General features: G+C 39.2%; 4 protein-coding genes across 10 annotated transcripts in view; all 4 read left to right on the forward strand.

Annotated features, from left to right (window-relative positions):
* The first annotated feature begins 4,685 nt into the window (after positions 1 to 4,685).
* elna (elastin a) lies at positions 4,686 to 58,898 on the forward strand. Of its 5 annotated transcripts, none has more exons than XM_081615105.1 (32): positions 4,686 to 5,006; positions 19,209 to 19,277; positions 19,509 to 19,556; positions 21,944 to 22,045; positions 22,210 to 22,236; positions 40,949 to 40,975; positions 41,131 to 41,199; positions 45,223 to 45,282; positions 45,596 to 45,670; positions 47,372 to 47,419; positions 47,512 to 47,574; positions 47,753 to 47,782; positions 47,872 to 47,946; positions 48,136 to 48,177; positions 48,283 to 48,369; positions 48,456 to 48,506; positions 48,599 to 48,766; positions 49,666 to 49,698; positions 50,482 to 50,628; positions 52,104 to 52,211; positions 52,289 to 52,354; positions 52,473 to 52,505; positions 52,603 to 52,677; positions 52,769 to 52,807; positions 53,111 to 53,236; positions 53,366 to 53,467; positions 53,767 to 53,880; positions 54,921 to 55,076; positions 55,225 to 55,371; positions 56,218 to 56,292; positions 56,381 to 56,416; positions 56,673 to 58,898. In XM_081615105.1, exons 1-32 carry the CDS (start codon positions 4,931 to 4,933, stop codon positions 56,744 to 56,746), a joined length of 2,448 nt encoding a protein of 815 aa, XP_081471231.1. In that variant the 5' UTR covers positions 4,686 to 4,930; the 3' UTR covers positions 56,747 to 58,898. The 5 variants fall into 5 exon arrangements, with proteins under 5 accessions (XP_081471231.1, XP_081471232.1, XP_081471233.1 ...); XM_081615106.1 differs by having other exon boundaries at positions 50,494 to 50,628; XM_081615107.1 differs by having other exon boundaries at positions 50,506 to 50,628.
* Positions 58,033 to 69,006, forward strand: LOC145554625 (uncharacterized). Its single transcript, XM_081614802.1, has 14 exons — positions 58,033 to 58,036; positions 59,297 to 59,326; positions 59,404 to 59,439; positions 61,513 to 61,548; positions 61,631 to 61,702; positions 61,858 to 61,905; positions 63,152 to 63,196; positions 63,649 to 63,687; positions 63,802 to 63,891; positions 64,074 to 64,112; positions 65,361 to 65,408; positions 66,729 to 66,764; positions 67,084 to 67,161; positions 67,695 to 69,006. The coding sequence occupies exons 1-14, from the start codon at positions 58,033 to 58,035 to the stop codon at positions 67,739 to 67,741; spliced, it is 648 nt and encodes a 215-aa protein (XP_081470928.1). The 3' UTR covers positions 67,742 to 69,006.
* Positions 69,007 to 70,172: 1,166 nt separating this feature from the next.
* Positions 70,173 to 120,495, forward strand: limk1a (LIM domain kinase 1a). Of its 3 annotated transcripts, XM_008425620.3 has the most exons (16): positions 70,173 to 70,667; positions 74,003 to 74,102; positions 94,887 to 95,025; positions 109,684 to 109,793; positions 110,581 to 110,796; positions 111,419 to 111,524; positions 111,662 to 111,867; positions 111,960 to 112,146; positions 112,370 to 112,456; positions 113,690 to 113,821; positions 113,934 to 113,993; positions 114,285 to 114,350; positions 114,638 to 114,806; positions 114,923 to 114,978; positions 116,075 to 116,232; positions 116,975 to 120,495. In XM_008425620.3, the coding sequence occupies exons 1-16, from the start codon at positions 70,610 to 70,612 to the stop codon at positions 117,141 to 117,143; spliced, it is 2,019 nt and encodes a 672-aa protein (XP_008423842.1). In that variant the 5' UTR covers positions 70,173 to 70,609; the 3' UTR covers positions 117,144 to 120,495. The 3 variants fall into 3 exon arrangements, with proteins under 3 accessions (XP_008423842.1, XP_081471234.1, XP_008423843.1); XM_081615108.1 differs by lacking the exons at positions 70,173 to 70,667; positions 74,003 to 74,102 and adding an exon at positions 82,507 to 82,642; XM_008425621.3 differs by lacking the exons at positions 70,173 to 70,667; positions 74,003 to 74,102; positions 94,887 to 95,025 and adding an exon at positions 102,300 to 104,323.
* A 1,695-nt stretch (positions 120,496 to 122,190) lies between these two features.
* septin4b (septin 4b) overlaps positions 122,191 to 144,179 on the forward strand; it is a 42,550-nt gene continuing 20,561 nt past the window's right edge. The window contains exons 1-2 of the mRNA XM_081615110.1: positions 122,191 to 122,558; positions 127,511 to 127,518. Coding sequence (XP_081471236.1) covers positions 122,504 to 122,558; positions 127,511 to 127,518 — 63 coding nt within the window. The 5' untranslated portion in view covers positions 122,191 to 122,503. The remainder of the gene's footprint in view (positions 122,559 to 127,510; positions 127,519 to 144,179) is intronic.

A 144,179-nucleotide genomic window follows, 5' to 3' on the forward strand; every position in this document is an offset into this window, starting at 1 on the left:
CGTGTTTTGGTTCCAGTTGCTACCAGTGTCTGAGCTCCTTGTGTTTTTGCTCACCTATGCTGCCTGGATTTCTGTTCACCTTTGAGCTTCTTCATTGAGCCATGATTTTTGACAATAAGTCTCTCAGAAGCCTGAAAAAGGAGTTTTAGAGCAGTGGTAGAATCTATTTCTACTAACATGATGTAGCTCTTAGATTACGCAGTCTATTTCTGGTTGGTGCTTCATTGTGTCTTCACCCCCTGCAGGTTTCCAGGTTTCTCTCCTTACATTTTGTATATGTGCTCAGAGCTATTAGTAACCCATTTCTGTGACCAAATCAAAGAGGGTAAGCTCCTGATATTAAAAAACCTATGCCTAAACAGACCATCACTGCCTACCAGAGGTTGACTGACCATTGACCTAAAGAATCCCTGTTGCAGCACAACCAACTATCGCTCAAGCAGGAACCCAATTTCAGGACCCGTTTTGTCCAGAACCTTGTTTTCACTTTTCCATATGGTTTAATGTCCCCAGACTTGTAATTTCAGGCTACAACCAAACAAAATCTTGCGACCAGGAGGGGTTTTTACAGCTTCACCTCCCGCTGTTTGATATCTTTCATAATATAAAGTCTGTTGCTGGAGCAAATATTATGTAAACATAACTCTGCAGCTGAATTGTCCTCATGATTTCAGTTGAACTGGGGAAACTTGGCACAAAGTTTTATGGTAAAGATGCTCATAAATCAGTGGTTCGGTGGTGTCCAAACATTTCAGCTTCTGATCCACAAAAGACGGCTAATAAGCCAATTAAACGAGGATTTAAATGCGCCATAAATCCCGATTTTTAAGATCTGCGGAACGTCCTTTTTCTCCTGCAGCCGTCAAGTTGAAATTCTGCTGAGCAATTAATTAAACATTTATTTGGCATCCAGAAGATCCCCCATTTGATGTTTCTTGACCCAAAGTGGTGTCCTGACCTCTAACTGGGAAACCACTGCTGTAACTACTGTTACCACTGGAATTTATTGAACTCCAATGGGATGAATTCAAATGTGAAAAGAAAATCTGTTTGCTCCTGGAGAATAAAGCTGTCTCATCTTCTCCAAAAACTAAAATCCAAAGTAATTATTTTGTAAATCAGTCATCTTTACAAGTTTATTTACAATACTTCATATGTGACCTTTTAGTGACCTTTCACCGATGACAGAAATCCAACTCGACGTCAATCAGCTGCTATTATCCAATAAAGTATGTTGAATTTGGAGTAAAAAAACATTAAAAACAGAAAAATGATACTGACAATAAGTCAAGAAATTCAATACCTAAAACATTGCATTGTTCACATTCGGGTTTAAAAATAAAATGCTGGGTACAGTCACAGTTAAAAGAAATTCTTACAGTTTCATCACATAAATTATCTTTAAATGGGCTTTTGTCAGATGTTAAAATGATCCTTAATGGTGCACAGAACCCCAGATTCACAATCTCCACAGTTAATGCAGCTTCTCCTTCAAAACCTGCTTCCTTTAATTTTGCTTTTATCTACTGTTAGGTTTTGTTCCTTTTTATTTAAATAGAAAATAAGAACTGTGAATTCATATTCTTTTTTTTCTCTCCAAGTCTGTCACACAAAGGAAGAGCATAGGTGAGGTATAATAAGTGACAAGTACTACACATGTTACTGATAAGTACTGATCCGTAACAATGTTCTATAAATTAGCATATGAGCCCACATATTTCAGGAACCTTATTTGAAGCACATTATTAAACACAGATGAGTGTTTGAAAGCCTTTAGTTCTGTTAGTTATGATTATTTCCCATATTGGAAACGTGATGTTTAAAATTAGAATATTATCAGATCAATAAAACAACTATTTCTAAAATCAGAAATGTGGGCTTCTGGAAACGTTTGAAAACTGCTCAAATGTTATTTTCAAAAGGTATTTTCAATCTGATAAACAAACCTCTGAATGGATATTCGGATTTATTCAACATGACAGTGTCGTTTTCTTGCTGACGGCATGTTGTAGCTGTCTGTTTAATTCAAGAAGCACAATGAAGAACGGGAACAAGCTAATTAAAATTTGTTCTATTTTTTTTTTTTAAACATTAATGCTGTAACGGAATTGCATGAATATGAACCCTAAATGTTATACGGAGCAAGCAATTATTTGTTTTATTAATTACAGTTTGTTCTATGCGACCTCTCTCTGAGCCTTCCCCAAAGTCCATGTTCTTTGCTTTCTTGGCAAAAACACCATGTAGCTCAGCCCAGAGGATAAAACCCAGACATTAGCTAAAATAGACATTATGGCTTGCAAATAGATTGAGGAAAACACTGCTCCCATCCAGAATACACTTCTGCTTCCCAAGCAGACCGGTCAGCTGGGGCTTTTGGTCCTAAATCAAATATGGAAAGACTAGTACCATGCATAATACAGTATTAGGTCAATCTCCTCCTGGTGTTTGGATTGTAATTAATGATTTACTTTAATCATAGAGTTGAGAGGCTTTCAAATATTTACACGGTATTTGCTTTTGTTTAAAATTTTTGAGTTTTTCTCCTTATATTGTGTTTTTTTCCCCTCCCTTTCTCTCCATGTAATGGAAGACTTTAGAGCAGAAAACAGATGATTTCACTTGTTTGAATCGGCATCCCAGGGTGCAGGATCTCTGCAGCTTATTAGCAATTAAAACTTCTGGTCCGAGTTTGATGAAGTTTGAGGAAATGCATGCGCAATGAGGTCTTGCTTGGTGTCAGGTTTTTTTTGCTTTTCTTTACATCATCAAAATGATTTGGTTTTCAGGCGTACGATTTTTCAAGGTGCACCGATAGAGATAAAGTGTAGCTCAAATTCATTCTGCAACAGAGGCTGAAAAAAAACAGAACGAATTTCTGAAAAAATTGGCCTATGCACAGCTTCATCTTTCACGTGAAAACACACTCTGCATTTATTCCAAACAAACCTTTAACAGCTGACGTTGTCAACATGCCTGAGCTAACTTCAATGAAACAAACATGAGGTAATGCGGACATTAATGCGGCGAATGTCACCGGTATGAAGGATGCTGTGTGTCTTGGAAAGCAGAACCCATTAGGCCGCATGCAACAGTCTGGTCCGTCAGGTCTGTGTCTGAGAGAGTAATGACTTTGGCTGCGGCTCTCGCCAATAAAAAGGACCTCTCTTCAACCTTCTCTGAGTTGAAATCCTAAATATGTGCCTCCAGGGAGAGCGGCCCGATGGACACTGACAGGTCTGTCAGCGGCGACGTGTCAACGAAGGTCTTCACCATGCAAGTCATTGGTGCCTTTCACAGACGCTCACGTTCATACTGTATTTGGTCAACTTGGGACTCACATTTTTACACTCCAGTCTAATAGGTTGAGATAATACGGTTATTTTCCCTTTGCCAATTCAAACCACAAGACAGAACGAGGTGCGTGTGATGTCTTTGTAGAGTTTCTTTATGTGTCTTTGTGATCCCAAAGTAAATCACTTAACTGTGGACATCACAAATCATCCTCAGTGTTTCCTCGTTTACTCAAAGCAGGTGTTCTTGTTGGTTTTCATCTTCATCTTGGGATCTGGGTTACAGTCTGTGCTCTTTGGTTAGTGAGTGGACTGCAGCTGGAATAAAATGATCCACCTTAATCCAAGTAAGCTATTGGCAAAGGAATTTTAAGAATTGATTCTGTGATTGTTGTCAAAGCGGTGTGAGGTTCTATGTCGCACGGTTTACTGGAAGGGCACTGAAATATGTTACGACCAAAATTATCAACAAGTCTTATCAAAACAGAGTCAAATAGCTAGCGTTTGCTTAGCATCTCACTAAACCCCGCCACAAGTGTGTGTTTACATGGCTGGTATATATACACATGCTGCAGATGTTTGCATTTCAGCCACTCAAAAATGAGCATTGATTATCCACTAAAATGTGAGTTTTAAATGGAATCTGCGTGGTTTAATCGTTCAATGCCAAGGAAAGCGGTTAAGCTGCAGAATAAAGGTATCACAAATTACAGGTTTTCCTTTAAAGAACCCAGGATAATCTAGTCTAATATTGGAGATTTAAATGTTTCACTTTTGGAAGTGAAACTGATTTTAGTCCAGATGGCATAAAAACTGTGAAATGAATCAGAAGCCGTCTCTGCATCATATTATTTAATGGTTTGGAGAATATAAAGACTGTTAAACCTAATTAGGTACATGTTTTGTCATCAAATGTTCTGCTGGAAAAACTGCCTTAATCACTTGCTGTTATAAGATTTCCAATGCATTTTTTTGTTGTTTTTTTTGTTTTGCTTTGTGGCAACTGTTGCCAAATGTGTTCATTTTGGGGATTTTTAAAAGAACTCAGCTATTTATGGAGTTGCTCACACTGCAATGCCTCGTTCTCAGTGTTTTTTATTTTTATTTTATTTTTCTTCACTTGCAGTAAAAAAAAAAAAAGTAAGAAAAAGTTTTGTTACTGCCTGTCAGGAGACGGTAATGAGAACCATAACAGACGAATGTTATTCTGGTATGCAGTTTGCTCTTCTTTTATATTCAATCTGACTCGTACAGATATTTCTGTGTATCCATGCAAATGTTTGGCTGACAGTTCAATTTATTGTGGATTGGGAGCACAGCGGTTGGGGTGCGTGTGTGTGTGCATGAGAGAGAGAGAGTTTGTGTGTGTGTGTCTTTTCCCCTCTTTTTCTTTCCTCGCTGGCAGCCGCGTCTCAGCAGTTGGCAGCAGTGACCAGAATAAAAACAGCAACACCAGACTCAAAGTAGGGGGGGGGAACAGAGTCGTCTCCCCTCTTGTAATGACACAGCGTCTCCCCCGTATCTTTTTACCTTTTTCACTCTACTTGTCCGCTCTTTGAGACCTCGGGGAAGAGGTAATTAGCTGGGAGAGAATAAAACCAGCTGATCGGGAGAGGGGTGGTGCATTCTGGAGAGAGATGGCTAACAGAAACGCTCTCTTGCTCGTCTGTGGAGTCGTCCTCCTAGCGTTGATTCAGTCCTCTCTTCAAGGAGGTAAGTGTGCAACAGGTGAACTCTGCAGGAATTTGGGCTGCATCAGTCACAGACTTAGCACAGGCACACTTTATGGATTTTTTTTTTTTTAAACAAACATTTCAAGCTTAAAGTGATCAAATTAAAGCTTTTCATTTTAATCTCATTTATATTCATGTTTTTTTTTTTTTGTTAAAGTGCATTTTAATGTTTTCTCCTGTGAAATAAAAATTAAAGTTTAGTTTAATGGCGGTACTTTTTGAAATGCATTTTTCAAAGTGACAGATCAGCAGTAGCAAGGTGACAAAAGGCAGTGAGTGCAAGTGGTGTCATTATTTTCGCTTCATATTTGCATCAAATATCTGTTGCTGCAGTTTTAGGAAAAAAAAAAAAAAGTGAAGATCTCTGCTCTCCCACGGTCACGTGAATCCAACCAGACGTCTGTGTCCAAAGATTTTAACTTGTTATTGGATCTTAAGGTAACTCCTGCACCAGATAATAATCCTGGCCTCTTGTCATGTTGTGCAATCTGAAGCTGGATTTTACTGCGTTGGTTCGTTACTCGGGCTCGTTTCTCATGGGTCTGCGCATTTTATTGTATCTCCCATAGCCGAACTGGCTCCTGCTCCTGCACACACCTTTGCATGTGCATGTGTATGTTCACTTGGCCCCAGATCCCATCCTTAAAAAATGTCGGACCCAGAAGCTTCCAGCTGGCCTCTGTTTCTGTTCAGAGAAACCACACACAGATTGAATACACCCCCGGCGAGCCCCCTGGGTGGATCAGCTCGCTGCGAGGGTCGCAGAGAAAGCTTTGACTAGATAGTCTCTTGTTGGAGATATGAGAAAGTGGCTTCGAGTGCAGCTTGAAGTCACGCCTTATCTGTTTTAGACGGGAGAGGAAGAAGAGAGCGAGGCTGTGAGCATGCCTTTTCCTCCCACTATCATTCAGCTCTCAAGATTTGTTTTTCCTCCTCTGTTTTGCGTTGCTTTGATTGGTTCTCGGTCTGTGTTTTGGCCGAGAGTCTTGAAGTTATTCAACCTCCAAATGGAAAACATGTTAATCATCCGAGCTATAAATGCTGCCGTGAATCCCATCTTTCTTTCTTTTTTATTTATCAGCTTAAGAGTCACAGCTGTTTGTCCTCACTGTCCTCCAGTGTCCCAGCTGCTTTTTTCTGAAATGTAATTTTCCCAAAATAAATATTTAGTGAACCTACAGTAACGCTCTCCTCGTTCCAGTTGCCCCTTTTGATCAGCCCGTGTGGTGCATAATTTGCCGGCTGTCAGCTAGAAGATCGCGTCGTCTCTCTTTTATCTCGCCCTCTTGTACAACATTCATCTTTTGCATTCCATGTTTCAGCTGAAGTTTTGAGCTTCTGTCAGGTTAAATATGCGGCACGAAAACAGAAAAGAGCCAAAACATTTCAATACTGACTTTGGAGCACAACTTTGATCTCGAGCGAATATTGAATCCATATCTATCAAACATTTCTGCGAGGCTTAAAGTAGATCCATCTGTGCTTGCCCTTTAACCTGACAAAAATGCCTCTGTGCATGGTCCAAGGGTAAATTATCTGTGGGTAACATGAACCTCATTAACGCCCATTCAAAGCTCCTGGCCAGAAAACACCTCTTTATGTCTGAGAAATTCAGAATTGCGGTGTGAAGCCAGGACTGTCTGAAAGCTTTCCATCGACGAGAATAAATGAGTTATAGTCTTAGAGGAAACATCTGGCGTGTTTTTCGTTAATACATGTGCCCCCTCCCATGCTACTCGGTGTGTGTTTTGCTGGTTCCCTGAAACACTGCAGAATTTTAATTTGTTTTATTTTTGTCACACTGGAACAATGGAGTCTATGCAACTTTCAATACTGGACAAGGATAAACTGAGTAAAAATAAAATACAGTTTTCAAATTCAGATTTTATTTATGAAGAGGGAAAAAGTTATCCAAACCATCTTTACCCCGGTGTTAAATTAACCGATTAACCACATTTTCCTGCAACAATCATCTATCAGTAGGAAAAGGGTAATACTGATCTCACATGTAAATGATCCCAAATGCTTTTGAGAAAATATGCATGATGCTCTGGGCCTGTTTAACGTCTTCTGCTGCCATCCACAGATCTTTGTCTCAGCCGGGTTTTTGTTTTTGGACCATTTTAGACACAAAAGTTTGTTCTTTTGTGTCGAGATTCTTAGGGTCTCTTATAATTTATGCTTGTTGGCGTTGTTTTCGACCAGCGACGTCAAAGTCCGGTCCACATGAAAAAGTTGCGGGCCACCAGCTCTCGAGGACTGGAGTTTGACTCATGTGGTTTAGACTCTCTTTCAGGTTTTAGTTTAGTCAGGTTCTTGTGTTTCTTGCAGCATTTGTTGACTTCTCTCAGCACCTCCATTCATTTTGCATCACTGCTGGTGCTAGTGAAGCCCATTCACAGCTCCTAGCTCAACTGTTTGTATGAAACTAGGGAAACAGATTCTCCATTGAAGGAGAGCTTTTTTTAGTGCAGCTGGAAGCCAATTTGTCTCCTGTGGCTGTAGCCAGATCAGTTTATTATGTAAATCAATGAAATTCGCTTGGCATTTATTAAGCTTGTTGAAAATATCTCTTTAGACTGGTGGACAAGCCTGATCGGTCCAAAAACATGAAGTAATTGTAAATCTTTTGCACCTGAACGATAGCCTTGATGCTCCAGGACTTTTTGGTAGCATGTTGTGAGCTTCTCCTTGGCTCCGCTCTCCCTGTTCTGCCACGCTAACAGGCCAGCTAAATCATTGAATGTGGCATTTACTGTATGGGTCCCATCACTCAACAGGTCCGCTCTGCTTTTAAAGAAACAGACCAACTGAGCCCAAGTTCGGACAGAACCCAGACTGTTCTCTCACAGTGAGGGTTTAATTTTGCTTCTTTATTGCTTGATCCACTAAAGCAATTTAATGTGTTTATATTGAGTGGCTTTGTGTGATTTTGTAGCATGATGACTTCATTCTGAACACATTAGGGATGATTCTGTTTGCTTTCAAGCACTGATTGAACTCCACTTGTTATTGTGAAAGTACTTTTTGTAGGTTAAGCCCGGATTTTCATAAGTGAGGTTCTCATGTAAGGATTCGGTTGCTAATAGCTCACTTTCCATAATTGACTCAATTGACATCCTCACTTTTTTTATAAATCCAGACTGGTTTCTCCGGGACTAAACTGCTGAACTATAAGAGTGGAACTATATGGTCATTTCTCAGGAGTCAAAGCTTGTTACTCACCTCAAAATTGTTCAATTTGAGCATCATGCAAGAACAAAAAGAAACCAAAGCCAAATGCTAGATGCAACATGAGAATGAATTCGTCTTAGCTTTTAACATGGTAGAAATTTGGCAGGTTTTTAGCTTTAGTCACTCGTAATAAATCCGTTTTTATACAAAGTGAGAGCACAAAATAAAGCTTTTTGCTGCACGTAGTCAGCAAAGCCCAACTCTAACATGCAAACAGCTTAATTAACCGGTCAGAGAAGATGTCTTGGCAATAGAAATCCACTTACAACTTCATTCCCCTTGGACTAATAATCAACTTTAGGTTCTTGCAGAAACTAATCTGTGAATGCAGATGAGGATGATAAATAGAGATCTGTCGACTGCTCTAAAAATCTTTTGGCTCACTTCATAGCATCTGAGCTATCTGTTTAGGAGGGACATTTCCATCCACATTTATAGATTCACATCAAAATCTCAGCCAGAAGCGATTGCTAACATGTTGGCTAAAGGTTTCTCCTATCAAGTTTTTATTATAACTGCTGTGAAAGGTTTTGCAAGGATTACGCCACAGATTTATGAATGGATCGGTTGTTTTAATACGTGGTTCTTTTAATCCGGTCCAGTCCCTTCAAAAAATTAAATGGACAACTTTGTAACGTTTCAAATTCTCCCAGATTTCTCCTCCTGAAGCCATCGCTGTCACGACAATGTTTTGGCGAGGGGCGTTTCCATTGTTTTCCCTCATCATCGTCGGTGCTTCTAACACTTATCTGCGCAGCGTTTACTGTTTAGGCTTGGATAAAGTCAGTTTTAACGTCTCACAGTCATGTGTTTGGTCTGCAGTTAGTCTGTGCCAAATCCTCAAAGAAGAAGCACATTAACTCACCAAGCTGTGATCTATCAGAAGCAGACTCGCTGCAGTCTGGACTGGCTCCTGTCGGGAATGTTTTCATTCTCCTTCAGGCACTATTGATGTCCAAGATCTTTTAAATTTAGAGACAACATGAGAAGATGTGAACACTATCAAACTTTTTTGGTTGTTGTTTTTGTTTTTTTCTGGCTGAATAAATACCAGTAACTGAAACCGTCCTCAGGGCTATTGATGCCCTCTAATAAGTCTGTCAAATTAATCACTACACACTTGAACTGTTTGTTCCACCAGCTTGTAGCGATTTCTCATAGTGAATGGTTATCTTAGCGCGCGGCTTTAAACAATTCTGTTTGGGGTTTTTTGTTGTTGATTCAGAAGACATGACTTGCCTAATCTTGTAATGATTCCCTGTCAGATTCTAGAGGAACAGCTTCACTCAGTTCTTTGGAAGGCACAGAGTTACAGGATTTGTGTGTGTTTGACTCTTACTTCAGTGCTTTGGGGAAGCAGAGACAAGGTTGGACATGACCAAGAGAGAGATGGTGACGTAAGATAAAATTAATTTTGTGAGATGCATTTGACATGTTCTTGCTTCATCCTTGCTATACAAATAGTGTAAAGGTGACAGTAGGTCGGCTTTGCCGAGCCTGGTACTACGGTAGCATGGTTACCTAAATGCACTGTACCTCGGATCGGCTGCGCCTCACACTGCAGCCTGAAGTGACCCCGTTCCAAGCTTTTGACGTAATGTGAACTGTATGTGATCTTTTCATGACAGTCCGAACAGCACAGGTGAGATTCTTTTCGAATGCGACCCAGGCCACTTGCATATCCGATACGTATCCAATTCAAATGCGACCTAATGTCCAGGTCACATTTATCCGACCTGAACGTTAATTGATACTCGACAAATGTCACTATTCTGCGTCCTGATACGCGCAAGCGGGAGAAATTCAACTATGACGGACTATAATGAGTATAAAGTTGCTAATATGCTGCTCCGGTCTGACAACAACAACTTCAAATGTGTAAGCTAAGCTCCACCGTTAGCCTCCATGTTTACTTCTGCAAACACTGAGCACTTCTTCTTTTTGTGGCGGTCGGCAGAACGCTGACGCTATTGCGCCCTCTACTGTGCATGCAGGACACTTTCAGGTCGTTTGCCCATTCACACAGGAGAACACATACATGTCGCATATGTTTGGCAGTGTGAACGGTCACGACACACACACAAAAATTGATTTGACAAAAAATCGGAATTGGGTCATTTCAGGCTGCAATGTGAAGGCAGCCAAAGTAATTAATCCGTTAAGCAGGATTGCTACAACGTCCCCACCCACCCCCCACTCCCAAAAAACTCCCCAAAAACTCCCCAAAACAATCCGTTCCACAACCTTCGTCTCCTAGCAACGGCGGAGCGATACTGAACCCCTCCGCAACCACGTCAAACTGCGACACAACTAGTAAATAACACACACACACACACACACACACACACACACACACACACACACACACACACACACACACACACACACACACACACACACAAAAGCACAAAGCAGTATTAATTTACATCGGTTACTTCGTCAACATGGCCTATGTGCCACATATGCATTGCATGTCAGACACGGACAAAATTAGTAAACACAAAATGTAGATTTCAATAGCTTTGTTATTAAGGAACAAAGTTATCCAAACCAATCTTATAACTGATTGTGACACCGTTGGCAGAAAAAGCGACCATGAAGAGCTTAGGATAACTAGGAACAGTGGCGCAACTACACATTATTCAGGTGGGATGCGAAAACATAGGTCCCCCCCCCCCCAGGGAAGGAACGTCAGGGTGAAGGAGCGACGCTCACTCACTGCGCCCCTATGCGTTGCATACCCTGCATACCCACTTTTTGCGCCACTGACTGGGAATAAAGCTTTTACATCGCTTTGGAAGAATTTTAACCCACTATTTTTTTCCTTTTTTTTCATAACTGTTTTCATTCATTCGCGGTGTGGGGTATGGTGGCAGTTCACCATGAATTAATTTTTTATGTTCATATCAGCATTTCAACCACATTCAAATCCAGACACACTAAGCCACCACAAAAATTTCACTTCACTTCGCTTTCCTTTTATGTCATTCAAGGGTTGAGTTTCTGCTGTGCTTTGGACCTTTGTCCTGGTGAATAATCCAAGTGGTGCTTAAGCTTAAGGTCTCGAATGGTGATGTGGGACATTCTCCTTAAGAATAAGTTAGGTTTTGGCAGAGTTCATCATTTCAGATGCGTCTTCCAAGTCCTGAAGCAGCTGAGCTGCCCCAGACCTTCCCATGACCACGACCATGTTTGACTACTGGAATGATACTGATATTTCCTTTTTCTTTCTTCTTTTTTATACTTTATTCATAATTTCTCTGAATTAAACAGCCGAGGCAGACAAAAAACAATATAACATAAACAAATAAATGAATAAAAACAAGACCAAACTGTCAAAACAGTCTGTCAGCCTGCTGGCTTAGTGATGAAAGAGGATAAAAATCCAAACTTTTCTGTCCAGAGTGCTTAATCGAGCCCAAGAGAGAGTTGAAGGGGGCAACAGGCAGTGCAGAAAACAATGTGTTTCAAACAGTGCACCATAAAACAATGCAAGTAAAAAGAAATATGATAATGACAATAACAATAAAAACCAAATCCAAATGGTCAATCATTTTATCCCATTTCTTTCTTTATATCTATTGAAAGGACACCAAACATTAAGAAACTTGTCTGACAAAGAGTATTGAATCTCTTCAAGATAAATACAGGAAACCATGTCATTAAAACATTTTTTGAAGCAAGAACGGCTTAGAGGATTTAAATTCCCTCACGATAAACTACTTTGTTACATAAGAGCTTGCTGTACAGACATGGGAAGAGTAAGAGAAAGTTTAAAGCGACACAAAACTATCAAATCAGCAGTCAGATGTCTGCCATGGACATTTCTATAAAATCGAAATGTCTTGCACCAGAAGTCGATAAGTTTAGGGCAGGAGCAAAACAGATGGTCCAGAGTCCCATCATCTGATTTACATTTGCCACAAGTTGGTGAGACACAGAGAAATAGTTTAGATTTGGAAAAGTGCAGCCAATGGATAACTTTGAATTAAATAGGTTGAGGTCTAGAACTGATGGATCAGGTTTTAATTCTTGACAAACTCATCTGAAATCTCACTTATCGGAAGTCCAGGCCTCATATAATGTGTTTAGAATGTGGGGTTGAACTGAAACGATTAACAAAATGAGAAATTAGCTTTTTAGAGGTAGGGGGCTTTTTTTTTTACAAGCTCATAAAAGCTGTGCTGCTCAGGTTGGGTTTCAAAGTGAGGGAAGTGGTGCCTGACGGAATCACAAACCTGCAAGTATCTGAAAATGTGGCTCAAATGGAGACCAAATTTGGATTGCAGTTGCATGAAGTAGGGGAAGTGATTACTAATGTGCAGTTCCTTAATAACATCTATGCCATTATTTAACCAGTGCTTAAAGACTACATCCATTGTGCCAGGTTTAAATGCTATGCTCTGAAAAATGGGAGGATGGATGAAGAAATGAGGGAAACTAAGAACAATCCTTATCTGCTTCAGAATACTGAATGAATTTTTTTTTTAGCACAAAATCAGTTGGAAATGTAAAGAGAGATTGGAAAACAGTGCATCTGCTAGAGAGAAAGCAGTAAGGGCAAAGCAGGAAAGGTTTTCATTCAGCGGCCAATTGGGCGATAGTGAGACATGAGGAAATGCTCCCTCCTTCCCTGAAGAGTTCCCCGAACGCAAGGGGCAATCGCATCTAAATGACTTTTATAGAATCCTATTCTGAACCCGTCTGGAGGATGTTCTGTTTCTGAACCGCTGCGTTACTTTCATGCCAGAGGCAACAGGGAGCAGACCTCCCAAATAATTTTGGAGAGATTTTTACACCCACTCATGGGGAAGATTTATGACTGTTCCATGTTTTCTCACTTCCTCCAGAACGATAACTGTCAGTGACTTTGTTTTTTGTCTGTTCTTCAATTTCTGTAGATCAGTGCATGAAGGTGTTGGATTTTAAGATTTTCTTTAGATTACTTCGTGTTGTTGCGCTGCCTATTTTAGATTATTTGTGACTGAACAGGCCATGTAGTTTTGTAGTTTGGACATGGTGTGGCTAAAGGAACTGAACCCAAAAAATGTGAGTTCATAATATTACATAACATCATATTTTTATTTATTTTTATTTTATTTGTTTTTACTTAGGGCCAGATTGGTATGGGCATCTTTATTTCCCTTAACAGTATTTTGTATTTGATCAGGTTGCGTTGGGTTAAAATTAGTTTGATCCGAACCTTTTACAAATTAACAAAAACAAACAAACAAACAAACAAAAAAAAACTGAGGAGGGCAAAATATATTTTCCACATTTCTGTATACATGTGTCCCAACCCCACTAAGGGACAAGGGTGTAAAGAAAATGGATGGATGGATGGATGGATGGATGGATGGATGGATGGATGGATGGATGGATGGATGGATGGATGGATGGATGGATGGATGGATGGATGGATGGATGGATGGATGGATGGATGGATGGATGGATGGATGGATGGATGGATGGATGTGAACTCCAATGGGCTACGGGTTTGTGATTTCCTTGCACATGTATCCAATACAATGGTGTGAGAGGTTTTGTTGCCAAACCTGAAGAAGTGATAGAAACATTTCACAGCAATTTCCCTCAAAATTTACCAAATTGTCCGTTATGATCATGTTGTGTAAACTGTTTGTTCAAGCAGAGCACCACCATCTGTCTTCATTTCTCCATGTATATCTATCTTGCGCCCACTTTAATTTGTTTTGTCCCCTACAGGGAAGGTAATTGTCATCCCTAGCAGCCAGCCATTAAACAACCACAGCACAGGGATTGGGGAAATGTCAAATTACTCACCATGTTGTTGTAAATGAACTAAAACACACAAAGAAGGGTTGTAAATATCACTGTTAACATGGGAGGTGCTGTGGAAAAACACATCATTGGCTTTAGTTTGATCCGAAAACAAAACAAGTTCTGACTTAAAATTTCCAAACATTTTAATGTTCAGTCATTAGTTTTGGGTGCAGCAACCGCTATTATCCATAAAACAAAATCCACACAGAGTAAATGTTCCCGGTTAGATTTTGTAGTAAATCATCTGTTTTTTTATGCTAAATTATTTTGCCAGCTAAACAGATAATAAACACATCACCCCTCTGTTTTCCACTGTGACGTCTGAAACACGGCATTGATCAGGTTTAAACAGCTGGGCTGAATTAATTTTATTTTATGGTGAACTTCATCTCTATTTAGAAATGATCTAAATCAGCAGCTTTTCGATATCATTAGAGTCGAGAACACTTGTTCCTAAATTTGGTTTTACAACTAACTGAATGAAGTAACTTGGTTTAGACTTGTGTATTAGTTTAGATATGTGCAATTGCAATAATAAAAGTTAGAACATCAACCATCAGTGCTCATGTTTGTCCAAAATTAAGTCAGACTGTGAGGAAGCCTTTTACTTTCAGTTCAAAATGATCATTATGTGTGTAAAAGAGAAAAAAGGAGACTGTGACATCATGCAAACACCTATTAGACAGGGTTGTTAAATTTTTCACAACCCTCAGCACACATCAGCAATACACTCTCAACTCACTTTACCAACAAAAAAAGAGCATCATAGACGATGCACACAGTATATAGATGTGAAAGAAGGGAATATTTCTCAAAATTAGTTCAATTTCAGAACACACAGAGAAAACTGAAGCTGATTGTCTTTTTTCCTTGAAACACTATGACAGCTTTACTCTTGTAACTTCCTCAGTACTTCAGTATTAGATGAGGGGTGAAGCAAAGGAGAATTAGATGGAAAAGTTCTCTAGGTTTATTTTGAAGCACAGTAGCAGATCTGACCTGTTTCTCTTCCAGAGGCCATGGAAAACCTGTTACAGCGCAAAGTCTCGAGAAAAACCAGGACAGTAAAATAAAAATGAGGTGTCATCTGGAGATGTTGTGCAAAGAGAAAGTGTTAATTTTGACAGATGTTGCAGGGGAAGTTCTGTCCTAATGGTAAAAGGAGTCTTAGAAATATTAATTGCAAAGAGTGTCAATAAATTTGGATAATTTTGAGGGGGGGGAGCATTTACATGTGTATTAAACAAAGAGGATTTTTTAAATAGTTCAGAGTAGGACGGTGCCACTGCATAACAGATGAAACAATGTTTAACACTTTTAATTTGACTTTAAATGTTACTTTAACTTTAATCAAGAGTGCCTGACTCAAGTCATTTTGCTCTCTTATTTGCAGAGCTTTCTACTTGTCAAACTTAGCTACAACTCAAACAGTAAACTCTTGACCTGAGTTAACTCCTGCATAAATTCAGCCTCATCTGATCTCTTTTCCTGGATAATTTTACCCCCTGAAACACATTCCAGCTTATTCCCATGACCTGGTCGAGTTCTCCAGGAATGCAGGCGGTGGACGGTGACTTGAATTAAAATGATCAGGAGACAGTTTTTAAAAAATTCTTCTCCTGGCAAAAGTCAGCGTTTGCCATCTTTGTGAACTTCATGCACTCTGTAAGAATGTACCAGCAGCGAGATATGGTTTTTAAGCTAAAGGAAAAAGTGCTGCTCACAGACTCGAAATTTCCACTTTCCTGCCAAGACAGGAAATCCTTCTTTTGAATGTAAAACGAAGGAGCGAAAATGAGAACAATCACTCCACACCCGTCGTCAGTTAAGGACTATATATGATCTATTTGAAAGGACAAAATGTCAGATGCTCATAAACACAGATATTACATTTCTCACAGATGTTACATTTATTGTTTTAGTTTGAGTTTTTTAGTCTGCAGGATTTTCAGCTCTTTTTGGTCAATACTGCAAGGCCAAACCACGGGAAATTTGAGCAGCTCCACCATTGTTTAGCTCTCTGATCTTCTAAATTATTTGCTCATTCATGAAATCATGCACAGCTGTCACTGTAACTGTTGCCATTAACACGTCTGTTCGGAGAAGCCACATTCTCCCGGTTTCAACGTAATCAGGCTGACTGTAAGCCCTCTTTGGCTCCCCGCTGAAGAAAAGATTTTGTTCGTGATCACGAGCAGATGTCCTTCCGATTAGATTGTGACCACAGATTTGCTTTGTATAAAGGAATATTGTTGTTCTTTCAATTTACGAAAGATCGTTGGTGGATCAGCACATTTCAGTGGCATCCCAGCATGTTTTCTTGCTTATAGGGCATATTTCAGTTTTTCTGTATAATTTTGCGGCTTATAGCTCATTAAAGTTACATTAGCTCAATGACACAGATCAAGATTTTCTTTTAAAATAAACAAAGTGTAAAAAAAAGCTAAAAGGTGCCCAAGAGTAATGATGCTGTGCTTCCATTGCTTAACTCGGGGATCAACCCGTATCACAAAGTCCGCCCAAGACATAAGGAGTGATAGAAAAGCCTGCAGCTCAGATTTGAGAAAGCAATTTTCTCAAGTGGGAAGCAAGAAGTCAGAAGAAAATGTTCTCTGAGCACATTGTGGCGATCCCAGTGTGCCTGTAATTTATGACAATAGTGAACGACTGTGACAAAAACCGTTCAAAACACTAAAATTTTGGCAGTGGTCAGGTTAGATGTTGCAACATCGGCGTCAGTTCTGACCAGCGCTGTTACTCTATTGCCCATGGGGGGCAGCACTTCATCTATCTGTCACCAGAATACTTCGTATTAATGAGCCATGCAATGATTGTAAGTCTCACTTTTCTCTGCATATGTTCGATCCATATTTTACTTGTGACGGCAAAACTGCCCCACGGTAACATAGCTTTCTGCTAATGCTGCACCTGCGGTGGAGGGGAGAGTAGTTAAAATACTTGAATGGCATCTTCTAGCAAACGTTCGCTTCCTCATATGAATCATGAGGAAGAAGAAAAAATGAGTTGAGCCTACTGTGTGTTATTATTGAGGATAAACAGTAAATTAGTTTTAAGATACCAGATATTGATGTAACACAATATACATCGGCTGATACTTTGTACTGAGAAGTGCAAGATATTTTACATAGTACATTTTAAGACATTAACAGCTAGCCAAAGTGCTGCTCAGGGTATAAAGTCACCAGCACACATGGAGCAGGCCACCTGGGGGACATCAGGCTCCAATCCAGCAGGGTTCCCACTTCCTCCCTGCGTCCTCCGTTTCGCTCTTACAAAACGGTCACTGAGAGAGTGCCACACTTTTCCCCCAGGCGTGTTTTTTTTTTTTTCTTTTGACAGTCTTTGAAGTTATTTAGCGAAGTCTTGTAAAAACTTGACATAATAATCGTTCCTCAAAAAGTATTCACGCCCCCTGTGGATTCAAACACCAGACAGTGGAAGCAGACTGGTTAAACTGAGACATCAGCATTGCAATCTGAGCGCATTTCCACATAAATCATAGCAACAAACTTCTGACCAGTCACACAACTCTTTGCACAAAGATGTGCCTTGTAGTTCAACCCAGGCCCGGTGCGGACCTTGGCAGATGGATGCCTCTCTGTGAATAAAAATGATGCAATTTTCGTCACGCCGTCTGGATTAAGTCAACTGAGTCTCCTCCAATGAAGTATGTGGGAGCATTTGCTTTCATGGAGCTTCCCCATGCTTCGTGTTCATGCAGAAGCCCTCACATGTTCATTTTTCTACGGACTGACACATGACCACTCATCCTGTTAACATGTTTTATCAAGAAAATAATAATTTTTCTCTCTTCAGTCGTAGACAATGCTGTGACATTGTCACCGATATATGGAACTATCTTTCTGTCTTGCCGGTTATGAATCCAAAAGGCTTGTTTTCGTTTCAGAAAAAGGGTTTTAATTTTACGTGTTGGCTTTGTAAAATATTGAAAAGGCTGTCAGTGATTTATAGAGTTTCATCCTTTCTACATTTTTATTTATTCATTACAAAAACACGTGTTCACACACCATAGAAGATGGCTCATATGTTTTCATGTTGAATGTCTTCTCAATGGCACTTTCTTTTCATTTCCTGAGCCTTAGCTGTCCAATAAAGCAAAGTGGGATTTCATCATGGCACTAACCGAAGGTATATTACACTTCTCATTAGTGAAAGACTCATAGCCATCCTGGATTTAAATGTACTAAAGCAGGAATCCAGTTCATCAAACTGTAGATTTTACGTTTTCTTTTTTTTAGGTGTCATAAATATCCCTGCTGGTAGACCAGACAGTAATGCCTTGTAATGCTCTTCCCCTACCGGCCACAGCCAGTGTGAGTTCACACAGTCTTCTCTAATAAACACATGAACGCCTTTGACATGTGGTTTAAATTAATTGGTCTCCCAGCACATGTAGGAGCCATTAGGCATAATCACTGTGGTCCGACTGCCCCAGCTCTCTCATTTGCATTGTGTTTTTTGATACGAACCAGCTTTTTCAGAATATACTTTTGTAATTTAGGCATTAGCTCACCCATCCCATCGGATTTAGTTGTTATTTGTCCCAGAACAACCTGTAATTCTTTTTAATCTTCTTTGCAAAAAAAAAAACAACAAAAAAAACCCAAAGAGGTTCTTGTGCTCTTGGTGTTTGTTGCACACATGAGGCCATCACGTCTAGAGTCCAGAGCGACCATCTGAGCAGTTCCAGCCAGAGACAAAGCTGTGGGGGATGACGCAGGTGGGGGTTGACGGGGTGCTGCTGCAAATTCCTCGACCCAAAGCTGCGGTACCTCATCAGTATGAGAACAATTCAACAGGACTCTTCTGAAAATCCATGAAGTTCTGCTTTCGCTCTGACTCCAGCAGCTTTCACCTTTCGCCGTGCACTTCATCACAGCTGTGATGAGCCCCAGATGTGATCATCAAGGACATCAAGGTTCTGCTCGGTTTCCAGGCTGATGAATGTGTTTGAGAATGTTTGCCTAATAAATGGGATTCTTGTTTAGAAATAAAAACTATTAGAATGGAAAAGGGGAAAAAGAGAAATGGTGACTGCCTGATAAAGTTTCATTCTGACATACAGATGATTCAAAGTTTTTTTTGTTTACAATGTGTGTTGCAGGTGTGTATGTGCCACCTGGTACTGGATATAGACCAGGCGCTCCTTTGCCAGGGACTGGATATTTTCCAGGTAACAGAAAACAACTCCAGCAAGCTAATCTGTTTGTCTTTAGTGGGCAATTAAACCACTGTAGAGGAGAAAACATGAGCTACAACATGTTTGCAGCTAATTTAATTTTCTAAATCCCTGTTGAGTTGGATGATGTTAAAGATTTTGATGGTTGAAGATAGTAAACCCAAAATAAATGTCTGTATTTAGTTTTTATTCCAAATTTTAAATTTGAATCTGTGACTCTTACAGGGTCAGCTGGAGGTGGTCCTGCAGGCTATAAACCAGCAAAACCTGGAGGTAAGTGGAAGAGACTTTGGGTTCAGGATATTTACAATATCAAACCATTATTTTTAGTAATTTAGATTAGTTAAAATGTAAAGCTGCAGATTTTATGGAGGTGTTCTAAATATGCTTTTCTTTGTTCTCATTATTTTTGATGATGAAGTGGTCAATGCTGCCACCGGGCTTGTTGCAAAGCCGCACACATTCTGTCTGCTGCTTGTCACTTCACACATCTATCACTCACAAGTCTGCAGCATGGCTCAATTTAGCACCAGGTCGCACTCTGTATTCATAATGCTGGCCAGCCTTCAGCTCCCATTTGCTGAACAAGTTTGACCCTGTGCAGCTTTTTAAAGCCAAAAATATTAAAGCTACGGCTACAGGAAGACTGCTGTGACCTTTGAACATTTGACATCTTTATGTTTGTTGGAGCATTCAGCAGTTAAACAAACACAAGGTGGAACAGTTTGCTGCTGTGAAGAGAAGTGGTCCTGTTAGCAGTCAGTGGTTTGTTCAGATCACAGAGTACCTTAGATTTACTTCTTATATTGAGAATCTACAACTAATTTACTGCAGTGTTAGAGAGTAAATCAAGCTTCCACAGACAACTACTGTGCTAAAAGGATAGTTTACTTTTGTCAAGTTTTAAAGAGTTTTTTTTTTCAAGACATTGATTAATCTTAGCAATGGTAGATTACTTTCTCAACTCAAAATGATGCAAAGAAACATTAATTTTGCAATATGCTTACTTTAGAACATAATTAAGGACCAATGACAAGTCTGTCTTCACTATAAATGACTCAAGATGTAAATAACCACCAACTAGAAAGTGATGCAAGGTTTTAAAAGCAGCATTTTGGATGCCTGAGTAAACATCATTCTGTTTATGAAAAAACTTTCAGGTCCCCCTTCTCAACCCTTACTGTCCTAAATTTAAAATCTCCGCCTGGATATATTTGCTTATTTTAATTGTACGCAGTTCTTTAAATGTCCTGTGAGAAAATATATATTTGCCCATTTATCAATAACAACTGGAACTTTCAATATCTAGCGAGTTATTTTCGCTAGACATAACTCCGTCTATTAAAAGAGTGCCCCTCAGATTAATGTCACTCCCCGGGGGTGAATTTACCGTAATAACCAAATATTGTCTGGAAAGCGCAACGTCTCTCCTTTCAGAAACCATTGGAATTTTTCAGATAGCGCAAAGTGTGGCAGAATTACGGTACTGCAAATTTGACAGGACTAGTACGTGTTTAAAAATACAAGGTTCGTCACTCCGTCGGAGTTGACTTTTCCACTCGGAAGCTTTTTAATGACCTTGCAACCTGTCCAATGGCAAAATACTTGAGAGGTTTTCTACTGAGTGCTCACACTATGGTCCAGTTACCTGGGAAGCCTTTACTCAGAGTTGGGTTTGACGTCAGACCTAAGGTAACAGCCTTCTAATTAAGAAATCGAAATTTCAACATGGCGACGCCCAGAGACTACGCAATATCTCTTCTGAACATCATTGATTTGTTAAGCTTAGAGATGTAAGCGCTACATTAACATTAACAGTAGAGGCACTCTTACATGTGCGTCTTGTAAAATAAGCATGTTTCCACCACATCTTACTACTGTTGTTGCGAGGAGCGGCCATATTGAAACATTAAGTCGACCTTACAAGTCGTAACTGGGGGTAGTTGGAGTTGCGCCCAGTTTCCCAGTGGGAAATCCAACTTTGGAGGGCGTTCCAGTTTATTTTTCCTGCCTGGGAAGTCGTAATTTCCCACTTCCGAGTACAACTACAACTAAGTATCAAGTTCTGCCTCCTCTGAGAAGGATCTTATGACCAAATTGAGAAGATCCTAAAAGTGCTCCTTCCATTACCTAAGAATAATGCCTGTCAGCATCAACAGTTGCTGCCATAAACAATACTTACCCTTAGCTGGTCCCTGCTTTCCCTTTCTGAGTCGTTCAACAGTTTTCCCCAGAACTTACTTGAAGTCAACCAAAAGCCCTTCGCCATATGTTCTCCAGATTCCTCTTAAACCCAAATTTTTGCTTTTGGAGTCACAATAGCTGCACAATAGTCTTTTTTCCCACCTGGTGCCAGTCTGCTGTTTCAGGACTCCCAAAGAAAACCTAAATCCTGAAGGTTATTTTTCTTTAGTGGACGGCTTCCAATGCTACTGTCTACAAACACATTTTTCTGGGTGCTGCCAGGTCAGACATCCTGACCTACGGGTCATACTTCCTGAAAAACTGAATGAATAAAGAATACTGCATATCCTGTTAACATGCTCGGAGTAAGACGGTTGTTCTCTTCAGAATAGTTAAATCGGATAGAATTTTTCTCATTGTGATATGTAAAATTCAGCATACATATCAAACAAGCACATGTGTGATTCTGATTGCAGCACTAGGAGGTTATGGCGGTGGAGGCCGAGGTGCTGGGACCGGCGGTGTGGTACCAGGAGGAGTGGGAATGGGCGGCCTTAGCTATGGAGGGCTGCCAGCAGGTATGATGTTGGATTTATGGCCTGCAAACAGGCCATGCATTTTTATCAAAGTTGTGAACAAACTAAATCAACTTGTGAATTGTGTGCATTGGCAGAATAGAATAATTTTGTACCAAAGATTTTATGCAGTTCACAAAAACCATGCTTATGTTTTTCCCCAACAGGACAAGGAGGAAAGCCTCCAAAACCAGGTAAGCCTCAGACATTTATACAGCCATTTTCCTGTTTTATGAAACTTTTTTGTGTGTTTATTTGGATGCACATGTTACGGCCGTTAAAGATTATGAAGTTGGAAGATGTTGCCTTCTTACTCAGTTTCAACAACGCAGACTTGCAACACGAAAGGAAGGAAATCTGATGTATTGTTATTGAATTGATAAAGGAGCCTAATGTATAGACGCCAATCCCGTCAGGTTGCACAGGGGTTCACCGATGCGGGCGAACGGGTCTTTGGGGTTGTCACCAAGTTTTTCTTATCGCCCGGCATGAGTTTGTTTTTACTGGCCTCGCAGCTGTTCAGTGCATCCTGAGTGGGAGCACTGTGGGTGCCAGCGCTCCTTCACCTCTGCTGTAACGGGAGTATTAAGGAACTGATGGTTGTCAGAATGCAAACAGTCATCTGCAGCTGCCAAACAATGGTGCCAAAGCACTGATTAATGTTATTGTAATCATAGAGCTTTACAATTTATGGAAACCTTCTTGTTGAAACTGAGCATGGCCCTTTTCTTCGATACTTGTACTGTAAATATTTTCTCTTCTGTATTTTAGTATTCGCCCCTATTGGTGCTTTAGCGGTGTTTAGCTATTGGTTAATTTCCCCCAAGCGCTGCTGATACAATCTCAGCCCACCTCTGTGTGTTTAGAAAGATAAGGAACCGGGCAATAATCTTGTAGCCCTGATTACACACAGAGCGGGTTACAGAAGGACCCGCCACACCCCATCCTCCAACATGACTTTCCAGAGGGCCATTTGGTGAAAATGAGCTAATATCCAGAATGGAGCGGAAGTTGATTTTGGCTGGTTGCAGCACAGCATTCCTTGAGAAATATTTCTAACTTTCGAGCGACCCACCCCTCTCCTCGCAAGGTGCGCTTGGAAGATGTTGAATTTTGTGAGAAAATAGAAAACAAACTGTATTAAAAGCTTGTTTCCATTTTCTAATCAGTGCACTTTTGGATCTGTGCATTGCCATTCATCATCCATGCTAATCCCAACTATGACGAAATATCAGAGCGGTAATTAAGGCCTTACAGACTTTTGAATTCAAGGGAAAGGCTTAATGAAAGATTTTTTCTGCTCCAAAAAGCAGCACAGTAATCAAATGTTAGTGCTGGTTTTAATCAGCAGGACATTTAAATCCATCAGAAGGATTGTTCTTAAGATCATTACTTTACAGTGCCTTACAAAAGTTTTCAAACCTCTTGAACGTTTTCGTTTGCTTATCACTTTACAAACACAGCCTTCATTGTTTTGCTTTGTGGTTTTATGTGACAGGCCAACAACAAAAGCAGCACATAATTGACAAGTGGAAGGAAATATTTTTTTGATTTGTTTTGTTTTTACAGGCTTTACAAATAAAAATCTAAAAAGTGTGGCATGTACATGTTTTCATCTCCCCTTGGTCAAAACTTTGTTGAATGACTTTTTGCTGCAGTTCCTTTTTTTTTTTTTTTTTTTGGAGCCATTGTTTCTACCAGCTTTAGACACAAAAAGACAGTTTTGTTTTTGCCAAATTTTTCCATGCACAATGGTTCATGCTGAGTCCACTTGGATATGGAGCGTCACTAAACATCAACTTTTCTCTTAAACAGATCCTCAACTGCATTTAGGCTTTGACTAGGCCATTTTACAAAGGACAATGTTTGATCTAAAGGATTCCAGTGTTTGTTTATGTTTGCTGGAATTAATACTCCTCCCCAAACGCCAGTGTCTTGTGTTGTGCACCATCTCCCGGGTTTTCTATCAGTTACCCCTTCTTTATGTTTATTCTCCATCAAATCAGTTGTGACTAGCTCTCCTGACTTTGGCTGTTTCACTGATTGATGCACTTCTTTCCCAGTCAGTCAGTTTGCAGATGATTTCTGCTTCATCTGAAATCTATTTTCATCTGAAGGACTGAATGCTTTGAATATTGTTTTATAATCTAATCCTTTTTAAACATCATATCTTTCTCCCTCTTCTGTCTACAGTGTTCATTGGTCTTCACTGATATTCTCTGAAAATCCTCTGAGGCCTTTATAGAACAGCTGTTCTGAGACTAAATTGTTATTAATTTAGAGGGGTTTGGATTTGAAATACAAGTACAAACCCCAATTTTCAGATTTTTATCTATATAAACTTTCTAAACTCTTGTAACATTTCACAATTATGCATGAATAGATTTGCCTGGCTTTGAATCGGCTGCTGTGGATTTGCCTTCACCTGAAGGTTTTCTAGCTGTACAGACATGCAGATCACCTGTTGGCAAACCTCACTCAGACCCAATCAGATCCATCGGTGTTTGGATGGTGCTGTAGAAACAAGCCTGATAAAACAATTTGCTACCAGAAAACCCAAAACTGATTGACTGTTTAATCGGCGTTCAGAGTCCCATTGTTATGGATACCTGCATGCACATAAAGAGCTGCCAGTCATTTTAGGCATAATCCATGTAACAATTTTGCATTCCACTCATGCACCTTGCATGGCCTGTAGCAGAGAACAGCAGCTGGACGGGTGAGTAGCGTGACTGCAGTGATTTGCACCACAGCTCGTGCAGAACCTTGTAAATGTTACACTAATTGTGAAGCCTGTCAGCTCTGCGCTTCGACAGCGCACCGAAAGCTGCAGCCTTGTTCTTATAAACAGCTGTTAAACATTGCATCTTTTCCTGTGTTGCTGCGAGCATAGGTGGATCCAGCACTTATGGCATAATTACAAGAAGTTGGCTGTTGCAAGTACGCTTCTTGTCTCTTTCAGGCAACTTGAAGGTAGTTAAAATGAAACACGTAGTTTACTGTTGGTGGTTGCTTTATTGCACCAATACGGGACCTTGCTCTAAGATGAGAAAGAATGTGTCTGGAGAGGAGAGGGAAATACATAAGAGTCTGTGTTTCTGTTCAGCACGCCAGCCTGAAGTCCAGAGTGAAAATCATCTTTGTGTCTCTAATATTTTATCAATTTCTATTAATAATGGGATCCTCAAGTCCACGCATGAGATAAATCTTTCGTTTCTGTATTGGCCAATAGATGAATATGCAGTCAGCTTTTGATCAGAGTTTAAACTCTCAAACCCCGGAGCAGAAATTTCCCTGCTGCCTCCTTCAAAATACCAGCTGCTTGATCAATTCAGTTACATTTATTTCAGTTCAATGCACTTCAATTCACTGCAGCTCAGATTATTTTGTTTTTCCGCCACAAACTAACTACAAAAAGTTTGAATGCCTATTAGGTTGCAGAGACAGATGGGAGTTAATTAAAATCTATCTGTGTTTTATTTTTGCTAGATTTAATGACCTGCCTTTTAAAATGCACAAAGTACAATTTAGTATGACTTTTATATTTCAGCAGTTTCTGCAGATCAAAAATGCAGTTTGGCCTAAGAAGCTGGAGCTCCATTAAAACACTGTGGGTTATAATTACTTTGTCCCCTGTTGAATTTATAAGTTTACTCCCTTAAAAAAAAGGAACAGTCTCAAATATTTATGATACCTTCAATTTAATGTGCAGAGACAGCGCTTCAAACAAAAATCCAGAAAAACACATAGTCTCAAATATTTATTTATGATACCTTCAGTTTAATGTGCAGAGACAGAGCTTCAAACAAACATCCAGAAAAACACATTAAATAAAAGTTTATTATGTCTCTGCGTGTCTCTGAATAAAATGTTTGATCCTGAAGCAAAATATGACTTAGAAAATGGTGGAAAAATCTTTGTTGGCAAGGACATCATAAGACATTTATTGTAGGTTGTCACCAAGTGTAACAGCACATCTCTGGTGGTATTTTGGCTCAGTCCAATTCACAAGAACTATAAACTTCAGCTGCCTCCACCGATTTCTCATTGAATTGAGCTTGGGAGGGTGATGAGGCCACACCAGAACCTTGATCATTTGTTTCCTCAGCAGTCTGTGCCGAATCTTTGTCTTGCTGAGAAAACCGCCTTCAGTGATCAGGTTGAGGAACTAAAGTTCTCGTTCAGCATGTTATGGTCTCTCTTTTTGAACGCAGCATATTGAGTTGATGCTGAAAAGCTTGATTTTAATCCAAGCTAACAGCAGATCTTTTTCCCAAATCCTCTCTGAATCTTTTAAATATTCAAAATCCACATCTTCCATTTCAGGGGGCTGCAAAGTTGGTGAAAATGTTCACGTTTGAGTGACCATTTATAACCTTGACATTAAGCATTGGGGTGTTTCTAGGTGGAAGGTTTAAATATGTACCAATCAGAGATTTAAGGCTCAGTCTTCTTGATATTTGGGTTTCAAAAAAGATTTTCTCTTAAAGAAAACGAATTAAAAAGGCACTAGAAATAGTTTTTCTAGGCTTCTTGTTGTGATAAGTCATTAAATATGTATATCTGCAACAGAAGCAATGTCAAACAAAATGGGTATTGGATAAAGTGAATAAAGACAAAATGTTTACAAATATTGGAAGACGGATGGACGTATGTCTTCAGCATATTTTTTTTTTTTAGGAATTGGCATAAAGAGTAACTGATTCTTCCAGCTGTGTCTCCAGAGAACGAACAGTTCGACCCAAACTCTTCCACATCCCTGGCAGATTTTCATTTAAAGATGAGTTTTCATTTAAGCAACAAGTTTTCTGCTTAACATAAATCAGATGAGACTGTCAAAATGATTTCTATCATACATGTAAAACAATCCTTTTTTGTTTTACATGTGGGTAAAGCGATACAAAAGAGTCAGTTTTTACATTTCCTTTCACTTACACGATATTAGAAACTGTCATTTTCAAGCTAATTCACACACTTCTCAATACTCAGTGGAAAACATTTGTTGTTTTATAGTTGACGGATAGCTTGCCACATGTTTACACTGGTATTTTGATGATTTGTCTTTGGTGGTGAGCTTCAAGCCATTGAGCCAGGAAAGTCTCTTTGTCATAATCCTAATCTGTAGTTCCTTCCACAGATTATCAGAGTCAAATCTATTATCTGACCAGAGCGGTCCAAAACGTTAATGCTACCTCAAGTCAAAAGAAACATGTGGGCGAAATTAAAAGATTACTCTAAATCTGCCAGGGGTACGAATAATCTCCGGTTTAATTATAGACCATTATCTTAATTTTGAAGATTTCCAAAGAGTTGCAAAAGTCAACATGGTCCATGCCAGACAGCTCAGAAAAATAAAATGGAGCTACTCATCCAATCTGCCTTTCTGGTGCCTGCTGAAGTCGACTACGGATCAGCTCCGTCATTCTCCGATTCATAAACTTCAGGAACAAAGCAGGTATAAATTGACTTCCTCCAGCCAAGAGCTCGTTTCTGTTGCTGGGTGAAATTAGCGAAAGGGTTGAATTAAACCAGCACCGTCTGAAACCTTTCTCTTTTTTATAGCAGCCCGAATGAACGGCTGACATGGCTCAACAGAAAATAAAATTTCAACAACAACTTACTCATTGAGAAGGGTTGCAGTTAGCGTAGCTTTTCTGTGATCTGGTACGTTTTGTTTAATGATAAGAAAAAGATCAGAGGTCAAACTTTCAATTATGACCTCAAGTTGTTTCCTCAGTGCTCCTTGTTGGAAAAGGTTTTTCACCCGATTCGCTCATTTCCAATCTACAGATCTTAGTTCGAACATTAAGCTTTCACCTCTTGGTACTTCTTCAGATTCTGGTTCACATTATGGTCATTGTTTGAACTAGCACCAAGTGACCTCATGTTCTTCATGACAAAGAGAAAGGGAAAAGGTGGAAAGATACAAAGATATGATAGACATTATGAGGACACACAGGGGGAGACTGTGTAATGCACAAAGGACGGGAAGGCCAAATAATGCTTGTAATCAAGCCAAATGTCATATGCATATATCACTTCCTTTTCATCAAAACAGAATTATTTCCACATTCATTTGTGCAGCACACATACTTAGAGAGCCTGCTGAAAGAAAGAAGACGGATAGATTGAGGTGAGGACAAGAGAGTTTGGCCAAAAGAAGATGAGCTTGGAGGAGGTTTAGTGTCTGGAACGCACATGTTTTTCATTACTAATGCTCAGACCCGTCGTCTGAGCTGCCAGAGGCTCCAAGCATCTGTATATGAATGCGCATGATCGGAATTATGTTTCATGATCTTCGTATGTACGCAGTTACAACAGTGACCGAACGCTTTTGGACATACCAGTGTAAATAAGTAACATGGTGCTTCAGCCTGTCAGGGAGGCATGCTGCTTTCCTTTCAACACGATGGCAGCCGTACACAGGCATACTTGCTTATTCAAACAAACTGGAAAATTGCTGCATTCTCCCCTCATCTATCTTCTCACTTTGTGTCCCTAATCTGTCCAACATCAAATCTTTATCTGACGCTTTTTGTAATCTTGGAACCTGCACCGTCTACAAGGGAAACTCTGTTTCAGCCGAGCCGCAGCAACCCCACAGGACCTGGCCCACCCAGCACTCCGGCCCAAGCACAGCTTGTTTGTTCACTTTAGAAGGTCCTTTTTGTTTCTTAAACCATAGTTTCTGAATTATGTCACAGGTTTTTGTCGAAGACGTCTTCAAAAGTCTTAGCAAAGTAATCTGGAGAAAAATAAGCAAATAGGGGCTCTTAATCTTTTCGCCACAGAAAATGCAAAAAAAAAAAAACCTGAATCAAGTGGCTGAAATCCCCTATCAGTGTGTCATTCGGCTCTGCAGGGGCCTGATAACGAGCCATTCAATGATTTAGGTTGGAGTGTTGGAGAAGTGACACATCTAAAAGTTGTAAGACACATCTCTGGATCTACCGGTCGTTTTCTGTCGTAGTCCTCAGGATTTGCACACTGTACTTCACGTCCTGGTTGTTTCCACATACCTAATTCAATTAAACGGGTGATTAACCATCTTCTGAAGCCGTTTTTGTTGTGCTGAGGAGGTAAGGAAACTATTGGATTCAAGAATGCTGGAGCAGAGAAACATCTAACACGTGAAGGACAGTGTGTCCAGAGAACCACAGCTCCATATTTTATAGGGATCCACAGCTGTGGGTCTTTAAAAACGCTACACACTCTTACTATAAATAGCCATTTAGAGATTGTGTGTTTGGTGCTTTCTACTTAACTTTATTTATTTATCTTCATCAGCGGCATTGATAAATCTCTTGTCTTGCTCTTAAATCCTCTCCTCCAACAGGGCTGGAGCTTGGACAGCTATCGTTATCCATCTGGAAGCACTACTTAAGTGCCGTTTATGTGATGATGGGGAGAGTTTTTCTCTCTTATTTCCCTAAAAGCTTAAGAAAAACAGATCAGAAGCCAAAAAAGTGTGTTTTGCTTGTTTTTAAGAGTCCACTTCAGACTGTTAAATAGGAGGAATGTTTTGTAGATTTGTGGAAGCCATGTAAATTACAGAGCTGCTTGGGGTTTGAAGAGCTGGGAGGTCCGTAATATTTCACAAGCACGTTAGCTGAACAGTTGGAGTTTTTTTCTTCAACGATGATGATAAAGTCAATCTGATTATTGATTACTACACATTCATACACGGTTCTGGTACGTTTATTTATTTTTACTGATTTCCAAATGATTTGCTAGTGGAAGGCATTTTCTGTAAGTTTTGGTTGCTGTAAAAACTCAGATGACTTTTCTTTGTTCACTTTGTGCTCACGGTGATGTGAATCAGTGTAATCATCTCATCTCGGTGAAGGATTTCTGTTGGATATATCAGTATTTATCAGCTTCAGGGCTGGGCTAGATGACCTTAGAAATGAGCTATTTTTACATTACATCAGTCCTTGCCCTTCAGGCATCTGGCTTATCCTGTGTTGATTATCCATGTAGTAATATCTCCGCTTACATCAATGTGAAAAGCTTTTAGCCACCTTACAGATTTCTTCTCTTTCTAATAAAAAAAAATACAACTTGGTAAATTATTTTTACATTAAAGAGAAAATGCTAATAATATAATATGCTAAAGTAATTATCCTTCTTGTTAAGTTATGAATTAAGTGTGATTAACCAACTTTTTTGTTCAGCTTAAAAGGACACGCCCAAGTCTAATTTCTGCCAGATTGACAGAATCAGATAAATCTTTTAAGTAGAACCTATTAGACAACATGAAGTAGACTAAAAGATGTAAAAAATGCAACACATCATGGGCCGATATAAAAACATCCAAGAAGAGGACCGGATACAAAGTAAGGAAGTCAGTTTTGGGAAATTGTTGTAAAGACTCGAAGGTGGTTGTTGTTGCCACTAAAAGTGACCGAAGAATTTCGAAAATAGTTTTGACGTTGTTGACCTAACATCGGCTTTTTAATTGGTACATCTCGAGGGGGAGCTCGTCTTCCTTTTCAACTCGGACTTATCAGGAAAGCGTTCAGTGGATGCATGTGTGCACCATCTGTGCGATACAAAACAGGCACACTTGGCCAACATTGCATACCATGGCCACAGGCTGAGTTTGTTGACTGGTTTTCTCATCCTGTGTGTAATTTGCACAGTTGAACATCCCCGCAGATGGAGCGCCGTGAACAGAAATGATCGGTCTTTCGAACTGCTGTCCTCACATGTATCCAGTGTGCTGCTGCTGCGTACAAGCTGGAGCCAGATGGTATGAGCTCTGGATAAAGGAGTCAAGGCTCAGTGTTGGCAGAGGAACTGTGACATTCCTTTCCGAGGTGGATAAAATGTGAAGTAAGGCTCTCATCTCTTTGAGGAACAAAAAAGAGGGAGAAATGTTAGCATGACTTTAAAGTCTAGGCTCGATTGCGTTCTGCTCTGTCAGAGTTGCAGTGTAAACAATGACATCAGAGACGCTGCGGATCCGCGTGGTGCTCAAATGAACTCAGCACGGACTAAAAGCGAGGAATGGAGCTCTTTTCCGCTGATGCATTTCGAATGAAGTTTGTGGTGGTGAGAGACCACAGAGTCTGGCTGAGGTCACCCAGCAGCAGGCGTCAGCGGGCATGGCAGCCGGGTTTGGCAGCCCGGTGTTGGTGCTTGTAATCCCAGCATCATGCTGTGGTGACTTTAATGGTTGTGCTTAATTTGGAGCCCTTTCTAAGAATCACCCCAGTGCCTCAGAGTTGATATATATGTTTGATGCCCAATTTAGCTGGTGAGACTCCGGGTAAGATTGCCAAATTTCCTTCATCTGTGTTAGTTCCTGCTACGCAATGAAACAAAGTGCTTTTGCTTTATAGTGTGATGTAGAAGAGCTCTATAAAATTTTAAATTGCCACCCAGAGCAGCTGAGATGGCAGATTTATTGCGCATATTTTTACCTGGACACTTTCCTAACCAAAGGCGTTGAAGAAGGAGACGGCCCCGGTCTGTTGATGGGACCTCTGGCAGTTTTGCACTGGAGGGTCATCTGGCAGAGAGGGCGGTTCAGGCTTTGGGACCTCTCGTCGATCGTGTCAATGACTGCATGGAAAAGGAAACGAGAAAACAATAAAAGGCTTGCCGCCAAAGTCAGACTGGCTCACCCCAAGTGAGCGAGGAAAAGGGCTTCGGTGCGACTGTGTGAATGCATAATTAGTCCCGTATGTGTACGGTCCTGCTTTTTCCCAGCCCGATGCCCATGACTGACAGCACGCTGTGGTTTGAGGTGACAAGGAGTAGGGGAGGTCACCAGAGAGGAAGCAAGGGAGAACCTTGGTATGTCCACTTGTCTCACGCAATCTGGAATCACTGCGGCACCTCACATCATTCAGTCTTTGCGTCAACTTGCAAGAATGCAATCTATCCACCAACTTGGAAGGAAATAAGCGTGATAATTTGATACTGATAAAATATGTCATCGCAGTGACGGACATGATGAGGGGCTTAGTTTTTGAAGAGCAAATCTTCATTGGACTGTAGCCGAAGAAGAGTCTCACTACCTGTCAGTCACTGTGAACCGCTGATTCTCCCTTGACCTTCTGATTGCCTTTGAAGATTTGGTTCATCTACAAGAACATATTTGACTGCCTTACATGAAAACACAACATTACAGAGCCTTGTGAATGTGTTCCTGACCCTTCGACTCCCTCCCGTTTTGTCAAATTACAACCACAAATTTCAATGTGTTTATTGGGGTTTTATGTGATAGACCAACACAAAGTAGTGCTTAGTTGTAAAGTGGAAAGATAAAATGCATGGTTTATACTTAAAAATCTAAAAAAAAAAAATTTCTGTGTGCACGTGCTAGCTCCCTAAGTAAACACTGTAGAGCTCCTCTCTCTGTAATTGTAGTGGAAAGTCTGAAATGTTTTCCAATTCCTCTTTGCAAAACTCCTCAACTTTAAAAATTTGATGGAAAGTGACGGCTAACTTTAATTTTCACGTCTTGTCATGGATTCAGGATTGGATTTAGATCTGGACTTTGACTGGGCCATTCAATCAGCTGAATATGCTTTGGTTTAAATAATTCCACTGTAGCTCTTGTATTTTTAGGATTTTAATCCTTTTGAGCTCTTGTTGTATTTTTAGGATTTTCATCCTTTAGGAAAGTAAAAACCCTGCACCATTTTCATTTGCTTTCTGAAGAAAATCATCCACACAGCTGACATCAGTATGTGTCTAATGGGGATGTTGTATCCAGGACTACTGCTTTTTGGCCAAAATGATCCATTTTGTTCTCATCTAGCCATAGCTCCTGAAAACTGTGAATGGGACCTTTCATGGCTTTCCTCCATAAAGCCAGTTTTTATTGAACAAACAACTCATAGTTGTCATTTCAAGAAATTCTCCCTGTGAAGACACTACTGCAGTAATCAATGCGACCAAACATAAATGAGTTTCTCTATATGTTGCTACAACATTAGTTATTTAAGCCTGGAAATGTTCTTCCAGGTGACAGAAGGCCGACTTTGTAAGTGACTTTTTGTGACTCTGAATGTTTAGATCTGAGTCCATCACTCCACCTAGATTTCAGGCCTGACTGCTGGTTTCTAGCTGTAATAAGTGAAGATGTGTGATGATTCTTCTACATAATTTCTCTTTAGGTCCAAAGAAGTACACACCTACATTTCTCTAACTAAATAGGTCACTTCTAAAGACAGACTGGGTTTTATTTAAAGTAAAGGGGGAATAAGACAAAAGGCTTTTCTCATTTTTATGGAACATTTTCTTCAACCTTTAATAACTATCCTCTACTTTGCGTTGGTCTGTGTCACGAAATTCAAAACCACACTGAAATTTGAGGCTGCAACGTGACAATATATGAGAAGAGGTACGAATACTTTGGCAAAGTGTTGCATGTGCTGTCACATCACGCCTCTGTGCAGCTTTGAAGCCCCCTTATCTTTGCATGTTTGTGGTTTTCAGCTTAAACACAATGTTTAGGTTTACACAAGCAGGACAATTCATCATCCGTCTGTCACCCTCTTGTCACTTTGCACACCAGTGCTGCTTTCCAGCTGCGAAATACATGAGTCAAGCCCCTTTTCTGTAATATTTGACTAAACAAACAATTTGTTTCTATAAGCTCGCCTGATTGCAAAAGGGACTGAACAGAGAAAACCATGAGAAACAAGTCACGGATATTTCCTGGACAGAACTCCGGCTCCAGAATCCGCTCTCCTCGCGTCTGCTGTCAGTTAAAGTGGATCTCTGCCATGGAATTCTTTGCTCTCCTAAATTAAACCCTTCGCCAGAGCCAGCGGGTTCACAAAGCAGGGGAGAAGGGGGAGGAAAACAGGAGATGGAAAGGAGCGAGCTAATACTTCTCCTCACTTCTCACGTTTGGCTTCCCTCTGCTACCAACGCCTCTCGTCTGAGCGGCGTAACCCCCTCAGACATTGCTCTGGAGAGGAAAGAATCAGGATTCTGAAACAAGGGAAAGAAAGAACCCGAGATCGAGGACGCTGTTTTGATTAATGATACTTGTGCTCCTCTGGTTCTGAAACAGAATTACCTTACTTAACCCCAGTGGAGAATGAGCAAGACGTTTCAGTGCAGATTGAAACCAGATATTTCTGCTCACACTGGCTCACATCCATCACTTGTACTGGACCCCGGTTTGAGAACATGGCTAGTGACTGAAGGACTGAGACATGCAATGTCTGGGCTGTTTTGCCCCAGTATCTATCTTCACTTTGAGCAGTGATACGTTTGGTACAGCAGGGGGCATACTGTACGTACTCGAGGCCACATTTCCATGACTCCTTTTACAAGAAAGAAATACTTGTTCTTACTGAGGTCATTCCTAAACAAGCAACAACAAATGACTCACCACTGTTGGGCAATACTGAGCTGGAACCCGGTTTCTCCAAAAGTTGGGGTGCTGCGCACAATATAAATCAGAACAGCTTGGAGTCATTTGGTGGAGAAAAAAAAACCCTAGAAATATTCACTTGAAATCTGTACAAAGAGCAAATCTAATGTTTAAATTCATTCCAAAGACACATGTTGATCGCTGTGTTTCAATCTTTTTTTTTTTTTAAAGTAACAAACTTTGGGTTTTTCCACCATGACAGATTTGGCGCTGTGATCGGTCTTTAAGCAGTTCGTTTCCACAATCAGGGAGTCAGATCAGTCCCACATCATTACATCACATGAAACGTCCCGTCCCGTTAATGGTTGATCCTCCGTCTGTTTTTATACACATTTATGAACAGTCCAGTGAAACTGCTCAGCCGCACAAATCACATTATTTTCTCCTGTGTCCTAACAAACAGATGCCCTGATCTCACCAGCTGAATTTACTTAACGCTATTTTTTAAAAACAAGCCATGTTTGTGACTACTTAACAGCCCTAACCATCTGATCTCTGATCAGATTGCTACCAGCTGCAGGGAATAAAAAAGAACCATAAATGGGCTTTTCCACTAAATAGAGCAAATGATACGGCTACTTGATCATATATATGTTTAAAAGCAATCCAATAAATGGTAAATGGTAAATAGTTTGTACTTGTTTAGCACTTTATCTAGTCCAGAGGACCCCAAAGATCTTTACACGACATTCATCCATTAAGGCACAGATTCACACACTGATGACGGTGGACTGTAACCACAGCTGCACTGGGACAGTTCGATTGAAACAAGGTGACCGCCAAAGGGTATAACAAGAGTCGTATGCCAAGATTATTGTCCATATAAATCTCAAATCTATCAGTAATCATTCTAAAGAAATACTTTCTTTATGCCAAGGATCATCCTGTCAATAGAAAGGTTGTTGTTTTGTAACTACTAATGGAATGAACAATTAATTTGTTGGTTCTACTAATGGCACATAAACACGATTAAGTAAAGATAAAGATGGAGAGCGAAAACACAAATTTACTGACAGAGAATTTCAGGGAACTAGGATCGAAAATTCTGAGTATTAGGTTTTTTAAAGATTCTGTCAATGTTTCTTTCATCTGGATTTCTTTTACCTAACTTGAGACTTTAGAAAACTAGAGCTCTAACAGAGTAAGGGAGGCTCTGACACCAGAAAACAGAAGGAAACGCCTAACTTTTGGCCTGGATCTTTTTGTACCATCTTTCAATGAGCTCCTGACAATCTGTTTTTTTACCGTTTGGGTCTGGAAATCTCAGCTCTACATCTGTTTGACGGAGCCTCAAGGTGGTCTTTACCTCTAACAAGGAACTATTTCAGAGAAGGAATTATTGAAAAATATTTGTCTGGCCGGAGGCAGCTGTTTAATTAAGGGACATTGAAGCCTTCAAAAAAGATACATTTATTCTAAAAGCTACCCGATGAGATCAAAACTTCGAAGAGCGCTATTTCAAATAGAGGATGTATGTGTTGACACGCATCAAAATAAATAGTTGTAGCTTGGCTTTAGGGCCACAAACAATGCTTGGTTTTGACAATCCTAGATAAACAATCTGCTAAATATTACGTTATTATGTATTAATCTAATACTGTGGTGAAAACCTTTTTAAACAGTCGTGGACGTAAGAGTGAAAGACACACATATGTGAAAGTAAGTCTGATTTTTGAGAAGCGATGCCACTAAGCAACAGTACTGGGAAACAGAAGTTACACAGTGCATTTGAGGCAGGATTTATGGACACAATATCACGGTGTTCATAAATCTTCATAATAATGAACACCACCTTCGGATAAAAACACCGTGGGAGGTTCGTCAGAAGTGACGGAGCAGGTTATAAAAAGGATCGCAGCTTGATCGCACCTTGGAGCGTCGACTTGTCTTCAAAAGCTTCTCGTGTGTCTGCCAGGAAATATCAGAGGCACATATGTTTTAAGAATGTCACGTGCCACCAACGCGTGCTGCCTTTAGAAAAACTTGGTAACAGCGTAGAGGGACAGATGTCTCAAAAGAATTATGACATCGACAAGATCGCTTAGATTTATCTTATGAGTTGCATGTCACTCACTGCAGTTCTCATTTTAAACACTAGATGTCAGTGCAGAAGAATTTTGCCTATATTTAGCAATTAGTAGAAGAATAACAAAATAACTAGCTATACAGTACATGTATTTGAAACTAAGGTGTTTTCTGAAGCGTATTTGTAGTAAATAATGTCTCTATATGTATTCAACATTTTTTATGCTTCAAATTCTGGTTGAAACGGGAACACATCCCCTCTTCGCACATCCCCTGATGGCATTCATCAGGACAGAAATGGTAGCCATAAACTAGGTGTAACTCGGGAGTTTTAAATGTGCTGCTTACATTTTATTAGTTTTTGGTCACAATGAGCCACCTTCAGACGAAATTAGTTCTTTTCCCCAAGACAAGTTAAAAGTTGGTGATAAAACCAGTTAGTCTGTGCCAAACCCAGTGCTTGTAGAGGCTGAAACAGAAAAAAGCTGGTTTGAAGAAAGCATTAGCACCAGTTTAGGGGAGGAACTGGTTTGACAGGGAAATCTAAATAAGCTTTTTGAGACAGAGGAACGGAGTATCAAGAAGTTTATTCCAGATTTGTACTCATGGTCGTGCTTCTCCATGAATGGTCTCTTCTCAATGGAAACTGGCAGAAAAATCATGTTGTTTTTTTGGGGGGGGGTTTTCTATCCAAATGAAGGAAAGTGTGATGCATGGCCGTACTGCATCATTTAATTTCTACTTTCCCTTTCTTGGCCTTCAGCCCTCACCTTCTGGGTAATATCAGGTTCCTGTCACTTCCATCCTCCATGTTGAGTATTGATCGTCTAGTCCAAGGTCCAAAGTCAAAGTGGATCTCAATTGATCCCCGGGGGTCTCTTTGTCTTGAGGGTCATGGAGAAAATTAGGTGTAATATTAGAGTGCGGAAATCCTTCAGGCTTGTCAGCAATCAGCTAAATACTGGCTGCAGCTGCGAAGAAAACTGAAGATTTGATATCGGGCTTCTACGTGTGTGGCTCATGACAACAAACACTGTTGCAGCAGACGTCCAACACGTAGGTTTCTGTTGTCCAACAAAAGCAAGCTTGTTTTAGCTTACAAGATGGTGTGACTGAACAGAGAACCTTTGTAGGAAACCTCAGTGGATAAATGCCAAACAATAATGAAGCTCCTTATGCCCTGACCCTGGACATGTAGCACCACCTGTGTGGTATATTTGTGCTTTGGTATTTTTGTTTTCACAATGTTAGATGATGTCAGAGCTACAAAAAATAAATGTTCTTTTTTTTTTTTTTTCTTGTGGAAATTTTGTGTTTGTGCTCAAGGCTTGTAGTCATGGTCTCGCATACAGATCAACACCCTTACGGACCAAAATCTGAGCGTCTGCTTCTCATCTCCCCGTCTCAGTGCTGTGAGCTGAGCTGAGCTCAGCGGGGCAGGTGTGGGTGACTCTGAGCAATCCCGGTGACTAAAAGCACATGTGAGCACAGGTGATTGATTCATAAACCAAGAGTCTCCAGAATCCTGTTTTGATTCTGCTGCTCGCAGCATTTCTTAAAGACGTGCTGACAGCCAGAACACATCTAAATCTCTTGTGAAACATTGTGTAAACCAGTCAGTTTGGTGAATTTAATGGCGTTATAGATCATTGCTGTTCCATGGATGCTGATCAGAAACCTTCTTGGAGTCGTTATCCAACAGATCCAGGGGACGTGATAAGACAGAGTCCTCGTGTTAGCACGGGAACGGCTGGAAAATGGAAAACGGTCAATTTGATTTACGTAAAAATTGATTGCACTTATTATCTCAACATGTGTCTAGAGATGGTTGAGAAATCTGGAGGAATAAGGCAGAAGGAGACGGATTATCTCAAATCTGGGGTTGTATTGCACGCGGTCTCTGTTGCCAAGGCTTTGGCGAGAGCTGTGTCCACATTTGTTTTGATCCACTCTTGATCTGTCCTCCTATCGCTGCCGGTTCATTCCTCCTCCTCTTACTCTTCCTCCTCCTCGTCAGAACAGTTTCCTCACCTGCAATTGGCTGGACCGGCTCCACCCTGATCTCTGTGTCCTGGTGAATTGTTTCCCATGCACAGTTGTTCTCATCCCAGGTTTTTTTTATTTTCAGTTGTTGATGAAAGTAAATTCCTTGCTGGACAAAGTTGTTGGCAGCATTAATGTTTCTCCTGGTTTCAGAAAGGATCTTTGTTTAGAAAGGTTGTTGTTTTTAGGCCAACTTTGTTTTAATGTTTTCCTGAAACTGATTTTTATTAAAATGTCATTCACACAGAGTCCAAAAAACACTAACAAATTAAGAAATCTGGAGTTAATGTGCAAAACTCTTCAGTCATCCTTCATTTCCTTGTTCATTTCTTCCAACAAGTCCAAAATTCTTTTATTATTACCGTGTGTTTCTTAATTTCTGCTTTGCCATTTGGCCGCTCTTTCTCTAATCTTTAGTCATACAATACATACTTTTCAAAGGAATGTTTAATTTGCTCTTTAAAGTTTGCTTTCATCAGACCCAGGTTTAATTTTCTGGCTAATATTCAGAATCAGAAAACGGAAATTACACCCTTTTCTAAACAAACCATTCCCATGATAAAACATGGTGGTGGCTGCGGTGATTCTGGTTTGAGTTGATGGTAAGACTGAGGGAGGTAGTTACAGACTAATCCTGCAAGGAAACATGTTGAAGGCTGCAAAAGGAAAACAAGGATATGGATAGCCAAACAACTTCTAACAGGAAAACAACTCTAAACATTCAGGCAGAACTCAAAGGAATGGATTAGATAAAAGCAGAAGTCAAAGTCCAGACTTAAGTCCAACTAAGAAGTAGCCTCCGTCTAACCTAAATGAGCTCAGGTTATTTTTGTGCAACTATTTTCAAGTGGGCGGCTTCTGTGTGCAAAGCGAGCGGCGACATTCTGCAAAAGATCTGCAGCTGAAGTTGAAGCAAGCGGTGGTTCTATAAAATACTGACTATAAGGAACTCAATACAAATGTTTCATATTTTTATTTACCAAAAATGTTGAAATGCATGTTTAACTATCCTTTTTCACAATTTAATTTTTTTATTGGGTCATTTTCAGAAAATCAGTGCATAAGTATGAAGTTAAAAGAAAAACTTTGAGAGATCTTCTGAAAGCCTAAAGAAGATACTTTTTTAAACTAATGCTTAGCTCTTTGGAAACAAAATATGAAAAAGTAAGCCAATTTAAAACTTTTACACACTGCTGTACATAAAACAAGTAAAAATTCTTCTGTATTTTCAGAACTTTTTTCTTCAAGGGAGTGAATTAAAGCATAGCATCCTTTTCTCTAGGAGAAATCCAAAAGGGATTTTCGACCCTAGTGGGAATGATGTGCAGCAAATGGCCCGAGCCAGGAGTTAAACGAGGGACTCCAGGGTTCGGGATTTGGTGCACCTGCTCCACTGTGGTGCAGGAAACCAAGACCTGACCTTATTAAATCGTGTAGCCGCTGGGCTAATGACAGTTCTTACGACAGGATCTGTCGATAAGTCTGCTTCAAGTCCCATAAATGGATGATAAAATCGTATTTGGTGCCTTATTTGAAATCCTCCTGAGCTTTGGCTGTGATTCCTGCTGGAAAAGCAGGTGGTGAGAGTTTTATTTTCATGTTCTTCTTCTCTCTCTCCCACAAGTTTTCCATTTCCATATATTTCCCTCTTCAAATGTTTCAATCTTGTCATCAAGAGGAAACCCAAACTGAGACGTGATTCAATTTATGCATCCAGCTGAGCTCAGCTTTTTTGACACCTTCAGATTAAAACATAGATACTTTTTTTTAAGCTTTAAGAAGAATCCATCACTCCCCCCAATGTTTAGATCACAACACAAACCGGACCGAAAAGCTGGATTCACGCCATTTCTGTCAGGCGTGGAGCTTCGTAAAAGTCGGCTCTCTTCCCTTGTCGAAATTCGCTTGTCGAATTTTAATGCGCATGATTTTGTTTAGAGTGTCTCAAACTTAATTTTTTAATCCACATCTCATGCAGTTGTTGCATGGCTCTGGAGAGAGTTGTGATGAAATGTTGAATGATGTGTTATTTTTATTGAAGGGTAATTACAGCAGTAACTCATTATGCATTCCAGTAAAGTAAACCATGGTCTCAGTGGCTCCTCCAAGAAAGCTTTCCTTAAGGTGGCCTGACGGGGGAAACAAAATACCGCAAACCCTAAACAAATTTCAGAGGTTTCAGTCGACTGTCATATTTCCAGTCATATACGGCGGGTTGGAGCTGAGGCACTCAAAAGAGGCTCGGTGTAGGGGCCAAAAAGAGAAAAATAAATGATAATTTATTGGACGATATATCATTATGTGCATTGTGCATGTTCATGCATATAAAATGTCTTGACCAGCAAGCATTTACTGCACCTCCAAACTGGAGGTTGGTGCTTTTTGTGTTGCACTTCACTTTATTTATCCACTTTTAACTTTTTTTTTTTCCTACCAAGGTTATGGAAATCTAGGAACTGGGATCGGTAAGTATTTTTGTTTTATTGAATTAAAACTGATTTGGTGGTTCGAATTATTTACTTTATTAACGGCTATTAAAGAAGTTAAATGTTTATAAAACAATTTCAAATTAAATTCTTGATAATGATTTAACAGTAATTTCTAAATGTTTGTCTTGCAGGCGGTTATGGAGGATACGGTGGTGGTACTGGAGGGTTTTACCCGTCACAGAAAGCTGCTGCCAAAGCAGGTACAGTGAGTGATTGGTTGGTGGAAATATGACACTACTGTAGTGTTAGTGATGGGATCCAGGATTGATTTGCTGTCTGCCGTAATTTACGGTAAAAGTTATGTTATTATTACACACAGTCTGACTGTCTGTCCAGAGTGGCACACTGCAGAGAGGTGACATGAGGCAAATCAGAAAGTTGTCCGACTTGCGTTGCCTGAACATTTCGTTTACTTTATGTGGTTGTCCAGTCAGTGAGAATGAGCGCCCCTGTGGTGCGTGTCATTGTATTTACATTCCACACAAAGTCTCTGAAAATGCTCACATTTCATGTTTTTCTAAGGAATTAAGACTTTATATGGCCATCTTAAGCTCAAATTGTTTCATATTTAAGCTGTACAGCCTTGCCAAGGTCTATTCTACGCTGAAAAATGATTCTTTAAAACACAATTAGACTTTTTAAAAAGATTTTATTCTGCTCAATGCTTTCTTTTTGTAGGATTATGGGTTTGTGTTTTGCTGTGTGCAGGATGTAGCTGGCTGGAGTGCCATTCATATGAGAACTGACACTGCTCTTAGTGTTTTGTTTTGTAAATAAATTAATAAAAAGTAATCACATTTTTAATATACTTTTTTAAAAATATCAATATTTGACTTAGTAACAATATGTTTCTTGAACTGAAATATGTTTTGGTTTACAGCTGAGTAATGAAAACACTTTGTTCTTTTCTGTCTCTGAACTTGCATTAGCTAATGTTGTGGAAGAAACTGCTGTCAGTGGGCCATAAACAAGGGGAATGAGAAAAGACTAAGTTTATTTATTTCTGTAATTATTTGCTCAAAATTAAAGCAGCAAGAATCCAACTCTAATAAAGACATTATTTTAAAAAACTATAAAAAAAACTAAATTACATAAATATCCAAATTAAAGAATGAAAATCCTTCAAATATAATGATTTACTGATTTAAATGTAATTTGTAAAAGTAATACATAACTTCAAGTATTGTGAAGATAAAATTGACAGGATGATAAAATCATATTCAATTAAACCTTAGCTGATAAAACTTGATCAAAATGTGGATAAAAATTAAGCAAAATTAAGAGAATGTGATGTTTTCAGGTAGGACCCACTGGAAGAGAAGTGAAACCAAACAAAACATGTCGCTAAGCACCATGGGAAATAGTTCCCACTCCTGTCCTTCTGTTCTTTCAGTTTTTTTAAGTTCCAACTAAAAAAAAAATAGTTTATTAAACTCCTGGGAGTTTAATAAAAAAAGTTAGCACAACTTACTACTGTAAATTTATCTTTCACAAAATCACACATTTTGGTTAAAAATTTAAAACTTGCTACATTTATTTGACTCAAAGAGCAGAAGGTAGTAGACACAACTAAATGCGGCTCAAACGTTTTACAGTGTTAGATTCATCTTTGCTCCACCACACCTGAGTTTCCTCATCAGTCTGACATTCATCTCTGCAGAGATCTGGCAACATTTGATTCAGGTGGAATATAAAAGTTAGAGTAAGTAAGTGGAGGGCTGGACTCTGGTACTGATAACGAGGAAGAAGGTTTCCTTCAAATACAATCCACGACTGGACTGATGGTATCAACTCTTGTCTTTACAATCCTACAGAAACTATTATAATCACACAAAGCCAACTGGGTTTAATGGAAACTGTGGGTTATTAAACTGAAAGATGAGTGATTGCTGTTGGAGAAAGGCTAAACTTATATTCTGTGATATCATGCATGATGGAGGAGTTGATTTATAAACATATTCTGACCTCATGGAGTCACATCTTCCAGAGGTGTTGGAAAACGCAGCTTCTCTGAATATTTTACAACCAGAAACATCATCTCTCTCTGTCATTCTGAAAGCTTTTGTGTTAGTAATAGAAAACACCCTGTTCCTCCAGGTTTTCTTGTGAAACATGAGTTAGCAGCACTAATACTTTCCATGTTGACTGCAGTTCTGCGATATCCACTTTGATTTCGCTCAAAGTGCAGAGCCCATCCATTCAGTCACCTGCTCAGCGAAGACATGATGAACGGCATTCTGCCCAGACCGTTTGGTTCAGTTGGTGGCAGCATTTCCTTGACTAACCTGCCGGGAAAAACGGTAAAGACGATGGACTTTCCAGTGGTTGATCGTTGCTCTCAATCTGCGATGCTGACAAATGCTCCTGGAGCTCTGGTTGTTTTATGGACAGATGCAGGAGGCCCCCCGCGCCACCAGGGGGTCATTTTCAGCCTGTTGGCAGACTACTGTGCAGCCTCCAGACCTTACTGACTGAAGCCCTCTCAGACTTTTGATAAATGAACATGCTTGCATGTTTGGAGAGAGCCAGAGTGTATGTTGTGCATTATTGGAAGTGCAGTACGAAAGCCGTATTTGGCAAGCGTTTACATTTTTATCATACACTTGCAAACCTTCGACAGTTTGAACCTCTGCAGAGCTGGATCTGACGTTAAAATCTGGAGCGTGTGCGTGCACATCATTTGCTTTAAATTAGCCTGACTGATTAGAGATGAACTCAGGGGGCCTCAATCATGTCTGGGGCTGCTCCGTGGCAAAGAGCCTGCGCTTAAATATTGGTTGGCAGTGACAAAACATCAGTGCCTGGAATCGGTCTGTTCTGCTTTCATGACACTTAAAATAACAACTCGTTTCTCTGAAACGGCGCAGATTAAAAGGCAGATTCCTCGCCAAACTTTTTCTTACCAAATCTCCCAGACCGCATACTTTCAGGCAGTGCGCAACGTCTGTCCGGTTAAGTATTGGGAATTTAAAAGAAAAAAAAAAAAAAAAAGAAAATTCGGGGAGGTACTAGATTAAGTAAATAAACAGCATGTTTCATCCTACTGCAAAGTTCATGTCGAGCAAAACCTGACAGCTAATTTCCTGTAAAAAGAAAGAAATTAGGTATTTGATGGGGCAAGATGCCATGGATTCTCCCTGTCTCCTCTGATTAGGGAGAAGTCAAACTCGAAGCCTTTTGCGTTGTCATGGCGACTGGGTTGGCAGAACCAGATTAGATCCTCAGCATCCGTGATCACTTGGTGATCCTGATCTCAGGCCCCTCAGAAACATGTACTGGGAAAAAATACATCAGCTTATTATAGAAAAAGTTCATTTATTTCATTTCATTTGCACAAGATGATACATTTCAATCTTTTACTCCTGTCAACTACGTCTAATAGATACCCAGAATATTACTTAAATAGAATTTTAAGTAACAAGTTGAAATGTGCTTTCTTTCCAAATGAAAGTAAATTTTACACATTATCTGGAATCAATACGAGTTTATAGTGAAAGTTTAGAGGCACAAAGTTTCCGTCACCAGTCAGTGTGACTTGGGGCGCCGTGTCATCTGCTGCTGTTGCTCCGCTCCGTTTCCTGAAGTCCACAGTCAACCCGGCCGTCTACCAGGAAACTTTAGAGCACTTCATGCTTCCTTCGTTGTTTTATGGAGATGCTGATTTTGTTTTCAAGCAGGACTTGGCATCTGCCTTCACTTCCAAAGGGACCATTTCTTGTTTTAATAACCATTGCATCATGGTGCTTTATTAGCTAATAAAATCACCTGACCTGAACCCCATCCGGAGTCGGTGGATTATTGGAGATAAAAGGCATCAGAACCGCTAAAGTAGACGAGCTGACAGTGACTGTCAAAACAACCTGAGCTTCCTGAACGCATCACGCCATTCCCAGACTGATCATCTCCACGCCACACTTCATTGTTGCTGCAATGCATGCTAATGGAGGACTGAACAAATGTCAAAACCACACATATTAACATACTTTTCAACAGCCATGTAATTAAATAATCCAATTTAATTTGTCTCATTTAACATATTGTAATTTCTAAGCCAAAATCCCATTTGAAGAATATCACTCTGTTTTAGTGAATCATTATAAGTTTGAATTTCTGAATTAAGTTTCCAAAATAAAACTAAAGTTTTCCTTGCTATTTTAATGTATTAAAATGTACCTGTAAATGTTATTTCTAATATTCTGTGTCTCTTTCTACTTTTTGATTAGGTGCTGGAGCAGGAGTGGGACCTGGAGGTGCTGGAACTGGACCCTCTGTCCCCGGTGGAGGCAAGACATTCACTCCCTGTGTTTTTTTCCCCCTACATTTTGTCTTTTTTCATAATTACACAAATGCACAACTGGCCTCATTTCTATTAAATGACAACCAGCCTGAAAAAAGCATATTTGAACTCAAACCAAAGAGATTTTCCTAATGTAATAAAGCAAAATCAAACATGAAAAAAGTCACAATTTAGGAGAATAAATCAGTTATAATTGTCCTCATCGCAGCGCTTTGACTATAAATGTGCTGTTTTAGCCCCTCCCTGCTTGATGAGCCATGTAACATTTTATGTGATGTTTTTTTTTTTTTTTTCCCCAGCACCTGTTATTCCTCAGACGGGGCTTCCAGGAGGAGCCGGTGGTGCAGCAGGAAAGAAAGCTGCCAAAGTGCCAGGTTTTGTAGACTCAACAATAAACTCATGCGGCCGAAGACAGACAGAAAGCAGCTCTGAGCCACATTAAAGACAAACTCTCACTGCATGTGGCAGATGTTTGGTGCAGCTGGAAATGTATCCGTAGTGATTCAAATTCCAGCCAAGCGACTGGAAAAAAAAGTTTAAATGGGTTTGACAAATTTTATAGAGATGAGTTACTGTATAAAACTTTGAACCCTTAATACAGAAAATGTTTGAGCTTCACTGTTTGAGTGCATTGATGCTCTTACAGAAGGGCTGCATGGTTTTGACCTAAAAAACAAAAACAATTGGCTTCACCTGCAAATAATTTAACTTAACAGTAAAGATACCATCAGACTCATTACTGTTCTCTTTAGATGTTGAATACTGACACCTAGAGGCTCAATTTGTATGTGAAACACAGAACCATTAAGATTTTTTTAATGCTTCATCTGCATAATTTCTACTGCCCAGCTGACAGAAGCAGAGACTAGAAACAGGCTTATTGCATACTGATTTGCCACAAGATGTTGCTCTTTGCTGCAGTAACTGTGAGCTCTGAAGAGTTTTAGTTCTACCTTATTTCCCTTCTCAGTTTGCAAAACAGCAAATTAAACTTTGGTCCTTGCCCAGACTTTAAGTTTAAGCAAATATCTGCAGTGCCTTGTGAAAGTATTCAAACACTTTGAGCTTTTTCCCCAGTTTGTCACGTTACACCCACAGACTGGATTAGAAATAAAAATCTGAAAGAATTACTATCTTCTTGTGGCAGAATAGCTGCAAGTCTTTTGTGGTACGTTTCTGCAGCTTTACACATCTACAGACTCAAATTGGCTTTTTGTCTTTCAGAAAGTTAAAGCTCATTCAAACTGGACAGAAAACTTTTAGGTTTTCCCACATATTCTTAATCTTATGCCTTCACAGAACAACTGGATTTACACAGAGTGGGATGATGGCCGTAATCTTAGACAATCAGGACAAGTTCAAGATAAACTACTTCTGCAAGGCTCTGTATTTTATTGTACTGATTTTCTGATCTTTTAAATTAAAATTCATCTGCCTCATTTTAGTGGGATGTTCTCTTCTCTTACCAATTTTGAGAAGCGGCTCGGTGAAATCTCTTTATATATATATATATATATATATATATATATATATATATATATATATATATATATATATATATATATATATATATATTAAGGAAACTGATAGTCATGGATTACTAATTAAAAGTTTCTCCACTCTGATCAGCGTTTTGTGTAACACTGCTGATTTTATTTGAAATAATTTATTTAAAGACTTTTTACACGTCACGACTGGGAGTGCAAATAAATAGGAAGAATGATTTTGTTCAATGCTACTTTTAAAAATAAGGTATTCATCACATTTTTTATGATGATTTTCCCTGTGCGTGCCATTAAATCAGAAATCATTACATCACAATGGATGAAGAATAAACATAATAATTAGCTGAAGACAGAAAACGGTTGCTTTATTGCAGCAAACTGATAAATGACTGCAGAAAACATTTTCTCATTTGCTTTCTGCACATTCTCTGAATGCTTTTATCTGTATGGAAAGCTTTCATGTCTGTGTGGCCTTTTATTTCTAACCATGTTTTAGAAAACATGGTTGAAGCATCTTTTTTATCCGTCTATTAAAGGGAAAGCACATTGTTATGTCTTTGGTCGTCGCAGGTGTGGGTGTCCCTGGACTTTACCAAGGAGGAATTGTACCAGGAACTGGTTTGTTTTCACTATCAGGACATATTTACCACAATCCATGAGATTTTTATTCTGAGATCATCATGTTTATATGTCTGTTTTCTTTCCTGCAGGGTTTGGCGGCCGTGGAGTTCTGCCTGGGGTCGCTACTGGAACAAACCTAAATCCCAAATCAAGTAAGGTTAAGATTTTGACTATGTGTTAAGTGATTTTGAATTTTGAAACATGCTGCAATGTGAAACACAGACTTTACAAAATCAACATGATTCAAAATCAAATTAAATGTAAAGTATCTTCAGCTTTTGGGAAAAGTAATTGCAGACAACCATAAGAATATCTGATTTCTTTATACAGTTGGAGGACAACAGGGAGGCCAAGTCCCAGGTTGATTTTAAATATGTATATTTATATTATTATCAAGTTGTTTATATGTTGATGTCAGAATTAAAGTTCTCCTTCCTTCTCTGTCTCAGGAACCAGAGGGTTTGGTGGGCCAATGCAGCCCGGTGTATTTCATGGTTACCCCCTCAAATCTCCCAAAGCGCAAGGTGCTTTTAGATGCTCCTTGAAAATGAAATATTTAGTTTGTTGTTTACTTGATGTGTAATACTTTCAATGTTGAGTTTGTTCATATTAAGGTTAAAAATGGAAAAATACTAAAGAATTTGAACAATAATTTATCTGTTGCACCACACATTGCTAACTTTGAGTCATAAAGTTTATATTTTGTCCTCTAGGGGGCTATGGTGCTAAGCCTGGAGGTGGCAAAGTTCCCTATGGTAAAAAAAATTGTTTTAATATAGAAGTTTACACAAACTTGATGTCAGATGAAAAGCAGCCATTAATGACGCGTCACACAACAATCATAACAATCTGCGATCCAGGTTACGGGGGTTATGGCGTTGGTGGAACTGGACTTCCAGGAGGAAAAGCTGGTCCTGGATCAAAACCTGGCTATCCTGTCGGAACTGGTGAACATTTCAGGAAATTATGAGAGAAATATTTCTTTGAAGGTGGACAGAACTACAAAATATCTCTTTCTCTTTGTTTCCTGTAGGAGTGGGGCCTGGAGGCATCTTACCTTCTCAATCTAAAGCTGCTAAATATGGTAAGATTTCCTACTCATCATGTTTCAGATTCTTCTTGTCCTTAAAGCAAACAAAAAATATGAACAACTGAAGCATCTGTTTGTCTCTTCAGGTGCTGGCGTTGGTGGCGTCGGTGGCTTTGGAGGCGTCAGGGGCGTTGGAGGCGTCGGTGGCGTTGGAGGCGTCGGTGGCGTTGGTGGCGTCGGAGGTGTCGGTGGCGTCGGAGGCGTCGGAGGCGTCGGTGGCGGTGGTGGACTATACCCAGGGCAGGTGCCAGGAGGTATTAACATGTAGCAATTGGAATAAATACCAAATGATCTTCCTACTCTTTCTGCAAACTCTGATTCATAAAAGCTTAAATGTTAAACAGTAGATGACGAGACCAGACATGAGGTTCTTCAGCTCATATGACACTATTCCTGATGTTTCCATGTATGTTGTACCAGAATGCACAAGGTAAAGTTTGTGCAACATCAAGTTCTGTCACATGTTATTAGATGTATTTGGGTTGCTTACATTGGTTGCACCATGTTTTGCATAGTGCATGTGTATTGGGTTGAAAGGTGTAAAATTCTAAGACTTGTGCTGTATAAGGACGCGGTGCAGTTTACTTTTTCCATGTTTACACATTAGCCAACCATCTGGGTATGAAAGTTCAAAACCCTATCAACCTTTCCCCCCTTCAAAAGGTGAATTATTAATTAATATCTGAATGAATTTGATTCTTTATCAGTGCAGACAGTGTCATACTACAGTATGAAAGTGAAGGCAATGTTATGCTTTGAGTCTTTGCTGTGATATTTGAGTAGCACCGTGTTGCGATACAGTAATGGTTTTCTTTTTGCTATACTTCCATCTCAGCATTGTTGCCTTCCCCAGTATGACAGTGCTGTGGATACTGCACATTTGTGCCACTGATACAGCATTTATACAAGCGCCACTTTGACATCAGAGAGATAAACCAATAATAATGTCACTTATTCTTTGGCTATTCCATGCAGATGCTCTGTCTTCACTGATGAAGATTCCCCTCATGCATTTCAGCATTCCTAAAGCTCGAAGAGTCTGTATTCTGCTAAATTAAGCTAGTAATGAATTATTTGGCTACCTGGAGTCAGAGTTTGTAGCAATGTAAACTTAAGTTTACACTTCACTCATCTCCACATGTCTTTTTCACAGGATATGGACCTGGGTCCAAGGCTGCTAAATATGGTGAGAACTCTCAACTGTCTTTCTTATTTGGTAAATTAAAACGAATGAAAATTCTACCTCTTTGTTTTATTGACAACATGTAATTAATTATATTGGCAAAAATATAGTTTACTAATCAAATATTGTGTCATGCACAGTGAATTTTAAAAATGTCATGCTGAAATTAGGTTTTTCCACTACTGTTTCCTGTACCAAAGACCAAGGATAATTATCAAAGCTGTAGGAAATGATAAACATGCCGAGTATGGAGGAACATTTAATGTACCAATTGTTATCGGTCCTCTCCTGTCAGTCAAATTTCTTGATAATCAATAGAGGAAGAAAATTTATTTCACTTTATAGGGAGCTATCTTACTATCTAATTTACATATACATACATAGTTTACACATAATATAAATTATTTTACCTAACTTAATTTTAGGACAAGTTGGTAGATATTAGCTGGAAGTAGAAGATTTATACAAGGCATGCCGACATTCAGCCATTCTACGAAAGACCAGACAAGAATGAATTCATTTCTAAAAGCTTCCTAAGTTCTAAACTTGCAAACCAAGATAAATATGTCTAAATACACAGTTTCTAGTAACAGCATCTGGATCATTAATATTATAATAATATGATTTAATAATGTTAGGAGCACAATCAGTAAAATGAAATGTTCTTCTGAGTTCACTTTTATGTTAAAACTAAGAATTTCTGCAAATCATTTTTGCAGAAACTATGAAAAGTCTAAATAAAGTCATAATTCAGAGTGTCCATATTGCTACAAGGAGTACCGGGAGGAGTACCAGGAGGAGTACCGGGAGGAGTACCAGGAGGAGTACCGGGAGGAGTACCAGGAGGAGTACCAGGAGGAGTACCTGGAGGTGCACCAATTGGAGTACCAGGGGGAGGTGGATACCTCCAACCAGGAAAAGCTGCCAAATATGGTAATTTGTTATAATATAGTAATTTAAAATCTCGTGCTTCAGGAGATTGAGGTATTGAAGGAGGATGAATTTAGGTCTCTGAGGTCAAACATCCAAGGCAACAATCGGTACAAATGTGAAATATCTTGGATCTGAATCCCAGCTGGAATACTCTGGGTGTGTTCGCTCATTCATCTTTGGAGGCACCAACATCCGGTTCTAATTATTTACTCAAGAATATCTACAATCAGTTTTCATGGTTTTGCTTCAATTTCAGAGCTACATATTGCCCACAAATTTATTTATTGCAAATGAAATATAAATCTATAACATCTGTTGAACTGAAATGCTTGCAGCCTGTATTCCTTTGCTGATTAAAGATCAGGTCTGAAACAGTTCTGAGCTAATTCTCTTCAGTTTTAGGAAATGCTTTACTTGATTTTGTTTTTTCACTTTTGTTAAATATGAAGCAGCGTTCTTTAATCACGGAAAGTATGTTGCTTTCACCAGAAAATGGCTCTGTGAACATTTTGTTTTCAGAAAAAAAATCAAACTGTTGATTTGTCCATGCCTCATTCTCAACCTGACGGCTTTGTTTTTATTCTAAAGTTTGAAGATGGCCCGTTTTACTCGGCTCTGAAAACAACTGAATGTTGTGGGTTCACTGCACCAGAAAAAGGCCTAATCAAAGCCCACACCGGATCCTGTAATAAATGTTAGTTTTGATTGGACTGTTCAACCAATGAAAATAATATTTTTAGACATTTGTTAATATTTTAAACATCCTCCTCCAATTGGGTTTGAAAAAATTTAAAGCAGAGTTAGCATTTTGACCACATAATTCATATATTTCAATATCTGTCTCTTTGTGCAACTGAAAAAGTGCGAACATATAAATGTCTGAGTTTAGTTCTATGTACATCTTGAATGCAATGTCTGCTTCTTTCACATCTTACTTTACAATAATTATAGTTGCTTAATTTTACCTTTCAACTAATCATTTTTATATGCAGTTAAAAAGTTTTCAAAGAGTTAATGGGGTTATTTTTACAGGCCCATTCTTAGCTAAGAGTGAACATGACTTCCTACAGCCATTAGTGAATATATCATCCTAATACTGTTGACACTTTTAAAAAATTATTTTAAAATTTTGGTTTAAAAACCTTTGAAAACCTTTGATAGACTTCTGTTCTTTTGAGATATACAGTAAGAGCTAGATGTTTTCTGATTTCAGAAGTTTTTTAATCTACTTTTTTCAAAATAAACAAAGCTGCTTCCTTCAGGTTTCATCCCAGTGGTTGTGTAAATTCAATAACATGACTCCCTTATCCTGCTGAGCTGTATGAGTGAGAATATATATGTGTGTGTGAGAAGGGGTGGATGAGAAACAGATTCCTGTTAAAATCCACAACATGTGCAGATAATTTATAATTCACTTTGATGGCACATTTTTAATTATGGTGATCAGTTGGGTTGATAAATAAATTTGTGTGCAGGACTAGGCGGAGTTGGGGGAACGGGAGGAGTCGGAGGAACGGGAGTGGGAGGAATAGGAGGAGTGGGAGGTGGAGGATACTCTCCTGCATCCAAGGCTGCTAAGTACGGTAAGTGAAATAAAATAAGTTCAAATTATGACTGTAAAAATTCAGTTTTTTAATTGTTTCTATTATGTTTTTTTTAGGCGTGGTACCAAGAGTTGGTGGAGGAGTCGGTGGTGCAGGAACACAGTTTATACCTGGATATGGATGTAAACTAACTTATTTGTGATTTCCCTTAGCTGTAAAGCAAATATTTTAATTTGTTAGAAGTTAGAGAAACTCAGCTCATCTTTTAATTCAACCACGTTTGTCCTGTTTCTGGTGCAGCTTTGACAGCTGGTGCCAAACCTCCAAAATACGGTGAGATCAAAGTTTCATCAAATCTCACATTGTGTTTAGAAATGCTATTTGGGTAAAAAAATATGAAACTGAATCTTTCATCTGTTCTGATTCACAGCTCCTCAAACAGGCCTTGGAGGAGTAGGAGTCCCTGGTGGAGCAGGACAGGTGCTACCCGGCGGTGGCTATGGTGGTATGTTAGAGATCAAGCTTAAATAAATAAAAACATAATGTGACACTTCGTGTTATAAAACCTATCCTAATAAACTCAAACACCTCTGCAGGTTATGGAGGTGGTGCAGGGGTCAAACCTCCAAAGTATGGTAAGACATTCTGATTTTTTTTATAGGTTTAGATGACTATTTTAAAAAAATACTAGATTGATCCATGTTTTTCCATAATTTGGTGCTGTTTAAGGTTAGAACCAAAAGCAGTGAAAAAGGTTAAAATATAGCGAGACAATCAGTAACAAAAAAAGATAACCTGGAACTGCTGCTAAAAGAAGCAGAATAGTTTATTTTCATATATAAAAGAAGACTTTAAAATATGGATGCCGGGCATTAATGCAGCTTGTTTGGTTTTGTTAGTGAAATCTTCAAACCTCAGTCTCTATTCACCTCAAACAGGAGTTCCAGGAGGAGTTGGAACGGGATTTGGATATGCAGGACTGGGAGGAACAGGAGGAGCAGGAGGAGGGCCTTTTGTCCCAGCAGGGGGACAGTACTCTGCAGCAGCAAAAGCTGCCAAATATGGTAGAAATAATGAGCACACATGGAAATTTTAAATGAAATAAAACCAATTTTCACCTAACCCTAAATGCTTATATTTTCCGCTCATGACTGTAACCTCGTGATGCAGTACAGCTTGTTTCCATGAACTAGGAGTTGCAACAGGAGGTGCTGGAACAGGAGTGGGAACAGGAGGAACATTAGGAGCCCAGGGAGCCGGACAATATTCTGCAGCAGCCAAAGCAGCGAAATACGGTAAATACAGTCGACATATAAGGTACTGCCTCCTAAAAATATTATTTTTTTGTACATATCACTGTTTTTTGAGGTATGTATAGTTTTTCACCAAAGATTGTTTTTCAATATTTCTAATTGCATCAACCTGTAAAAGGCACTGCTAGATAACGTCTGAGTTTAACTTCAGCAATCATTATAGTTCTTTGTAGTAGTTATACTTGTTAAACTTTACAGATTTTGTCATTTAAGGGAAGTTTTAGTTCACTTATAGTACCTGCTCATAATTAATCCTGCTGTTATTTGCTCCTCTGAATCAGGAGTCGCAGGTGGTGCTGGGACAGGACTGGGAACGGGTGGACTGGGAACAGGACTGGGAACAGGAGTACAAGGAGGTGGACAGTACTCTGCTGCTGCAAAAGCTGCTAAATACGGTACAAATAATGATCAATCGCATGATCAATCTCAAGAAGATGGTTGTTATCAAATTGAATGTTTCTTGGGGCACTTATGGCATTGTGGAAGTTTTCCAGTCTGGCTGCAATGAAGTGGTACTGTTAAGAGTTTTTAATGATATTTGTTTAGCAAATTACTCGGAGATCTCTGATTTTTGTACTTTTAAATCTCACTGCAGTATTTGACACTGAGGACCATTGTATTTCTATCCCTCAATAGAAACACTGGATAGACTTTGTTCCCATTTGAGTGACGGGAACAAAGTTTGATTTTTACTCTCCACCTCGGCCCCTTCTTCCTTGCAGACTTCTGCACGGCTCAACTATTGGTCCTCCTCTTTTCTTTCAAATTTTTTTTATATACCTGCTCTATTTTTAGAAAACATGACATTTCTTATTTCAGAGACCAAAGAGTTCAGAGTTTGACTTCACATTAACACCTCCCCAAACAAGCTGCACCCTCTAGGCAACCGAACTAGAGTTGGATTAAAACAGACTAAATGGTGTGAATACACCCTGAGATTCAAACAGCACAATTTTTATGCAATTATCCAGTCTGACAATAAGGCTGAAAAATGAATCATAAGCATTTCATATCAGTTGATATTAATAATTATTGATCCACTTTTTGTTTTAATAAATATCTTAAATTCTGTCGAACTGGTGACCTTATCTTTCCCACTTTAGCCACAATTTCTAATCAAGCTGTTGTACCCATTTTCTCTCTTCTCTAAACACCATTGTTTTTTTTATTATTTTTAAGCAGCTGTGAATTGCTGCTGTGCAGGTTGTTGCTAGGTAACCAAGGAGTGAGTAAGTGAACCTGGCTTAGCTGACTAAGAAGTTGAGCAGCTAAAGCTTTTCCTCTGCCTACATCCCCCAGAATGCTGTGGGGTTCTGAACATATCTATTGATATTGATCATGTGTTGTTATTGATCTATAGGGCAGTCCTATATCCAGTTACACATTTGTTACTTAAATGCAGAGAAAATAAGGTGGAAACCTGCTTATGTTACAGGTGGTGCTGGGACAGGACTGGTACCAGGAGTAGGAGGAGCAGGACTGGTACCAGGAGGAACAGGACTGGTACCAGGAGGAGGAGGACTGGTACCAGGAGTAGGAGGAGTACCAGGAGGTGGACAATACTCTGCTGCTGCAAAAGCTGCTAAATATGGTACGACTAGTAAAGCAACTCTTTTTAAAGCAACTCTAACTGAATGCAGTTATCAGTATACGTCTGTTTTCATTTTATCTAGTTACAGATTTACTAATTAAATTCCTGTAAAATTAGTTGACTACCTATTTGTATTTTGAATCTGGAGTTACAGGTGGTGCTGGAACAGGACTGGTACCAGGAGGAGTAGGAGGAACAGGACTGGTACCAGGAGGAGTAGGAGGAACAGGACTGGTACCGGGAGGAGTAGGAGGAACAGGACTGGTACCGGGAGGAGTAGGAGGAGCACAAGGAGGTGAGCAATGCCTGCAGCTGCAAAAACTGCTTAATGTGGTACAACTAGTATGTGCAAAACTGCAAATACTGAAAAGTTTGGGATATTTCTATACGAGTAAGGCAAATATGACTGACTGCAGTAATTAGTACGCATTTGTTTTCATTTTATCCAGTTACAGATTTACTATTTAAATTCCTATAAAATTAGTCGCCTATTTGTAGTTTTGAATTAGGAGTTAAAGATGGGACTGGTATTAGCTAGTGTGCTAATAAGCTTTAGCACAAGAATATCTACAATCAGTTTTCATAGTTTTGCTTCAATCTTGGAGCCAAATATTGCCCACTAATTTATTTATTGCAAATGAAATATAAATCTGTAACATCTGTTGAACTGAAATGCATGCAGCCTGTATTCCTCTGCTGATTAAAGATCAGGTCTCCTGAGGAGGAGCCGTCAATTGGGACTAATTGACCAATGAGAAACTTACTTGGGCAAACATGACGGCTACATCATGTTAGATAGTCACTGAAAACGGATCCAGCTATTTTTTTATTTATTTTTTGGAATATGGATTCAGAGATAGTTCTTTAAGTGTACAAAAATTCAAAAAGTTATCCTTTTAGCCATAATAATGGCATTACTCTAGCTGATTTCATATTACTGTTAAGCTATAAGAAGTTGTTTGACGTGCCATGATAAAACGCATGCAAAGTAGATTTAAGTTCACAGCTGAGGAAGGCAGGCTTCACTATAAGGGAGACCTGATTGTAGCTGAAATTCAGAACTAATAAAACGACACAGAATCTCACTTACACAGAATTAAGGAAGTGTCGTTTTTGGTGGCCTTTGTGCTCCGTGCATCAGGTGTCGGACCTGGTGCGACTCCGGACACGTCCGTCGGCGGCACTGCAAATGGCTCTGTACCGGCTGTGAAACCAGGTGATACTTTAAATCCAGTTTCTATCATCACTGAAAGGCGAAGTTCAAACATCATGGAATTGGAGATGATGCTTTCGTGCTTTTACAGGGAAGGAAGTAGGTGTTGGCGGAACGCCTCAGCCAGGTAGATCAAGTACTAAAACTCTGCCATGAGCATTAGCTGCACAAACTTGCACACGTAAGCTTCAGTAAATGCTGTATCCCATGACCCCTGCACATAAAACTCACACATTGTTTATACTCCTAATGCTGGCAGCTAATGACCTCCTCCAGCTCACAGGCTCCAGCTGTGGCAGTGTTAGGATCCACTTCACAGTTTCTACCTTTTCTGGCCTCTCTCATGCACTGGATGAAACTGGAACTTGTTGTCTTTTTGGCAGGGCCAACTCCTATCGCTGCACTTAATAAGGCCCCAGAGGTCCCACAGCCCAGTAAGACCTGCTGCTTGCCTTAAGCCTCTCACCAAACTGTGCAATGTGGCTTATTTGTTTTTTCAGTAGATGTTGAATGTCTCATCCATGTCAGTATTTGTGAATGGAAATGTTTCACAGATGAGCACCACTCTCTTCCTGCGCTGACAGCATGTATGGGAATGTTTTTAATGGGTTACAGATATTTATAGTCTTTATTTAATTTATTTAGTGTCTGACTTGAAGTCAGAACAAATATTTTCTGTTATAGGTCACTAAGATTATTTTAAGAATTATGCCAGAATAAGAGAAAAGTTTACCTTATTAAAGATAAAGAAGTCCAGTTTCAAGCTCCCTTTCAACTCCCCCACTCAGCTCCTTCAGACTAGCCAGTAGCAATTAGCAAACACCTGGTGGAACTGCACTTTACCTGAGCTCAAAATAGAAGCTATTTCTCAGTGTAACACTGGTAAAAACGTTGTTTAAGGGTTAATAGAGGAGCCATGTTGTGATGACTTCCTGAAGGCGGAGTTTCATGAAGAGCAGGAGTTTTTAAAGAGACAGAGCCCCAATTTCAAGTCGTTAAATTACAAAGTTATATTTCTATTAAATCATATTTGATATATGCAGCATTTTTATAAGTAAATGTATATTCTGATTCAGTGTCAGACATAGGGGAAAAAGAAAATTGTTTGTTTTATACAGAGTTTGTAAAAATCTTTGTTCAGCTGCTTATGGCCATAGCTTAGTGTAAAATTTGTCTGCGTTGAATTGAATGCTTTCAAACTAACTTGTAAAAAGCCGGAAATTTCCTTTTTATTGCATGTTTATTGTATTAACTTGTGTTTGTGTAACAGTTTTAATGTCTTACTTTAGTCAACTCTAAACAGAAACAGAATGCAGGTTTTAGAATCAGTGGCATTTAACTTGTCTAATAATAATAATAATAATAACTATTATTATAATAATTAAATTAAAAATAATTATAGACAATCATTTAAAAAAAACATTTTATTTACAAGACCCACCGTACTTATACTTTACTTGGTTGACCTAAATAAAAGTCCTACAATAAATCATTTTATTTCAGATGCATAATCCCACATTAAGATTTTTAGAATAATTTAACCATGAATTTAAGTTTATTCATTTAGCGCTAAGAAATAAATAAATCCAGTGTTAAAAGTTCCTGTTAAAGAGGAGCATCAACATTGACAGCCCTAAGAATTAAACAATAAAATTAAGTTATCATCTATTTTTTTTAATTAAATTTAAGTATTGTTTATTCACACAGATATATGCGCTCAAATCAGTCTCAAAACTTGCGCAGATGGGTCACTGGTGATTAATTTGGTGAGATGAATAATAGAACAAAAGAAACAGGAAGAAACCTCAGAATTATATTACCATTCGTAGACAAAAGAAGCAGCAAAGCATCATGTCACATGAACTATTAAAACACTAAACTGCTTTGACCAAATGAAGAACATTCAAATTGATAAATACAAAAATCACCAAAAGCAGGAGAAATGATTACGTTCATCTGTCCCACTTATCCTAGTTATACCACTTCATTTGAAGACGTTCTGCAGACTTTCTGTTTTACAGTTTTATTCAGTCACTTTGATGCATTTCTAACATCATTACTGATATATCATACTATATATCAATAGTATGATAATAAATGCTGATATTTAATTATCAGGGTACAAGATGTAGTAATAAGGAGGAGGGAGACTCATGTGTTTACTCTGTTACATCTTAACGGTCTGTTTGTGTCTGCACTTTTTTTTTAATAACTTCTTTTCACTCTTTCTCACTAACATTTCACTTTGCTTCACTGGTTCGCTTTCAAAGTTCAAACATGTTTCATTTTTAACCTCACAAAGAGGATTGTGTTCCCTTAATTTCATTTTGTTTGTCTACAGCTGTGTTAATGTGCTCTGACACTTTGGTTATTTCGCCTCTGTGTTCAAGTTCAGATGAATTCATTAATTTAAACCTAAAGTTTTAACTGAGACACTCTTTATGCACTGTAAATCCTCCTACAACATGAAAGTAATTGAAGCAGAACTTGTACATTATTTACTCCAATCTGGTAAATGAATAGACGAAGAAGGCGTAACATTTTAAAAAGTGTGTTTTGATTAACTTTGTTCTTCTTTCTTTTTGCTCCATCTTGTGGTGGCTTCACGAAAACAGGCGGTAGGTTAAGTATATTTATTTCAATTTTTCACTTTCTTATATGACACCACCTTTAAAAGTAAAGTTTTAAACTTTAGCAGTCTCAGGTGGAATCATACAGCCTAGCGGTAAGTGCTTTTGAATGACTTAGAATACTTTGTATGGCTGCAAGAGTATTAGATGCTTTAAATGTGCAAAAAAGTTTGTATTAAATTAATAAACATTCCAGAACTGTTTTACTTTGAGGCAAACATTTTATTTTGTAAACTGTCTGGTTGTGTATTTCTGTTACAGGGTGTGTGTGTGTATGTGTTTCTAATTCACCATATATTTATTTTTAACATAAAGGCATTGCTTTAACCTGACATTAGTTACATATTGATCTATTTCAACCTTGTTTTTTCTTTTAGTTGGCACAACTGGTGGACAAGTTCAACCCGGCAAGTTGAGAAGTGATATTAAATCTATGACCACCAGGGGGAGACAAAGACAGCGTTGTAACTCTGTTGTTTTTCAGGTGCTGGAGTCAAACCACCAAAGCCATATGTACCAGGTAAATATGAGCTCTGCAGTTTTACTGTGGTCCACCTGGGTTATGATTATAAAATAGAAGCAATGTAACTCCCCTCCGGGTTTGTTAATTCACGTTATGTAGAACCAAACAATATCCACTAATCTTTTATCCGTTGATAATGAGCCAGCAGAAATATACACTGACTGTTGCAGTGTTCATGTTAAAACTTTAGCTTGATATCATTTCACAGTATCAAAACATTCTTATCAGATGATCAATACGCACTTTTAGCTAGCCCTCTTTCACATGCAGGGTGCATTACTCTGAGCAAGCAGCTTCTGTCTAGACAACAAATGACCCAAACTGAATCAATAAAAGCAGTTTGTGTAAAAGGAAAAGCTGCATCAGGTCTTTTTCAGCCCAATCAGACCTCCACCGGACTCAACACTCGTTAGATTTTTATTGCACCTGCGGCTTTACACTTTTGGAAAGGTTTTGCCTTTTTGCTGTATTGTCTTTGTGAAATAGTTTGAATGCTAGTGTAACAATAAAAGAACAGTATCAAACTAGAACATTTCAGAAAAAATGTAAACTGGGCCTGCCAAAGTGTGCTCATCGGTTTTGACCCAGCGTTCTGATGCTAAAAATTAACATCAATGCTAAAGTAAGCTACAATGTACTCGATAGCATGTGGAGAGTCACAAGCATGTTGAGTAACATGGACTTACTGTGACGGTTCGTTACCAGACAAAAAATGCTCATCTCTTAACACCAAATTAATTATTTTTTTATGAAACATAATGTCTTCTGAAATACTGCTTATCTGCTTAGACACAACAAATTAAGAGTTGGTTAATTTTCCAAAAGTAAAATTCAGATGTTTACTTCATGGCACTTGGTTACCAGGAAACTCGCTCATCTCTTAGCAACAGATTAACAACAAATATTGTTATTGATCAAAATCCACAAGATTTCTTCTACTCTTTTGAAATACTACTTGTCTTATACTACTGAAGAATTGTGCAGTTAGTGAGTTTTTCAGAAAAGTGAAAATGTTTTTTTTTTCTGTCATTGTTGGTGAAAATATTATAAAGCAGACATTCACCGTAAAAATCTGATTTATACCTCGTGGCAGTTCGTTATTAGAAAAAACCTCTCATCTCTAAACACCAAATCAATGACAAGTAATATTGTTTATAAAACATTAAGTTCTTTTAAAATACTGCTTATCTGCTTAGACACAAAAAAATTTACAGCTGGAAAATTTAGCAAAAGTAAAAATCAGATGTTTTACTTTGGCACTTGGTTACCAGAAAACATGCTCGTCTCTTAGCAACAGATTAACAACAAATATTGTTATTGTTCAAAAAACATAAGATTTCCTCAGCTCTTGAAATACTACTGATCTTAATAAGAATTCTGCAGCTGGTGATTTTTTCAGAGAAGTGAGAATGTTTTTTTGTTTGTTTTTTTGTCATTGTTTGTGAAAATATCATAAAACAGACATTCAACGCAAATGTAAAAATCCGATTTATCCTTTGTGGCAGTTCGTTACCAGAAAACGTGCTCGTCTCTTAGCAACAGATTGACAACAAATATTGTTATTGTTCAAAAAACAAGATTTCTTCTGCTCTTTTGAAATACTATTTATCTTACACTACTTACTGCTTAACAAAAATTGTGCATTTGGTGAATTTTTCAGACAAGTGAAAGTATTTTTTTTTTGTTTTTTTTTTTGTCATAGGTGGTGAACACATAAAACAGACCTATAAAAAATAAATGAATAAATAAAAATCATCATATTGTGAAATAAAGTGAATAAATAGAATGAAGCAAAAATAGTAAAGAATGTTAAAAATAAAAAGCAAAATTGACATAATTTAAATATAACTTTACAAATAACGATGACAAAATATTTGTGTTCATTTTTAAGCTTTGAAAATAAAAACATTAGACTGATATTAATTTAATAGTGTTGTTTATATTTGTTTTCATATAAATGTAATGAACTGAATGAAGAGTGCAGGGCTTTGTTTGTAAATTAAATTAAGCCAATAATGAACGTGTTCAGTTTGAGGCCTGCTCTCAGGTCTTCACTGTTGTTCTCTGCAGTTCCAGGTGCAGGTGGATACGGGTATCCGTATGGAGGTATGTTTCCTAATGTTTCTTGTTAGACGCTCATCGACGTGATGGAAATGATAGCGTATTATATCTGTAACCTTTGTGTCAGTTCCTTACGGTACCGGTACCAGCATCGGCGCCGTGCCTGGGCAGGGAGCAGGAACAGGAGTGAAATATCCAGGTAAAGATATTTCTTTTTCACTTCAGACAATCGATCAAACTGGAGGTGTGAGAGGTTTTCACGTTTCTCATGCAATGACCAAGTCGTGATAATTCATAAAGCACATTTGCCTTGCTGTGCTGTGGCCTCATGCGTCTCTGTGGTGTGTTTTGCAGTTGCAGGAGGCAGAGTAGGAATCCCTCTGGCTGCAGGAGGCTACCAAAGTCAGTGCTCGTCTATAAACTCTATGGTTTATGAAAAACATGGTTTATGAGAAATAATGTTATTTAACATACCCATATTATATCTGTAACCTTTGTGGATACACGGGTAACCAGGAGGTCACAAATGCCTTGTAAAAAAAAACAAAAAAAAAACATTCAACATTTTCTGTTATTTTGTTTCTCTATCTGACCAAACTGTTCTTGTTTTAGGACGCCAGAGTAATGTGAATTCAAAAGTGTGCACATTAAGATCAGAGTGCATTTAAGTCTTTTAGGAAAGGTCAGATGATGGGTCATGGACTTTTATGTTTCTGGTAATTTATTCTCAACATTTGAGTTAAATGGAGTCACACCTGTGGATGTATTTCAAGTGTAAAACCTCAAACACGCTCATTCCTGGTGTGACACCATTGAAAAATGAAAAGGAATTCGTCAAGAAGTCAGAGATGATTGTGGACATTTACAAGTCTGTTTCATCCTGGGGAACAATCTTCAGATGCCTGAAGGTGTCACATGGCAATATCCAGACATGATACCATTCAGGGGGGAGACAGGTTCTGTGTTCGCCAGATTACACCAGTTGCACCAGTGTTTGGTGCAAAATATTGAGCATCTGACTAAGAGGAAATGCTAAAATTACTCTAAAAGCAATATCAAAAGTCAGAAAATAATCTGGAAGTAAACTGAGGAACAAATACCTTAGTTTATGGAGATATTTCTTGTCTGATGAAGCTAAAATAAAAGTTTTTGGTCGTAATGACTGTTGTTACAGTCGTAGACGTCCTGCATGTTTTGTAGCAGGAGAAACTAGGTAAATGTATTTTTATACAGACTACGTAAACAACTGGTTTCAACTGAATATGACAAAGACTTCATGCTTCTTCAACATTTGGGTGGTTTAGCATCACACGGTCAAGATTAAAAACAGTGTTGATATAAAAGGAAAGGAGCATGAAAAGCTAAATAACACACAGTTTTCCCCTGACAACACAATGGTCCGGCCCAGCGCTCAGGGTGACAGTTGGTCAGGACGTGCCGTCACATCGCACTTCCTGTGCAGGAAATTGGCCAAACCCTGATAAGTGACGAATGAGGAACTGCTTTGATGGTGTTTCAGAGCAGAAAGTATTTACAGCTTGTCTTGTCCTTCTGCATTTGTTTCTGCATTGGTTGCGTGTCTTTGATAGCCTATAAAACAGTAATTTCTCATCTCTCCTGAACCCCGTCTGTCTTTGTTTCTGCGCAGTTGGACAGGCGGGAGCTGGTGGTGGAGTCAAACCACCCAAACCAGGTAAAATACCAGCTCTCGCTCCGTCACAGCAAACCCTAACTTATCCTGGTTCCCCCTTTAAACTACAATGAGATATTTTTGCTCATATGATCCCAACACAAGAAGAAGAAGAAGAAGTAAGACGTCCAGTTATTTACCTTATAAAGCCTGCAGAATCCAGCTCTACCAAAAACAGCAATCCCAGTAGGGTTGCTGCACCATTAAGAGTTAGCAAATTTTTGGTAATACTGAAGATAACATCGCAGTTAGGTTTTTTTTTTATTCCCTCAAGAAAACAAGCTGTGGTGGAGCCCTTCCCAGAAAACAGCTCAAATCTGTTTTGAGGAATTCCTATATGACCTGAGATGAACTGTGTCGTCTTGCCAGAATGAATAAACAAAATAATAAAAAATGAAATGTTTTGGTAACAAAAATAGCCTTAGCATTTGCTCTTTTGTGCTGTGTTTGATCAGGTTATGGTAACTTTGGAGGAGGAGGAGTATATCAGCCAGGTGAGAGTCACATTATGTTGCTCTATCTTACTTTAAAACTGTAAATACAGATAAACAAATCTTTTAATTTTAAAGTGTCCAAGCCACTAACTGTGTTTGAACCTGGAGTTGCAGGTGGTGCAGGGACCGGACTGGGACCTGGAGGAGCAGCAGTCGCACCAGGAGGTGGACAGTACTCTGCTGCTGCAAAAGCTGCTAAATATGGTACAAATAATTAACACACAGGTGCAGGGTTAAAGGAGAAATAAATGCTGAACTATTTGTTTTATAGGGCATGTGTTGAAATGTCTCTTTTATGTCATGAAAGTGTGTTGAGGTTGGTTTTTAAATGTGGGGGAGAGTTTAAAAGTGATGTTCAGTTTTTCGGTGTCCGTTCTGTTCGCTAGGTGTTCAGTCAGGAGTTGGACCAGGAGGAGTTCAAACAGGTACATGATGTTCACACTGTTATATGATGCAGCTTCTTTAACCTGCTGTTTTATACTGGAGATGCTTTCCAGAGACCTGAAAAATATTTATTTTCCTTAAACGTTTTAATTTCATATTTTTGGAATTATGTGGCAGAGAAACAGGTGGAAACAATATGCATGGTTTTCAAAATATTCTGTACCTGATTCAATACTTTATCAAACCACATTTTAGTCCAACTACAGCTGCAAGTCTTTGAGATTACTTTGGTCTAAATCTAATCTGTGCCGTTGTAGTTCAGACTGTGTGTTTAGGGGTTTGTCGGACTGGAAAGTGAAAGGTTTTTATTGCATCTAGCAGGTTTTCTTCCAGTATTTCTCTGTATTTAACTCTGTGTGATTAGCTTCCCTTTCTCCACGTTAGAAAAGTATGCCAAGAGCATGAACTGATCTGACCTGAGCACCTGTTTCCCATTTGCTGTGTCTCCTGTAGGCTTTGGGGAAAACTATAAACAGAATTTCTTCTTGGTTTCTTTTAACAATTAGTCTCTTCTCGCCACTCTGCCATAACGGCTCTGATTGGTTCCCTCTTTGCTCGGTCTGCCGGTTTAGGAGGGAGGCCTTATTTTGACAGGTTGGGAGTTTTGGTAAACTGTTTCACTCACTTCTAATTGGGTTTTATTTCGCAGTTTCAGAGTAAAATGTGATGAACACCAATGAATGTCATAAACTTAAAGTTTAGCTTGTTAAAGAAATATGGGAACAACGTATTCTTCCTCCTTCCACGTCACAATCAATCGTTACTTTATCACATAAAAACCCAATGAAATGCATTCCAGTTTGTGAGTTTAATATGACGAAACATGAAAAGGATTGAGGGCGATGTATTCTTCTGAGAGGCAAGGTCCTGTTGTTCCTCCACCGGTGATGAAGGAGTGTAATCACATAGCGGCAGCCGGCAGCACAGACTGTGTTCAAGCTCATCACGAATAGATACGTCGCTAATCTCTCTCCCAGAGGTCAAAGGCATGTTGGGCTGTGCTGCAGATGGTGCGGAAAAAAAATTTAAATTTAGGAAGCTGCCCAACTTAAGTAGGAGAGACATTTTTCAAATTCAGTAAATAAACAAAATGAGGTCAAGCTGTGCTGTATTCTGCTTGTATTTCTCTAATTGTTGCTGTTTTAATTTATTTCATTGTTGTATTTATTCATTTATTATGTTATCTGGCTGAACATAATCCCATCAGTAACTGCTTTTTAAATCTACAGGTGTGGTTCCTGGTTATAGTGGAGGATACCCTCAGCAGTACTACCCAGGTACTTAACTGCCTTCTTGTTACATTTTCTTTATGCTTATAAATCAGCGATGGATGTTATATATATATCATGTACATTTGTATTTTTGATAGAAACGACTGATTTGTCGTGCCATAAATAAGCAGAGATAATTTCGTAATCAGCTGAATATTGAGACAGACAACACAGGGGCTTGTGTTCAGTGTCGCAGTCTGAAGCTGCATTCAGGCAGACATATATTATTGAACAGCTTTAATTTTTTATGTCTGTTTCTAGATCAGGTGGATTAATGCTGATCAGCCGCTTTTCATGAAATGTGAAAAAAGCTAAAGTTATTGCATCATTCACATTTATAAATAGTTTATTTAGAATAAGCTGAAAGAGGGATGAAGCCATAAGCTTCTGAAAACTTTGCTTTTTTTCCAGTAAATTAATATTTATCTCATTTAACAAACAAAGGAAGAAGAAACCACAAGTTTAAAATATTTACTAGGGTTTATATATTAACAAGATTTGATTTATTTCTCTGCCTCTGTTTCTTGAAATTTTTACTAATCCCTAGTCCAGATTTTCCAGATTTATATTTTGACCTGTCCATGTGAGACACATTGTTGAAGTCTGCTGTATTTTGTAGTTCAGCTCCATATATAATATGAAATAAAAAGATATTTAATCTTATGACTGTATGATGTTAATGAAATTATTTTAATTTTAAATGTAGTTTTTTTGTATTCATAAAGCTTGTCCTATTCAAAACCGGCAGGATGGTTTATTTGTGTCTTATGTTTATAAAGAATTAAATGACTTTTAAAACAAAAATAAATTACAGTTTTAACTGCAAGATGTTTGCATAGTTACGTTTCATGGAGCAAGTTCTCTCTCGCTGTCCTGCTTTAAGCAAATAGTGATCGAAGTTAATGTTCACAGACATGAGCACATATTTCTAAATATAATCCAGGCGAGGAAACCACAAAATGTTTGGACACTTTGCAAAATTTGGTGTCATGAGTCTTGCAGCTCATGACTCATACCACAAATGTAATCCACTGATATTAAATTCACATAAGTTCTGCTCATATGTTGTAGCAACGAGCCAATAAAAGCATTAATTGCCTCATGCTGCACTTTGTGAACCCTCTGTCTGCGATGACTCACATCAGCACGCTGATTGCAGAAAGGTGCAATCAGCAGTGCTGATGCTCCTGATGGTGAGCTTCTGACATCGCCATGTTTCTGTTTGGTTCTGTTAGTTATTATTTGACTAATTGGGAATACTCAGAGACAGGTTAAGGCTATGATACTAAGATGTCTCTTATTTCTTGTGTTTTTGATGTTGTTTAGGTCAATATGCGCCAGCCCCACTGACCCCGCAACAAGGTACCAAAGACCAGCTTCATCACCTTGCTGCACATTTAATTACAGTCTGAGGGACCCATGATGATCCTAATCCTAATTCAGATAAACATCTTAGAGATGACGACATTTATCCAATGTGCCAATGTGTGTGTGTCAATAAATTTGTTGCTAATATTTCGTTACATGACAAGTGCAGAGCTTTAAAAAAACTGAAGGAGTGAAAACAGCACGGAGCAAACATTTGGTTTATAATATAATACTAACACACCAATTAATTTAGCATAGGAAGTGGCATAGCTATAATAAAGCAATGTTATTTGTCTCTTTTGTCATCTTGCAGCCAAGGCAGCAAAGTATGGTGCGCTGCAGGGCTTCCTTGGCGGAGGAGGCGGCGGAGGAGGCGGAGGCTTTTACAGAGGTGAGTTACAGTCTTTAAACCTCCACAATCATTAAAACCTCTTGTAAAATGTTTACAAAAGCCTTGAAATTAGAAAGGTTTGTTGTTGCCACTGCTGAATCTCACATAAAAATTAAGAAAAATCCAACTTTTCATTTGAGTTCATAATAATGATTAATATAAATAATTGTAGCCAAAGCATTTTCGGGGGTTTATACTCAGACTTTGTAAGTTGATTGGAGTGTCTACAAGGTTTTAGTTAGTAATCCAAGACTTTTTCTTTGTTCCTCCTAAAAATGGGAAAAACAAGAGAGCATGGCAGTGAGCTATAAAAAAACACTGATCATTTTGATCTTTGTGATTTCTTAATGTGGTATTTATTTTCACACTAAAGGTTGGATTTTTCTGCTTCTTCCATTGTGCAAATGTGATTATTTCAATAAGGCAATAAGAACACACACAAAAAAAACTGCAACCTTAACATGATCGATTATTGTCGAAGCCACTCCTTGGTAATGAATTAATAACTCGGCTTACTGCGGTGTTCCCTGTAGGTGGCGCTGCAGGATGCCAGGGTAAATACTGTGGGAGGAGGAAGTAGAGGGTCTCCAGATCCAGTGACCTCAAGAAACCATGGTGCTACTGCATGATCTAGAATGTACATTTTATATGCAAACAAAGCCCGATTAGACAACCTGTATAGATGTTTGTTGTTGCTTACTTGACTTCAATGTCTGTTTTTCTACAAACCCACCGACCCAGAATTTTGTACACGTTCTGTTGTGAACATACGTTATAGATAGAGCCTTTAGATAATCATGTATGTGTTCCAGTTAATCAGCTTTAACTCTTTGCACTCCGTCACAGGAGTTAGAAATGCTTTGTGTCTTCGGTGAGTGTGTGTGTGTGTGTTTTATTGTGATGATCAGGCTGACCTTTGTGTTTTAATCCCTAAAACAAGTGGACGAGTCCCACCCGTCCGAGCAGAACCCGTCGCCTCTCGGGGAGGGTTGGTTTGGTCAAAGCTCGCCCAAACGCTGATCAGATCTGTCCAATCTGCTCCCCGCTCTTCCTCCGCTGCTATTTTTAGCCGTGCCGAGTGTAAAGCGGCGGGAGCTTGCTCGGGCCAACCCATCTGCTCTCTGAGATTTTGCTGATTCTTGTCGCTGTGCAGTGAAGTCTTCTCAGCACTTTCTGATCTTCGAAGAGCAGAAAGCTGAAGGCAATCGAAACGTCTTTTGATGCTTTGCAGGGAGAGAAAAGCAGCCGGCTTTCAGTAGATGTCAGGCTGACCTGGACTTTGTGTGGTTGAATGTTGAGTGTGTAGTCTCATTTATGTTTTTTTGTTTGTTTGTTTTTTTTTGGACTCATAGCTTTATCGTTATCAGGAAAGCATAAAACAAGAACAATCTTTTTGCATTTATCCTCTGTTACTAATTATTATTACAGGCTTTGTTTAATGGGGGAGGATGTGTGTTTATGTGAGGCATAAAAATCCTCTTGATTATTTACTTGAGCTGCTTTTATCAGGCTTTACTGACCAAAGGTTTCTGAGTGCTGTTGCCGATGTGACCGCATCTCTCCATGTGTAACTATGTACTGTATTTTTGACTAATTTTGATGTTAGCTGGCGTCATTTTCTTTCACTCGGGGCTCCGTGAGAACTGTCTTTGAGCCTCGCCGGGTTGGACCATGTCAGATGTGACGTGGGATGCTCTTCATCTTTATTTAAAACTGTTTTCAGAAGGAGGAACGGTGTGGTTTTGCACTTTTTTTTAATGATCTCCACGACACATGCGACTCGATCCTAGACATCCTGGCAATGTTTTTGCTTTAACAGATAACAAAATAAATGTGTTTAAAGAAGTTGTTTTCTTTTTGTTTGCTTGCTTCTTTCTTTAAACACCAGAACGACTCAGTTGATCAAAACCATGTTAGCTTTTCCAAATTTTCTGTAGTCTAATAAAATTGATTGTTTTCCAGCAGTATTTAGTTGAAACATACATTGAATAAAACACATTCACCTTTTTTTCCTCAATCTCTGAAGTTTATTTTAGGTCAGTTAGGATTAGCAAAATTATTTCTCTTTTAAATGCCACAATAACGAGAGGATATGTCAGATTTATTTAGTCATGTCTTATATTAATGTCAAATGTGTCAGTTAACATATCAGAAGTTTACAAAGTTGCGGCATCATCAACGTGGCATGTAAAAGTACTGTTTTACATTTTTATCACAGCACAGCCACAAACTTAAACGGAATAATTGGGACTTTTAAGTATTGCATGAATGGAAAATAATGTTTACATCATAGCTCCAAAAGCCATCTAATTATGTCAAAAAGTTAAAAGGATATAAATAGTTTTGCAAGGCACTGTGTAAGTCCTGTAGTTAGTGTCCTAGATGGAGATGATAAAGCCATGCTGCTGTTTCCTGAGGCTCTCCAGGGACAGATGCTGACCCTGGATTCACATCCTGCAAAAGAAGCTGACTCTGTTTTCTATCTGCAGCAGGGCTCCTGTGGAACTGTACAATGTTCACACTAATTGTATAACTGGTGAGCTACAATGACATACTTTCTGTCAAATGTCTTCAAATAAAAAAATATGATGATGAACAAAAGCTTGTAAACTTGGTCCCAAATGTCAGAAAAGCACAGTCAAATTTATTTTAAAAACTGCTACAAGAACTGGAGACTGGAAAAATGTTACATAAAAATCTTTTGAAGAAAAACACTCTTGGAGGACAACCATGTTTTCTTCCGATTGGCATAACTGGTTACATTCTGTATGATTTTAAGTAACTTGATATAACTGCAGTGGTCTTGGATGGTGACTTATGTTAAGCCATTTATTTTCTATAAGGTGTGTAGACCTTTCAAATCCGATTCAAAACTTTCCAGTCAAAAACAGCAGTTTTTGTTTTTTTCTTTTCAGACTATACCTTATATGGATACTTACTTGCTTTCATCTAATTCGTTAAATTGATGTGCGTCTTTCTGTTGTGACTGTGGCAATAATGAAGCATTATTTTATCTTAAGACTCCCTCGAGTGAGATACAAACTGTGTTTGCAGCTGTTTTTGTATCCAAAACAGGTGATTAGATTATATGTTACAACGACTTGCCATAAAGACATCCCTCTCCTCCTTCTTCTCCCTCCCTCCGAATGGGAAAACAAATCCTGAATTCATTAACTGGGGCGTGTTCCCGGTTGGCCAGCCTCTGTATTTTCCTCTCCCCGGCTCTGCCACTCCATTGGTCGGCGAATCTGTTGAATGAACCGCCGGAGAACCGAGCGAACAGCAGCGGGCAGGAGGAAGCAGCGTGGGCCGCTTCGGCTGCGGGGATCGACCGAGGCACAGCCAACACCAGCACCGGGGGAGCGCGCTGCGGTGGAGCCGCTGGGGGACGTCGGCTACCGGTTCTCTGTCGACCAGAGGTTCTCCGGAGGAGACCAGAGGAAAGTGAATGAGGTTGATGCTGCTTTGCTGCACCTGGAAGGACGAACGCATGGGAGAGGAGGAAGGTGAGGAGCTGGCTGCTGGGGGTGTGTGAGGGCGTTTAAAAGGCAGAGGACGCTGCAGACAGAGAGGCGATAAATGCGGAGTTGTGCTGTTGTGTTTGACATCCACCGATCAGATATGGATGTGTCAGCGTTTTCATCCAAAGGGAGGCTGTTTGGGCATGTTAGCGCCGATTCTGAAGCCGCGTTTTCCTCGAGTTGATGCATCCATCATGTTTGTGTGCACCAGAGACACTCGCACCAAGCTCACTCTGCATGTGCAACCAGTAAAACAACATGACTGTTTATGATCAGATTGAAAGAACAGCAAAACGGTGAAAAGACAAGACTCTTAGGTCTAAGTGAAAAACAAACAACTGCTTGTCTAAGTACTTATTACCATTTGGGTGGGTAAAAAATAGAAGGACATCATCTCACAGAAATGTAGGGTTTAATATTAGCTTCTTATTTTGATTGTGTGGCTGGAGATGGGCACCAGCAACCCTCCCGACCCCACTACGGGATAAGGGATTGGAATGGATGGATTTTGGTTGTGTTGGATTTTGGTTGTGTTGGATTTTGGTTGTGTTGTAGATTTTTCATCTGTCCCTCTTGTATTTTACTGTGTTAGTCCTGTCCTCTCGTGTTCTATGAATAGAACCACGCAGACTTTGCATCTTTACGTTTACATTGCAATGACTCTGCAAGGCATTTGAGTTACCAGAGCTTCACCTGTACAGCTCATGCTGTGCGGGGGAACATGAGGGTGTGTCTGTTTGCTTTTGCTATCTCGTCTTGACAAATACAGGAAAGAAAGAATGACTCTTAGACATTCGGCTTCAGAAACCAGTGAGTGTAGTAATCCTAAGCCTTCGTTATTGATATTAGTTGATGTTTTGCCACTAAACTCCTCTTTCCTTAATTTTTCCAAAGAGATGGATGTCTTCCAAAGTCTCCTGTCTTTATCCGCAGCCAATGTCTCCTCTGCAGTGAACGATGCCTCACATATTAACTCATCCAAATGGGTTCATTCTTCCTGAGACCAAAAGTTTTTCTCATTAGTGAGAAGGAAGGGAGCCGTGAACAGCCCTTTGCATGCAGGCCGCCTTCTACACTGAGGTCAGGTTAATGTTTGCACATGTTGCTTTGTGTTGTGCAGATTGCCAGCTTTGAGGAAAACTGTTGTGCAACCTCAAGATCTCAGGTCTTCAATAATACATGAGCGACCACATTAATGCTACTTTATCCCATTAGCTGTTGTGATCTGCCAAAAATAAAAGGAAGCAAAGTTCTTAAAACAAATGGAGAACTTGGATGCAAAATGGTTTGCTAGACGGGTGATGACTGATGAAGTAACCTTTGGTTGGAAACATTTTGGTAAGAACAGTATCTTACCTTGTCTGCTGTTAAGTAACTTGTTAAATTGTTCTCTGTGAAAATGCCTTTTTTTTTTTTTTACTGGAATCTCCAGGGAATCTCTTTCACTAAATGTTTTCTAAAAGTTAGCCTCAACATTGAACATAAAACCCTATGAGAACCATCAGATAATGTTCTGTAGAGGCTTCTACAGTCGCAGTGTAACCTTTAAGAAATCATCCAGAAATGTCCTGACTTAGTTTCCTGAAGTCTGACCAGAACTTTTATAATATTCCATAAAGGTTCGATAAAGATTAACTTCCCTCTGACTTCCGGTACGTCATCTAAAGAGCAATTAGAGGGAAAGTTACTTTTGTGTTCACTGAAGGGAAACTAAATCGTTCACAATTTAACCAATGGCACATATTGAGGGACTTTCCCTACAAGATAGCTCAAAGATAGCAACTCCTCTCATGAAGTAATCTTCAGAGAAGTTTATTGGAGCGTAGATACAACTTTTACAGGGACAGCTGTAAAATAAATTTGCTGGACCATAAATTGTCCCAGAACTTATTGCGATAAATGACAACATTGTTGTTTTGAGACCATTTTGAAGTAATATAGTTGTAATAATGGCATAAAAATGCAAGAACATGTTCTCAAAGATCAATAAACTTTACGTTTTATTGAACATTTAAACACTAGAACTGGAAGACATTTGGGATATCCAAGGAAGAAACCAGCAGAGACAACAAATAGAGTAAATTAGGAAGTCTCTGTAAACAAAATAACTTTAAAAAAAAAAAGAGTTAGTTGAGACCAAAACACCGGACTGAAGACTTTTATCATTCAGTTTTTGGTTAAATGAGAGGTAAAAGAGAAAAACAGTAAATCAAGCAAATTAAAATTATTGCGTTTCTTTTAATTTATCATGCAATTAATTCATTTACTGTGACAGGCCTAGAGGGCTTTTGAAAACCTTATGAAATCTTCCCTATTGGTTCTCTTGAGGTTAGTTTCAAGGAAGACAGTGCAACGTTTTTGAACTACAAGCAAATCGTAACTAAAACTTTCAACATGCAACCTTATAGAAAGTTTCATGTTTTCTACAAGTTTCAGAGTTTAACCTTCAGAGGATCCTGCAGGTTCACTGAAACATTATGCAACTGTGATCTGCGTGGAGCTGAATCTTCTCTAAATGCTCCCCAAATGTTAAACCATAACTTTCAAGATCTCATCTTTAAAGAACCTTTTTGGACCATTCCTAATGGGTTCCCTGAAGGATAAAGGCAAAGCTGACAGTGCAGTCTTTTAGAAACCGCCAAGAAATGTTTGCTATTATTTTCCAGATGTAATATATACAACACCTTTAAGAAGTGTTGAGGTTAAGGGCAACTTTACTGTAGAGAAACTTCAGAAAACTTTCAAGCTGAACCTACTTTCCCCTGAAAGTAGGTTTCAGGGTTGCCTTCTCTAAAGGTTACATTTTCAAAATCTAACCTTCTTGATTGGTTTCTACAACGTTTATGAAGTAACCTTTAAAAATACAACAACAACAAAAAAACTGCAGGGAATTTTTCCTAAAGTTTCACTGAAGGTTCACAGCAACTTTAATAATTTATCTTATATATTTCCATTGGAGTAGAAAACTTAAACACTTAAGGAAGTTGAAACATCACCACATTATTCCTGGTTCTCACGCTATTAAATATAAATACACCGTTACCAGCTCATAACCAGTTTACCCAGAAGTCAGACTGGCACCAGAAGCCTGGCTGCTGTGTTCGTACAGCTGAGCCAGAAGTGATGTCAGAGCAGCTTGTTGTGTGTTCAATTTTCTCCTCAGGCGAATCATAAACCAGCTGGGTCAGTTTGCATGGGAAGCCAGATAAGCGGCTCATGCAAACACGGACACAATCAGAACGTTGTTGGATCAGCCGAGGCCCCAAATAAAGCCTCGCATCCGTGTGGGTTTGATCCCGTTTTCCCACGTGTCTTTGCAGCTGGAGGAAGTTTGCCGGAGTGCGCGGGATGCAAAGAGAGGATCTACGATGAGCAGTACCTGCAGGCCCTCAACGCCGACTGGCACACCATCTGCTTCAGGTAGAAAACTGACCCCACTTCGCTGCCGACACAGAAATGAAGACCAAAGTGTTGTGGTCGCATGCAACCATGTGGGAAAAAACAAAAGCAAAAAAAAAAAACACATAAATCGTGTTTCGGATTAATGGATCAAATATCCTTGAGTAAAAGTGTGTATTTATTTACACATCCAGCCTAATGATGACCTGTTTTAACTGTTTACTGTTTGGCTGCAATAGGAAATCCTCTGTCGGTGAATGAACCAGTTTTCACTTATTTCTTTCCCGAAGCAAAGGACAAAGTCTCCTTGCTGAATGAGCCTAAGAGCCTGAAGCTACAACGTATTTATCAGCGACCACATTAATGCTACTTTATCATAGCATTAATGATAAATATTAATTAGCTGGTAACAGCTAATTAATCAGAGAGGCGTTGTGATTGTTTGCTCCTCCTTCCCTTTGTTTAGTGCCCATGGATTTTATGTAATTCAATAGAAATACCAAATATTTCTAAGCCTCGGGTTCTGATTTTAGGACCATGAAACTGCTGAAGTGTCAACTTCCTGTCCACAGAGTTATTCAACTTTAGTAGCAGAAGAAGAAGAAGATCTCCTTGTATTTGTCAGGATTCAGGATTTATTTGAAATCAATCAAAAGATTAACTTGATTAATTTGAAAAAGAATGGAAATAAATAATAATTTTAAAAAAAGCTCATAGAACTGGGAGATGAACTCCTCTGCTTGGATTGGATGGGAAGCTTTCTGGGGCAGTGAGGTCTGGTCAAATGAAGATTAACCTTAAATTTGCTTTTTCCCTCCTTAAACCTCAAGCATTTAATGACGTTAGTGAGTAAAACTCTGGATTCACGTTCAAATTTTGAAATACTAATCAAAACGTGGATTTAAATTTGTGAAACAAAATGCAATGATTATGACCTACACTATCCTGCCTTTGAATAAACATTTGGTCAGAATAACTTAATGATATTTGTTCGTTCTTGAATTGGTGAGGTCAAAGTTTACATCCGAGGTGTGTGTCTTGTTGTGCCATTTGTTTGCACCCCCACCAGAAGACTGAAGATCAAAAATAAAACGCACAGCTCAATTAATATCTCGTCATACCTCAAAGCTATAGATTACATTTTTTTTTCCTAGACTGTAATCCCTCCGTGCCTTTAAGCCTTTAATTCCAACTTGGCACATTTTCTTCATAAACGATGAATATGCAAATGTTTACAACCTGGTAATAGCTTTTCAGCTCGCTCAGCCACGTCTCTTTAATTTCTCAATGGTTAGGTCAGCGATGCCAGTTCACGGTCAACATAACGTCTCTGGTTCAGGTCCTGCTGCAGCTGAAACTCTGCAGAATGATCTTGACTGCTTGTTTTCTACCTGGTGTGCAGAAGTACCTGCAACTGTCTCGTTAACAGCTGTAACAGCCTTATCTTCCTGACTGATATTGGACGTGTTTTCACTTGCATGCTGTACTGAGAACAGGTCCAGCTTGGATGTCTGAGACAATAGCAGCAGCTTCTGCCTGGTTTATTATACTCAGACGGCTCCTGTTGCTCTGGTGACATGCCAGCAACAACCTACTATTTGTTGGACTGAGACTTTTTTTATCAGAATTTGTTTTACTTGTGGCGCAGTTGTTAGAGCTGTTGCCTTGCAGCAAGAAGGTTCTGGGTTCGATTCCCGGCCTGGGGTCTTTCTGCATGGAGTTTGCATGTTCTCCCTGTGCATGCGTGGGTTCTCTCCGGGTACTCCGGTTTCCTCCCACAGTCCAAAAACATGACTGTCAGGTTAATTGGCCTTTCCAAATTGCCCCTAGGTATGAGTGTGTGTGTGCATGGTTGTGTGTCCTGTGTGTCTCTGTGTTGCCCTACGACAGACTGGCGACCTGTCCAGGGTGACCCCACCTCTCGCCCGAAACGTTAGCTGGAGATGGGCACCAGCAACCCTCCCGACCCCATTAAGGGACAAGGGTGCAAGAAAATGGATGGATGGATGTTTTACTTGTATTCATATTCTTTTTTTTTTTTCTTTTTTTTTTTTTTTTAGGCTAAATTACTCAGAAGGTACTGATGGATGGCATGAGTGCTTCTTTAGAGACAGAACATCAGTTTTGCTAATTTCAGATGTTTGTCAGGTCATTGTTTTTTTTATGTTTTTAAATCTTCAGGATTTTAAGCTTTTTGTTTAGCTGAATGATATTACCCAAAATGCCATCTTTTTTACTATAACATCTACCATGTTAAACTTCTGATGTTACTTCCATAATCATCTATTGGCCCTAATCTAAGGTAATATTAAAGTGGAAAGTGAAAAAAATTAATATATGTAATTAACTATGCTTTGCTATTCTAACCATGAGTGCCATGACAAATTAACATATTAAAAAAAAAAATGCAGTTGAATCAAACTACATCATTTTTTATATAATTCTCTAAAAAAAAAAAAGAAGAAAATAATAACTGTTCACCTACAGGATCAGATTAGAGGTTGTTTGTTCGGAGAACGCCTCGGTGCAGCTTGCAGGAATGTTGCGTTGCGGCTCCTGTCAGTCACACTAACGATCCACCGTCATATCAGCAGCGGCAGCAGGCCTTCATGTTCACACAGGAAACTGACGGGATGTTTGAACAAGTCCTGACTATATTTGAGCAGAGTTCCCTCCGTCTAAACCAGGGACGTCAAACTCATTTCTGTTTTGGGCCAAATCAAGATCATGAACGGTCTTAAAGGGCCGGTTGTGCCAGAATGTATTGATAAAACCTGTTAAATTGTTAAAATATTAATGAATTCTTAAAATGGTATTATTGGACATCTTTTCAGTCCCTCCAGGATTTTGTGGTGCTAATTTGGAAATATTTCCGATATTTGCGCTTATTTACTACTGTAGATGTGACTTTTTATTACCAGCTGAATAGATCGTTATTATAGACATCAATTAAGGCTGAGGCAGCTGTTTCGTACAAGTAGGAACGGTTTTGACAATTTTTGAGAAAAATCTACAATAAACTCTCAGGGCAAAAAGAAGTGCTAGGATTTGTTGATTTTTGTGTGAATTTCCACAATAATTTTCAAAAAACTGGAGGGAGGGACTGATTGAAACAATTTGGCAGTAAACAGATAAAAACTGCATTGTTTTAATTGATAACATATTTAAGCTCACTTAGTGGTTAGTCTAGAACAGTGGTTCTTAACCTTTTTTGAGGTACCGAACCCCCCAGTTGCAAATGCGCATTCACCGAACCCTTCTTATTCCAGGTTAAGAACCACTGGTCTAGAATCTAGAGGGCCACATAAAAAGCTTTGGCGGGCCGGATTTGGTCCGTGGGCCTCGAGTTTGACACATGTGATGTAGATGACGTAGAGGTGGAGTTTGTCTTTTGGTCATGTTGTCACTACTGTCCTGCAGAGAGTAAATCTAATACTTTATCCAACAGATTGTAGATTTCACTTTCCACACAATCACCTTTATATTCATATCCATCTGTCTGTGAAATCTACACGCCATTTTGCTAATGTGTGCCGTTTTTCACTTTCTTCAGAGCCTCAGTGTTGTCTTAAATTATTCAGAAGCCACACAGCAAAACAAAACGAACAAAAACCTCTGGGATAAAATTCGTTTTCAGTGTTTATTTTGGGGTTAACAATTATTTTAGCAATCAACTTTTCTGATGGTTAATCAATTGATCAGATAAAAAAAAAAAGGCACATTCTGCAGATTTTTCATTTAACCACATCGGCCTTTTTTATATCATAGAAATACATCAAAAGATGCAAAAAAAACAACAAAATAATTTAATTCCTTTTTTAAATGAGGAAATAAGTAAATATTTTACTGCGCAAAGGGCAATATGGTAGCAAAAAGTGATTAGTAGCAGTTTTACATATGTATATAGTGCAGTTTTGTCTTAATTGCTGCTCTCAGGTTGTTCTTTGAACAAATGGCCTTTTGAATCTGTACACTGCAGCTAACAATTAATCAAATTGACTAAATTAGTTGACAAATATTTTAATAATCATTTTATCCTGATAATTACAGTTGATGATTTCAGCCCCACTTTATTTGAACAGCTGATCTTGTTTGCACGGCTTAACTTTTAAGGGCTTAACTTTTTGTGCAAGCTGTTGGGACGTTGTTGGAATTTGCATCTCTTAGTAAAACTCTTTTCAGCTCAGCCAGATGGGGTGATATAATGCACTGATTTATGTGTCTGTACAGAAGAAGAAAAGAACCAAAAAAGATGAGTGAAAGAGTTTCTTACCAGAATATCGATGCAGCTTTTGTACACTTGTTCTTCCTGAGGGATAAATTATTTTTGCTGCTGAGAAAACGGCTCATCTCTCCTCACTGGTGTTTTTTTAAAATATATTTATCTGTGTGTTTTGGCGCCACCATCTGTCTGGAAGTCTCACACTTGCATGATCTCATTTAAGTGGAAAAATTTGGAAGTTGATAAATGTTCAGACAATTTAAAACGTTTTTGCACAACAAGATGCGATTTTAACGTGCAAAGATTTGTTATTTTCCTTTAAGTTATTCGGTGAGTTTTGAAACCAGTGATAGTGATCACACATTTCTCAAATAAATCTAAGGTAAGGTAGGATATCTTGTAGGAAAACTGGTAATTTTCTCATAAATCTTTTTGACAAATCTTTTGGTCATTGACCAACATGAAGGTTGGATCAGATTCAGAGATTATAATTAGCTTCTAGATTGAATATCTAGTTTTTTATGCATGTTTGACCCAGAAATGATGTGTAAAACTTGTACAAGACGTTTACCTTAAAAAGAGCAGCTGAAAACTCGTATTAAGACAGAAAACTTGTTCTCAGTGCTGGAGCCTTGAGTTTAACTTAAACCTTTTCCTTTTTTCGATGTTATTGTCGTCTGCCACTAGATGTTCCAGTGGAGCTGCAGCAGCTTCCTGACTCCTCACCACGCTTCCTGTCTCCCATGCTGCTTTTCATTGATTTGCTTAATGCCTGATGCACGTCTGTGCCGGTTTAACCGGGCTCATCTGAGCCGATTGATCATCGGCATGGTGGCTGCTGCCGCCGGGTGGAAAACTGGCAGCTCGATGTGCCATTAATGATTTCCTCCCAGCGGAAGTTTGAATGGGAAACCTGAGGAGGGCATCCGTGCAGAGGTCAGAGTCTTTAAAGGCTTTGTGCTCTGTGTGTGTGTGGCACATCCAGACCCATGTGGATGATGGCTTGGTGCTCGTCTCTATGCATTCATGCAAAACATTTTTGCAAGTTTTCATTTGAATATTTAAGTTGGACAGTAAACACACTTCTCTGCATTTCTTTGTAATTGTAGCGTCAGTCAGAAGCTTTTCCCAGCTCCGTTCAGCGTCTCTCCTTTGAGGTGTCGGATATCAGACTGAACCTCTGGCCTCTTAGTGTGACATGCTATGACACAACGCAGAGGAAAGTTCCTTTCTCTGGAAAAACTAAAGATATTTCTCTAAGGATCGCATGACTGGATGCTGGAAAGAGGGCAGGTTCAGGTAACTTCACTGGCAGATATGCTGTTTAGATTCAATCATATTTGGGTTAAGCAACAAAGAAAGCGAGATTAGAGATGGGGGTGGTTGTAAGTACCCAGAGAACCGTCCCCCTGGGTGGAAAAATAGAAAACGTTCCTCTTAAAATAGCCTCAGTGTTGGTCAGGCTTCGTGGGAAAATGGAGCCGAGCTCCTGCTGCTAAATATGTTCCCTTTTTTCTGCTTTCTGTTTGCTTTCTGTTGCATATTTCAAAGTTTGCTTTTTTCCCAAGCCACCAAAGCAAACTGTTGTTATATTTGAGATGCATCTCCTTATGACCAGCCTGAAGAAGGTCTTCTTCCATCAGTAAGTGAAAGCTATTGATTGTAACGTATTCCTGCTTTGTTGCGCTTCCGTCTCTGAGGAGACGTTTGACTCGCATCGGCAGTGAAGCCGGCCGCTGCGACAGAAACTGCAGCGCTGCTTTTTATGAGAGATGAGCGCAGCAACGAACGGGACCAGACAAAACGATTCAGTCTGAATGCAAATGGATCCTGAATCCAGATTGTATCAAAGCTCACAAAAATAGTGGTTCAAAGTTTTTGGATTTTTGAGTCTTTAGAAATCTCTCTCCATTGGGCTCTGCTTCCATCACAGCATCCTGCAGTGTAATGTCATCTGCTCGTGTTTACTGTCTCTTCAGAGGCAGTATTATTATTTATTGTTTGTGCTGCAGCATGAAGAGCTTCTACTAACATCAACACAGGATGTAATTTACCTTCTTTGTCTTTGGCAAACCCCATTTTGAAGAGGTTTATAATTTTTTACAGTTTAGGGAATTTAGGATGTGGCAGCTTTTCTTTACCTCTGAGATGTTTTCCAGGAGATTTAAGTTGAATAAACGCCTGACGAATATTTTATAAGACAGTTTGAAACATTACATGTATTTATTTATTCCACTGATTATTAGAGATGAAAAACCTCTAATACAAAAATAGTCATTATGTTTTCTAAAGTTATTCTGATGAATATTGCAACATAAATCAATAACTAGAAAAATATTAAAACCTATTCTGGTTTGCAGGCTTCTCGTAAAAAGCATCAGAAATGTGCATCAGTAAATAAGGCTTTTTTTTTTGTTAATAAAGTTTATTTTTTTGCCTGCTTGTAAAAGCAGAAGCAGAGTGCTGCAGTGTCCCTGCAGCACTCGGCAGCCCTCCATCTTCTCCAACTACAAAACTACACCTGCTGTAGTTGCTGCCCTGTTCGTCACCCCACAGTCTGCTGCTTACTTTGCACTTTAAATAACAGCCTTTTTGTTCCCACATTCCTTGTAAATACTCAGTGTGAGCTCTTCTAGTAAATGTTTGGACAAGGCCGGTTTGTCCCCAAGGACAGACTGACACCGGATCTGCTGTCCTGAGTCGTGCAGCATGTTTTCCTTGCAGAGGAAAAGCGTGCAGATGTGTTTGCTTCTTGGGAGAAACGAGTCTTAGTTGGATTTTCTGACGGACATCATAAAGAGCTGCAGTGACTCAGCATCTGCAGGAAAACTCTGCCTGGCAACAGAGTCTGAAGGAGACGAATCATGTGATGAATAATGCATTGAGTTGAAAGATTCGTCTTGATGCAGCGTATCGTAATGACAGCAGCAACAGAAACAAAGGGAAGCTTGTGTTCAGCAACTTGGATTGGTTTCTAAACAGAAAATTCAGAAACTAAAATATAAATAAATATGTACCGATACTGATATTTAATATCTTTGCTTGCGTTTAATGGCTTCATATTTTAAAATCTCCGATCCGGTCTGTGGTGCCGGACTGCGAAGCTGCTGTTCATCCTTAAAAACTTCAAAAGTCTTCAAGTAGAGATGCACCAATTAGGCTTTTACTGGCCGATAGCAGTTTACTATTTTCTTAAAAAGACTATAATAAATACTCCCTAGCTTGTGTTAATACGCAAAAACAAACAAAAAACTAAATTTCTGCAAGTTTTTAATGCAAGTTTTAAATTTTGAATCCAATAGAACATAAAAAAAATTACACGATTATCCTCAGCAAAGCATACGTCTCAAACCCTGCATTTGATTTTTGACGTTTTAAAAATTGCTAATTGCATTCAGAATCACATATTTAAGAAATAAAGTTCAGCTGTGTGTAATTAACCAGCTGTTCTTTCAGAACTACAGAGGAGTGGCTTTGATCAAAGCTTATTAGTCTTAGATCGGACTAGTCAAAGTCCAAACCTGACACCAATTTAGAATCTGTGGCTTGAAAACTGATGCTCACAGATTCCCTCCTTCCATCTGACTGAGCTTGAGCCGTTGTGCAAAGACGAGGGAGCAAACAGATGCATCAGACTCCTTCAGTTGATTACAATTATGCATGGCAAGACGTTGTTGAACTTTTGATTGGAAAGTGAAAAACATAAAGAAGTAAAGCTCCATCAACGCTTTCGCATCTCTATTTGTGGCTGTTGAGATTTCATTAAGGTGACACTTCACCATGTGTGAGAAAGGAAATCTGCTGCCTCACTTCCCCTCATCTTTCAGAAAGCCTTGCTCCCCTGCAAGGAGGCTGCCATGTCTGATTATCCAGGGAGAGGTGGGCGGCTTTAACAGATGATGGAGAGCTGGGAAATTTGATTTGTGCTGCCAGGACAAATCGACACGTCCAGGAAATGGGCCGAGTCCTCGACGTGATTAGGAAGGAGACCAAGTGAGCTCGGGCGGGTGAATCCTGAACCGTCACAGGGTCAGAGGATGGGAAACGGCAGATTTAAAACAAAACAAACAAAAAAAAAAAAAAAAACGTGACCTTCCCTCATACACTCCCCACCCCTCGTTCTCTTTCGATTTAGCTGCACTGAGAGAGGAAGTAGAGGAAGGGAGGGACTGGGCATAAAGAGAGAGACGGGGACACTGATGCTTCTGACAGCCAGGCTGCAATAGCTGAACATCAGAGCTGCTGACATGAGTCTCTCTTCGAACTGTCAAAACAAGAGCTTCGCTCCGCGGAGCGGCGCGTCAGCAGAGAGCCGGCGCAGAGGGAAGCAGCTGATCCTGTAAGCACCAAGTCTCTCTGTGTGTTTGTTGACTTTTAACCTGAAGGCTGAACTTAAACTCAACTCGGGCTGATCTGGTTCACGTTTTCAGTCTCAACGTCTCTATCAGACTTTGAGACTTTAACTTTAGCTGTTAAATAAACAAATCTGCCGTAAAATATCCTGTTTGTGTGTAGTTGGTTATTTTGATCCAGCACAAACTTACATTTTCTGTGTGGTTGAAATTTTGCTCTTATTTTAGCCATAAAAGTGTCAAAATGCTAGATTGAGGTGTCAGATTACAGGTAAGATGAGCATTGACCAACATTAATTACATTTAGAGTTTCTGGCCTTTCCTTAACTTTAACAGATATGTCATATTAACCAAACTAAACATGGAAAAGTTCTATCTTTCTTTCTCTAAACGAGAGTTTGCACCTGAAGAAGCTTGATTAACTTTTATAGGAAAGCAGAAAATACATGCTTTTCACTTCCTGTTATAATTTGAAACTCTGAAACTGGCAAAATTGAATTGAACCCAATCAGTATTTTATTTTATTTCATTTCATTTTCATCATTATTTTTAGACTTTTCCAGAAGCGTGTAGTGGCTGAGATTTGCTCATTTCTCTCTGTGCTTCGTCTTACTTCCCCAAAACCCAGAACGCACATCGATCCGCCGCCTCCGTCACACGTCTTTTAACTCGGGATGCAAAAACCCCAAATTGGTTTTGGCTTCCCTATTTTGTTTTGCCAGTGCAACATTGAATAAAAGCCCGTCGCTAAAACATGTGACTCACATCTCATGTTTCATCTCTGTCATTGTGAGCGAGCCGCTTCGCCTTCACCAGACTGTTTCGGATCCGTTTGTGTCATCATGATAACCCAGATTGTCAGAGAGGAAGCTTGTTTTTTTTGCTATGGGTGTTTTATCTTGTTCGATTCATGAGATGTTTGCCAAAAAAAAACTTTTGTGCGACATTTTATTTTCAGAAACTTTTGGAGAGCAGAACCTGGAAATGAGAATCAAAACTAAAGCCACAACACAAAAATACAACTTTTCTAGCAGAACCAGCTGTGAAAGTTAAACATCCATGTTTGAAATGATCTTAGGAAAATAAACAATAGAAGTATTACTTCTTTTTCATTGATTTCCTTTCACATTTTCTGCTCATTTTGCGCCAAAATCACAAATAAATATTTTTTTATAATTGTAATTTCTGTCATAAATGTAATTTATGACAGAAATTGTATTTATGACAATACAATTTATTGTAGTTATTGTCATAAATCAAGCAGAAAAATCTGCTTGACTTTTCAGCAATCAAGCAGATTGCTGAGAAAGAGCAATCTGCTTTATTTTTTCCTGTTTTTATTTCACCTTTTTGCTTGTGTGTGTACATTGCTTCCTTTAATTTTCCATTTCTGAATTGCAAAGTTTCCTCCATTTTTACTTAATCCCTGCTGTCGATGCATGAAACCTCCAGACATTAATCTTTTGCTGTGGCACCTTAAAGTCGCACAGAAAAATAGAAAAATCCACCTTTTAGTTTGAGTAGATTTAATCAGTGGAGAAAAATGTTCAGAAATAATTGTTTTCAGAAAGTCACTATTGGCACTCATCTTTATTCAGATTTATTTTACACTCTAGGAACTTTTCATTTGAAACTTTTCTTCCTTGGGGAGTAAATAGGATGTGACACAGAGGAGCTGAGATTCATCTGGACAGTATAGTCATTGTTAGAGAAATGCAGTAATACGTCCAGAGATTAAGAGACTTCAAAACAAAGCTAATTTATATTTGGGATTTTCTAAAATAACTGAATGCTGTATTTTGTTGAAGTCCCATTTAACTATCTGTTTCCTGTTTCTGTAAATTTTGTCACTTTTGTCCCTCGATTTCATGCATTTATCAGTATTTTCCCAATGGATTAAACTCTCTGATTCTCCTCCATCACCTTGAGTTCGTTCAAGCCGATGCCGTTCTCTGAGAGGAGGAGACATCCTTCCTCTTCGGTGGAATATTTTGATTAATCGCCTTTCAGTCAGCTCTAACCTTCGGCTCTCAGCTCTACACTTTAATCACACTCTGAAAATTACATTTTTGTTGCACTGTGACCCGATAGAGTCCAGACTCCTAAATCCTCAATGTAACTTCAAAACAGAAGATTAAAGAGCTAATTTATTTTATTTTTTTGTACCTTTGTCACTTTTGACCTTAATCGTTCATGCTGAGTTTCACTTCATGAACGGTTTAAAATCACGCAGCGTTATCTCTAGTGCCTGATTAGTCGGCTGAGTTTGGCTTTACCACCAAGGTGTTACTGTCGGGATAAATCCGGTTAAATCTGTCTGAACTTCTTACAATAACTTAGAGTTACATCTGAGACACGATTGTCTTCAGGTTTTGTTTTATGCAGCAACTAAAAGGACAACATGTTGAGAGTCTCACACCTGCTCAATTGTAAAAGTAAAATGAAACTTTAGCAGAAAACATAAAAAGAGTGCATTAAAAACCAAAACAATATAAATCAGTAAACGGCTTTGTTTTGTTGCCTTTTTGCCTGAATCCCCGCCTGGAGCTGAATCGACACTCATTGTGGCTCCCAAAGACCTTTTATTATTCATCCGCTCTGGAAGGAGAGAGACTGACCGTGCTGACGGCCGGGGAAGCTCAGCAGACACAAAGAAAAGCGCTGGCGTGCTCTTCACTCACTCGCCGGCTGCTAGGACTCCTGTTTGCTGCCTGAATAAAGAACAGGCACTCGGATAAAGAGACGGTCTGTTCAGCCGGCTGTTTTTAAATGCATGGCCCGTCTCCGCTCCGTTCAAGACTGAAAGATGTTAAACACACGTCAGAGTAAATGCTGCTGAGTTGAAGGTGAGAACATCAGAATGAGATCTGATTGGCTGTGGGACTTCCTGAATGAGTCTGAAGCCGCCCATTAGACACAGAGTGAGGCTTATCAGAAGGAGATGAGGTAATGTCGAGTGTTTTTATGCGTTTGAGGCTGACATCATCGCCATGGCATCCTGGGTTACCATGGCGAAGGAGGCGGAGGGGAAGATGAGGGGTTGATGAAGTGTAGGGAGGGAGTGTGGGAATTGAATGTGTCTGCAGGGAACGGTAATTAGTCAAAGCTTACTAACTCAAACCCATTTAACTCTGGTAAGACTGTCATCAGAGGCTAATCATTTTGGCTGATGATGATGAGGAGGATTAAATACCTGGATGACGGTGAAAACTTTTACCTGAGACAGTTGGGAGGTTTTTTCTTCATTTCATCAGTGGACAGAGTTTGGCTCTAGACCAGAAATCCCCGTCTGTTTATGTCTCGTCTGACTGGGATCGACCCCCAGACAGACTGACATTTCCTCTGGTTGACTTTCACCCCCAGTGTGTGTGTGTGTTTTGTCTTCATCAGTGAGGACTCCATCTTGGCTGTAGACACTCTCATCTCCATCAGATCCCCACGCCTGATGCTGACCGCCTGATCTTTCTTGTTTTTAATGGAGCAGATCGGAGTATCCGCTTATTGATCATATCTACTCAGAGCTTTTCTGCTGCCTCGGCAGAGATACGGACGATGATTGTCCTCCTGAGCGTGAAGGAGATGAAGGCACGTTTAATATTTCATGAAGAGCAGCGTATGTGCACCTCTGTGGGTGTGTGTCTTAGGTAGACGGGTTTGGCTCCTCGTAAATCTTTCGGCTCTGCGCGTTACACCGCTTCCTTTTGAGCCCTTCTGCTTCCTGTAGCCGCCTCACCTTCTGCGCTGTTCAGTGGCCTGTGGCTTTAAATCCACACACAGTCACACATTATAAATGCTGACCAGTAGATGATGGTCAGGGAGTGTGGTTGGTGTGTGTGGGAGTCGGACCAAACTGTTTTTCTTGTTGCGAGGCGTTGAGTTTCACAGTCACAGTTACGTCAGACCCTGTTGGATATCTTCATGCGTTTTGCTGCCTTAAGCTTTTGACTGAAATGTTCTGATCTCGGTTTTATCGCTACCAATCAGATCCAGACAAGATACCAAAACACCCGTATCTCAGCCACTTTATGACGTAAACTTTGGATCATATCAGATTCCCCCTTCAGAGGTGCTTCAATTGAATTCAACAAGATGTATTTTAAACTTTTGGTCCATCAAACAGTTTTAGGCTGAAAATCCACATCTGTCATTCCACCACATGCCAAAGGTTCTCCGTTACCTAGAGATCTGGTGACTTTGGAGATCAAACTGGTGACCCGTTTGGGATGATTTGAGCTCTGACTTGGTGTGTTTTCCTGCTGGAATGACCATCAGAGGACGGGACGCTGTCAGCAACATGTCAACCTTACTGTTACAACTATCGTCCTTATGTTCAGGTGCATTTGTAGTTAAAAGATCATAAAGGCACCTGAACAGTTTTACTCATACCCTGTGTTTGAAGTAATCACTTTATTTCACCAAAACGGTAATTTTGACTGAGTCCTGATTCAGAACATGTGGAGAGAGCTAAAGAATTGGATGAAAACATGAAGGTCTTCCAACGTTGAAGATGATTTTATTTTTATAAAATGTAAGTAAAAGTGTTTGTTTTAAAAATGTTCTTAAATTGTTTTATTTTTTCAGACATTCCTCTTATTTCCTATCCAATGAAAACGCTCTGGCTCAGTTATAACACATCTTCAGTCTGAATCTGCCAACGACACGGATGGCTTTGGCCTCAGCTGTGTTTACATTTTATTACACCATTTAATAAAATTTACATTTCATAAAATGGCCGTATTCATATTTTGTTAGGGTTGAACTTTTTAGCTCAAACTTTCAGATTCAAATCAGTCAAAGTTTGAATCTTTGCATCGGTACTGAAATTGGACCTGATGACCCTGTTGCTAAAAATATCATCATTTCCTGGCATCCTCTGAACAGATACAATGTGCTGTAAAAGAAAAGATAAGGGGAGTTTGATTGGATGCATTTTTATCTCAATGTTAAATGTTAGAACCATGGCTGATGTTGAATTTTGTTGTTATTTTGTTGCAATAACAACTGTGAATTTCTTTAACCTTTGTTGTTAAAGAAAGAAATCAGGTAGAAATAACAGTGAAAACAGAAACAGGGGCTTTAAGTCTGGTTTGTTTTTCATAAGCATCACATATAAATCCTGAAATCATGATTTATGAATTGCAAGCAGTAGTAGTCTTCTCCAAAGATCCTCAAATACTGTTTTGAAAATAAAACTAATGTGAGGGAAAAAATTCACAAGTTACTGTGTTGTCGGGTTGTTTTTATGTGTGACGGATGATTTACCTCCACTCAGTTGTTCACACAGTTTATTTATATCAACTGGAACAAAGTAATCATGTCTGGTATTGACCCTGGTCAGACTTTCACAGGGTAAATCGATAAAACGGCCTTGTTAAAAGAGACGCGAATAGAAACGCTCTCACTCATATATGCATTTTTACAGTACGACTGTGTTTAATTAACACACTGAACATTTTATGTAATCGCATGAAGCGGTACATCAGGGAGAGTTATTTTTCATGCATCCAGATGATCGTTTTAGTTTTTTCAATCAATTTTTAACTCTTAAATAAAACTTTTCATGAGCTGAATATGAAAGTTGATTTGCAAAACGTTGTTAAATATATATTTGAATAAAAATAAATGTACTGGAACCAGTATTTGCTCCAGTTATAACAGGGTTGTATCCATTTCTGATCCATGAAGGTTTTCACTTTGAAATAAAGTCGTATTATCAGCCTAGAAATACTTGTTATGTTTGGGTTTTACTCTGTAAAGATCTAAGCCGTTTAATTGTTTCTAAGATTTTCTAACCTTATGTCATCAGGCTAAAGATACTCTGTGGGTAAATGGATTTAATAATGGCAATTATTAAATACATTTTTGCAAAGTTTTGACCTTTGCCACTGATCTTTAGCCAAGTTTAATTTCTCATTAAGAACTACAAAATAAATAAAAAAAGAACATTACAAATATTTTCTATCCTTCACAACACAATTTAGTCAGTAATTTATATCGTGTTAGAGAGCAGTCATTGTAAATAGCGTCGTCTATTAAAAATGATTAAAGTTGACATTTTGAGAGCATTTAACGTGGCTAGTTTGGTTAGCATTCAACATCAGTCTCTAAGATTTCCCTGGAGAAGATGGTTCCTTACCTTACTGAGGAAAAAAATGTTTTTACGCATTTCTAAATCCAATGATCTCCATGAAAAAAAGGAATGAAAAGCTTACGGGCATAAAATCGAGCTACTTTGCCTTCCTGTTATCTACTGAAAGCGCTCTCTCTCGTTGTATGGCAGCTCAAATGAAGTCTCAGTTTGGTTTGAAATAAGTTTTGCATCTCGACGCTTCCCTACGCCAACACTTGAGATTTTACTGCTGAGTAACAACATTCACACTGAAGCCTGGAAACATTTAGCTAGATGGATTTAGTTATGAGAAAAAGTAAATATTCTTGAGTTTCCAACCAACTGGCTGGATCAGAGCCAGTCAAGCTGGAAAACAACTAACACTTTGACAAATTTGGTTAAGGTTATGTTTTGAGAAGAAAGCATTTGTTTATTATACATTAGTCGGGTTTAAGACTGAATCTGCAGGGAAAATATTACAACTACAAAGCAGATATGTATATCCTTCGATCTGAAACTTAACAGTTTAAACTTATTAAAAAGAAGTCAACGTCGCTTTTTATGGCGTTTCCAAATATTGTAAAATAATGCAATACAGTCATTATTTTTAAGATTTTACTCCACAGAACTCCCCCTTTAGTCTTTAACAACAACGACAAAGGAAAACTGTGGAAACTTGGATGTGTAATTTGCATGCAGGACAGATTAAATGGATGCGGTGAATTGTGGACAGCTATTAGACTAACAGGGCTTTTGGCTCACACACACACCGCACTAAAACACTCTGTTTTTCCCCCGTTTTTCCTTCCCCACCATGTTGTTCCTCTCATCACCCACTCAGAGTTATCTCAGGTCTGGAAACCAGACCTGACAGATTACAGACGGAGTGCAAATAAACGTGACAGTGCCGAACATTAACCAGATTGTTGTGGGTCCAGTTGGAGGTCGGCGAGGGGGCTTCTGTCAACATGGCCGCCTCCTCTCAGCCGGGAAGAGGAATTTATTACCGCCTTCGACACGTCAAGCTAATTCCATCAGGGATTTTAACTGGAGGGGGGACGGTTTCAGATTTACTAACTCTCCTCTCCTAATCTCAGCTCCTTCTGCTATTGGCTGCTTCGTCCCCTCTGGGATCCAGAAAAGCTTGTTGAGTTTGCTTTTATGTCTGCTTTTATTTCTTTGTCTTTGAAGTTTTCATATCGTTATCCATATATATATATATATTTTTTTTTTTTAATTTTTTACTTGGGCTCCATTTCAGAAAATCTCTACTTTCTCTCCACAGAAATTTTTTTTGCTGCAGGAAGGTGTTGCAGCTTAGCAAAATGTAAAAAAAAAAACGCCAAGCTGTCGCTGTCTAAATGTGTTGCAGCATATCAGAGTATGAAGAAGCTTTTTCACTCTGCTAATCCTCTTATCATGTGTCAGTGCCAGCACACAGGCGACCGCATTCAACCAAAAATACACCGAGCCGCCAAAAACGCACAATTAACACTCTATTACTAACACCGCTATTTTTAAAAAGGTATTAAAGCTTTAAGTTGTAGCTCTGCTTTGCAGGTTTTCCGCTTCTCCTTTTAGAGAAGATTCTTATCCCGAAGGCAAGAATCCAGCCTCTCTGCATTCAGTCATGTTTCTGAAACTCTGCTGCCGGTTAGCTGTGATCTGAGAGAAATCTCCATGAGGCACCTCAACCTTAGAGCATTAAAATCCCCCCCAGGGCTTAGTGAGCGTCGGCATCACACCCAGGTACGACTTCTGCATCAGCAGCACTTTGCAGTTATCGAGCGGCGGAGGGTGAAGACAGCTGAGTAGCTGCAGACGTCTTCTGGAGGGTTTGACCCACTTCCAGGCTCCCCTGCCCCCCGGTTTGCTCCAACACTCTGCATACTGGAGCAACAAACTGCTGAGCTGCAGCACAGCTCTGCATCCACACTGGGGAGATGCTGTCTGGATCTGTCTAATAAATAAATAGCTTGTGTGTGTGTGTGTGTGTGTGTGTGTGTGTGTGTGTGTGTGTGTGTGTGTGTGTGTGTGTGTGTGTGTGTGTGTGTGTGTGTGTGTGTGTGTGTGTGTGTGTGTGTGTGTGTGTGTGTGTGTGTGTGTGTGAGTGCTTCAAGGTCACTATGTGCCTCTGTGCAGCTCACAGTATCCAAGACCTTGAGAAGAGTCATTTTGAGCTGCTGGTTTTAGGATAATACGCGAAACCAGAGCTTTATGTCAGTAAAAAAAAATAAAAGAATGGCTAAAGAAATTATTAAAAGCAGCTACAGTGGCCTCAAAAATAATTCTTTATACCTTTAACTTTTTCTGATTTTTAACATTTCAACCAAAAATGTCAATGTGTGCTATTGCTGCTTTATAGGTCAACACCAAGTAGTTTATATTTGTGGAGCAAATTTTAAAAGGTTTTCTGATTTTCACATTTTTGTCATGAATTAAAGTCTACAGACTTCATGTTTTACTTGATTATTAGCTGGTGTGATTCATGGGTTATGAGTCGTTAAAATGAATTTGTTTATTTTAGCTGTATGCAAACTAGATGTTGTTGATTTGATGACTAAAGTTTATATCAGTGGTTACAGACTTGAGACTTGACTTGGACTTGAAGCCCGTTTCACATTTTATGAAAGAAAATAGTCTTTAAAATGAAGCTTTATTCACCTTACGCTTCACATTTTAGTACTATCTGTCGGTTAAAATCCCAATAAAACATCAAAATGTAAAAAACAAGAGGAATATTAAGTATTTTTGCAAAATGCTACACAACTGCAGAGAGCTGTATTAAATTTAAATCACAGGAGGAAGATTGTACTACAGAGGTTTGCACAACTAATTTTGATATTGATCAGTCAATTGGACTAATAAATAGTCCCATAAAACATTTACAAATGAACTCAACCTTTTTCTCCAGGGGATGGCCTTTATTTTATTGCCACTAAAGCAAATGTATAATCGATGTTTAGATATTTTTTTTTATTTGTTTCTGACTCAGATGATTAAATGCAACTCTCGGTATTTTCCAGAAAGCTTTTCAGGATTTGTGCTTTGTTCACAGGGGTCCTGGACCGTCTGCATTATTTATAGTGGCAGAGGATGGCTGCATGGAACTGGTTTCCTAGAAAAGTCAAGTGTAAAACCTAACAGTGAAGCTAAGGCGTAAAAAAAGAAAAGAAACAAAAAACGCTTTTCATGAAACTCGTGTCTTCTGATTGTTTGACAGACACATCTGTCAAACAACATGGCGTCATCTTGAAGCTATAAGCAATGCCACTCATGCATGTTCATTATAGTCAGAGTAAACAGTTTGGAGGGTTTCACTTGGTGTATTATAAGCCTGGCGGGCCACCAGGCTTTACTTGTGCCCCCACCAGGCTTAGCATTGCTTATTTTTTAAACTCTTTTTAAAATGTTTGCATCTTTTAAGACTTTATAGTTGGTGTTCAGGTGTTAATCTTTCACTCTGTCAGTAACTCATAATTATCAAGTGGTATTTTCAAATCTCCTGTCAACTTTAAAGATTTTTTAACTCAAAAACACAACGGGCCGCTGGATGAATGACTGCCCTAGCACCCAACCAATGTGGGAAACCTTGGTTTGGCATCGAACAGCTGGACAAAGCGATTTGTGCTGCATTTGAAGATATGTCCCCTCCAGTTTATAGACTGCTTAAAGCAGCGCTGAGTGAAAACGAGTCCAGACGGCGGGAGGGAAACTCCTCTGGAACGGGAGTGGAGACGCTCACTCAGTCATGGACGTTAGACGCAGAGATTTAGTCAGATTACCAAACAAGCACTCACAAGCTTTCAGACACATCAGCCTTTCCTGTGCTCACAAAGGCATGACTGTGTACGTCGAAGGGATTAGCACACATTATAAATCAAATTTGTTTGGACATATGTGCATATACACATTTTTTCCTGGCTCGTCCGTCTTTTCCTGTGAATCGCGATTTACCTGAAGCTCCTGCATCATATGAGATAATCAGGAAAGGTGAACTTTCATTCATCTGTATTTATTTAGATTTTCAAACCTCCATCAAACTGGGTCCTGGTATCTGCAGCATGATCTTGAATTCGGAGGGGAGGGTGTTTATTCTCCAGCTCTGTGTTTATCAGCCTCTCTCTGAGTGTAAACAGCCATGCTAAGTCCGATATCTATCAGGCTCCCTGACCAGTTTCTGTTTGGATTACGGTAAAGATATGGATCTACACAGGTGTCAGATTCAGTCCCCAGTTTCAGAGTGTTGTAGATTATTTGGCCTGATTTTGGTTCACATGGCACATTTTTATTTTTAGCAGAATCGTTTGTAGATGTTTGTCAGGTGTTTACTTGAAGCGTATTGATTCTTCCTGGAGCCGTCAACAGGTTGCTGTTTCTTTCTGAACGTCCTTCTCACTGTCGGTCAACAGCGTCCAGCGACCGGTTGATCGAAGCAGCGTGCTCAGCTGCAGGTTTATCTTGTCTTTTGACGTCACTCTGTTTTGCCTGATGAGCAGGCGCTGCTGTGTGTTTTCGTGTGTCATCACATGTAACTGTTGGGTTCGCCGAGGAACTCGCAGCCGCCATGAAAACTGTAATTTGTGGCTCTGGAGGAGATCGTTAGGAGGGTGAAAGTGCAGCCTGCCGGGTTCAGCACAATGTTATGTTCAATCAACACAATAATGACTTATTACAGGGTTTGCTGCCTGAACCGCTGATGGAGGAAGAATACTAATGCACCACTTTCTTTCCTGTGTCAGTGTTGAGAAAGTACCAATCAGGACTTTTTTTTTCTTTTTTTTTTTATCATCGTTTTTACTGATCTGAGTCGGTTAAAATGGCGTTTGCTGACACCAATCCAAATCTGATGCTTGGTACTAAAATCAACTGCATGTTTTTACTTAAAGAAACTCTGATAAAGTATGTTTCGTCAGTATTTTTTTGAATTTGTGTGATTTGTGATTACTTCTCCATTTTAACTCATTAACCAATAGCATGCTACAATGTCGGTTTCCATGACAACATGGATTTTGACCTAACAAGAGTTTCTACAGGACATTATTTTGTTTCTAGACATATATCTGTCTTGACATACAGCTGCAGTCTTCCATAAATTCACTCTGGTTGGAGACGACTCGCTAGTAAAATGCTTCAAGGTGGTCCATCAATCAAAAGTTACTGAAAAAGTTGTTTTCATGCTGCAAGAACTTGGTGCTTTGCTTTGAAAGATGTACAATTCAATTAATTTTGGCCCCACAGCTTTCTGGACGCGCCAGAGACGCCGCGTTTCCGATGTGATTTGCAGTTGAGCCCAAAATTATTCATACCTCTGCCAGATTTAGATTAAAGCAATTTTCATTCTACCAAGAAGTCTTCCAATCAGAAATGAGACGCTTATCTGCCAAAGGAGATTAAAATAATGTACAAAAGATGTATTTTCTTCTTAAGATATCATCTACTCATTTGTCCACTCTTTCTCAATATTTACTGGAAACAATGAGGCAATTTTTCCTAGCATTCATGACAAATTTTCTGTATATTTCCACTGTCAATCTAACAAGTCATCTTTTGCAATGAGATCAAAGTCGTTAAGGATGGAAAGCCTCCTTGCCATCACCCTAATTTATAGCTTCCTCCATAAATTGTTTAGGAGATTCAAGACAAGAGTTTGCTAGGGTCTCTGTAAATGATTCATTATTCATCCTTCCTTTCACAAAGAACATGTTGGTCAAATTAAAAGAAAACATTGTTGAGAAAGATTAGCAAGACTGTTACTTATTAATTATTATGAATAAGATATGGATTAAATGACAATATGCAATTTTCCTGTGGTTTGTTTACGTTCTACGTTTATTTGGGGAGTTGAAACAGATGCGCCAATGAATCGACTTTAGTTCAAAACTGATCACCTCATTTAAAAAAAGCTCATAATTGTTTCTAAAAGCATACGTTTTTCAGTTTAAGAAAAATTAGGTTAAAGTTAATGGCACACGCTTTGTTCAGTAAATAAGAATAATCCTGCAATTCTTCCATTTAATCAGATCTCAAACAAAACATGAAATCATTACTGGCCAGTAAAAGCTTAACTGGTGCATCTCTGCTAAATAATTCTGCTAAACGTGTCCGTTTCCATTTCTCAGGTGTTGCGAGTGCAGCGCCTCGCTTTCCCACTGGTACTACGAGAAAGATGGACGGCTGTACTGCAAGAAGGATTACTGGGCCAAGTTCGGGGAGCTGTGCCACGGCTGCAACGACCCGATCACCACCGGCCTCATCATGGTAAGAGCGGCCTCGTCGCTCAGCGCCCCCCCCCCCCCCCCCACCCCCCCAATCCCCTGCTGGCTCTTTGTTTGCCGATGAAACTCGAGTTACACCTGAGTCCACACATTTTTGTCGGCCCGGTTATTGTGTGCCAACACGCGTGGAAGCACGCCAGACCTGTAACCGACCCTGATCGCGTTAGCTGCTCTGTGAGATTGTTTTCCAGACCGCCGCTGATGGAAGCGGCTGTTGTTGGGGCAGGAAGGGCGGATCAGGTGGACAACACATGTGGTCACAGCAGCAGAGACACAATCGTCTCCTTCCGCTGAAAAGTGGTGCTGCATTATTCAGAAGACAAGATGCCAACATCAGAGGAGACTCGCGTCTGTTCGCTGACTTAATCACACATTTTTAAAGCTTAAGGAAACTAGTGCATTTATTTAAAGTGTTTTCCAGGCATAGCGGAGAGACTGGTGGGGATTTTGTTTGCAAGCAGCAGAAATGCAGATAAAAATGCAGGTGTTTGTGTGCTGAAGAACAGGCTAATTTATTTTTACAGCAAAGATTATCTCACAACACAAAGTTGTAAAAAATGAGCTAATTTTAAAACAGTCATTAGGGTATTTCTAGCTTTTTTAAATTGGAAACTTAATTGAAAAATCTGTTTTTTTTCCTGTGTTGTCATTGCTTCAAGAAGATTTTTGGGAGTTCATTTTACATAATATTAGAAGTTCGTCATTAGATTTTATTTTGTAGTTTGTAGCTTTCTTTACTGTGTGTTTGACTTTCTTCTAGTTTGATGTTTTCTGCTCTAGTCAGTTCCGCTTTTCTAATAGTTATTTACTTGATAACTAAAATGTAGTTTTGTAGTAGTTCAAGTAGTTCATTGGACCAAATTGTATGCTGTGATTTGAAAAAAAAATTATCTGTGCAGCTTTCTGTTTCACTTCCTGCTGGTGGCTGACGTGAAATCACAGACGGTAGAAACAAGTTTTTGTGGTGAAGTTTTGTCAAGCGCTCCGACACACAAGAGCCAAATCAAATACTTGGAATTACTCTGGAATTGATTGGATAATCCAAACAGACCTACATAGGCAGGCAAAGTTAAATCTGGAAAGACATTTCGATACCGGTACAAATGTTTGTACAGCACTGAACGTGTTGAATATTATCAAAGTGGAAATATCACAACACAAACATGCATCAGTCCATTGCAAAAGCAGCTTGTTGGGACACATATCGGACCTGTGGATGCAATGAAAGATTCTTATCTTCAGGTGTTTGCACTGCAAATAAGATTATGAAGAACCAAATGGCTACACACAGTTTGCAAAGCATAATCTTTTTTTATGCATAGTCTTTTACAAATATATCCTACAGCTGGAGGTTAGTAATGAGAAAACTGTTACTGGAAAAGTTATTGATATAGATTTAGGCAAATATCTGAAATTTAAAAAAAAGTTGGGAAAAAATAGTTGTGATTTTTCAGTCTGCTTGCATAATGAAACAGATAGGTTCCATGTGATGCTAACACCAAATACAGAGATGCTATCAAATCACAATGTCAGTGTGTGTGATATCAAGACGGTAAAGGACGTAATTGTGGTAAAACATAACATTTCCAGTGTCATGCATTCGCACACTGCTTATCACCAATATAGTTGCTGCTTATCACTAATATATTTGCCCAGCTGCATCTACTCTAACATACTTTAAATCCCACAGCTGGAATATTTTTGGCTTCAGGAGCTGAGATGTTGTAATGATGAGGATATTGTAGTGTCAAGAAGACGGTGTGGAAAATAATGTCAGCTGATTGAGGAAATGATATGCAGAGGCTGTGTTATTAAAATGTGTCCCGACCCAATCTATTTAGTATGAAACGTAAATGATGAGCAGTTTGGCCACCAGCTGATCGGGGGCAGTAAAACATCTTAACATTTGTGGCTCATTTTACATTTTATGGATTCATTGCTGACAAAATGTGACACCAGGAAAAAAAATGTCTGAGCTTTTGTTCTACAAAACGTTTAGTTGAGCTGATGGATTGGTCTGCAAAAGCAAGATTTAATCATTTGTTCACCGATTGGTGTTCGTTTGAAGTGAGTTACAACTTCTGCTTTTCTCTAAATCTTAGTGTGTAGATTAACATTTGCATTACCTTCAGAGAGATTACCCTCTGCAGTGCAATCTCAGTAAAGTGAATGAATTAGGCAGAGAGATTGCTGCTTCCTTCTTCTCCGGTTTATTGCCCCTCTCACTCTGCAGTCACTGATTGACCGCAGCTGCACTTTAACAGATTTGACATCAGTCACTCAATCTGCGCTGCTGAGGCGGCCGTATCGGCTGCATTACCTTGCTGACGCTTTCGCCAAGGTCAGGGCCGCACGGCTGAACTCCTTGGGCTCGGGAGAGAAATAGCCCCGTTTTTAATATTCACTGATGAAACGCAGTTGTCACAGTGAGTAAAAACCACTTCATGACGCAGCGATGAGTCAGTCTGTAGAGACGGAATCCACACACCGTGGTCAGTTAGTTGGAAATGGGCAACAAGGAGCTTTGTTCTCGTTTCAAGTGATTTCATCAAAGCTATTTTTTACTACGTCTGTCAGAGAAACTAAGTGAGGATTTGCATTAATTTTACCTGTTATGTCAGAGTTGTTTGCTTGTGGCAGTGGGGCTTCTGGTGAGGATTAGCACAGCTTCAGAAAACTGTTAGTCATGAACGAGCAGAAATCATATCCGTCATGCATCGGTGTTTCCACTGAAACGCTCGTCTCTTTGCATGCACTAACCTCACTGTAAACACACATTTTAATCTGTTTTAGGTTACAGTCCAGTAAGTATGTTAACTATGTTCCTTTCCCAATCAATCGCTCAGTTGGTAATCAGCGCCTTCCTTAATAAAAATTTTTATTCACTCTGAGATTGATTTACTAATGATTTAATAGAGCAGAAACAAGCAAACAAACAAGTGTAAAGATAAACAATATCGCAATAATTACACATTACTACCAAAAACGAGACGTCGGTGCTTAGGATACTTGACGTTCAAAATATTAATTAAACTCATTGACGTTTAAGGTTATCAAGAGGATTTTGGTGTCTCTGGAGTTTAAGGAAAGTTTCTGATTTCCAATAACTAACAAAAGTCTGAGGAAGAAAAGAAAAAGAGGAAGATGAGGTAAAGATCTCAAAACCATCAGGACCGATTTTTCCAACAGAACTGCAACTAAAGAAAAATGAATGACTTATTTGATTCAACATCTGATTGTTGCCTCAGATGTAGAAGCAGCGATGGTTAATATATGGAGTAAAAACTCATACGACATGTTGGGTAAATAAACAGTTTATTATGGGCAAAATAATAATAAATGCCAATTCTCTGTGAATCAACCATTTGCTTATGGTAGTTTTGAATATTTTAGGATATTTTTGTGTTGGACAATCGCATTGCATTGTGTCGACTGTCTGTTTGCTCAGAATGAGCCTCTTGTTCTCTGCAGTGTCAGCACTGGGTAAATTGGGAGTAATTCAGCCAGAGAAGAGGCTTTCAGTTATTTACAACCTTAGACTGATTGATGTGCTGAGCTCAGAGTTAGCCGATGTAATTCAAGTTCCTCTGCTTTTCCCTCTTTCCTGCTGTCTGTGTCTAATCAGTCACTCAGAAGTAATCAATCTGCAATAATCCAAGATATCTAAATGTTTAGTTCAGAGTCAGGCACTATTAATTCAACAATTTTAATAATATATCAATGTTTTTTGGAAGAAGCATTTCTATTTTTTTTAAATAATCATGTCTATACAGTGTAAATAAAAAGCAGTTTTTTGTTAGGTTAGCAGCTAAACTACTGCTAGTTACTAACTATCTACTGCTTCTGCTGGATTTATTAAGAACCCTCCGTCTAAAAACCCGAACCATAGATTCGTTCACGCCGACTTTACGTGCAGCGGCTCCATTTCCCTCCTGTTCTGCCAGATCGATAACCTTCAACTTAAAAGCTGCATCATATGAGTTTGAAGAAATTTCCTCCGTCGTGCCTCCAGGTAGCATGTGCTTGTTCTAAATGAAAATTGGCACTTTCTTCTTTGATTTCCGATTTTGACTTTCAATAATTCACTTTCTGCTAAAGAACCCCCTGGTGGTGGAAGAAAAAATCCACAGAAAAGCTGCACCGTGTTTATAAACCGCATGGTTCAAAGCGTAGGAAAAAAGTAGCGGCTTATAGTCCGAAAAATAGGGTAAGTATGAAACTTTTCATATATACAGTTTTATATATTTATATATTTAACTGTATCTCATAATGGACGTGAAGCGAAACAAAATTTATGTCCACTTAGTGTAGAGTAAAAACTACTGAATACATAAGAGAGAAAAAACAAGTTATTGCTTATTGTCTCAGCTAAATTTATACCTTCACTGTTATTATTTAGATAGTTACAGCGAATATGACCTTAATCAGGTGTTTGCACATGACCCAAGGTGACCTAAATTAGCAGTTTTCTGTACTTTCCATTGTGATGCTTCACTTTCAGTTACTATCGATCTTTGGAGTTATGCCAGTTTGGGGATTTTTTTCTTTGTTTCACTTTTATTATTGTTTTCTGGTGCAACAAAATGTTCTGTAACAGGAGGAGGAGGAATTCAAGACCTTTCTGCGAAATCACAAGTAGTTGAAAATCATTTGAGGGAACTTTGTGTTTTCTTATGAAACTCCCAAAAGCATGGAGAGCGCTAACATCAGGGAATGCACCTCTTTTACATACAGAGTTATTTTCTGAACATTTTGCAGTAAAATAAAATGGGCTGACATATTAACAAGTGGGGTATAAATGTTAACTTTGTAGCAGTTTTGGGTTGAATCCCAAACCATTGTTTGTCATTGTTGGTACAGAAATAATAGTCAGATGTTTTGCTGAGTCAACATTAAATGGAAAGTCCCAGATCTACATTTGCAGCTCACCAACTCCCACTGAAGCCGTGTGTAACTAGAAATCTTCCTACTGTTTCTGTAAATACCTCCTGGTTGTCTTTGCCCCCAACCGATCACAGAGCCATGTGTTGTTGAGAAATAATTTCTCATCTTTTTTCAAGAGTTGTTGTTTGGGGGGGGGAATGCTGCTCCTTGTGCGATTGCAGGAACTTTTTCAATTGTGCAACATGAGGGATGAATTGTTCCAACATGTTTCCACCTCTGGGAGGCCGGAGGTCCACATCGCATACAGTTGGAGGTGTTCAACCTGCTGGACCTTTTCCATCAATCACACGTCAACTGTATGGATCAGACGCCATAATTTGATCAGTTTTTCCATCCGGTGCTTCAGTCAGAGACCCACATTGACTTCTTATTTCCTCCCGTCGGTGTGGAAACCGTGACGAAAGCGACAGCCGCTGTAGGCTGAAATCCCCCCTGAGGTGTAGCTCTGGGCTGTTCTGGTTTCACTTCTGACCTCAGAAACAACAAACTTGACTATAAACTAACACTTTTGCTTTTTCGACACAGTCTATCACGCAAGTAATTGAATTTGAAGTCATGGATTAGATGGGGGTTTTTTTCTTCTTGGTAAAGAAAATTCAGTAAATTTAAAGAGAAGTGGAACAAACAAGTGACTGCACTCAGTAATACCTGTTTTGCAGCAGTTTTTAAGTCTTGCATCATTGTGTCATGCCAGACAAACGGGAGATCGACCAGCAAAACAAGCATACTGAGGCTTTATCGGAATGAAATAAAGAAAAAACAAACAACAATACTTTGTAGAGTCTATCTCTGCAAAACAAGTGATTTATGAGACCTGAGTCTGCATCGGATTTAAATCACAAAAATCTCCATCCGATGCGATAAAAGGAAGCCAGTAAGTGTGGATCATTTGGGTAAATTATTATTAATGTTGTCACCTCTTTCAGCTGTTTGGTTGTCATGGAAACATACTGTATAGTACACACATTTCTTGTAACACTCACAGAGGTGTGTGTGTTGTCATCTTAAGGATGTGTTGGATTCATTATACTGGGAAATTTGGTGACCATTGATCATTTATGTTGTCACCAACGGACATCTTGGGCACTTTTGGTTAAAATAAAAAGCTTTTTCTGTTTTGATTTTCTTTTCCAGAAATGTTGCTGCACTTCATAACACCTATACATCTTTAGTTAATCACTTGGACTAAATCTTGAAATACCTTTGACTTATAAACACTTAAAGTAAGGAGAAGAAAATCCTTTAGATCCTGCACAATATACTGTTATTAACAGAGTACAAAGTATGGAGATTACCAGGTTTTAGCTAAGATAAGAGACATGAACCTTAAAGTTTAGACTTGGAGTTTAGAAAAAATGGCTTATGAAAATATTTTATCTATAACTCCCCCTGCAGTTCTTAAATTAAATCTAATTTGAGTTTTCCAACCTAACTACTGTTGTAGTCAATAGAAAACTCTCATTGAAAAAGACAAAAGTTAATTATGGCATTCTGATGTTTAGCATAAAACTCAAAATTAATGAGTAAAAACAGAACAAACAGGTTTGTGTAACTTGTCGGGTCTTCCTGATACCAACGCACAAAGTAAAACAGAAAGAAATCAAAAATGCGATTAGCATCTCAGTTGTTTTATGGCTCATGTTTGTTTTAGATAAGATCATTTAGTCAAAACAGGTCCTTCCTGGTAGTAGTGGTTGAGGCTATCGGTTGAGAATTTGATCCCAACTTTATTCTAAATGTTTCCACGTATAAAAATATAAATGCACAACAAAGTTCAATCTTTGTGTGGCTGAAACAGTCAGATTAACTTCACTGGCTGTCCAGCCTTCCCCCGCTGGTGTCTGGATGTGTCAGTCCAGTTTCTGATGCAGCGTCCAGAACCCCCACAGTAACTTAATAATGGTCCAGCCCAGCAGCCTGGACCATCACCTGGACTCTGTCCTGACAACCAGCAGGAAGCACACGGAGTTCATTTGACCTTCTATTAATAACCGCACGCTTCGACACCGAGGACCGGGTCAGAGCCCACTGGCACGCAGGACTTGTTTCATTTCTGTGGTCTGTACAAGTAAAGAAAGAGAAAACCATAATTAATTAGATGTACCGGTACCTTACAGCACTAGTAACTTTGAATGTTTGATTTAATTTCAAAGTATTTAACTCTGCTGAAAACCTAAACATACTTCTTAACTTTTCACCTGTTAGCATTGCATTATATTTTTGTAACCAAAATATTAGTGCTTTTGTGATTGAATTTAACAAAGCTAATAGCTTGCAATGAATATATGCTTTATTTTTTTATTTAATTTGACTTAGCATAACAGAATAAAAGGGGCAACTTTTCCAGCTATTTCTGATTTACTTAGATTTTGCTTTCAGATATATTGTGAGCCCTCAGGTAGGTTGATGGTTTTCTAAGCTTTCTCAAGGTCTTTAGGGTTTTTTGTTTTTTACTTACTTTAGTGGCAAGTGTGCCTTAAAAATGAGAAAAGAGGAGACCAAAATAGAATTGACTAGTTATTAGAATCTATTTTATCTCGATCGACACTCACCAGTGTCCAAATGGAAACTTGGTGATCGGTTATTTTATTAATCCTTAAAAGCATCACACTAAGCACTGGCCTCCACAATCTTCACTGAAGACGCTATTCCCTAAAGAACAGGATCCAAAGTTCACCTTTTTCACCGTTATTAGCTTGCTCTCTTGCATTTAGGCTGCAAGAGAGCAAGAGAGAGCAAAACGTTCAGCCGATGAAAGGAAAACTGGAAGAAAAGTTGCTGTTTTTTTTTTTTTTTAAATCATTTTCAGCCTTCAACCTTTTTATTTTATTAACATACTGGAACTGGAAATATTCATAACTTGATGGAAATCTATATCTGTGTATACATTCCCTGTTTAAAACTCAGAGTGCTATTTTTGTAATGCTCTGCGCTATCCATGCCAAACTCTAAGATAAAATACCAAAGCCAGTTTAAAAAGCTGCAGTTCCTCATGATTCACTGCTGAGTGCAGGAAGACTAGAGAAAATATTCTCATGTCCATTCTTTTAATTTTTTTGTTATTGTAGCTTTTAAACGGAAAGTGCATCTGTTATTTTAACAACAACCTTCAGTGTGTTTTATTGGATTCAGACCAACACAAAGTAGTGCTTAGTTGTGAAAAGCAAATAAAAATTGAATAAAACATAAAATTTTGTTTGTAGATCAACACACATAGAATGCAGACTTATATAGAGCTTTATTATGACACTCAATGACGTTTTATATAAAATCAGTCACTTCCATTCACATGCTGATAGTGAAGCTACTGGGTTGTAGCCACAGTCTGACAGAGAGTGAGTTCAAAGTTCAAAGTTTTGCAAGGTTTTCTACTCTTGTTTTTCTTTAAAGTTGGATGGTTGTATTTATTTAGCAAGTCTTTGAAAATGACAAAAGTAGGCAAGTGGGGGTCAAAAGAAGTCTTGCCAGCTCTCAAAACTATGTGAAAACCAGAAAATTATAAAACACTTTCATAGTTGGATTAAGTTTTTTTTTTTTTTTTGTTAAAAATGGGAGTAATTTGTGTCTCTCAGTTTGATAGTTTTCAGATCTTGTTGGGTCCTGTTGCTGCCTGATGACTCAAACCTGATCTATTGTCATTTGGTTTTGCCTGAATGATTCATGGGGTTGAGAGGCTTAACAAACAACAAAACGCTCTTTTGAAAATGGTCAGATTGTTGATAAGAAAAAAGTAAATGGAAAAAAAACAACAACTAACAAGCAGCCCTAAGAAAACCATTTAAAAAAATCCCACGTAAGTCTCAACATCCCAAACAGATTACAAGAAAATGTGTATTTTTTGAAAGCATGTGAGGAGAGAAGACATTTCTAAAGACAACATCAGGCGGTGTGTGTGTGTGAGAGGAGCGGAGGTGTGTGTGCTGGTAGCATCTGGCTGGCGCATGTACCAAGAGTGGGCGGGGCCAAACAGGAAACGATGAGGTCATTGCAAAAAGTAAGAGGGTAGAGGAAGACGGCGAGGAGAGGGATGGGTGGAAGAGCCTGGAGGAGGGACATTGATTCAGAGATGAGCTAAGCTGGAAAGGCGTGGGCTGCTCCCCCCCCCCGCTCTCTATCTCTCTCTCTCTCTCTCTCTCTCTCTCTCTCTCCGCCTGCAGCTCTGTGACTCCGCTCGGCTTGGCTGCTGCCAGTGTTTTGTTGTGACAGCGGGGAGAAACGCTTTCCTCAGTAGAATGAACTAGAAGAGCGAGGAGGAGACTCCAGCTCTCGCTGACATGGTGGGAGACTTGTTTTTCTGGAGCTTCTGCTGTCTCAGGCTGTGGAGACGGGACAAGAAGGTGAGGACGGTCACTGCTCCCACTTCCTGGGCGCCTTTTGGATCATATGTAGTATTCATGAGCCGGCGAGGAAGCAGGCGGGCAGGCTGACGGAGGTGGGGACGGTCTGCCGGGTCGCTTTCCAGCATGCGTTTTAAAATTTGACGCTGAATTACATCCGCGATGCTGCATTTTGTGGGTCATTTGAAAGTAGGCTACTGTATCGCTCTACAACCACAGTCCTGCTCTATTTTTTTGCTTTTGTTTTATTGCGAACAACTGACGACACATGCCGTCCAGTTTTAGAAGCTGCTCATTCTCAGCTATCTAACGTAAAAGTACAACTCCAAAAAGTGCTTTCGGGGTATTTTTTTTTTTTAATTCGCCACTTGGTGCTTTCTAAGCACAGCGATGTGGTTCCTCATTTTACTACAGTGGATGTAGGATTTGCAGAGCGAGAAGTCAGAATTCATTAGAGCTCGCCAGAGAGGAGGCCTGTTGTGTGTGTGTTACTGTACTGTTTGTGGTGGAAGGGGGTTTCCATTCAGAGAGCATCAATGTGGCTCACTGTCTTCATTCCAGTTGTTTCCCTAAATAATTCCCACATCAGCTTAAACGTGTGAGCAGTGCTCTTGGTAAACTTTGTTTGACCCTCTCTCTGCTCAAACAGCCTTCATCAACAGCTTTCTGCAACATTTTTACCATATTTATGTGAATGCATGCACTATGACATGTTTTTCTTTTCTTGGTATTTGGCTACGCTTTTGCTTTCTTCCAGTGTTAAGCCACATACAGCTCTGTTTTTATTTTTTGAATTAGTGAACGTAGATTAAAAGGAGCAATGATTGAGTTTGCTCTCAAACTGCAGATGAATATATGAGCTAAATTCAGTGTCATTAACATTTGGTGCTAAGGTCAATGCTGTTTATCTCACCAGTACTCTTTCTTCTCTGGAGTTAAGGAGAACAAAAAATACTTTGAAACCGACTGGTTTATTTTTACCCTTGGTTCCCCTTTTTGGGGCAACTTATCTGTTTTTATATAAATAACTGCATGACTTCATTCTTTTTTTAAGGGTTCTCATGTTTGCGGTGTGCTCTGCTTCAGTCTGTTTTCCAATTGCAACATTTAATCCACAAGGAAATTGTGAAATTACATGGGGAATTTGAAGAATGTCACGTTGGAAAGTCTGAAATAAAACTTTACTGAAACGGGAACTGAATGACGCGCTTAGAAACATGACTAATGTAAACAGCAGCTAAGAAATAAAAATAATGCGTTTATGAAATGTATGAATAACGAGGGAAAATCCTGTAAATTAGCTTCATCACCAAATACCTAAATTACTAATAAGTATTGCATGTTATTCAATTTAAAAAGAAATTGACCATGGTACAACGAGGTAGATAATCCAGGATTGGAAACACCAGGAAGGTTGATGGCGTAATATTAAAATAGAAATTAAATTCAAGAAGCAGCTCATAAACAAAGTTTGACTTCAACAACACAAGAAACAAAGAACAAGATGGAAGACGAAATCGATCACAAACCTGAAAAGTGGTTGCAGGTTTGGATATTGTTTAAGATATTTTATTTATTTATCATTTATTTAGTTATGGACAATTACAAATACAGTGGACCTCCAGTTGAATTGTTTAATGCTAAAGCAGTTTTGTTGATTTTCAACACAAGTCCACAGGAAGCTTTTGATGGATCAGAAAACGAAAACAGAAAGTAAAAGAAGTTAAAATCTCAAACAGCAATGTTGGACCCTTAAGCACCCATATAAATTATATTTTAACAACAAGTCCTTCTGTCTTTGAGCTGTTTTTGACTTTTGCATTTTCCATTTTTCCCAGTTTACCAGAAATTCACGTAAGAAAATTCTGTAATGTTATAAAACTTTGATTTACAGCTTTCAGTAGTTAATATGCCATCATAAAGACCTCAGAATAATGTTTAAGGAATCGGCTAATTTCATGAATCCTTACAAACTAAGAAAACTTTTGTGCCAAAAAGTTTCTTTGGAAACCAAAAACTGGTGATTTAATGCACCTTTCAACACCTTCACTGTTTTTCTACTCGATTAGAAAACTGCAGTCGACTGCTCAAGTATCGCTGGATTCTTGTAAAATGATCACAAATGTAATAATTTCTTTTATGCTCATGGACAAAACCATTAAAATGTTTTAAAATTGGACCGGTGCTTTAACTTTGTAGCCTTTAATGGAGTTCATTTTCTATGGATGTTTGGATTGGTGGTAAAACAACACCGTTAATTTAACTTAAAACGAAATGTAGGAATTATTTTAAACTTAAATATTATTTATGGTTTTCTTTTATGTACAGTTGTAATTTTGGCAGCTGAACCAGTTAGAATGGACAAAATCCATGTTGCCGAATTTGTGTTTCAAACCTCCATTAACAAATCGATTGAAGTTACTTTGGACTTGATGAAAAGAAAATAATCCAATGGCTTTCTCAGAATTTATGCTACTTTAACGTGAATATTTAAAAACTCCCAAAAAATTATTTTATTTGACGGTTGTGTTTTTTAACATTTCTCATAATGCTTATTTGTGCAATTATTAAAGTAAACTCTTTATAGGAGCTTTTTTTTGTTATTAAATTTATCAGAATGAGAAATCCCATCAACAAACAGCATTTTGTCAAAAGGTTTAGTAAAGATATGTAAAGGTTAATTGCAAATTAAACTCAAACAATGCGAAATTAATTTGTGTTTTGTGTGCATCGTGGAAAGTAACCAGCAAGTCCAGGCCTTATAAAAATATTAAAATCTGTTCTTTTTTTCCTAGCACAAGTCTGACCAGTTAAATCTCTAAGGAGAATAAAGTTCAACACCAGTAACTGTTTCTGTCTAATTAAATATCTTGAAAAACATTTCTGACTATTAGTTGATGCAAAGGTTGTAAAAAAAAAAAAAAAGGTGTTTAGTTCACAGTAATAAAGTCGATTTGAATGCAAAACCCCCCTCTGATTTTACAAATTAGCCTTTCTTTAAAAAAAAAATCCATTTCACCCTTAAGGTTATTAATTTGTGGTAAAAATGTATAAAGATGGCCTTATTGTGCAACAGTGTGAAACGTTTAGTCGTGCACCATGTGGACTCACAGGACCAGGGGGGAAAACCAGAACAGTCTCTGGTTTGTTGTTGGAGGCAAATGGAGGTAAAATGAAGAACCACAGTCAGAAGCGTGATGATGAGCTCATCCCCAGTAGATCCACCACAGACACAACACACACGCAAAGACGGCAACATCCGGAGGAACCAGACGTGATGACTGTTTGAAGACAGATTCTGATCGCGTGGTTGAAATTCGTTTTATTTTAATTAAAATATGTGAGTCCTCTTTATCTGCCTGCTTTGCAGAGGAAGGATGTGTTTTATGGGAAGGGAGCAGCTGTCTGTCTTTAAATGGGTGTGTGTGCCCACATGGCAGACAAATGGCAGCCTTAGTGACAGGCCGAGTCGAGCCGACACCCTCGACGTCTCCGTCCAGCTGTCCTCTCTTCCTCTCCCCTCCTTCTTTACAGGCCTGCACCTAAAGTGACACAGTCACAGAGAGGAAACCCACATACATCCATAAACAAATGGGACACCTAAAATAATGAATGGAAAGTTGTTTTTCTTCTTCTTCTTTTGCGTTCAGATCTCAGATATCGCACATGGGTCAGACTCAGGCTCTGTTTTATGAATTTATTAGATTTCTGTTTCATGTTCATATAAGTTGGTTACTCTGTCTCTTCTGTGTTTTGAGGTAGATAAAAAAGAAATGCTTCACGTCAGGTTGTTCTTGTGTTAAGGTCACATGGTGCTTTATTACCACTGCGTTTTTTTTAGAGGGAGTATTTATTAAAAAACACTTTGTTTCTGTGAAGCCTGTGAGTTTTCAGCTTGTGTTGACCCTTTTCTGTCCACTTCTGGTATCATTTCTGCTTTGGAGGAGCAGATGTTGCTTCTTTTTCTTAGAATTTATTTTTTATGTTTTATGTATATTCTAGTTACTAAATTAGTTGCTGATTATTTCAATAATTGATTTCTGCAATTAATTGTTTCATCCCTAGTTTTGTACTTATCAGGTCAAAGTGTCTTTTTGCAAAAAGCCATACTGTGTGCGCTAGAGAAAGGAGTCGATAGTTTTGTAGTTAAATAGGATTTAATTTCATATCATAACAAAGACAAAACCACAACAGCTTAAACATCGAACATTAGCACAAGCAACAGAGTTAGCATTATTATTATTAACATTGTTTCTGTATTTTTGTAAGGAAGAGCAAGCAAAAAATGAATCAATTATGATCAGTCAGTTTCTCAGAGTATCTCTATTTATTTGTTAAATGCTTTAATTTAAGGTTTTATTTCTTCAGGACACAGTTGGGGTGAATTCAAACTGGCTGTTGTGACCTTTGTGTGTTTTTTTTTTCTGCAGAAAAGCTACATCCACAACATGTAGGGTAATTAGATGGATTTAACCTCATTATCTTGTATGCAGAGCTCCCTTGTTAGTCTTTCTTTACATCATTAGCAATGCAGATCATCGCAGTTGATGAGATCTGTTGAAGAAAAATCTGCCTCTGAAGGCAAAAACTGAGCGCAGCCTCGAGGGAGGAAACGGCTCAACCTTTGGCGCTGACCACTGTTGCTCATGTTTAACCATGGGTCCTCATTAAGTGTTTGAGTGGATGCGTTATTTGCATCAACGGGCGACTGATTTACCTGAGAGACTTGAAGGAGGTCGTTGGCATTATGTGTAGGAACGAGCCGTTTATTCAGTGGTTTCAATCCAAGAGTCAGCAAGAAGTTGCAGGCTTATTTAAAAAGATGCTTAGTAAGTTGTTGTTTTTTGTTTTTTTTAAGGAATGTTTTAAATAAATGAATGTTATAAACAGTTATTGTACTGCAGAAGGTAGTACTTTAAGTGCTTGTTTTCTCCCCAACACTGCAGTTAAAGACGTGTTTGATTATTTTAGCTGTTTTCTGTGTGGAGAACAATCAGAGCTGTGAGCCCCCAGCAGAGCACATCTGTCGGCGTGAATTATTTCCTCTTGCCCTGCTCTGTTTTTATAGCAGTAATTCAATTCCACTTCTTGTTTACAAAACTGCCCCCAGCTGCCGCAGACATCTGGCTGCCGCAAACTCGATCTCGGATCTTGCAGCTCCGCTTTAACCCCGGTGACCGGACCTCACCCCACTTCCCAGGCCGGCTGTAAAAACCTCATGTAGCTCGTAACCCGCCCGGCTCTTAGAAGCTTTTCTTGTCATTAACTTGCTTTTTATTTGATCAGAGAAACAAGCACCTTGAATAGTTTGATCATACATTTTCCTTTGTATGATGTTTTTTTTTTTTCTCCCCCTCCAGGTTGCAGGAGAACAGAAGTATCACCCAGAATGCTTCAGCTGTCTGAACTGCAGGGCATTTATCGGTGATGGAGACACATACGCGCTTGTGGAGAGATCCAAACTGTACTGGTGAGCATCCACCACATCCTGCTGTATTTAAAACCTAAACCTTCAAGTGTCAAAATGCTTTTAAATCATATTGTTCAATGCACATCAGAGGCCAAACGTTGTGAGCGTCGTAATTCTGTCTACGTTTTGTATATTTGCTCAAAGCTGCGTTAGCAGCAGGGATGTTTGAGTGTGACTGTCACAAGACGCACTCCTTCAAGCAGATGATTGAAAATGAAGCTCCCAAAAGCTTCAGTCGCTTCATCACAACGGCATCTCGCCTCACAGGGAGACACTTTTACCTTGAGTCATGACCAAGAAAAGAAAAAAAAGTCATTCAGCAAGTAACACAACATCTGTGATCTCATCATTACTGAGTCATCCTGAGATCAAATGAGGCCAATAGTTTCTACCAACATCCAGTTTCAACAGCCGCTTTGTTAAACAGGTTTTCTGCAATTTAAGTTGAAAATGAAATTACATACGGAGCAATGAATGTGGATCATAAATTACTCTGTAATCATAAATTAGGTTAAGACACAGAACTGATTCCCTCGTAGGTAAATTCCCAGCACATTTTGAAACCAAGTTGCTCACGTTGAAGGTCAGCCTCCACACAATGACTGCACAGTGAGCGCCATGTGCTGGAGCTGGATCTCATCATCAGCAACATGTGATGTTTAAAGAACAGATGCAACGAGATGCTCTGCTTTCTCTCACATGGTTCCTCGCACCCTGCAGAGCCGCTTTGCTCAAACCTTCGATCACATTCCCCCTCCCCGTCTCTCTCTCTCTCTTCTGACTGCAGCGGTCACTGTTACTACCAGACCATCGTGACGCCCGTGTCGCTGCCGGACTCGCCACACTCCCGGATCCCGCACACCGTCACGCTCGTGTCCATCCCTGCCTCATGCGAGGGCAACAACGGATGCAGAGGGCGAGGCTTTTCTGTGGCGATTGACCAGCCGCTCAGCCCCGCCAACGGCTTCAACCCGGAGCACGGACGCACCGTCAGGGTGTCCCAGTGAGTGTCAACGGGTTTTATATTTCATTTATTTTTACTCTTTTCTTTACAGAAAGAATGAAAATTTAAATACATTTTTAAAAAATCATCATTTTCCGTACTTTCTAAGGCGTTTTACTGTTAAAACCAAATATTTTAATGTACTTTATATGTGATGAACCAGCATAATGTAGCATGTTACTACACAGTGGAATGGAAATCGTCCATATTGTGTTTTAGAAATAAAATTATTTTACTCAAGTACTCTTAAATACCACCCACAATGATAAAATCCCCTCAAAAATCAGATAAATTTAAGAAAGAGTTAATGTGTGTGACACAAACACCTGTGAAAGTATCTGTTGGAGGATGACATCACCTGAACACGCAGTCAGAACTGCATCTGAAAGGTTTTGATGCAAACAGGCTCATGCTAGAAAGTCCTAATTAAACACTGAAGATTGCTGATGAGACGCTCTATATTTACGTCTCTACATGTGCAAGTCTGGTAAAGCAAGCTCTAGAGTTCTGCATCTCTCAACTGCAGAAAAACATTTTCTTTCTGCTTCTCACTTTGCTCCGTGTTGGCTCTATCCTTTTGTTTAAATGTGCTTATTGTTTTGTTTTCTCGCGTTAACTTCAGAGTGGATCCTGACTGCATCAGCCCAGACGTAAAAAACTCCATCCATGTTGGGGACAAGATCCTGGAAATCAATGGGACACCCATTCACAACGTTCCTCTGGATGAGGTAGAAACCGCCTTCAGGATCTTCCCTCTCACATGCTGCAGCTGTTTCAGTGAAAAGAGAGCCGGGTTATACTTTCTAGCGTTCGCCCGGTCCGCTCTGAAGTTTGGTCTTCATGTGAACCTTCTCTTCTTCTCTAGATCGACCTGCTCATCCAGGAGACCAGCCGGCTGCTGCAGCTCACCATCGAACATGACCCTCACGCTCAAGAGGGGGGCTCCTCGGAGGCCGAGGATCAGGTGGACGGCTGCCTGTCCACCCCGGTGTCGGACGGCCCCACCCCCACCCTGCCGATCGCCCAGGCCCCCAACCCTGACATCAGCAACCTGAAATCACGCATAATCACGTAAGAAGAGCTGTTTTTAAAAAAATAAGTACAAATTATGCAACTGCAGTGTGGACTGCAGTCAGATCGTCTTTATCTCTTGTCCCTTCCAGGCGGAGCTACAGCATTGATAAGTCACCGGGCTCCAGCAACGCAGCATCGCCCGTCTCACACAGGAAGGACATCAATCGGTCGGAGTCTCTCCGGGTCGTCTCTAATCGGACTCACCGCATCTTCCGCCCGTCTGACCTCATCCACGGAGAAGTCCTCGGAAAGGGATGCTTCGGACAAGCCATAAAGGTAACCCTGCTTATATGTGGTCATACCTAGAGCCTCCAGAAGGTGGAGGCATTGAGAGAAGCTGGTCGGAATCTCAAAGCAGGAAGGAAAGACGTTGGTTTTAACACTTCGTGGACATTTTTTCAGTTCTCGTGTCGTCATACAGATGAACGAACTCTTTACAGTTGATGCTCTCCCTTCCTGTCGCTCATCTCTGCCTGCACATTTCTGTGTCACGTTGCAGGTGACCCACAAGGAAACGGGGGAGGTGATGGTGATGAAGGAGTTGATTCGTTTTGACGACGAAACACAGAGAACATTCCTGAAAGAGGTGAGTGCAGAGCTTGCAGGCAGCTTAGGGGTTTAATGTAGATGTTTCAGTATGTTCACAATTAGCTTGAGCACAACTTTTACAGCAACAGATTGCTGGTCAGAAGTAGCAACAAGGTGGAATTTCAGGGAATAAGCGACGCCTTACATGACCTCTGGTTAAGTTTAAGAGGAGTGCTGGCGTTCTCTTCTCCGACAAATGACAAATCTTTTCCCTCCCACACAAAACCTTAAAGCCTCCCTAGACTCTTAATTCATGTTTAATTATAACAGAGGACAAACATTTCATAAAACTAATGTGTTGTGTCTTTACTAAAATTAAAATTAAATGCCCTTTAATATGGCCAACAAAAAGTATGTTATTCACCTTATTGGGATTTAATCTGGTAAAACAGCATAAAGTACCACATTGTTGTAAAGTTAAAGTAAAGTTCTTATCTAAAGAACTGGTTATGGACTTATTTAGTCCCGTTACATTAATACACAGATGAATTTGCTTCAATCTACACCGACTCCTTGTGGTTCCAGTCGTCTGATTGGAAATTAAAAACATCTACCCCACAATGTTTCAAATTTAATTTGTAACATATTTTTTCCTTTGAAAACCACGCCTCATTACTCTTCCACTAATATGGGTTTCTCACATAAATTGTGAGTTGACATGACAAAATAGAAAATGTTTAAACAGTACGGAGACTTCATTGTGTCTGTGTCCATTATGCTTATTTAAATAGCAAGCAGACATCCAAGACCTCAGGTTACAATCTGAATTTATCCTTCTGCTTAGTATTTCATCCTCAGTATTGAAGCCTCAACACCTGTTTACCAGTGTTTCTGTGTATTTATGTGTGTGGTCGCAGCTTTTAGTAAGCGCTTGCTTTGTAATTTCCCCTCCAAGTCTCACATTACCGGGTCTCTTTTAATCTTGCTTGGAACAGGAAGACAAATGCTTGGTGTAATTGTAGCCCTAACCTCTCAAGCAGTAACGGTGTCCAGTCTGGGCAGGCTGCGGTTGTGGCACCATTTGTAGCATCCTAATCAGTTTATAGCTACATTGAATGTGATTAAATGAACAAAAATGTTTCCCGTACTCAAATCTTAGCTTGCCTTTTGCTTTGGATGTTTATCATCCCGCGTAACATTACATAAAATGATTCAGGCCGACATTACTGTTGACGTTTGACTTTTATTTTTGCTCCATAACTGAAGTGACTGTTTGTTTATCCATCCTCAGGTGAAGGTGATGCGCTGCCTGGATCACCCCAACGTGCTCAAGTTCATCGGAGTCCTGTACAAAGACAAGAGACTCAACTTCATCGCAGAGTACATAAAGGGAGGAACCCTGAGGGAAATAATCAAGAAGATGGTAAGAATGACATGGGATAATGTGTGAGTTGTAATGAAATTAAATGGTTTTCTCACCCTTAACAGTTTTGTCTGCTGAAACCTTAAAATTTAAGTGCGATTTCTATTTGCAGGACAGTAACTTTCCCTGGAACCAGAGGGTCAGTTTTGCGAAGGACATTGCTGCTGGAATGGTGAGTTCAGAAACTGAGACTCAATCCGAGTCCAGCAGCAGCACAAGGTGCAATTACCGCTGCTGCCGCCCTCTAGTGGTCAACTTAGAGCAATACAAGCCTTGTGTAAATCGTTCCTGTACCCCTCAGTAAAAGTGTTCAGAAGCAAACAAACGTCAACCTTTTTTTGTTTTGTTTTTCCTCAGAATGAGTTTAACTTAATTTTACTTTTCTGCTTTGAGGCAGCTTTTGATTACCCAGTTTAATAAATTAATTTTATTTTCCCTCTCCTCTGTTTTATCTGTCTCTTAGGCATATTTGCATTCAATGAACATAATCCACCGGGACCTGAACTCGCACAACTGTCTAGTCCGAGAGGTAAGGAACTTTTCCTCCACTCAAACATGTCTGTGCTTACGCACCTTTATTGTTTAAGTGTGTTAATATTTTGTGCACTCATCTTTTTCCATGCTGAAAAACCATTTAAAATGTACAGATTCATTTTGCTTGACCTAACAGAAGAAAACATTATACATAAAGAAAGACATGTCTGAAAACCTTGAGTTAAAAAATTCCAAACACTTTGCTAAAGCACAATATTTTTAAGCTTATATCTTGACTATCACACTTATTGACAGCACTTTTTGGAATATCTGCTCGTTTAGGACCACACCGTGGTGGTGGCAGACTTCGGCCTGGCTCGGCTCATGGTGGACGATAAATGTGAAAATAAGCTGACACAGGGAAAACTGTCGGGCCTGAAGAAGCCCGACCGCAGGAAGAGGTACACGGTGGTGGGAAACCCCTACTGGATGGCTCCGGAGATGATCCACGGTATGACGTACACCAGAACATGTGGCAATCTAAATAATCCTGACTTTCTCTGTGCCCTTTTCCTGCTGATCTATGCTAGTAATTTATATACTAACATTATTTTATGTCCTGTTTAGGCAAAAGCTACGATGAGAGAGTGGACATCTTTTCCTTTGGTATTATGCTATGTGAGGTAAGTAGCTGTTTAGCCAGCATAAAGTATCTCATCGTCTAAGCATAAATACGTTTATCTGCATGTTTGGGATAAATAACCTTTCCCTGCCAGCCAAAAGATGCATCGGTTTAAAAAAGATAATCTCCTCGTCCAACATTTAGGATCAGAATGCGACATCCTTGCAATGAACCTGACTTTTAAGGCAAAGTGTTTCAAACGGAGGCTTTAAAGCAGACAGGGGAACCACCCTGCTGATAAAAGGAGATGTGATTGATGCTTTTTAATAGCCTGTCCAGTGGCTGGCAGCTCCAACCGAGCGCTGCTGTGTTTGGCTGACTTTTTCCAGACCCTTTAAAAATAAAAAGTTATTTTGCCTCCGAGCATGTACCTACCAGAAGCTGTGGTCCGCCACTGCCGTAGGACGACTGCAAACCGTTCCGTCCTTCTGCACAGGAAGGAAGGGTTGTCCATGGATGCAGTAATTAGAGGCGGTACCGAGTGCACTGAGGGTAACCACGCTGCCCCGGTAGAGGGCCTCATTTTAGTCGATGTCCGGCAGTAGAGTTTGCAAAATGTGAGGCCTAGCAGAAAGTTTTATTCATCTTTTTTTTCCTTTTTTTTGTGTCTATTCTGCTTGAAAATCTGCCATTTTGGCGACTTCTGATGGATTTTGTCCACATTTCAAACTCATTAAATGCAATTTCCATTTCATTTTATGAGGGAATAGTTTCACTCTGCCAAATTTCGACGTCTCTAGAAGCGGAATACATTTTTTCCAGCAGCCCTTCTGAGTTATTGGACGGGAGCCTGGACGCACATCATCCTCCTGCTCCTATGATTTGGGCTCATGGGTTTAGTTAAGTCAGTCAGAGGCCCCAGACTACGACTTCTCCAGATGGACGGCATTTTTCACTGACTGTGTGAGGGATTAGTGAGCCGTAGAGCAAAGCCGTCCTCGTGTGGCGACTGACGGACAGATTGTTGTGGTCTGGCGGGAGCAGTCTGCTTTAGCTGGGAAGGATTTACTGGTTTCCAGTAGAAACTCTTCAGACACCTCCATCTTCAAATCTTCTCACTCGTGTTTTTAACCTTTTCCCTGTTTTGCCCTCTGCAGGTCATTGGTCGGGTCAACGCAGATCCAGATTACCTCCCCAGAGCGATGGACTTTGGGCTGAACATTTCTGGTTTCCTGGAGAACTACTATCCTCCCAATTGTCCCCCTGCCTTCTTTCCTATTGCTGCTTTGTGCTGTGACCTCGATGCAGACAAAAGGTCAGAAATCTCCCAAAAAATGTGCACTGAAATCAGACTTAAAAATATTTCATTACCTGGGTTTTTGTCTTATTGGAAAAGTTTTTGTCCTGTTTTTACAACCTTTTCAAATTTGTCGCTAGAGGTTAAATTGATTTCATTGTCCAAAAGCAATAGATACGCAAGAATTACAAATTGGATATCCAAGAACTAAAAGGTTATAGCTTTATGAACTCAGCTTTAATTCATAAATTGAAGATTTGTATGGTGATTTGTCGAATGAAGAGGAGAAAGTTAAAAGAAATGTAGCTGGACGCAGTAAGTTTAAGACCCGTCCATACCTGCAATTTACCACACATGAGAATATGAAGATGTAACCAGCATTGTTACTCTGATACTCACCAGCAATAGCGACTTCCTCATCTCCCAGTGAGATGAGGAAGTCATCTCACTGTCATTTGAAAAAATCTCACTTTGTTTTGAGATTATTCAAAACAAAGTGAATGGAAGCAGCTGAAAATCTCATCTTCTTGGTCTAAATGTTCCTTTCTGCTCGCAAAATCTGCTCTTTTGATTTTTTAAAGTTATATATCTGTTAAATACAATATTTGCTTTTAAGTGACAACATCTACAGCATCACTGAACTCTGATTTCTAAAACTATTTAGACAGAGGAATAAAAACAGTTAGAAAATTCTGGGTGAGAAGGGCTTTTGATGATGAATCCAAAGGTAATTTTTCCTCGTGCCCTTTGAACTTTACAGACCTGCATTCTCTAAACTGGAGGAGTGGCTGGAGAACCTCAAGATGCACTTGGACATTGGTCTGCCGCTGATGTCCGAACTGGACCAGTTGCACAAGGCCTTCTGGGAGCACCACAGCATCCCGCGCCCTGAGAACGGCCTGCACACTCATCCGGAGCAACCCGAGTGAAGCGCCGCGAGAGGAGTGGCAACGCTGGAGTTGACCCCTCAGGAGACGGTGACCCCACCCACCTCGGGTGGCAGAACGCTGCTGGAGGAGACTTTCTAATAACCCGTCACAACTGAAGCAGACGATACCGGTTTTAGCTGGCGCAAGCCGGATGAAAAGACTCAGGGGGAAAATATAAATTTGAAAAGCCACCAGTGTGTGATGCCTGCACATACACACAAACCCATTCTCACTGCAGCTACTTCTGAAGCTAAAGTAAAATATATCATATGCAATCAGAAATTTCATGTAACGCTTTAATCGCATACATTTAGCAGAAGTGATCCCACTAGAGAATACTTACTGTGCTTTTTACTGTAGTGTGTAACTTCACATGCAAAACATAGCAGCAAGCCTTCAGCCACGTCACTTCACGTCTCCAGACTGCATGGTGCAGTTTGTGTCTGCAAACATTTGCTGCGTTTGGTTTTCTTTTGGATCTCGGAACAGAACTTATTAGAGATGCAAGCAAAAGGCAACGACCTCCCAGTGTCTGAGGGACAGTTTGTAGACCTTCTTGTACAAGTGAAGTGAAACTTTTCAAGCTTTAAGTATCCAATTGACAAATGCATGGCTGTAAATAACGCTGCCAGGTCAATTCCCGCTTCAGTGTGCCCCTCTAACCCTATTCAGTCATGAACCACTTGGAGTTGCTCGTCTCTCCTGTTTATACGTAGCACTGAATTTATGGTAAGGTACCCGTCCTACATTTGGTACGTCTTCTCTCCGTTTAGAGAGTTCTTAGCGCATCCCATTCACACTAACACTCAAATACATTATGTGTACATCAGCGGCAACTTTGTAAATGTTTTAAATATTGTAAATGTACAGACATATTTTATATACGTACGTTACATTGCCATATTTTTATTGGCTGGAGGTGTCACTGCAGTTGAAACGGCATGGCAAAAATATGAATTTTTTTAATTTACGTGTTGTCACTGTGTCAGGGTAAATGCTTCGAGACCATCTTCAAACACTTAAAAACCTCTGCTAAAAATTATTTTAAAACAACAAAAAACAACCTGAGAACCAATTCTGGTAAATGTACGCATTCACTTTTCAACCCTTCTGCAATTAAATCAAACATTGCAGCTACAGTGCCTCGATGAGTATTTATACCATAAACTTTTTCACAATTTGTCGCTTTAGTTTGGAAGGATTTACTGGTTCCCAGTAGAAAGGCTTCAGAACCATAAACTTTAATGTATTTTATTGGGATTTTAAGTTGATGGACTAATTGGACAACAGTTTTTACCAACTTTGCGCATTTACCGACTGAGATCTTTACCCATTTTTCTTTGCACAAAAGCTCAAAATCAGCCAGATTACAAATCAAGTATTCAATTCATTTCAAAATGCTATAAGAATCCCAGAGAAAAAGATATTAAATAGATCAAAATTTTATAGCTATCATCAAGTTTCTCAATTGGGTTTAGGTCTGGACTTTGACTTGTAACACATGATAGGGCTGCAGCTTTGACTTTACGTGTAAGGAAGTTGTGCCGCTGAAATCCTCCACTTTTTATGAACCTCTCCCAAAAAAGTCCCAATTTAAAACATTAAAGTTTCTGTTTGTATTCTGACAAAGTATGAAAAAAACTTAAGGGGTGTAAATATGTTTATAAGGCACTGTACATTTTCTGATCATCTCTATTCCCCACACTGGAAAAATAACTAATAATCCATGCTCTCATTTCTGATGTACTGTATCATAGTGAAGGTGTTACATCACCAGGTACTGCCTCATCATGTCAGCTGTCTGTCCATGTTCCCATCTGTCCTCCTGAGGATCGACCCCTCTGTCTGTTTACATATAAGATGTGCTGTAAATATCTCTGTGTTTATATACGCGTCTCTCTCCTCAGAAATAATCTCCAGCACTGTAAGATTTCTGCGGCACCTTCTAACAAACCGTCTCTCTGTCTTTATTCTGCGAATTTTTTAGTTTCTTTTAAATTCGCTGCATGATGTGTAGTGGCCAGGTCTTCTCCACTTTTACTCCAAGCTACTTTAGTCTATAAACATTGTTTTTGTTGTTGTTTTTTTTAATAAAATACAAATTTGGAGTAAAAGATTTAAAAGCAAGAAAAGCAGGGCTGAGTAGAAAAAGTAAAAAATTAAAAAAAAGGTTTAAAAAAATCTGTTTTTCTATATCTACCCTCTGAAACTCTTTTGTACCCATTTGAGTACTTTTGTTTGCACTAACTGGCCGATCTGGACCGCGTCTTCTTATTTCTTTTTTCTCTTGGGCTACTTGTGATAAGGAAAATGATCAATGTCAGTTCAGGTTGATATTTGAATGCAAGCCACTGATGGAGCCTTTCAACTGTTAAAAAAAAAAGGGATCTGGTAAGTTCACCCTCTCAGTAGCAAATTGGACTTATTTAATTATTTAGATGCAGCTCAAATTGAATTAAAATCATGTATGCCATGCAATATAGTCCTAGGCGCAGAAAGAGCTAGCTGGGTTGCATTTTAGAGATGAAATGCTGGAGTTTTTGCTACTGTGAGGTTGTGATGACCCAGTTCTGCCTGCTGCCTACAAACCGGTCCTTTGTGAGTGGTATTCTGTGCCGTTTCTGACTGCTTGCGATGCCCACGGAGGCTGCAATCACTCGTTCTGATAGCTGAGCGCTTGAACCTCACCTCTTCCTCACCTTAAATCTTTTTGGCTCAGGGCCGTAATTTTTTTTCTGGAGCTTTTTCCTCAGATCTTAATAAGTACCCACCGGTAACAAGTGAGACTGTGAGGAGCATGTAAACGCCTGTCACTCTGTAGGGGGTGGGGGGAAGCCCTCCCCCGTTTCTCACATGCATGCACACACAAACGTGGCGCCGTGTTTCCTTCACCGCTCCTGTCTGAGCCATGTCGAGCATGTTAGATGTCAGTGAGGAGACGTGTTGATCGGCGAGAATGTCGCCGCAGCACTTCTTCGCAAAGGACCGTTACCTCTGAACAATGCTGTGCCTTTGTTGTAAGCTAGCCTTGCCAACGACTCGAAAACATGAACTGATTTGCTGTTCGGTTTTTATTTTAATGCATCATCAGTGCAAGCCTGATTGAAGCGAACTGAACATCTGAGTTGACACCATGACGTGTAAGATTTCATCTTGTTCTGTATCATATTTATATTTTCTGGATCTCCATTGTCAGTTTTGCTACTTTAATATTTTTTCTTTTTTACACAAGCTGTGAAAAACGATTCTGCACTTTAATTCTGAACATTTGGACTCTGAGGAGGTTACTGTGTTTTTTTTTTTTCTTTATTTTTTGTCACAGCTGAAATTAAAATGATGCTTCTTAAACAAATTCAGATGTTTCATGTCTTTCTTTTTGCTTTAAAACAAAAAGACATGTAAAAGTTATATCTATCTACAAAATGTGCAGCTATATCATAAAAATATTCATTCACCTTGCAGATTTGGGTTTAAAGTAAATTTTTTTAAGTTACCATCATGTTTCTTCCTGCTGAAAGTACTATTGAAATCTTGAATTGGCCAAAATGGAATAAGAAGAATGATTTGTAATGCTAATGAAAATACTTCAATTGATTGAGAATATTCTAAATAATTTTCAATTTTTTTTTTCTTTTTTCATATTTGATGCTTCTTTTACATTCGTTTGCATTTCCTATTAGACCCAAACTACTTGACTGAATGAAAATCCCAGCACCAAAAGAACCCACACTAGAACGAACAATACAGCTGGGATCCTGTGGGATTTCCAGATCCAGACCAATAAAAAGGTGGCGGTTAACCAAACTGGGCATTGTGGTGGTGGCGGACAAAGCAGAAAAGAGTGCTGTAGCAATGTAGCAGTCCCTAGGGATGGCAACGTCAAGAACACAGGAAGCCTGAGAAACACCAGGGGCTAAAAGAGGAAATGGGGATGCTGTGGAGAATCCTCGGTGAGACCTCAGCGGTTCCAGTGGTTGTGGTGCACATGGAGCTGAAACTCCCAAACTGGAGCAGCCAGTGGCTGCAGCAAACTCCAGGGAACGACCTCTGTCCAGAAAAGGGCAGTCGCAGGAACAGATGAAATATTTCAAGGAACCCTCAACCTAACAGCTGCCTGGTAGAAAACCTGAGCTCGAAGCAGAACTTCCTGAGCGGATAATCGATCCAGAGTGATAAACGCAGTGTTTGTGTAATTTCTGCTCTAAAAAACAGGTGGGCGTGTTGTGAAGCTGACCAGCAGATGTCAGTCTCTACTGTTATTTTTCAACTGAAACGTTCATATTAACTTTTGACTTTTTTTTTAACTCCTCTTCTCAAGAGCCAGTGTCCTGCATGTGCCAAAGCAAAATCTTTCAGGATATCTGAAATGTTCCTTTTCACTGGAAAAAATTAATTGCTAATTTTTTATATCTGATTGACACCTGGACAGATCACTAGATAGAAATGATTTACAGATATCTGCAAATTCAAATTTTTAAATATAACGTGCAGATATTATGTGATAGTTGAAACAAACTATAATTGATAAAAATCCTTTAATAATAATGTCAATGTTTACAGAATAGTGTGAATAATTCGATACAATTCCGATAAATAAAAAAAACATTGTAATTTTGTATTGAATAATTTTATATTTCGTGTGCAACAGTCCACCATGAAGTAATTTAAACAGACACTATGACTCAGCTGCACCACAGTGTAACTACAGACTAACCAACCAATCAACCTATAAAATGTCAGCCTTGTTAACTGACTTTGATGAGTAAAGCAAATACCATAAAATCTTAATGCGATACAACACAAGACTTTGAAATAAACACATGCTACGATGCTACTTTAAATTTGCAGTTTCCATTTGCATTTCGAAATGTTGAGACCTGAAAAATATGAAGGTAGTTTTCAGCAATGAGAACATAAAGATGAGTACAGGTGTTGTTCGTTTAAATGTTATAACGGACTGCCATACATGATTACACACTACACTATTCATATCTGGGTTCTAGTGGTCCAGTTTCTCCTCAGCTTTCAGGGCACACATACACGTGATCATGCTCCCATCTAGTCCACGTGCGATTGTTTTCATTCCGACGCTGCCGCTGCAGAGGCTGGTGCGTCATGACGTCACGGAGCCAGCGGGCAGCAGGCAGGCAGCTCATCAGTTTGAACCGCGGCGTCGAGGAGCGTGTGAGTAGTCAGTCCTCCTGCAGCTGCTCCCACACAAACACCGACCGTGACAGACCGCCCCGGACCGGAGGACCGCTCTGCCCACGACGACACACCGGCTGGCGCTTCCCCATCTCTCCGTGCTGGAAAAATTACCGAAGACGGTCAGAGCCGCGGGTGCTGCTTGAAACTTTCAGATGGAAAATTTGTGCGGTAACAACCGGTTTCGGTCCGGAATGTTCAACAACCACGGTGAGTGTGTTCACTACTGAATGACTGACGTGTCGACGTAGGTTATTGTGTTGCTGTTGTCGAAATTTGACCCACTACGATGCCCGCCTTGGGATAACTTGTGTAATTGTATCCGTGAAGAAGACGCACAGCAAACCGTGTCCAGTTAGCGGGTCTTATGGCTGCATGTCACCGTTTTTATCCGGGTTTAAAGCCGAAGATTAGACGCAGATTTATTTATTTTTTTCACTGTGCTGTGTGCTGACAGCACAGCGGGCGCACTTGGTCCCGTTAAGTGAAAATCCTTAAAAAACCTGGCAGCTGGAGCTGCAGCGGGACGCTGGAGCAGCACACTGCAGTTCTGCAGCTCTGCATGAGCGGTACCAAAGAGCCAACTCAACTAAACCACTTCTGAATTACAATACATTTAGTTTCCTGCTCCGAGAGTGGTTTGATGTCTCCTTACGGTTTCGTAAATCCTTTTTGTTTGTTTTTGTGTTGTTATTAACACAGTTCAACTCAAACATTACAGTGTATTTTACCTCTTAAAATACATTTTATGGAAACCAAGCCAGTAATTTGCAAACATTCGCTTCCTGTTTTTGACTCTTTTTGTCACATTCGAAGATTATCAAACCAGAAAACTTAAATATAAGTTTTCAAATTATTTAATTCCTCAAAGAGGAAGAAAAACAAACCATCTTAGCTTTATGTGAAAACTCAAATGCTCCCTGAACCTGATAAATGTTCCTGCCACATTTGTGATGTCTGGGTGTTTTGCATCACTTTGGACGGTTGCCCTGGTTTCAGTCACTTTGAAGGATTTTTGAGTATTAACGACCTGTTTAAGATTTCTCCACAGCCTTTTTATCATTTTTGTCTCTCTTTTTGAGCAGTTCAGAGGTGAGCTTGCAGATGTGCGAAACATTGTTGCCTTAACCCACTTGAACTTGAGGTTAAGGTCACGAACTCATGGCCAGACATTCTTCTTTGGGCAACGGATAGAAGATATAATCTTCTAAATAAGTTCAAGTTTTATATCGTTGCTGCCCAGAATATCATTGAGATATTTTGGGAAATATAATGTATTTCTTTGTAGGTGTTTTAGGTCTGAAGTTTGTTTATTTTTAACACTTAATTAGTCATTTCCATGTATATTATTTCCCACTGCATAATGGAAAGTTTAGACAATATGACTTATCTCATATATCCCTGAAAAACAGCGAATATGACAAATTTCAAAATATTTGCCTCATTTTATGAATATACATTACATGCAGTTTTGTTTTCTTTTAGGTAACATTCTTAAGTCACCATCAACTACTGACAAAAAATGAAATTGTAAAATTAAGTAATTAATTGTAATGACTGGATAAGAGATAATCGGCAGCTTCATGATTGTGACACTCGCAGTAAAAACTATTTGTGGTGACTTGAGTTTGGACCAGTCAGCTGGGCTGAATCTGAAGGCGTCAGACGCACCAAACTCAAGCTGAATTATTTTTTATGGCCTGCCGAATTTCAACCTTTATGGAGCCAAACCACCTTGGATGCATAAATTATTTTTATGAACCACGGACGTCTTGTGGGAGACGGGTGGTGTCATGGAGGTGAAGATGACAGACCGTGATTTTAGACCAAATTGTATTTTGTGGCTTTCAGAGGCTTACAATGATTATGATTCATTTCTGGAAAAACTGTGGGAATGTGTCATTAATAGCAGTAAGAGAGTAAATGGTTTTCAAAAGTGGTAGCAGAAACATAAATGTTTGACTTTAAAATGAAAATAGTAGTTTTACCATTTACATTTCAAATGTGTCTAAGAGGTTGAGAAAAATCATTGCACATGCTAAAGTGAACTACTCTCCTCTTTTTTCCACATTTGTGTCTGCATTAAGTGGATGCTGGTTCGTTTCTCCTAAAAATCATCCAGACTGTTGCAGAAAGACATTGTTAGACCTTTGGTTATGTTCTCGGATGGGAAAACTTTTCATTCATCCCTTTAATCATTCCAACAAATGCATCTTTATTTTCTCATAACTTTAAAATTGTTATGGCTGAATTTGTTGAACATTTATTGACTTTAAAACTAATGTGAAAATGCTCTTTTAAAATCTTACTCTCAGAAGTTGTGTTAACATGCCCAGGTGTTCACCTTTAACACTTCTCAGTGTTTTTTTTTTTTCTGGAGCTGCATCAACTTTTGCAACCTGGTGAGAAAATGTTAGCTTTTCCATGTCTGCTTGCCGTATTACACCTGTTCACGTTACTGGGAGGTTTAGATGTTATTTGTGATACTTGAGTTGTTCCCTCATTAGTCAGTGAGTTTACCACTTGGTGATGTGCAAACATAAAATGTTATTTATTTACTCCAAACGTAGAAGTGTTTGTGTTCTTTGAACTGAAAAAGGTGGTGTGCCTATGTTTTGACCCCTTTTACTCTGATAATGCCAAATAAAACCCAGTGCGTTTAATTGCCTTCAGAAGTTGCCTCCAACTGTGTGGTTTAATCCCAGTATAACTCCAGCTCTTCTGTGACAGCCTTTAGTGGTTTGTTGGAGAACATTACCGGGATTATTAATATTATACAGGTTAGATCATGCAAGGTTAGATCAGGAAACGACATCCTGAGGTTTGAACATGTTATAGCGAACTAATCAATCTATCTCACATCAAAAAATTGAAAAATGACGGCAAAACTATCAGTCATTTCCTCAAGCATTGACAGGGAAACAGTCATTAGTTGATGACAAGTTGAGCTAATTACAGGAAAATCCTGTTAGTAAACCAGTTAGGCCCACAAGACTAGACGGGAGACTAAGATGCTCCTTCCGGTACAAATTCACTGCCAGACAATGTTATGATTCATATAAAAGTGTTTAATAAGTCAGAGTGGCCCAGTCAAAGTTCAGTCCCTACATCTTACTCAGCATCTGTAATGAGACTTGAATGGTTCAACAATGTTCTCCATCCAATCCCACGTTGTGTTCCAGTCGGTACTGTTTGGGTGTTGTGTGTTTACGCATATGACAGTCATGTACTACGCCTTTAAACTCGAGACGGCACAAATAGTTTATGAACGTGTGAGAGACATGCCTCAAAAGACGACGTGGAACAACATGTACTCAAATCTCTTGACTCAGGGTGGCTAAGCATATTTGCACAGCATACTTTTTACATTTTTGATGAAAACTGCTGAAAACCATGGATCCTTTTCCCTTTACTTCACAAGTCTACTTTTGTTTTGCTCCATTATACACATTACAAATACATGATTGTATACAGGTTGTAACAAAGTGTGAAAAATGTGAAGACTTCATCAAGGCTCCGTTAAAGCAACTAAATAAGTTGCGACTACAGACATCAGTGCACAGAAGGAAGGAAAACTCAATGTATTGAGTGTTGGGGATGGTGACAGAGTCCACAGTGGGTAACATTTCTCAGAGAGCCCTGTGGAGAGATTCTGGCTCGGTTCTGCTGTCTGTGACCACGTTGACTCCATCACTGGTGGGTATCTAAGCATGTAGGTCAGCAGAGGAACCACAAGGGGAAAATGAACAGCTCAGGAGAGTGCCCATTACAGAACAGCTCAGTACTTTAACACTTATCATATTTCCTGTGTCTGTCTGTCCACTTCTTCTTTTTTAAATCATCATGCATGTTCTACAGCATGAATTCAGGATGTACTTAAAAATACTAATGTGCAACTCAGGAACAACAAACTGCCAATATGGCAGGAACGGGTAAATAAACATCTCTGTCGTTCCTGAAGCAGTTGTGGATGGTGGCGATATAATCGTTCTCTGTTCTGCATCTCAGCAGTTTGTCCTGAGAGCTCACAGGCGGAGAGCGATGTTTAAATCAATGAATCAATATTTGTTATTCTGCCAGTAGGTTTCCTAGTGCTAGCAGCTGGGAGTAAAGATACTGGTTCTGCTTAGGAGGAAATGGAATTACTAAATGGCAACAAACATTATGAATGATTAGTGCAGTTACATTTTTATTTTGATTTTTTTGTATTAAATACATTTGACATGTCAGGCTGGTTGCTCTATAGTCGCACTGACTTTAACATTTGTGTAAATTAGTAATGGTATGTTGATCAATAATTGAGATATTTGATCAGAATGTGCTTAACAACTAAAGAGTTCTTAATAACTTCAGTTCTTCGTAGCCTCAGTAACAACATATACACTGAAGTGTTGATTTGGTAGAGATTGGTAAATGGTGCATTCAATGACCAGGGATGGATCAGATTTTTGAGTTTCCTACAGCTAGTAACCAATCTGGGCCGATCAGACTGCTGTTGTTGACTATGCCTTTTGCATTTAGCAATTAATCAATTAAATGCAGGATAAATTACAATTAGCTTGATTATTTCCATTCTGATAATTAATATTTTTTAAAGGGTAATTCTGTTTACAGAGGCATCATAATCCAATTTATTTATAGTTTTGGTTGCATGTGATTTTTTTTAAAATTATTTTTGTTTTTGTTTTTGGTTGTGTTTTATTTTGGATATTTTAAACATTTGATGTTTTCAGTGTTAAGTGTTTGTTACAAAATTAAAGCTTACTGATCTTAGAGAGCACTTGTCTTATGCTATTAGGAATATATTACATGGAAAACATTGTGAAAACAACAGTATTATTGTTGAAACCAATAGTTACTGAGACAATTTATCATCTAGCAAAATGTATCATGACTGTCTTAGTCAAGAATGCAATTAAATGCTTTAGCTGTATTATTTTTAATTTAAAGATCACAGAACGTTGTTTTATTAGGTATAAACGGATCCTTAAACGCCCCAGAACTTCAGTTTCTGTAAAATTTTCTTCCTTGGACAAAAATGTTTTCTATATTTGAAGATTTATCAAAATATTAACCATGTGCTCCTGTTCCCCTTGCATGTGCCTGACTGCTGCTGGATTTGGATAATTTCTTGCGCTGGTCAATCATCTTCCCCTGACCAGATGATGAGGTAAGAAACCAGAGTTTTATTCAGTTCTACCGCTGAGGATAAAATGGGCCACTTGTTTTGGGAGTGTTGGCCTCCATTATCTCAGTAAAATGAGGACATTGTGCGGTTTGTTTGTGTCAGGGCATTTTATCCCTGATGGCTTTTGCTGCTCCACTGGGTTTGTGCGGTTACTGCATCACTCTTAAATCATAAGAACGGTTACGACAACTCAAAGGCTGTGATTTCAGCTGTAAGCACTTGTATGTGCTGCAGGGATCGGAAATATTTGTATGAAAAAAGAAAAGGTGTGGTGCCCAGATTTTCAAGTTTTTCAGTTCCTTCCTTCTCCTTCCTTCGTCAGCTGAGAATGGGAGGTTGGTTTTGTTTATTTTCTTCTGTGATTGTTATGTTTGAAGTTTCATTTGCGTGGCGATTGTTGCTTGACTTGCTCTGTCAGTGTATCGGTTTAACGATGAGGATCTCGTCCTTGCTCGGTCACTAGAAGTCATTCACCTTGCTTCACCTTTCTCCTCTCCTCTATGACTCCATCTTGACCCCAAGACCTTCCAGTTGACTTTGGTTGACCCTGATGAGGGGGGATTAAAAATGAGAAGTGAAGGTCTTTCTTTTAATCCCAATCAGCTCAGCCTGGTGTTAAGGTGTGGATCGGGTGTGACAGCTTTCTGGTTCAACATACCAGATCGTTTTGACAAAGGGAACACCTTGTAGGTGACGTATCAGCATCTGCCCAACAGCTCAGTGGCTGCTGCCTCACACATGCCAAAGACTTCAAGACCCTGTAAAAATCCCTCCTAAAAGCCATCTCCAAGTCCAGACTGACATAACTAAATGCCCTTCCTCCGCCACACCCACGCCTGTAAACCACAAGGGACTCTGGGTTGTGGTGCTGACTTCCTTCTGTACGCCTAAAGCCATCACGAATGTGTACTCACACAGACAAATCCATGTCACTCTTCAAGGGCAGTGCCAGAACAGGACGGGTTTGTCTCTTGAGGGAACTTCTCTGCAAACGCACACATGGACACAATCCGCTGTGTTGCATTCCTCTGTGGCTTTTACTCAACTAGCCATTAGCTTCTCGTGCCCTCAATTGCTGCTTGCCTCTGCAAAGTGAATACATTCTATACTTGGACTTTATTAGCCCATTAGCTTGCCAGCGTCTGAAGCTTGTTTCCATTTTGCTCTCCCCCACCCCTTTTGCTGTTGCCTCAAGTGTGCAAATGCTCATTTCTTTATGAACAAACTGGACTGGCAGATATGCAGCACCACACCCATGACTGACATGTCTTATTTTAGAACAACACCTCCAGTACTTATTGTTTCAGGAAAAACATAGCAAGTAATCATGACGTCTGACTGGCAAATGATGGGTGTGGATCCTGATTTACTTGTAATAAGTTGAAGAGAAAGAATAATAAAAACTCAAAGAAGCTATGACCCCTCACTCTAAATGCTGTCTTCATACCAGCACCATGCTTTCTCTCTCTACCTATTCCCTTTTTATAGCTTGAATTAAGTTTATTTGATTTGAATTAATTTTGGACCATCTTGAATTAATTGAATTTTATGTGACTTGTCAAGTGAATTGCCTTGAGAAGACATTCGTTTTGAACTGCTGCTAAGTTAATAAACCAAAGATGTGTTGATCATAATCTGGTGAGCAGATATACATCAAAATGTAAATCACACAGGATCATGGTTGAGTGCTCATAGATTGGACTGGGAGGTATGAATGAAGCCTTATTGGCATTCTCTTTTTTTATTTTTTCTCTGCTCTTATATTTTACTCACATTTATTGATGTTTTCATTCCTAATGTGCAAATTGTTAGCATTAAGAATGCACCAATCCACTTTTTCACTTCCGATACGATACTGATATCTGACATCCAGTATCGCCTGGTACAGAAAAACAGCGCTGAATTGACTTAAACGTTTCTTTTTTAAATCACAGACCTACATGTACTGAATTACAGATGTATTTGATAACTGTTCACCAGTAAAGAACACTTAAATACATCAATAGCTTCACAAGCTTGATCAAAAAAACAATACAACTTTAATTTGTATTAAAGTTGTATTAACTTTTATACAACTTTAAAGTTGTATTAATTGCACAACTCCTAATTGTTGTGGAATTATGAGTACAACAGCCAATGTAAAGTAAATACAGAAACGGACAAAGACAATAGATTGACGAACTTGGTCAAACATGAAAAAAATAAACTGCAACAAACCTTTCAAATGGTTCAGAAAGTGTAATTCTAAATATAAACGAATAATAAAGCAAGACGTCTCTCGGAGCACAAAGTGTAGAATTGGACTGAATAGATGTTTCCTTATGGATCAGGCACATTGTCTCGATACCTGGTCTAGAATTTCTTTCAATATTTGAACCGATACAGATATAGATATTGTATTGGTGCATCTCTAGTAAACATCTCAAGTATTGCCAGGTGTTTGTCTGAGTTAACTCCCCTCACAGGATTTACTCTGTATGAAACAAGGTCACACAGTTATCAACCATCTTTGGAGAATCTTTCTTCATTTAATACTCTTAAAACAATCTTGTGATGCCGTCATGCCGTTTGACAGGAGTTACTGTTGAGATTTTATCATTCAAGTCCTGCAGAGATTTTGCAATCATCGGCTGACGAGGCAAATATTCTCCAGGTCAGAAGGGAATCAGTAGTTGTTGTTGTTGTTATTTATTTAGTGTTTGGCAGTGATATTTCTGTAGACTTAATATTATTTTATCCGCAGTAAAAGTCGCTGCATCTGAAGTGTTCAGTAAAAGTAGGTCCAAGCTAGAAAATAGTGATTTAAGATGCAAATAAATGGATGAATTAAAAACAGTGCTACGGCTCTACATTTGGTCTATAATTTAGTGATGCAGACCTGGTTTCAGCCTGTGGATTGGACTTTGTCGTTCAGCCCTCTGGGCTTTTGCAGCTTGATGCGAGGGCAAACAATCGGGTTAGGGAGCAGGCACGCAACACTTCACTGAATACAAGGCTGCTGTAACACAACAATAAAAGGATGGTGAAAGATGAGTGCTTAAAGAGGGATTTGTTGTCAACATCAGATTCCATCATGTGTTCAGTATTCTTTGTTGGTTGATTTCTTTCTTTTTTTTCCCTTCAGGAATAAAAGCTGTAAAAAAGAAATCTCTTGGTGTAGACAAGCAAACAGTTCCTACAGTTCAGTGATGTGTTTCTAATATTTCCAAGGCACTACCCCTTTAAAATATCTCTAATCTCCTTTGCAATATGGTGCATTAGCAGCATTACTTTTGTATTCAATGCTTGTTTTGTTGCCCCATCTGGGGAGAAGTGCTCACGGACCAGAAGAAACATGTGTTATCTTTTAATGCAAACAGCTAAAGCTGCCATTGTAAACAGAAAGGTTATGGTTTTTAATAAGTATACTCTTTTAACATGGTCTTCTATACAAATCATGTTAATATATCTGCTCAAGGATTTTACAATCGTCCTTAAATCAGCCGTGTCTTGTTGAATTGCCCTGACATCCTGACCTCCTATTCTCTCTGCTCCTGTCCCGACTGCACTCCGATTGCTCAACAGAGCCTCAAGCTAAGTGGCCCAAATCTTCAGTTCTGCAGATGTCCTACATCAGCTCGCCTTTTAGCCTCAGCACTCTGCAGAGGTTTTAGTCAGAGGGTGACCTTAAGCATTCTTTGGTAAGAGGGCGACCTTAAGCATTTTTCTTCTAGCCTCACAGAAGTGGCCCCTGCCAAACCCCCCCATTGCTATAAATAATCTCAGCCCAGTTCCCATGGCCCCCACAGCGGTCCCGTCACTCACAGAGCAATGTGGGATACTGGACCACAAAGAGGGAAACGCTGGCAGCTGAGAGATGGGCATGTTGGTTGAAGTTAGAGCAGGTGTTGTCAAAGTGATGAACCCTCCATGACAGAGATGAATTAAAAGGGGTTTTCCCTTATTGACTGAGAGCAGATGAGATTGCATGTCGCCTTGGAAGGACAGAATAAGCTATTAAATGTAGAAGTTGTTACTGGTTCAAGGGATTTTTTATTATAAATACGTTTACATTTCTAGCAGGACCTCTCGAACAAATCTGTTTCTGATACCAGTCAGTTATTTAATATTAATAAGATTATTTGCTCATACAGAGTTCTAATCAGATAGTTTTTATTTAAAAAATCAGTTTCTCTTTACAGCGACATATTTTGTCTTAAGTGGAGTCTCTGCAGGTCAGCGTCAACATGCTGTTTCAGCACAAGCTCAACTCCTAAAATCTGCATAACTTTAAGTTTTCCTATATTTATATCAAATCTTAAATTTTTCTAATTTTTTCCCAGGTAGCTTGAAATGGTTATTGTCAGTAATGTGTAAGAACATCTGCTCACGTAGTATTTTCTAAATATGTTTGACTCAAGCTGTAAACAACATTTTTTGGTTTGTTGTGATGGTCAGCAGCCTGGCCCTAAATCCCGGATGTCTTGATTTAATCTTTCTACTTTTGGGGACAAGTTCAGCGTGTTTACTTCACTTTGAGGACACAATTAAGCAGGAAAAGAACTTGGACAATATTTAAACGTTAGCTTTAGAAAGCATAAACCTTCTTTTTTCCAAGTTGAAATTTATTTTGTTGCACATAATTATTTGCAGTGGGATTAAGCATAATCCTAATTCTGGATCGCTCTCTCCGGTTATTTTTTAACATTGTAATTATTAGATTATTATGTATGATAGTTTCTGCAAAGAGAAGAGACCTGCAGCAGCTTTTCTTCGCTTAAGAAAACATTTCCAGATGCTCCCAATCTGCAGGACCGTCAGAGGAAATTCCAGGCAAATCAAAAGGAAGAGCAGCAGAGATCATGGAGGAGATGTGGTGTAGGATGGCTGATAATGCAAAACTCTTGAATTCAATACATTCAGTGGGAAAATGATGTTGTAGTGAGGAAACAAATAATATTTGACATGTAGAGATGTACAAAGCCAAGTAAAATGTGCTCCTTTTGTTAGGATTTCAAGGGGTGGTCAAGATGTTATCAGTTGTGACTTCATGGCGTTTTGCCAAACACTTTTATGAAGAAATCAGTTTTGCCTTTCTGCTTGTTCTGCTTCTCTCCATCAAAGCAGCAGGCACACAGACATAACAGCCTCTTGCAGGTGATGGTATCAGATTTATGCACTTGTGTGTGATGTGGAATGTGTTAGCATGCTGACACACGATGGTAGATGTAACCTAAACAAATAGGAAATATATTCAGGATGACAGGTCAGATAGCTGTTTGATCGTGGTTTTATATCTGATTTTCTTAGCTTCACAGACAGTTTTCCAGACGTGAACATTAGTCACTGAACATGTGACTTTGTACAGTGAAGTAGCTTCTCACCAGGTGTGAGCAACGTGTGAAAATAAACTCAAATGTAATCCAAGCAGAATGAGACCGGTTGCTTTTTAGTGGGATGTGTCCTTTTCTCCATAAATCACATCAGACTGATTGTGTGTGCACAAAAGAGATGGAAAGAGAGAGCATATGTAGGCTTATACTCATTCATCTACAGCCCTGGTTTTGAAACCAGAAACTGAAGCCGTAACCAAAGGATTGGCCGCAATTCAATAAATATGAACCCTGAGCAGTTTTAGCAGAACAGTTTTTATTCTGTAGTTTTTGTTGTCAGTGGTTGCATTAGCTTTAAATTTGGCCACGTTGGTGCAGAAAATTAATCAATCGAGTTAATTTATATAGCACATGTCAGCATCACTGCAGTTCGAAGCACTTTACGTCATGAAAACACAAAAGCCACCACACAGTAAGCCAGTAAACATTACATTTTGCCATCGTTGCACATGAAAATGTTGGTCAACGTTTCATTTATTTTGGTTTGAAAGCAACTCTAAACAGGTGGGTTTTAGTCCAGATTTAAATTAACTTGATATCAAATGTTGTCAGGAACTCAAATATTATAATTTTCAGTCACTTTCCAACAACCTATTTTATAGTTAAAAAACAAATATTTACCAGCGTGATAAATATCAGTGTCTAGTTCTATGTTTTTCTTCGTAAAGAAGGTCTGGACTCTTGGCTATTGCTTGTTGGAGGTGTTGACTCTGTTGAAATTTTAAACAACTGCATGTAATTTTAACCTTCAATTTCCTCAAAAGCCGACAGTGCGCCTTATAATCTGGTGTGCCTTTTATATGGACCGATATTGAGCCACAACAGGTCTAGCAACTACGGTAAGCAGCCGCCGACTTCATTTTCGCCCGTAGAAGAAGAAGTGCGCGGTGCATGCTGGGATAGTTGTCAGAACGCTGGTTTGTTAATAAAGTTTGATAATACATTTAAAGCCAGGAGGGCAGGGGGAAGAGAGACAGAGACTGCGGCGGCAGCGTGTCGGTTAGTCTGTGTTACCCAAAAAGCAGTTGGGCACAATATCGCAACACCAACACCGAGAGTGAAATAATGACTGGGGCAGACTACTATATAAAGTACTCGGGGGCCACTTCTTTACATATGTGGATGTGTAATAATAGAGTACGGAACAAATTGGCAAACATCTATTCCAGGGGTCACCAACTCCAGTCCTCGAGGGCTACCGTCCTGCAACTTTTAGATGTGTCTCTGCTCAAACACACCTGGATCAAATAAACTGCTCATTTCCAGCCTATTGCAGAGAGGAATGAATGCTGGTGAGGAAATTCAGACATTTTGGAGCAGAGGTGAATCTAAAAGTTGCAGGATGGTAGCCCTTGAGGACTGGAGTTGGTGACCCCCGATCTATTCTATGCTCCTTATAATCCGGTGCGCCTTAGTGCGGAAAATACGGTAATTGCTAATATTTGGCTGTGAGGTTTGTAACATGTCAGCTTTATCTTGAAGGAAGCTGCACTTCCAGCTGATATAAAGCTCACCACAAACTGCGTGCGTTCTCTCTTCCCCCACTGCAAAGATACAAGTGCGGAGCCGAACGACATCTCAGCCAGCAATAAGAGGCCTTGTATACAGTATGCACCACTTGCTCTGAATTTAATTTCTCTTTTTTCGGAAGCTTTGCCAACACATGACTCTGTTCCCTTTCTCCGTTGGCATTGCCAAACTACAACCCTATATAGGCAGAATACATTTCAAAACTGGCACAGAAAATCTATGTCGTTGTTTACAACTGCTTCTTCTGTTTGCTTATTGACCAGGATTAAATGCTTCCTGAGAAATCGGTCAGTGGGACAAATCCCAGACGGAGCACTGAAGGGAGATGGGAATGGAGCAGAACTGTGCGGCTAGATATTTACATACAATATTTGAAAAAGACAGAGTGGAGGGGGTTCTTTTCAGTGTCTTTAGAGGTTTTCTTTTTATGACGTTCTTTGAAGTCAGAGGCCTACATGCTCATATTACTGCGTCATTAAACAACCGTAGAAAGCCCAGAGGATATTCACATGGTGAACTCAACATTTGAGTCATTGTCCAGCTATATTACTTTTTAGCATGGAGACGGTTTCTGTATCCCAGAGATGAATGTGTTTAGGTCCAAAATGTGTGAATTGGCCCCTGATGTGTCCTTATCTACAGTGAAATGAGTCCTGTGCCAACATATGCTGAAAGGTCACTCAGTGAGGAAGAAACCATTTCTCAAGATGAAACATGAGACTGATTAGTTGTTCCAGTAAATGTCGCGTTTTGAAAAAATTTCCTGTCGTCTGATGAAAATAAAACAGAAATTTCCAGATATCTGTAACAATTTAAAGGGAAATATGGGAGCTACCTTTCCTCTTTCCATTTCTGTCTGCTGTAAAATCTGTGGTTTCCACAGTTTACTGTAGCACAGAAACTTGATTTTGTGCCAGAAACACCTTTGTGCTGTTACTCTGTCAGCTCTGCTCTCTGTTCTGTCCTTTACAGTGGCGGACAGTACGCTGGATGCTGTACTACTGATGCCACACAGCAGGTTTAGTGTCATTTCATCACCTGGACAGCAGGATGTCAGCTGCCACCCAGCTAGTTTGTCCAGTTGGAGTCAGAGCCGTTGTCATGGAGACGATCAAAAACAAACTCACACTTGTGGAAATGTTGCTTGTGATTATCTAGTGGTGTAATTTGCCTCCTCAGCATTTGGCTACTCACATTCTCCTTCACAAAAAGCCACTAACTATCTTCCGTACTCCTTATCCGATTTGAAAGCCTTTGTAAGTAAAAACCTTAAAACTTGAGAATAAAGTTACGTTTCCTGGTGAGCTGCTATTTTTTGATTGTAGCAGCCAGTAAGTAACGAGGGAGCTGCTGTGGACTCGGATCATCTCCTGACCCCATGTGGCTGGGCTTTCCAGCAACTCTTCCTTTTGTTCTGAGCAACATTTTGTTTGTTTTCCAAACTATATTTTCCCTGGCTCATCAGATCTGTTTAGAGTTGGGACTGTGAGGTGGCTGCTGCGGTGAAGGCTTTGAAAAATAAAACGTCTGGAGAACCAGCAGATGAAAACAGCATTGGCGTGGAGGCTGGGTGTGGGTCTGAAGTGTGTGAAGTCTGTCTCTCTGAGAAGCATAAGAAACCTTGTGAATGTGGCATATGGGTTTCATTGAAGGATCAAAGAGGAAATGTGTTGCTCCTGCATCCTTGGAGTGCTTTTTTCTTAAATGCTCCTCAGTTTTCAGCTCCTTTTCTGCTCCGTCTTTTATATTCAAAAATGTCTAATTTAAAGAAATCACTGTTTGCACCTCGAGGCTTTCTTTTTCTAACCAACATAAACATACTCACATACTTGTGGCACATACTACCATGACCAACCAGCCATACTGAGATCCCTTTTTATACCCATCTCTCTCCATATGTCTGCATCCTCCATGCCAAGGAGGTTTCTGACTCTAAAATTAACCCCTAGAGTCTTGTATTTATTGAGGAACCTTAAATCAAATCTGTGGTGGCAGACCTAAATTAGAACAGACAGGTTCCTGTTGGTTAGGGCTATATTAAAGACAGGTACCATGGAAATGACATGTCATAATTTGAAGGCTTGCACAATACATTTCCAAATATTGCTGTAGATTTAACCAGACTTGCTAAAACAGGGTGTTGTTGAACCCCTGCTTTGTGGTGGAAACCGTGCATTCATTTACTGTTGCTCTGTGTGAGGTTACCTTAATTACAGGTGTCTTTTACCATTTGTGAGGGTATGCCTGTAATCTTGAAAAGACGGCCATTACAGTTTGGTTTATGGAGCTGACCTTATGAGCAGCTAATGACTTCCTTATTTTCACTGTTTGTAAAGAAAAGTCTTCTCTGAAAGATAAAAGCTGCAGCAGGAGGCTCTTTTATAGCATCTCATGCTCTTCATAAAAACAAGAAAAACATCTGGTATTTTTAGCACCTTTACAAGTTGTCAACTTGTTACTGGGTGGAAATTTAATTGAGAAAATATTATATATATATATAATTTTTTTTTTTTTACGGAAAACTTGACTGGGAAAAAAATACTTTCTTTCTACTCCTGTAAAGCCAACAGAGCCAACTCTCTGTTTGCTTCTGATTGAACAAAGAATTTACTGGATTTAGAGTGTTTTATAAAACAAGGACTTTAAATACTTTAGTCTCATAAAGTCTTCGTGCAGGAACACCTGTTGACTGCAACCTGCCAGCTTCTTGTGTCGCTCATCTGTGGTATTTATGTTTGTGAAGAATGCAAAAAACTTTAGGAGCTCACAAGAAGCTGGAATGCATTTAACCTTTGATTTACATGATTCAAAATACCCTGCACATTTAGAAACTGATATTTAGCACATTAAGTTTAGAGAGTAATAATAAAGTGATTCATAGAACTGTCAAATCTAGTCTGCTCCTTGGTAATGGGTTAAAGGTCTCAGTTGTTTTTAATCATGTGATCAGCAGTGTCACACTCATTTTTGGGGGGGTCAAATCAAGATCATGGATGCTCTTAAAGGGCCAGTTGTGCCAGAATGCATTGATAAAACCCATGAACAAACTTTGAAAATATTAAGAAATTCTTAAAATCTTTCCACACTGATCAGTACCTCCAGGGTTTTACAATTTTTTTGTGATTATTTGCAATAAAAATAAAATGTTTGTGGTACTAATTAGAGTTTTGATAATTTTACATATGTATGACTGTAAATGCAACATTTTATTTCTCACCATATAGAACATGGACTATAATTTGACATCAGTTGAGGCTGAGGCAGCTGCTTAGTACAAGAAAGAAAGTTAGCACCACTTAAACCCAATGTTTCTCATAATGTTTGCCAAACAATCTGTAATAATTAGCATCAGCGCAAAAAAAAACACAAAAAAGTGAGGGAGTTTGTTGATTTTGATTGAATTTCCACAAACATTTTCAAGAAACTGGAGGGAGTAAATAATGTAATCTGACCGAGTAGATGAAAACTATTTTGATTTGATTGATAAAATAATATTTAAGCCCACTGTTATCTTGACGGTTCTATTTATGCGTCCATCTAAAGTCTAGAAGGCCACATAAAAAACTATGGCGGGCCGGATTTGGCCCCCAGGCCTCGAGTTTGACACATGTGGACTACATCAATCATATGAAGCTTTAAAATTGTTGCAAATGGACATTCAGAGTGCTGAAATTGGTGCTCTTTATAAGCAGTAAGTGTTCGTTGTTTTATTTGGGAAGACCAACAGAAAAGCCAGTATTTAAAAGTAATTTTTCATTACTTTAACCCTCATCTGGTTGGCCAGTAATGGAACATTGTGCTTCAATATCAGAAAATTGTGAAAGAAAACAATCGCTAAGTCAGAAGATGTTTTTGTGAGTGTAAGTATCTCAGTTAGTGTAGTGCTGTTTCTTCCCTGCCTGTAAAACTATAAGAAGAAACTTTGTAGGCGTACAGTGAAACGTAGCTGTGACACCATGTTTATCTAAAATTACTCTTGTGGTCTCTTCCACTCTGTGGCTTTGCTTGTGACATTGTTTTCACTGGGAAAGCTACCACATGAGTAGCTCTGGAAATGATATCTTGGCTTTGCCAGCATCCCAAGACAGAACAGACCGATCCCTGGTGGTTTAAAGAAAGCAAACTTAATGCAGCACAGTAAATATCTGTCTTCATAAAACACTCTTCACAATAAAATATAAGTTTGCAACTGTAGTGGAAAGTTTTAAGGTTACAATGATCATTAACTGAATCAATGCATAGCAGCATTGTGATTCTTGTGTGATGCATGAGCTCATGAAAACGTCTCCTGAAGCAGTTTCTCTGGCCTTGGTATTAAATTGTTTCTTTGCTTGCAATCTCATGATGTGTAAAGTTGTTGGATTGTTTCTTTTATTCTCATGACTGCATAGTGATTGTTTCTTTCATGCACCCTCATACTTGTGCTTGCTATCTGCTCTGTAACCAAGTAGATTTGTCAAACTATGTGAATCGAATGAAACCCTCCCTATAAAACTGTGAGCTGTGTTCTGGTCGAGGCTCTTTCTCCTGACTGCAATCAGCGAGCAGATCCTTTGAATAAATGCCAAGGTTTCCCCCAGAAAACTTGCTAAGTGGTTGGGTGCTAGGGCAATCATTCATCCAGCGACCCGTCATGTTTTTGAGTTAAAAAAATGTTTAAAGTTGACAGAAAATTTTAAAGTATCTCTTGATAATCTTGTGTTATTGAAAGATTGGAAGATTAACACCTGAAGACCAACTATAAAGTCTTAATAAATGCAAACATTTTAAAAAGACTTAAATAAATAAGCAATGTTTAGCCTGGTGGAGGCACAAGTAAAGCCTGGTGGCCCGCCAGGCTTATAATACACTGAGGGAAACCCTGAATACTGATCAAGAATATATATTCTTCTTCTGGTTGCGTGAAACAGTTTTTCCTCACTCTTTGATAAAGAAAATTTCCACGACACAACACATGTTTCCGAAACTTGACAGAAATTGTTGAGCTCTTGAGGTGAGGACAGTTTGGGCCTAATTTATGCACTGTCTTGTGTACTATACCCTCAGACTTCTTTACATTTTCGCTCCATTAAACAGAACAGTGGTAGAATCATGCTGTGGGAATGCTTTTTCTTCAGCCGGAAGAGGAGAGCCAGTCAGAAAGCTTGAGAGTGAGGCAGAGTTTTACCTTCCAGTAGTGCAACAAACATAAAACTATCAATGAATTTGGTTTTAGATTTAAAAAAATAGTATAGAGTTGTTTAGTCTGATCAAATGAACTCTAGCTTATCAACTGATTCAAAGTAAACTATAGGTTTGGAAAAAGGCCTTGGATTCAAGATTCTATTTTTTGTTGCAGTTCTTACATTTGGTCCCGTCAACAGGAACAGCGAAGCTTGTTTTAGTGTTCTGTTTTTGCGCATTAGAGCCGTGTTTCAATCTTTCTCTAAAGAGTTACTATCATAAGTGTGTTTGGAGCATAGAGTGGAAGGCTTGATTTAATAGTTCGGTTCAAATAAGAAAAATAATAATTCAGTCCATCTACAGCTAGACTAAAGCACGGCCCAGCACACAATCCCAGTCTGCTGCGTCTTGTGCTCACTGGTGTCTGGGCTATTAATAGAGTTAGCCTGAGAATTTGGTTTAAGGTCAGCTATCAGACTTCTGTTCCCAACTGATGGAGATGGAAAAAAATGCACATTTCTCACATTTCTGATCATGTATGTAAACCTTCACTCTGTCTGTGTGCCTGGTGAGTTTATTCACTACTTCACATTTCTGTATAGAAAGTGCAAAAAATGGTCCTACTGCTTTTTACCTGATTCTCAAGGTTTTCTCTCTTGAGCTAAAAAAATATTAGCCGCCGTCTCTTAGTCAGCATATTAATTTAGTAAAATACAAAGTTGATTATCCACAGCACAATTGCAGCGTTTGGTTAAACAAATTCTTGTGGTTCAATCTCACACTTGGTCATAGAACATTTTTTAATAATCCAATCTTTGTTTTTAAAATGAAACATTCCACAATAACACATCACAACTGCAGATATTACAAAGTTTCCCAGGAAATGTTAAACATGTAAACAAATAACTTTGATTGGTGCATTTCTACCAGTAGCTGCTGTGTGAAACTAGAGGCAGGGCTTCATAATACAGGAGGTGAAATCTTAATGATAAATTTTCTTCTTATTCATGCTGGAAAAGGTTTAGTAATTAGTAGGAACATGTAAAATGTTGAAGGTAAGTGACAGAAACGTGGCGAACAGATGCTCCAAGTATTGTTGGCAGAGTGACCATTGTTGGTAAACAAAAAGCTTTTAAGTGACAAAAACTGTTTATTGTGAAGAAAATCTGAAGATGGAGGTAGAAGTAGATTATTTAGCACTTTTGTAAGTTTGTTAGGTACCTGATAGAGATGATGATGTGGACATCCTTTTTTTTTTTGCCGTGGACAAATTACCTTCTTTTTAAAATCCAATTTATTATTTACCTAAATTATTGTTACTGCTAAAAATACACCAGCTATTCCTGTCTTTCCGCCAGACCTTCAGACGTTGCTTATGTGTAAAGATTTCCACTGGCAGGTTCATTGTTTTTTCCCCTGTACCTGTGTAATAGTTTTGGTTTTCTGAACATCACACATGTGGCTTGTTGTTGCCAACCCATTGCGGCTGCTGGCTGGATGGCTGCGGTTCCTCAGCAGAGTGTCTGTTCACTCACTCAGAGCAAATTGACACAGGAGCGTCGGCGAAAACACAGCTCGAGTTTTCAGCTTCACTCAAAGACAAATACAGGAGTTTTATTCCTCAGTCACAGATGGCTGGCAGGAAGCTAAAATAATGATGCCAAAGTCAAGATGTCCAGTTCAGGATCTTACAGGATCCACAGAGATTACAACCAGTGCTTAAATATTCTGTGCTGAAGCAGATTGGATGTCTTTAATTTCCATCCACGTCTTTATCTTATTGAACTTCATCTAGAGATTAAACTTCTCTAGTTTGACCACATTGTATTGCAAAATATTAAAAATAAGTTTGTTCTTAGTGTTGAGCATTAATTCAATAACAATATATATTGCAAAAGATCAATATCAATCGATAATACATCCAATACGATTTTCAATAATGTCACTTAACTCAGATCCAGAACTGCACGGCATTCTGGGGAACGTAGGTAGAAGAAAAACTTTAGCCACTCATGGTCAGTTAACAAGGTGAATGGCATCAAATAACTCACTCACTCTTTGGTTACCTAGCAACTCACTCACTCTTTGGTTACCTAGCAACGACCTGTTGAGTAACTTGCGCAGCAACAGTTTCATGTTTTAAAAAAATGGCATGGAGTGAAAACTGTAGACAAAATAGGAAAGGCCGAATCACAAGTTTGGCTGTATTTGAGATTTTATGCAAAAAAACCTAATCAATAATTATTGATATCAACTGATATGAAATGTTTATATCATGATACATTTTTCAGCCATATTTTCCAACTCTATGCTTTATATACCAGCTTGTAAATGAATGCAGTCTTCTGAAAAATGACAAGTTTTGTCCTTTGGGGAAATGTTAGTAGGGGTGAATTAAAGCAAACTGCAATCAATCCTCTGATGGTTGTAAGATGTTTTTATTTTGCATATTTAATTTCTGAATTATAGCATCGGTTTGATGCTTAAAATGTCTTCACTCTGTCCTTCCCATCGTTGTCGGTGTGTTTTGATTTTTGTCAATGTGCCCCTCACCCACATCCTTCTCTCCACATCACTGTCACTTTGTGCCATGAAGCCCCCAGACCATGCTGGTCCCTACTGGTCCCTGCAGCCACCACAACCAAAGGCAATCGCACTCGAGTTCATCCCTCTTCAGCTCCCTCAGTGGGAACATAAACATGGTTTATAAACCTATTCTATCAAATCAAAATTAGTTTTATCTTGAAACTCCGGAGCCATGCCAAGTTTTCCACCACACGACAAACATTTAGTGATTAAAATTAAAGGTTTACCTCTTAGAAAGTTGGCAAGAAAGACACAGACCCAAACGATATTGGCTCTGGGTGTTCAAAGTGTCAGATTGCGTGCCAAACCCTGTGCTGGCAGTGTACTGTACTCTTCATTATTTATATTGCTAAGCTATTAAAAACCTGTCATGGTGCAAAAACTCATTTTACCTTGTGCAGTACTTGGAAACTTTGAGGTTGTTTTCACCTTTAAATATTTCCCGATGAACAGAAACAGTGGTTGGAGATTTACCGCTAACAGATTGTGAAAATTATGCCAAGATAAATTAATACAATCTGATATTACTCGTATCAAATTAATATTTGAAATGCAGAATTTTCAGTTTAGATGTTGCCCAGTTTAAGGGGGTTTCCGTTGGTTATTAATGCACTCTGGACCTCTAATATAATCAACACAGGAAATAATTGACCTTCATGTAAGAATTTGAGATACACCAGTTATTCGGCTGGATATCGGGATGGGCTAAGTTCTCCTTGTTAGATCAAATGATAAAATTTTATTTTGTCCAGTAAAAGTGTCGGAAGCAGAAATTAATTTGCCCAAAGAGTAAAGACAACTGGCGGCTGCAAAGCTCAAGCTATTGAGGCTCTCTTTGGGAGTGACGAAGATGGAAAGGATCAGGATTGAGTAGAGAGGCAATATGACATGTTAGATTAAGAGGAAGAGCAAAAAGAAGATATCTGGATGAAGAGGACAGGACGAAATGGAGACGGATGATTTGTTGTGGCGACTCCTTAAGGGAAACACCAAAAAAAGGAATAATAAATAAACGTATTCCTTCTCTTTTACATGGGATGCCATTACCTCTATCAAAGAACTGCAACACATTGTTTTCCTTTTATCGGTCATAATCCTTGGAAAAAGTAATCATAATCAAAATTAAATCTGGATCGGCAGGTGAGACGTCAAAGAAAAAGGGAAGTGGGTGCTTTTCTATAGACTGTCCTGATCTGATACAAAGTATCGACTCACTGTCTCGATCAAGGCATTCGTAAATGATCAGCGTCAGAATAGCTGACTTCACTAAACTCCTTATCTTTTGTTTTCCCGACAGTCTGTGATGGAAAACAGTGATTCACGTGCTGCTGGTAGATATCAAAACATGGAGAAGCAGCATTCAGCTTCTATGCACCTCAAATCTGGAACAAACTTCCAGAAAACTGCGAAACAGCTGAAACAATGACTTATTTAAAATCAGGACTATAAACCCACCTGTTCAGAGTTGCTTTCGAACCGTAACAAAATGGAACATCGACCAACATATTTCATGTTTATAGATGATTGTAACAATGACACAAACCAGTTACTGGTTTTCAAAATTGTTGTCAATATGATGCGTATAATATTTTTCCAAGATGTAAAGACTTTGAACTGCCTTGTTGCTGAAATATGCCATACAAATAAACTTGATTGATTTATATTATTATTTGCCTTTTTATTGCCTGCTAATTACTCATTTCTAGTTTATATATTTTTTTGTTGTTAAAGGAAGTCCTAAAAACTGGGGGGGTTTTTTCATTCCCATTAGACGGTAGCCAGCCTCTGCCCTTCCTCCTCCTGTTATCTCTGCCGTTTAGCTGTGTCACCGCTGCTATGACTGCGTTAGTACGCGGGAGCTAAAAGCAAAAACGTCCTGTCGGCACCCAGCTCACGGCTGGTTGGCATCCTCTGCTGGCGTGCGAATGCGTGTGTGGCTTGGCCATCTGCAGTATGGTGAGTGAAGCATGTAATCTGCGTTGTGATGAGAAG

Source organism: Poecilia reticulata, chromosome 13 (genome assembly GCF_904066995.2).
Source record: "Poecilia reticulata chromosome 13, P_reticulata-male-v2, whole genome shotgun sequence".
Classification (NCBI taxonomy): Eukaryota; Metazoa; Chordata; class Actinopteri; order Cyprinodontiformes; family Poeciliidae; genus Poecilia; species Poecilia reticulata.

Coding starts and splice junctions, on each gene's coding strand:
- limk1a (XM_008425620.3), top strand. CDS start 70,610: ATGAGGTTGATGCTGCTTTGCTGCACCTGGAAGGACGAACGCATGGGA. Junction 109,794..110,580: donor GAGAGATCCAAACTGTACTG/GTGAGCATCCAC, acceptor TTCTGACTGCAG/CGGTCACTGTTACTACCAGA. Junction 113,822..113,933: donor GGGAAATAATCAAGAAGATG/GTAAGAATGACA, acceptor TTCTATTTGCAG/GACAGTAACTTTCCCTGGAA.
- elna (XM_081615103.1), top strand. CDS start 4,931: ATGGCTAACAGAAACGCTCTCTTGCTCGTCTGTGGAGTCGTCCTCCTA. Junction 19,278..19,508: donor AGGGACTGGATATTTTCCAG/GTAACAGAAAAC, acceptor TGACTCTTACAG/GGTCAGCTGGAGGTGGTCCT. Junction 48,370..48,455: donor TGGCTATCCTGTCGGAACTG/GTGAACATTTCA, acceptor TGTTTCCTGTAG/GAGTGGGGCCTGGAGGCATC.
- LOC145554625 (XM_081614802.1), top strand. Junction 61,549..61,630: donor ATACGGGTATCCGTATGGAG/GTATGTTTCCTA, acceptor CCTTTGTGTCAG/TTCCTTACGGTACCGGTACC. Junction 67,162..67,694: donor AGGCGGAGGCTTTTACAGAG/GTGAGTTACAGT, acceptor TGTTCCCTGTAG/GTGGCGCTGCAGGATGCCAG.